This window comes from Trachypithecus francoisi, unplaced genomic scaffold (genome assembly GCF_009764315.1).
Source record: "Trachypithecus francoisi isolate TF-2019V2 unplaced genomic scaffold, Tfra_2.0 Contig00159, whole genome shotgun sequence".
Taxonomy (NCBI): Eukaryota; Metazoa; Chordata; class Mammalia; order Primates; family Cercopithecidae; genus Trachypithecus; species Trachypithecus francoisi.
The window spans coordinates 152,958-295,939 of NW_022680496.1; the positions used below are offsets into that span (position 1 = coordinate 152,958).

Consider the following 142,982-nt stretch of genomic DNA (forward strand, 5'->3'; position numbering starts at 1 on the left):
GTTCCAGGCGGCGGATTTCCCCCGCAGGCCTCGGCATCCGGGCCACCCGCGCCGGAGGCTGCTCTGAGTTAGGGCCTGCGGTTAGAGAGAGGCCAGTGGAGCGCTGCGGTGCCAACGCCTGCAGCCGGGGCTCGGGCTTCCTGTTTGCCGCTCCGGCGGTGTCACGTGCGTGGGCGAAGCCTCGCTTTGACCTCAGAAAGCCCAGTGTTTCAGGCCAGCCGGTCTCCGCCCGATGAGGACAGTGGAGTTAAGAGGGATCCCTGCAGCTGGGCGCCCAAGTCCCCAGCGCCTGCCCCCTGGACCCTACCCCGGCTAGCTTCACAGACCCCGAATCCTCCCCTTGGCGGGGGCTGACCAAGTTGGGAGGGGATGGCGGGGATAAGCAGTCTCAAGTCACTGAGCCCTGACAGCCCTGGCAGTACCTGGAAGGGTAACCTCGGGGACAAATAGGTGTAGAGCCAACAGTAGCCAAGCTCAGTAGCCCACCCACATCAGGCAGTCCTAGGAGAGCCAGGACATGCACCTGTTAATTTGAGAAGTAACCACTGAGCACAATGGCACTGCACCCCTCCATCTTTGCCAAGGACACTAATTGGGATCAAATCTGGCAGCAACAGGCTGAGAAGCTGGGCCCTCCCCCAGCCCCGGGGTGAATGTGTCCAGCCCCGTGCCTCTCAGAGTCAGCTGCACATCAGAGAGGGAGGTTTAGAAGAATGCCTGGCAGATAATTCTCTGGTGCCCAAAGTCAAGGCAGTGTCTATCTTTGGTAAGGGACAGTGACTGGAAGGGGAAACCAGGGGGCTTGGAAGCCACTAAAGTTCTGTTTCTTGAGCTGTCTGCTGGTTACTCAAGTGCATTTATTTTATGAAAATCCAAGGAGCTGTATACGTACACAGTTTTCTGTACAAATGATATACTTCAATAAGAAGTTAAATAAATCAGGTAAAAAACCCCAGCTGTCTGGGCCAATTTCAGATCAGAATGTCTGGGGCGGCCCCTGGATAGTGGTGTTTGTTGTTGTTGTTGTTGTTGTTGTTTTGGGGGGTGGAGGTGAAAGCTTCCTAAGTGATGATGAAGTGCAGCCAAGGATGGGCACTGCTGGTTTAAACCCAAATTTGCCACCCAGAGTTGCTGCCAAAGCTCTCAGGCTCTCATTTGGATGAGGTGATGGAGTTTCTTTCAGCACAATGTTCAGGCTCTGGGACGCCTGCTGGAAATGTGCCAGGGCCCAGGGCTTGGGGTGGCAGCTCCCCACAAATATGACAAGGCTGAATGGACAACCTCTCTTGCCGCCATCCTGGCCGCCTTGCAGGTGAGCCTCCAGCCTCTTTTATACATTTCCCCAAAATGTCAAAATCTATCTTTGCACATGCAATTATTCACCGTCCCTACACATATATAACCTTGGTGTATAAAGAGCTTACAGCATCCCTCCCCCCACACCTATTAACAGCTTCGTTCAGACAAAAGTCACATGCCATATGCACTGTTTTTTTTTTTTTTTTTTTTTTGGAGACGGAGTCTCACTCTGTCACCCAGGCTGGAGTGCAATGGCACGATTTTGGCTCGCTGCAAGCTCTGCCTCCCAGGTTCACGCCATTCTCCTGCCTCAGCCTCCCATATAGCTGGGACTACAGGAGCCCGCCACCACGCCCAGCTAATTTTTTTTGTTTTTTTAGTAGAGACGGGGTTTCACCGTGTTCGCCAGGATGGTCTCGGTCTCCTGACCTCGTGATCTGCCTGCCTCGGCCTCCCAAAGTGCTGGGATTACAGGCATGAGCCACCGCGCCCGGCCACCATATGCACCTTTTTAAAGTATACAATGCCATGGCTTTTAGTATATTCACAGAGATGTGCAACCAGCATCACAATCAATTTTAGAACATTTTCATAACCCCCAAAGAAACCCCATATCCACTTAGCTGTCACCCTACGTGCCCCGCACGCCCCGCCACCCACTCCCTGCCAGCCTCTGGAAATCACTCATCTACTCTCTGTCTCTATGGATTTGCCTATTCTGGACATTTCATAGAAATGGAATCACATACTTTCTGACCTTTTGTGATTGGCTCCTTTCACATAGCATCATGTTTTCAAAGTTCATCTGTGTTTTTAGTGGATCAATACTTCATTCCTTTTCATGGTTGAATAATATTCCATTATTGGATATTCCACATCTTGGTATTCCTTTAATCAGTGCATGGACATTTGAGCTTGCCCTAGTTTTTGGCAGTTGTGAAAAGTGCTGCTGCTGCATTCTGGAGCCAACATGAAATGCATGGGCAAGAGGGGGACACGTTCCCTAGAGACCTCAAGAAATGCCCTGTTGTTATTATTCTGTGTACCATTTTAAGAAACAGACTTTCTGTTTTAGAGCAGGTTTAGATTTACAGAATTGCACAGAAAGAACAGAGTTTTCAGTGACCTCATTACCTCCACCCCACCTCCCCACCAGTTTTCCCTATTGACATCTTGCATGAGTATGTTTGTTACCACTGATTAACCAATATTGATACATTATTATGAACTAAAGTCCATAATTTACATTAGAGTTCACTAGTGGTGTCCTACATCCTATGGGTTTGCAGAAATAATGCGAGGTATCCACCATTACAGGATCCTACAGAATAGTTTCTCTGCCCTAAAATTCCTCTGTACTCCTATTCATCCTGAACCCCCACAGCAACCACTGATCTTACTGTTTCTACAGTTTTGCCTTTTGCAGAATGTCATGGAGTTGGAATTGTACAGTATGCAGCCTTTTCAGATGGGCTTCTTCCAATGAGATTAGCAATATGCATCTGAGGTTGCTTCATGCCTTTTTGTGGCTTGATAGCTCATTTATTTTTATTGATGAGTAATATTTATTTTTATTTCTTGTAACTTTTCTCCAGATGGAAAGGCCCACCATCTTCCAGCACTTGGCAGTGTCTTCTGGGGGTCTTGCTGCCACTTGCTGAGGGCTTTGCCAGCTGGCTCTGTCTCTCCCCTGGCCTGCAGGATTGGAAGGACTGACGTCAGCTCAAGGACTGAGCCCTGGCCATTTCTAGGGATGCAGCACCTGGGCCTGGAAGGTGCCCAGGGTGACCTTGTGGGAGGAGGGAGAGAGGAAGATAGGAAGGGGCGAGGGATGGAGGGAGGGGGAACTAGGTGGAGGCAGAGAGAGAGAGGCAGCTGCCAAAATCTATGAGATGGCTGAGGAGGAGTGGGGGAGGGAAGCCTCAGGGATTTAGCAGGTGTTGGTCACTGTCCAGTGGGAGACCTGGCGGAAGAGGCAGGGGCCGGATAGCTTAGTCCTCCCCAACTGTCCTTTGCCCTGAATGTGGGGCTGAGCCATCAGCCAGAGTCCCCACCCTCCCAGGGGAGGAATGGGTGTTTTGCAGTCACGAAGCAGTGGAGAGGGGTTGGAGGAAAGGACATTGGTCCACGGCCCTTGGGGTGCATGTCTCTGGGAGCCAAAGGGCAAATGCAACACCTTTGGGCCCAGTGAGGTGTAAACGAGTGAGGAAAGGTTAACAGAGGCCTTGAACCCAGACTGTACTTGGCAGGACTCCAGGAAATTAGTCACATGAAGGCAGGGCCCAAGGACCTGGCCTTTGTCCCCAGCAGGCCCCGAGCCTGCAGGAGCTGAGCCCTCAAGTGAGGAGGACTTCCTGGCACACCCACATGCCTCATGGCTCTGCTTCAGTGAGGCTGCTGGGGCTGGGGGGCCAGCTCCCCCTGGGTCAAGCTTCCCTCGCTGGCTGGGAGTCTCCCTAATCCCAAGGTGTGTTCTGGGGGCTTGCCAGGACTCTCCACTCCCTTGACCCTCCCTGCTTCCTGCCACTCCCAGGATTTTGTAGCTTTGGGTCCTCCTTCCCCAGAGAGGTCTTGGATATGCAGGAGTCCCCTCGCCACTGACCTCAGGGGTCTTTATCTGCTTGCCCTTGTTTGGGGCCAAGTGTGGACAGTGGGTAGCACAGGAGTGAGCAGAAGAGGGAATGGAGAGGGAGGAATAGAAGGAGGAAGAGGAGGGTGCTGGTTAAAGAAGGCATGGCCTCTTGGCCGCTCCCACCTAGAAGTGGAGGCTGTTTCCTCTCCTGTGAAATTTGGGCGAGTCCATGATTAGCAGTGGTCAACAGGATAAGGCAGAGGGGCATGGAGACCTCCCAGGCTGGCTGTTGACCTGTATGCAGCTTCCACTTGCACCATCAAATGTCCTGTCTTCTGCTCCAGGTCCATGCTGAGATGCCCATGGTGCGTGGGGAAGCCGCTCCATGCTGAGATGCCCATGGTGCGTGAGGAGGTCGCTCTATGCTGAGGAGGAGTGGGAGATGGGAGTGGTGCATGGGGAAGCTGCTCCATGCTGAGATGCCCGTGGTGTGTGGTGAGGTCGCTCCATGCTGAGATACCCGTGGTGCATGGGGAAGCCACTCCATGCTGAGATGCCCGTGGTGCGTGGGGGGGGGTCCTATAAGGGGAGGTGGAGATGCTCCGACTGACAATTTCAGCTGATAGCAGGCACCCACCATGGCCTGGACATGAGCCTGGAGGACAGGCCAGCCTGGGCCAGTCCCCAGTGACTGCAGACACAGCTGGACCAGGGGAGGCAGAAGGACCACCCAACTCACCTCACAGACTCATGACACAGATGATAATGGTTTTAAGACACCAATTTTGGGGGGCATGGGTGGTGCAGTAATAGATAAATGAGGCAGGGTGTGTAGGCACGTTTTTACTTTCATAGCATCTCACCCTCTGGGCGGCCCCCTGCCCCACTTCAGGTGGCTCTCAGCGTCCCTCCTTCCCACCCTTTCCACCTCCATTCTTGTTCAGGTTGGCTCTTGCCCCAGTCTTCCAGGAATTTGTCTCTGGGACTGAAGGTATTGGGGCTGAGTCAGCTTTCCCTGAATCACCCTGAGAGTCTGGGGTTGCAGGATTCTCCCTTCTCAAGGCCAGCGGCTCAGCCCTCTTCTGTATCACCTGCAATAACAATCGCCTCTCCCGCTTCCTCCCTTCCTCCATCTGCTGGCACCATCCCAGTTCGTTTCTACTGTTTCCATCAGAGAACCGTGGCTGACCCAGCAACTGGCATCAGGAGGATGTCATAGGCCACGTGCCTCAGGAAATAAGGGCCTTGGAAACAAGTGATCAGCTGAGAAGGGAAAGGGTCCAGCATTGCCGGGACTTGCTTGCATATTCTAGGGGATTGGCAGCCCTGTTCCCAAGAGTGAGCTGCTGATCCGTCTCTTGTGTGCAGTATCTGGGACCACAGAAGGTGCAGGACTGAAGGGTGGCGTGTTGCTCCTGACAGCATTGGAAGCTCTGGAGAGGGCAGAGGCTGAAGTCTCGGAGATCCGCCCTCCCAGCCACAGGATGGCGCACAGGGGCCATCTGCAGCTCCGCTCAAAGTATCTCAGGTTCCAGGGCGGAATCCCGGAAAACCCAACTCTGCAGTGCGGTGCTGCTGAGTCTGCAGTTACCACCACAAAAGGCCGGCCTGAAGGCATTGCCGGGAGACTATGGAGGACTCATGGAGCTCTGACACTCCACACCTGGAGGAGGTGGCTCCCCCCACCCCACACTCTGCCTGCACCCCCTTTGCCTGGGGCGGCCAACGCATGGCAGTGGAGTCAGTAATCGCCCTTGCTCCTCCCCGGGTCAAACCCACTGGGGCCTGAGGATTGAAATTCCGAGAGGAGGTGGGAGGGGACTGTCTCCCCAAAGAATGTGGGAATGCATTGGCTCCTATCACAACAATCCTGGGAATGTTCCTGAGAAGGGATTTTGGAGATGCTCGGCCTAGGACTGGCCTCAGGAAGATGTCCTGTGCAGCTGAGTGCTGAACGCCAGTCAGCTCTGGGTACAGCCTGATGTCGCCAAGCTGATGGCGGGGCGTCTGCACTGAACACCTTCCAGCTTGGTGGGGACAGCGGAGCCAGCTGTCCTCATTAAAAGTGACCTGGAGTGAGATGGGCTGCCTACACCTCCACGTATGGGCTCCTGACCACCTCCATCACGATGGGCTCCCAGGAAGTATCGTTTCTGGCCACAGGGCTCACTGCAATGCTGCCACAGGAGGTGACAGGCCAAGGCCAGCAAGTGACTGCTCTCCCCAGAGGCCCTGTCAGCTGGAAGCAGCTGGTTTCACATAACAGGGACCCCAGGCCCAGGTCCCCTGGATACAGGAGGATTTATATAAGGCCACCCTTTTGGAAGAGGTAGGCTGACCATGAGAACTGGCCAAAGGTGAGAAGGATGTGGAGAAGGTGTTGGAGGAGGGAAGTCAGACATACTAACTATAGCCTGGCCTGCCGGGCTGTAGCTTTCACCTGTACTTCCTCCCATTTGGTGTCATCATTACAATCACGACGGTGATCAAATGTCTTCTTTCCTCTAGGCAGGTGGTAAAGGTACTATCTGGTGCACAGGTTGGAGAGTGCCGTGATAGGAGCCATCAGAACAAGGGCAGGAACGTGACCTCCGAGGTGATCCTGATGCAGGTGCTTCCAGTGGAGCGTTCCAGAATTCTGTGTCAAAAAAGAAGGGTGCGTGTTGACTGGGGTGGGGCTGTGCCTATGTTCGGGGTGGCCCATGGGTGTAGTGCACCCCTTTTTTTTGTATTTGTCTTGCCTCCTCTCCTTCAGGGTCTGCTCCTTCCTCCTCGTGGCTCTGGGGGCTGCATCTCAGAATCCCACTGGCCACTCCTCCGCTGCAGGGATGGACATGGGAACCAAGTGGGGCCTTTGGGGTATCTTCAGCCCTCCCACAGCCACTGGTCTGCCTGCTGTCTTCCTGCCCCTCTTGCCCCTTCGCTCACTTCTCCTGGGCTGAAGTGATCCAAAAGCCTGATCCAGGACTGGGCTGGGTGACCAGTGCAATCCTTAGAGCCTCTCTTGGTTCCCACTGCCCTGTGGTCTTGGGGCAGGTTGAGGAGGGAGTCACAGGCCATCCCTGCAAGGAAAAGCAGAGAGGGCTGTTTGGGAGGGTGACGGAGGACCCTGGTGGACGCCAAGTCACAGCCTTGCTAGGCACAATGACTGGCGTGCATAGTGAGCTGCTTTCCCAAGCAATGCCACCCCCAGCTCTCAGATATGCTGCTGAAAGGGGTGACGGGCAGTGGGGGGCTTGGGACTCTGCTGAGGTATCCTAGCTCCCATCCCCATCCCCAGGCACAGGCCCAGGACCCTCCAGCAGGAAAGGCTAGGGACCACACTGCCACGGGATTTGCCAGGCCCTTGTCTCTTGGGAAGCCGCCCTCTCCCAGGGAAAGGCAGGGCTGGGGGCTGTTCAGGCTCTGCCACTACCTGCTCTGTGACTTCCGGCAGGCCACCAATTCCTCTGAAAAATGGGAGTCATTGTGGGCACCATCACACCTGGGTACAGGACGCCCAGTGGCTCAGCTGCCCCAGCCAGGCTGCCCTGTCCTGGCCTCAGCACACCTCCCACAGCCACTGCAGGCAGCCCTGGACCTTCTCCTGCTGAGGGCTTACTGCCAATCCCTCTGGGAGACCAGACACAACAGGCAGCCGTCTGGGTGACTCCCAGGAACCCAGGCCTCTATCCTGTCCTCCCCAGTGGCTGGGGCAGTGGGCTGGGCAGCAGGGCCTCAGTGCCCTGGGAGGCAGGGCTCATCCCACAAGTTGCCATGGTGGCCCCTCCTCCTGCCCCTTACTCATTAGCCAGGCTGTACTGACACGGGTTGCCCAGGCAGGGGACAGCTCGCTGGACAAAGCTGGCCGTGCGGGCGCTCAGGCGTGCAGGGTGGCCAGCGCCCCAGCCAGGAATGGACAGCCTCCAGGACACAGTGCTCCCAGACCACGGGGGCTGCTGTCCTGCCTTCAGCAGGCTGGTTCCCAGAGGCTTTGGGGCTGAGATGTGGACTCTCTTTGCCCTTTCTGGACCCCTGGTAAGGAGGAGGAGCTGGGGGGCAGGCAGGGAGTGGAGGAAGCTGAGAGGCTGAGGGTGTCTGCCTTGCAGGCAGGATCCAGAAATGTGCTCACATTTTCTCCAGAAACTGCTCATGCTGACTGCCAGGTCCAGAGTCTGGGGACAGCAGGACAGCTCCTGGAGGCTGTTCCTGGACAGTCCCCAGTGGCTGTGGGGCCTGGCATTGCTCAGCAGCAGGCAGCCCCCACACAGAAGGGGTGGGTGTGCCTCAGCTGGAAACCCACAAAAGCCTGAGTTGGAAGATGGCTCCAGGACAAATGCGGCCCGGAGATGCATGAAGCCTGCAGCACCTTCGCGGGGGGAAGAAGGGGCCGGCTACCCATTTCATTTCCAAAGGGGATATTGTTTTATATACATTTGTTTTTTTCTGACCATGAAGAGTAATGGACTGGGGGCGGTGCCTCACGCCTGTTAGCTAAGCACTTTGGGAGGCCGAGGAGGGAGGATCACCTGAGGTCAGGAGTTGGAGACCAGCCTGGCCAACATGGAGAAACCCCTGACTCCACTAAACATACAAAAATTAACCAGGCATGGTGGCGGGCGCCTGTAATTCCAGCTACTCGGGAGAGAGAGGCAGGAGAATCGCTTGAACCCGGGACGGGTAGGTTGCGGTGACCCGATATCGCGCCACTGCACTCCAGCCTGGGCAACAAGGGCGAAACTCTGTCTCAAAAAAAAAAAAAAAAAAGAAAGGAGTAATGGATTTGCACTTCCTGTAAAACTTTCAGAAAAAAATGAAAGTTATAAAGAAGAAAGAAGTTTAACTCAAATCCTAGTGCTTGGAAATAGCCATTACTAAGATTTTGGTGTATTTAATTTAATTCCTCCTTTTTTGGGGGTGTGCAGCCTGACCAAATTATTGTTATAATAGGAACCGCAATATCAGTATCAGACACTTGGGTCAAGCTCAGGGCGCCAGGCACTGCGCTGGGTGTCTCTCGTGCACTGACCCTTCTGGGAAGGGACATGGAGGCCAGGGGTGACTGCAGCTGCAGAAGACAGAATGGGAGCTGGGCTCAAGCCACCCGACTTCCAGCCCTGGCTTCCCCAGGCGTAGGTGACCTCTCGGGGCACTGGTGCGGGGCCCTCAAAGCTGGAGAGGCCTGTCTTGCAGGGCGGGGCTGTGTGGGCACCTGTGGCCCCAGGTCTGACCCGGCCGCTGTCCTCCAGTTCCTGTTCCAGATGCTGACTTTTATGATATACATCGTGAGCACTGTGTTCTGTGGGCACCTGGGCAAGGTGGAGCTGGCATCGGTGACCCTTGCGGTGGCCGTGAGTACCCAGCTTGGCCCAGAGCAGGGACATTCTCTCCCCAGGCTTTTCCACCGGGTTCCCGGGTGGGCCCGTCTTGGGTGGCTGGTCAGGGATGGGAAGACACAGCCCACATGGCTGGACAGCTGCCTTCACAGGTGAAAACTGAGGGCTGGAGATGGAGGCAGTCTGGCCCTGGGGCACACAGCACGTGAGGCTGCGGAGCAGAGCCACCTCTGCCACCGCTGCCTAATGGACAGCATTTCCCCACCCCGGCCCAGCCCAGATGCAGGGGCCTCTCTTCAGGCCTCGCCTAACAAGCTCTTGTTTCCTCCTGTGTGTGGCACCAGTTTGTCAATGTCTGCGGAGTTTCTGTAGGAGTTGGTTTGTCTTCGGCATGTGACACCTTGATGTCTCAGGTGGGTGACCTCCCGGAGCTGGGCAGGAAGCCAGGCAAGGGCAGAGCCAATCCCACAGGTGCCATGGAGATGGCAGGTGGAAGGGATGTACCCAGGTGATCTGGGAGTGATGGGCCCTGGGGTCAGCTGCCCCTGCCCCACCTCCAAGGACCACAGGCTGTCAGGGAAACAGACCCTCCCCTTTGAAAGAGTCTGGGCCAGGAGAAAGGGGTGGAGTTGGTGGAGACAGTTCTCTGACCTCTTGTCCCCAGAGGAGGTCACCAAGTAGAGAAAGACAACCAGTTCCCCAGCCTCACTCCTAAGTTCGGCTGCCTACATGCAGGCATGTGTCAAAGGCCAAGGGGACACAGAAGGAACCTCCCTGCTTGCAGGGGCCTGCAGTCCAGCAGGGGCTGCCCAGGTGGCCATGGGGTCACAAAGCGGCAAGGCCTCACTTCTCCCTGGGGGTTCTAGCCTCACAGTGGACCTGGGCTTGGTCCTGGCTCCACTTACCTGCCTGGCAACATGTGATGAAGCCCCACGTGACTTCATCCTCCTCAGAGCTTTGGAAGAACAGTGGAGACAGTGGGGGGCCCAGGCTCAGGAAGGCCCCTGTGCCCTTACAGGCTGCGGGCGCCGGGTTGCGGTCACCAGAGGCCGCAGGCTCCGCCACACACCGCTGGCGCTGCTGACAGCCCCCTCCCCGCGCGGGGTTTAGGAATGGCCGGGGCAGTGGAAAGGGCTGATGCCGGGCGGGTTGTTTTGCAGAGCTTCGGCAGCCACAACAAAAAGCACGTGGGCGTGATCCTGCAGCGGGGCACGCTGGTCCTGCTCCTCTGCTGCCTCCCTTGCTGGGCGCTCTTCCTCAACACCCAGCACATCCTGCTGCTCTTCAGGCAGGACCCGGACGTGTCCAGGTGCGCTGGGCTCCGGCTGGGGAGATGAGGCTTGCCAGAGATCCAGAGGCTCCTGGAAAACCCGGGCCGCCGAGGGAAACCCTGAAGCAGCCCAGCCCTCAGACCCCATGCTTCTCTAGGCCACCAGTGCTCACAGTGCACTGGGCCTGTGGGTACCTTCCAGGCTTTGGTTTGGGGATTCTCCCCACGGCTGCGGCTCTAGCAGTGACCAGCAGGGGACAGAGGCAGACAAACGCCCAGTTTTAATTGAGGCAAGGCGAGAAACAATTTGGGATTTGCATTTTATTTGCATTTGTGTGCCCGGACACAGTTGGAGCTTTACAGATGCTTTTGAAGAAATGAAGTGTGTGCGTTTTCCCATATTCCAAAAAGGAGAAAGATGACAACCACTTTTTGATGAATTATAGATGATGATGATGATGATGATTTGAGACAGTCTTGCTCTGTCGCCCAGGCTGGAGTGCAGTGGTGCGATCTTGACTCACTGCAACCTCCGCCTCTCGGGTTCAAGTGATTCTTCCGCCTCTGCCTCCTGAGTAGCTGGGACTACAGGCACGTGCCACCATACCCGGCTAATTTTTGTATTTTTAGTAGAAACGGGGTTTCACCATGTTGGCCAGGATGGTTTTGATCTCCTGACCTCGTGATCCATCCGCCTCGGCCTCCCAAAGTGCTGGGATTACAGGCGTGAGCTACCGCACCCGGCCTATAGTTTATTATTAAATTTAGAGATGCCCTCCCGTAGGGATGCCTTGTTCATTTATATAATGTACATTTCATTTGATTATTCCTTTTTAAGATATAACCGTTTTTTCTTACAAACCACTTTATTCTGAATTGAAGTTCCCTAGTCCTGAGGCCTGGGTGTCTGGGTGCTTCAGCCGCCCCTCCTGGCACCTGCTTAGTGTCTGGAAGCAGCAGTCCCTGATGCTGAGGTTTCACAGTCCTGGCTGAGCCCCTGGGATGGCGGCTGAGCACCTGTCCTGGAAGACACAGGGGAGAGGGCTCTGTCTCCCCAGGTCACAGTCTAGTCAGCTCCGGAGCTTCTCCCTCTCTTGCAGGTTGACCGAGGACTATGTCATGATTTTCATTCCAGGACTTCCGGTAGGTGCCCCTGTTTGCTGAGCATGGAATCACATTCTCCTAAATTCTGGCTTTTTGCTTTCCCACCCTATCTGCTGCGGAAGATCCCTATCCTGCTGTGACTTCCTGCTGGGCCATGAGGATGATTGACAGAAGAGAAGTGTGGCCTAACTATGGGTACCAGATAACATTTGGAATTGATATTGTGGAAGGTTATTCAGTCCTATAAAGAGACTAATGACATATTTTAAAGGGAGAAAGCATATTATAACCCAATATACACATATTGATCCCATTTCAACCTCCGGGAGGCGGAGGTTGCAGTGAGCCGAGATCATGTCACTGCCCTCTAGCCCGGGTGACAAGAGTGAAACTCTGTCTCAAAAAAAAAAAAAAAAGACTTAACCCACTGCAAGATTATATACACATTTGCTTATACTTTTTTGAACCCTTCCAGGGTTTCTAGTTTTACATTTAAGATATTAATCCAATTAAAAATTTTTTGAACACCATTTATTGCCTATTCTCTCCTTTCTGCATTGATTTGTTAAATACTGAATTAATCAACAGTGCATCTATCTGGGTCAGTGTCTGTGTGTCCAGTGACCCGGGGATCTCTATGTCTCTTCTGCAGCCCAATGCTTCACTGTTTGACTTGCAGGTTAGTGATGCCTGTTACGACTGGCAGTTCTGTGTGCTGGACGGCCCTACCAGTCTGAGCTCACTTTCTGACAGTGTAGCCTCCATGGCACCAGGCGGAGAGTTGTGGGCAAGGGAGCTGGGCAGGGAAGAGGTCAGGGTGAAGGTGGGATGCCCGAACAGCATGCAGTCCCAGCAGACCCAGCCACACCCACCTCTCTGCCAGGCCAGTGCCATGACTTTTTTGGGGCCTAGTTGGTTACAGATTTCTTCCAGTTTATGGAAACCCCCTTATAAGACTGCTCTTCTCTGAGTCTTCCATATAATCCATACTTTGGCTTTTTGGACAAAGGTGGTGGCATGTTGTCAACCAGGACTACTGGGGCTGGGTCACGGGGAAATGCCCTATAAAGATGTCACTGTGGTGTCTTCTTTGTCAGCAAGCCAAGGTCCTTCCATAAAATGCAGCTGCAAAAGTTAACTGCCAATAATAGTGACTAATAAGACTAACACAGGGCGTGGCTAACACTTGGAATGCTTAAAATGTCCCATGTATCATTTTGTAAGCACTCTGCAATATTAACTTTGCAATATTAATGTATGTAAAATATTAAGTGTATATTAAGTACACACACGCACTATTATTATCCCCATTACAGATGAGGAGACAAACTCAGGGAGGTTAAGTAACTTGCCCAAGATCACACATCTCTGAAGAGGCAGAGCCTGGAATCAAACCCGGTCTATTCCAGCTCTGTACTTGTATCAGTACACTATGCTGAAAAGAAGTGGAGAGCTACAGGAAGGAATGGGACAGGGCCCTGGGCTAGGTTTCAGTTGATGCCCATTCTATTCCCCTTAAGAAAGGAGAGAAAGGGTAGATAAAGAGCCCCCAACACACACACTGCCACGCACACTCCCCTGTGGTTCTCCCCGGCCAGGGAAGGGCCTGCCACCCCCGTAGGGTCTTGAACCTGCTTAGCATAGGCTGTTCGCAGCCAGCATGTCTCAGTACCTGCCATTCCCTCGTCCGAGGTCACGCCTTCAAATCCTGTCTCTAAGGCCCGAGCCAAAGTAGGCCCTTCTGTGAACAGGCCCTTGGGTCACTTCTTACCTTCCTAAGCTGATGGAGGCCTGGCTTAGCAGCCAGAAGGCCTACCAGGCGCTGTGCACCATGAGCATGTGTGCAAAGGGTACTCTCTCAGAGCCAAAGCACGCCTGCTCGTCTCCCCAGTGGCAGGAGGGAGCCCTGAGGGGGCCTCTCCCATAGGCTGGGCCCAAGCACCAGTCCAGGTGGCTGGGTAGGCTTTGGCCGCATCTGAGAGGCCCCAGACATACTTTGATGAAGTAATAGCCCCAATCTAGGGTACTATGTCCTGGAAAGGAACATCTGTTAATGCTCATTTGGTGGGTTTTGGTCATTGTTGTTGATTTGTTTGGGCTTGCTCTTCATACAGGTGATTTTTCTTTACAATCTGCTGGCAAAATATTTGCAAAATCAGGTACAGGTCTTTGGTGTGCGGGGAGGCCCTTCTCCCAGCATACTGCCCTATTCCAGTGGGAGGGGGGCCTGGGGCTTTCCCCTTCTCTCCACCCTCTGTGAACCAGCTTCTGAAAGGGGTTGCTTCCAACCCACCTGCCACGTCCTGACCTCCCGCACAGAGGCAGGTGACAGGCTGTGCGTCCCAGCCTCTTACAACTCCTGAACGGGGATGGCTGAAGGGGCAGGAGGAGGAGTCCCCATTCCAAACCTGGGTTTGTCCATCCTCCATCCATCCCACTCACACCTTAGCAGGGTCAGTTTTCATTTATTTCAGAAGATCACCTGGCCCCAAGTCCTCAGTGGTGTGGTGGGCAACTGTGTCAATGGTGTGGCCAACTATGTCCTGGTTTCTGTGCTGAACCTGGGGATCAGGTGAGCCTGGGGGTTGGTGGGGCCTAGTCAGGGGACACTGCCCACCGAGTTCCCCACCCCTGCTGGAGACAGGTCAGTCACCATCCTGGCCCTGCCTGTGCCATCCTGAAGTGGAGGGTTATGGGGAATTGGAGGGGCCTGATGGTCCCTTGGGGACCTCAGTTTGAGGCCTGATTGGGTGAGAGGACAGCCACTCCCCACTCCTGCCCAAGCCCACCAGCAGAGGCGAAGTGGGCACTGGCAGGGTGGCTCCCAGGACACTGTAGTCGCGGCTGCCTGGGTAGAGCCACCATGGCCAGAGGTGCCTGTGGGTCCTGGTTGAGTCTGATCCCAGGATGGGGGTAGAGCAGAGCCATGCCTGCCCCACACGGGTTGGCTGCCAGAGCAACCTCTCTCTCAGGCAGGGCAGTGGCAGAGTTGGCATCAGTCCCAGCCCTGTTCTCTCTCCTTTCCCAGGGGCTCTGCCTATGCCAATATCATCTCCCAGTTCGCACAGACCGTCTTCCTCCTTCTCTACATTGTGCTGAAGAAGCTGCACCTGGAGACGTGGGCAGGTGGGAGGCCTGGCCTGCTCGGGGAGGCTGAGCAGGCCAGCGGCAGAGCTGCCCAGGCCTTGGGGCAGGGCGGTCGGCAGGCAGACGGTGCAGTGGAGCCTGTTGGAGGAGGTGCAGGACCCTGCACGGCCCCCTCCTCCCCCTTTGCTTCCCCAGCCCCAAGGGCCCGGAGTCCCTCCATCCAAGGTGTCATGATGCAGAGCCCTGCTGCATCACAGAAGCCTGGCTCAGGGAGCTTTCTTGCCCAGCCCCTGCTCTCAGGATGGCGGTGAGAGCAGTGACACCCATGGAATACCAGGCATCAGCAGTGTGTGGGGTGCCCGACATTCCTGAATTCATTTAAACTTCACCCCACCTCATCTCCTCTTACAAAGAGGAGATTATGACAGACGGAGGTTAAGTAATTTGCTGAAAACCAGGCGTGTAGGGGCCTGCCTGTGCTTTTCTGCCTCTTGAGAGCCAATCCCATACAACGAGGACCTCCTCTTGCCAGGCATTTCGGGAACAGCTCTGCAGGCCCCTGGGGCCTCACGTGGGGCAGGGCCCTGGCTGAGCCCTTTCCCAGCTTGCCAGGCGCACCTGCGGTGTGTTTCCCTTCAGCATCCTTGATCTCATGCCACCTCTGAAAACTCCCCAGGGAGGCAGAGCAGATATAAGGCCTGGGGTTTTCAGATGGAAAGGGAGCCTGCAGCGTGGTGGGTAGTTGCTCAAGATCCCACACTGTTGAGGGTGGAGTGGGGACCAACAGCCATGCCCTGGGCCCTGGGGCCACCCCGTGGACCGGCCAGGTGAGCCTGGTGCCCTGTTCCTGCATCCTCCTCCTCCACGGGCTCCAACGCCAGCTCTAGACCAGCCACATTCCCTCTGCAAAATGCCCAGTGCCCGGGCCTGCTAAGCCCCAGAGCAGGAAGAGCCAAAGCTGTTTAGGGGCCTCCTGGCTGCGGGGAGCAGGAATGGGGTGGGCAAGCAGGGCAGGATGTCAGCTCACGGGGCCTCTGTTTCAGGTTGGTCCAGCCAGTGCCTGCAGGACTGGGGGCCCTTCTTCTCCCTGGCTGTCCCCAGCATGCTCATGATCTGCATTGAGTGGTGGGCCTATGAGATCGGGAGCTTCCTCATGGGTATGTGGGAGAGCATGGGGGTGCGCAATGGCGTGTAGGCGGCTCACCCAGCCCAGAAACCCCCTCCCCAGGATGGCAGCTCACCAGCCCCCTTCCGACTTCACTGGCCAGGCCCTCAGGCATGGACCCAGAGATCACCACTGCCCAGCGGGGCTGATCCATCTGTCGTGGTCTGCCTTTCCATTAGGCTGTGAGCGTCCAGGAGGCAGGCCTGGGCCTTTCGTGCTTGAATCCCAGCACAGACCAGGCGGAGCAGGTGCCCGTGGGAGGTGTCTGAGGCACAGAGGAGTGAGAGATTGAGGTGGTTTGCGGGTGTGAGCAGAGGCCCGGGATTGCCAGTGTGAGGCTCCCACCTGCTGCCTTGTGTGTGCTCATTAGAGCACTCAGTGAAGGCAGGACTCCAGGCAGGCTGAATATGAGAACCCCTGCCCTGCCCTGCGTTTGCAGATGAGAAAATGGGGCGAAAGAACAGAGCAACTCCACAAATAGAAAATCAGCGGGAGGGCCGAGAACCGAACTCGAGTTGCCGGACCCTGGTCCCATGCTCTGTCTCCTCCCTCACACTGCCACCCTAAGTTCATCTGAAAAGACAGACCACACAGGGAAGCCTGCAGGGGCCTCCGGGGCACTGGGCAGAATTTTCCTAACAGGCTGAAGGCCAGGCAGGAATGTCTTTTTGTTGTCATTGTTACCAATCTACCCTTCAAAATCAGCCGGGCTCAGTGACTCACGCCGGTAATCCCAGCACTTTGAAAGGCCGAGGTGGGTGGATCACTTGAGGCCAGGAGTTTGAGACCAGCCTGGCCAACATGGTGGAACTCTGTTTCTACAAAAAATACAAAAATTAGCTGGGTGTGATGGCACCACCTGTAGTCTCAGCTACCTGGGGGCCTGAGGTGGGAGGATCACCTAAGCCAGGAGGTGGAGGCTGCAGTGAGCTATAATTGCACCATCGCACTCCAGCTTGGGCTACAGAGTGAGACCCTGTCTCAAGGAAAAAAAATAAAAATTGCACGAGTCCCCAAAGCGGAGCAGCATCCTGTTGGCGCAGGGTCTGGGTGTCTGGGGCTATGGGCTGGGCTTACAGCAGGCCTCTCCTCCAGGGCTGCTCAGCGTGGTGGATCTCTCTGCCCAGGCTGTCATCTACGAGGTGGCCACTGTGACCTACATGGTAAGGCTCCTGAAGGGGTGCCTTCCCCAGATCCCCCACCTGACGGATGGAGGTGTCATAGGAGGGGGGCAGGCTGTCACCTGAGGCTGTCTCTGTCTCCCAAGGGACCGCCCTGGGCCTCTCGTGCCCACCAGGTCCAGGCCCTGCTCAGCATACACCAGGGCCCACACACTGGTGCCCACAACCCGTCCACCAAGGGTGATGTTTCACCCATAGATGCTGGAATTTTAAAAAGTAATTAGCATTATTTTAAAATTGGGAGATTTCACATCAGAATCTTATTTTTGAATTTTCTTAAAAAAATGCACATTCCAGGCCGGGTGCGGTGGCTCATGCCTGTAATCCCAGTACTTTGGGAGGCTGAGGTGGGCGAATCACAAGGCCAGGAATTCAAGACCAGCCTGGCCAATATGGTGAAACCCCATGTCTACTAAAAATATAAAAAGTTAGCCGGGTGTGATGGCGCAGGCCTGTAGTCCCAGCCACTTGGGAGGCTGAGGCAGGAGATTCGCTTTAACCCAGGAGGTGAAGGTTGCAGTGAGCCGAGATCGTGCCTCTGCACTCAAGCCTGGGCAACAGAGTGAGACTCTGTCTCAAAAATAAAAATAAAAAAAGGAAATTCCCTTGAGCAGTGGCCCACATTCCTGCACCCTGCAATCGGCCAGAGGTGGGTGACAGCATCCCCACCAGGGCCATGGGCTCTCCTCCACCACAGCCCCCACCTCCCCTCTACTCCCCACAGAGACACAGCCATCATCTTGCTTACGCAGCCCATGTCACTCTGGTACGCATCTGCATGTTATCCTTGACCCCAGCTTTAAGCAAAGGAGTCACAAAAATCTACATTACAAAACCAATTTAGAGATTCTTATTTTTACAAATGGTTTCTGCTGAAATCTCTTTTTTCTTACAGGGAGCTTTTCCGGGACTAAGACCACAGTCGCCTCTTTAAAATCTGTTTACTCATTTGCTTTTGACAACACAGTGATTTCAGTTGCAAGGCCCGCCTGCCTGTGCTGCCTCTGATGGCGCAGGTGGTGGTGGGACTGGTTGGCTCCTGCGGGGGTACCCCCACCCTTCTCCCAGCCCCAGCTCTCCCTGCCTCATTGTCAGCAGCAAGAATGTGACTTACCTCTTATGCTGCATGCCTGAGATCTGCTCTGCCTTCCTGCTCCCATCCCTCTTGGCCAGGCTGGCTCAGGACTCCAGGGGTTGGAGGTTGGGCCCACTGACAGTGCTTTCTTATCTTTGATCCCAGATTCCCTTGGGGCTCAGCATCGGGGTCTGTGTCCGAGTGGGGATGGCTCTGGGGGCTGCGGACACTGTGCAGGCCAAGCGCTCGGCCGTCTCGGGCGTGCTCTGCATAGGTAGGTGGAATCCTCTCCTGGTAGGCCTTTGAACATTGGCCTGAGTCACCAGCCTGGGCCAGAGGAAGGCTGGCATGGTAGAGGCAGGGCTGGCCTTGGGAGCTGCCAGGTTTATCTTCCAAGCCTGCTGGACCTGCCATCTGACCCAGGCCAGCCTCTGCTGCTAAGCTGACAGCTGCCTCCCTCTGAGCAGCAAGCGATCCTCCCACCACCTTCTCCCCATCCCCACTCACTCCTTCCCTGCTGCTGTGATTCTGGGACTCTCCTGAAGACAGCTGGCTTCTACCACTTACCTTAGAGAAAAGCCTGACTCTTTGAAGGCCCTTCCTGCCCAGCACTCTCCTTCCAGCTGTCCAGAGTCCTTCTGCAAGCCTGGCCCTCCCAGCACCCCCATGAGCCCAGCAGCTGCCAACCCACTCTTGAGAAGGAGCCACTCGTGTCTTCTGACATCGTGGCTGTGCTTTCTGAGACTGGAAGGCTCAGACGGGCTTCCCTGTAATGGTTCTCAGGCTGTAGCCTGCGCCGGAATCCCCGAGAGGGCTGGTCACAGATTGCTGGGCCTCACCAGCAGGCTTTGATTCAGTAGGTCAGAGGCAGGGTCTCAGAATCTGTTTCTAGCAAGTTCTCAGGTGATGTTGCTGCTGGATCAGTGTGCCGCCCACTCTGAGAACCACTGGAGTCGAAGCATTTTCCACTCTGCCCTTCCTACAAGACTGTCTAGCCCAAATGAACGCCTCGGATGCAGGGGACATCAGGGCCCATGACAAAAGGCACCTGCTTGCAGAGGGCTGGGCTGACTTGCACTGACAGAGGGGCCAGCCCTTTGCTGATCTGAGCAGGGGTGCTCCCTGGCTCAGGGTCTGTCGTTGCTGCACCTTTTGTCTCTTCCAGTTGGCATTTCCGTGGTCCTGGGCACCATCATAAGCATCCTGAAAAATCAGCTGGGGCATATTTTTACCAGTGATGAGTAGGTAATCAGTTTTCTATGCTGACTTTTGGAAAATGTCAAAGTGGTTTCCAGCCTGTCCTCAGATTTTTCACAGGACTGGCTCAGTGCTCGGCCCAAAGGAAGCAGGAAGAGCCCAGGCTTGGCTCTCACTGAGAGGAAGCCAACTTCTGTCTGTCCACCCTAGGCCTTTAGTGCCTGTCCATAGACAAGAGGCTAATCGAAGGGCAGTCCAAAATTGTGGGAGCTCTTCTGAAGGTTTGGGTATGACCCAGAGACATAGAAAACTCTGGGCTGGCAGTGCCAGTTATATTTGTGTGGGGGATCTACCTCTATTCCCAAGCTTTTTCTTGTGGGGGTGGGGTGTGAAATAGAAGGGATATAAACGGGTCTCAAAGGATACATCTGTGTCTTAATGCTTTCTCATTTCTTCTGCAGAGATGTCATTGCCCTGGTGAGCCAGGTCTTGCCGGTTTATAGCGTCTTTCACGTGTTTGAGGCCGTCTGTGTAAGTACCACTTTGATCCAAAGCCTGACTCCCCGCCACAAGATTTATGTACTTGTGCCCTCCCCAAGACCTCGCAGGGCTGTGAGGATGAACTTGTTAATACACGTGAAGGGCTAACTGTATATATTACGTGTCCAAAGTATTTGCTGATAATAGTTCCATTCTTACTTCAAAAAATGACTTCCCTCTTCTTCTGCAATTTACACAGCTCAAAAGTGAATGCAGATTAGCAAAGAACTGAAAAATTGCAGCAGTGTAAAGCCACAAATCTTTTTCTTCCCGATTCCTCATGAGCAGGGACCATGACATTGACCTATGCCCCAGGCTGGCCAGGAGCTGAATGGCAACCATATCCTGTTGCCAGCACAGAGGGACATTTCTACAAGAGAACGAGCCCACCCAGAACACAGACGGACCTGGACTTTCTGCTTCTTCGATCACTAAAGGACAGGTGTCATTTAACACAGATTTGTATTATGTGATTTTTCTTTTTTTTTTTTTTTGAGACAAGGTCTCGCTTTGTCACCCAGGCTGGAGTGCAGTGGTGCGATCATGGCTCACTGCAGCCTCAACCACCTGGGCTCAAGTGATCCTCTCGCCTCAGCCTCCTGAGTACCTGGGACTACAGGTGCATGTCACCACATCCAGCTAATTTTTTAATTTTTGTATTTTTTGTAGAGACAGGGTCACACTATGGTAGATGGAGTCCTCTCCTGGTGGGCCTTCCAACGTTGGCCTGAATCACCAGACTGGGCCAGAGGAAGACTGGCACAGTGGAGGCAGGGCTGGCCTCGGGAGCTGCCAGGTTTATCTTCCAAGCCCTGGCTGGTCTCTGACTCCTGGGCTCAAGTCATCCTCCCGTATCAGCCTCCCAAAGTGCTGGGATTATAGGCATGAACTACGGTACCCAGCTATGATTTTTTAAAAACAAGAGAAAACAACAAAACCCAAAACACCAAACTCTTGCTTAATAAGCAGAATTTGAACTCACAGCTCTCCGACTTTGCATCTGGAGTTCTGTGAATTCTTCAGGAACACACCCCTTGCATACATTCCCATAGCTCTGCAGAAGGATATGCCCTTAATTAGCAACACGGAACACTGGCACACTCCAGCTCTTTCCCCACCTGGGGAAAAACACTCGCATAATAATTACCAACTCATGGCAAATCTACTGAAATAAATCATACTTATGGAGGATTTTTCCAAAGGCCTCCGTGCACTCCATTCAGTTCACTAACTATTGTAGGATTTATTTTCTTTTTTTTTTTTTTTTTTTTTTTTTTGAGACGGAGTCTCGCTCTGCCGCCCAGGCTGGAGTGCTGTGGCCGGATCTCAGCTCACTGCAAGCTCCGCCTCCCGGGTTCACGCCATTCTCCTGCCTCAGCCTCCCGAGTAGCTGGGACTACAGGCGCCCACCACTTCGCCCGGCTAATTTTTTGGATTTTTTTTAGTAGAGACGGGGTTTCACCGTGTTAGCCAGGATGGTCTCGATCTCCTGACCTCGTGATCCGCCCGTCTCGGCCTCCCAAAGTGCTGGGATTACAGGCTTGAGCCACCGCGCCCAGCGTAGGATTTATTTTCTAATATAGCTGCGCATTCAGAAACCGACAAGTTTGGGTCACATGTACTTAGCCTCAGCAGAAATGCCTTCTCTGGGCTGTGTTCTGGCATCATATTTGTGGCCTTTATCAAGGAACATTAAAGGAAACTACTTTATGGAGCCCGTTATTGCTTTTGTCATAGGATACTTTTTTTTTTTTTTGAGATAGAGTCTCATTCTGTCTCCCAGGCTGGAGTGCAGTGGTGTGATCTTGGTTCACTGCAACCTCCACCTCCTGGGTTCAAGTTATTCTCATGCCTCAGCCTCCCGAGTAGGTGGGATTACAGGCATGCACCCCCACGCCCAGCTAATTTTTGTATTTTAGTAGAGACGGGGTTTCACCATGTTGGTCAGGCTGGTCTCAAACTCCCAACCTCCAGTGATCTGCCCGCCTCGGCCTCCCAAAGTGGTGGGATTACAGGCATGTCATCCACTGTGCCCAACTCTCCAGTACAATGTTGAATCGAAGTGTAAAGAGCATACATCTGTGCCTTGATTCCACTATTAAGGGGAAAGTATTCAAAGTATTCAGTCTTTCTGTGTTAAATGTTATCTGTAGGATTTTCCTAAATGCCCTTTTTCAGGTTGAGAAAGATCCCTTCTATTCCTAGCTTGTTGAGACATCTCATGATTGGGTGCTAGATTTTGTGGAATGCTTTTTCTGCCTCTATTGAAATAATCATGTAGTTTTGTTCTTTATTAATATGGTGTTTTGCATTAATTGTTCTTTATTACTATGGTGTTTTGCATTAATTGATTTTCAGGTGTTATACATTGCATTTCTGGGATAAACCTCCCTCTTTTTTTTTTTGAGATGGAGTCTCACTCTGTCACCAGACTGAAGTGCAGTGGCGCAATCTCGGCTCACTGCAATCTCCGCCTCCCGGGTTCAAGCAATTCTCCTGCCTCGTCCTCCCGAGTAGCTGGGATTACAGGCGCGCACCACCACGCCCGGCTAATTTTTGTATTTTTAGTAGAGGCGGGGTTTCACCATGTTGGCCAGGATGGTCTCAATTTCCTGACCTCGTGATCCGCCTGCCTCAGCCTTCCAAAATGCTGGGATTAGAGGCGTGAGCCGCCGCGCCCGGCCCAGATAAACCTCTCTTGATCATGGTGTATATATTTTCTGTATATTACTAAATTTAGTTTGCTAATATTTTGTTAAAAATTCTGAGTCTGTGTTCATGAGGAATACTCATAATTTTTATTTTTTCCTTGTTATCTTGATCTGGCTTTTGTATAAGGGTAACATTGACTTTACAGAATGAGTTTGGAAGTATTCTCTTCTCTGGTACTTTCTAAAAGAGTTTGTGAAGAATTGGCATTATTTCTTATTTAAATACCGAATACAGTTCATCAGTAAAGTCATGTGGGCTTGGGCTTTTGTCAGAAGAGTTTAAATTATAAATTCAATCTATTTACTTGGTATAGGTCTATTTAGATTTTCCATTTCTTGTTAAGTTAGTTTTAGTAATTTGTGCCTTTCTAGGAATTTATTCACTTGACCTTAATTGTCTAATTCTTTTGCATGAAGTTGCTCTTCATATTTCCTTTAATTTTCTTCTTTATGGTCAGCAGTGATGCTCTCATTTTCATTTCTGATTTTGGTAATCTATGTCTAACGCTCTTTATTTTTTGGTTTTATTTTACGAAGCTCAGATCCTTGGTAACCATGGGATCAATTTTACGGATCTTTTCTTTTTCTTTTCTTTTCTTTTTTTTTTTTTTGAGAAGGAGTCTCGCTCTGTTGCCCGGGCTAGAGTGCAGTGGCACAATCTCAGTTCACTGCAACCTCTGCCTCCCGGGTTCAAGTGATTCTCCTGCGTCAGCCCCGAGTAGCTGGGACTACAGGCGCCCGCCATCATGCCCAGCTAATTTTTATATTTGTGGTAGAGACGGTGTTTCACCATGTTGGCCAGGCTGGTCCCGAACTCCTGACCTTATGATCTGCCCGCCTGGGCCTCTCAAAGTGCTGGGATTACAGACGTAAGCCACCGTGCCCAGCCAATTTTATGGATCTTAAGAAAGAACTAACTTTTGTTTTTATTAATTTTCTCTGGTTATTTCTTTATCTTAATAGTACATATTAGATGTATATATTTATGGGATACATGAGATATTTTGATAAGGCATGCAATGCCTAATAATCAGGATAAACGGGGTTTTCATTACCTCAAGCATTAATCATTTCTTTATGTTACAATCAATACAATTATACTTTTATTTTAAAATGTATAATAAATTATTGTTGCCTATAATTACCCTGTTGTGCTGTCAAATACTAGATCTTATTCATTCTATCTAACTATATATTTGTACCCATTAGCCATCCCCATTCCCTCTCCCACTATCCATCCCAGCCTCCAGTAACCATCATTCTATTCACTATCTCCATGAGTTCAATTGTTTTAATTTATGTCTCCTACAAATGAGTGAGAACGTACAAAGTCTGGCTTTCTGTGCCTGGCTTATTTCACCTAACATAATTACCTCCAGGCCCATGCATGTTATTGCAAATGACAATATCCCATTCCTTTCTATGGCTGAATAGTACTCCATTGTATATACGTGCCACATTTTCTTCATTCATCTGTTCATGGATACTTAGGTTGCTTCCAAATCTTGGCTACTGTGAATAGCACAATAAACATAGGGGTGCAGGTATCTCTTCGCTACACTAATTTTCTTTCTTTTGAGTATCTACCTAGCAGTAGGATTGCTGGATCACGTGGTAGTTCTTAGTTTTGTGAGCAACTTCCACACTGTTCTCCACAGTGGCTGTACTAATTTACATTCCCACGAACAATGTACAAGGGTTCCCTTTTTTTTTTTTGAGATGGAGTTTCATTCTTGTCACCCAGGCTGGAGTACAATGGCACGATCTCGGCTCACTGCAACCTCCGCCTCCCAGGTTCAAGTGATTCTCCTGCCTCGGCCTTCCCAAGTAGCTGGGGTTACAGGCATGCGCTACCATGCCCGGCTAATTTTGTATTTTTTTTAGTAGAGACGGGGTTTCTCCATGTTGGTCAGGCTCGTCTCCAACTCCTGACCTCAGGTGATCTGCCCACCTGGGACTCCCAAAGTGCTGGGATCACAGGCGTGAGCCACCGCGCCCGACCAATGGGTTCCCATTTCTTCATGTCCTCCCTAGCATCCATTATTGCCTGCCTTTTGAATAGAAGCGATTTTAACAGGGGTGAGATATCTCATTGTAGTTTTGATGTGCATTTCTCTAATGATCAGTGATGTTGGGCACATTTTCATATATCTGTTTGCCATTTGCATGTCTTATACATTTTGGGATTATTTTTTTCTATTTCTGTCCATTTTTAAATTGGATTAGTTTTTTTCTATAGAGTTGTTTGAGCTCCTTATATATTCTGGCTATTAATCTCTCATCAGATTGATAGTATGAAAAAATATCTTCTCCCATTCTGTGGGTTGTCTCTTCACTTTGTTGATTGTTTCCTTTGCTGTACAGAAGCTTTCTAACTTGATGTGATCTCATTTGTCCATTTTTGCCTTGGCTGCCTGTGCTTTGAGGGTATTATTCAAGAAATCTTTGCCCAGATCAATTTCCTGGAGAGTTTTCCCAAAGTTGTTCTTCTAGTAGTTTCATGGTTTGAGGTCTTCAAGTCTTTAGTCCATTTTGAATTGATTTTTGTATATGGTGAGAGAGAGGGGTCTAGCTTCATTCTTCTACATATGAATATCCAGTTTTCCTGGCACTATTTATTGAAGAGACTGTCCTTTCCCCCATGTATGCTCTTGGCACTTTTGTCAAAAATGAGTTCACTGTAGATGCATGGATTTACTTCTGGGTTCTCTATTTCATTCCATTAGTCTGTCTGTTTTTATGCTAGTACTATGCTGTTTTGCTTACTACAGCTCTGTAGTATAAATTGAAGTTAGGTAATGTGATTCCTCCAGTTTTTTTGTTTGTTTGTTTTTGTTTTTTTTGAGATGGAGTCTTGCTCTGTCACCCAGGCTGGAGTGCAGTGGTGTGATCTCGGCTCACTGCAAGCTCTGCCTCCCAGGCTCACACCATTCTCCTGCCTCAGCCTCCTGAGTATCTGGGACTACAGGCGCCTGGCACCACAGGCCGCCAGGCACCTGGCTATTTTTATTTTTTTATTTTTTTAGTAGAGACAGGGTTTCACCCTGTTAGCCAGGATGGTCTCGATCTCCTGACTTCGTGATCCGCCCGCCTTGGCCTCCCAAAGTGCTGGGATTACAGGTGTGACAGTTTTGTTCTTTTTGCTCAGGATGGCTTTAACTATTCGGGGTCTTTTGTGGTTCCATGTACATTTTAGGATTATTTTTTCTATTTCTGTGAGGAATGTCATTGGTATCTTAATACGGACTACACTGAATCTGTAGAATGCTTTGGGTAGTATGAACATTTTAACAATATTAATTATTCCAATCCATGAACACAGAATATCCATTTTTTGTGTGTTCTCTTCAATTTATTGCATCAATGTTTCATAGTTTTCATTGCAGGGATATTCATTTTTCTTTCTTTTTTTTTTTTTTTTGAGACAAGGTCTCACTCTGTCACTCAGGCTGGAGTACAGTGCCATGATCATGGCTTACTGCAGCCTTGACCTCCTGGGCTCAAGTGATCCTCTCACTTCAGCCTCCCAAGTAGCTGGGACTACAGATGCACGCCACCACACCCAGCTAATTTTTGTATATTTTGTAGCGACAGGGTTTTGCCATATTGCTCAGGCTGGTTTTGAACTCCTAACCTCAAAAGATCCACTCACTTTGGACTCCCAAAGTGCTAGGATTACAGGCATAAGCCGCCACTGTGCCTGGCCATCTTTCATTTCTTTGGTTAAGTTTGTTCCTCAGTGTTTTACTTGTAGCTATTGTAAATGAGAATACTTTCTTGATTTTTCAGATCGTTCACTGTTGGCATATAGAAATGCCACTTATTTTTGTATGTTGATTTGGTATACTGTAACTATTGGACTTACCAGTTCTAATAGTTGTTTGGTGGAGGTCTTTAGGTTTTTCCAAATATAAGATCCTATCATCTGGGCCAGACATGGTAGCTCACAACTGTAATCCCAGCATTTTGGGAGACTGAGGCAAGAGGACTGCTTGAGGCCAGGAGTTTGAGACCAGCCTGGGCAAAATAGTGAGACCTTGTCTCTCCAAAAAGTTTTTTAAGTTAGCCAGGAATGGTGGTACATCTCTACTAAAATAAAAAAGTAACCGGGTGTGGTGGTACATGCCTATAGTCCTAACTACTTGAGAGGCTAAGGTGGGAGGATTGCTTGAGCTCAAGAGGTCAAGGCTGCTGCAGTGAGCTGTGAATGCACCACTGCACTCCAGCCTGGATGACACAGCGAGACCCTGTCTCTTAAATAAATAAAAAGATTATATCACCAGCTGGGCACAGTGACTCATGCCTGTAATCCCAACATTTTGGGAGGCCGAGGTGGGCAGATCATTTGAAGTCAGGAGTTCAAGACTAGCCTGGCCAACATGGTGAAACCCCGTTTCTACTAAAAAGATACAAAAATTAGCTGGGCTTTGTGGTGCAGGCCTGTGATCCCAGCTACTTGGGAGGCTGAGACAGAGAAGTGCCTGAATCCTCCAGGATGGGCAACAGAGTAAGACTCTGTCTCTTAAAAAAAAAGAAAGATGATATCACCTGCAAACAAGGATAATTGGATTTCCTTTTCAATCTGGATGCACTTTATTTCTCTTGTCTGCTCTAGCTAGGACTTCCAGTACTATTTTGAATAATAGTGGTGAAAGTGAGTATCCTTGTCCTGTTCCAGATCTTAGGAGGAAAGGTTTCCAATTTTCCCATTTGGCATTTTTTTGAGGGTTTTTTTTTTTTTTTTATCATGAAGGGATATTGAATTTCATCAAATGCTTTTCAGCATCAATTGAAATGATCATATGGCTTTTGTCCTTCATTGTCTTGTTATGATGTATCATACTGATTGGTTTGCATATGATGAACCATCCTTACATCCAAGAGATAAATCCCACTTGGTCATGATGAATTCGGTACTCTAGTATTTTTGTTGAGGATTTTTATATCAATGTTTATCAGGGATACTGGTCTGTAGTTTTCTTTTTTTGATGTGTTTTTGTCTAGTTTTGGTATGAATACTGTCCTCATTATAGAATGAGTTTGGAAATAGTCCTTCCTCCTGTATTTGAATAGGACTGGTATTGGTCCTATGTTTAGTAAAATTCGGCAGTGATGTCATTGGGTCCTGGGCTTTTTTTTGCTAGGAGACTTACTATTACACTTGATCTTAGCCAAAAGGCCGAGAAACGATAGGAGACTTATTATTGCAGCTTCAATCTCATTATTTGTTATTGGTCTGTTCGGGTTTCAGATTTGTTCATGGTAGCATTTTGGTAGGTTGTATGTGTTTAGGAATTTATCAATTTCTTCCAGGTTTTCCAACTTATTGGTATATAGTTGCTCATAGTAGTCTTTAATGATCCTTTGCATTTCTTGGTATTAGTTATGTCTCCTTTTTCCCTTCTGATTTTATTTATTTATTATCTTTTCTCTTTTTTTCCTTTGGCTAAAGGTTTGCTTATTTTATTTTTTCAAAAAAACAACTTTTCATTTCATTGATCTTTTGTATTTTTTTATCTGTTTGTTTCAACTTAACTTATTTCTGCTCTGACCTTTATTCTTTCTTTTCTTCTACTAATTTTGGGTTTGCTTTGCTCTTGCTTTTCTAGTTCTTTAAGATGTATCATTAGGTTATTTATTTGATGTTTTTCCACTTTTTGATGTAGGTGCTTATTCCTATAAACTCTCTTAGTACTGCTTTCATTGTATCACATAGATTTTGATATGTTGTTTCCATTATGATTTGTTTCAAGAAATTTAAAAAATTTCCTTAATTTCTTTACTGACCCACTGATCATTCAGGAACATATTAATTTCCATGTGTTTGTATAGTTTTCAAAGTTCCTCGTTACTGATTTCTAGTTTTATTTAACTGTAGTCAGAGAAAATACCTGATATGATTTCAATTTTTTCTGAAATTTTTGACTTGTTTTGTGACTCAAATATGGTCTGTCCTTGAGAATGATCCATATGCTGAGAAGAATGTGTATCTGCAGCAGCTGAATGAAATATTTTGTAAATATCTATTAGGTCTATTTGGTCTATAGGGCAGATTAGGTCCAATGTTTGTTGACTTTCTGTCTGGATGATCTGTCCAGTGCTGCAAGTGGGATGCTGAAATCTCTAGCTATTATTGTATTGAAATATATCTCTCTCTTTAGTTCTAATAACATCTGCTTTATATATCTGGGTGCTCCAGTGTTGGGTACATATATATTTATAAATGCTATATTCTCTTGCTGAATTGACCCCTTCATCATTATACAATGACCTTGTCCCTTTTTATAGATTTTGTCTTGAAATCTATTTTGTCTAAGTATAAGCTACTCCTGATCACTTCTGGTTTCAATTTGTATGTAATATCTTTTTCCATCTCTTTATTTTCAGTCCATGTGTGTCTTTGGAGGTGAAGTGTGCTTCTTGTAGGCAACAGATCATTGGGTTTTGTTTTTTATCCATTGAGCCACTCTATGTCTTTTAACTAGAGAGTTTAGTTCATTTACATTCAAAGTTATTATTGGTAAGTTAGGACTTAGTCCTGCCATTTTATTTATTTTCTGGTTTGGTGGTCTTCTCTTCCTTCCTTCCTGTCTTCCTTTCTGTGAAGGTGATTTTCTCTGGTGCTATACTTTTTATTTTTTGTGTATCTTTTGTAGGTTTTTGAGGTTACCATGAGGCTTGCAATATTGTTTATTTGAGACAGGGTCTCGCTCTTGTAGCCCAGGCTGGAGTGCAATGGTGTGATCTCAGCTCACTGCAACCTCCGCCTCCCGGGTTCAAGCGATTCTCCTGCCTCAGCCTCCTGAGTAGCTGGGATTACAGGTGCTCGCCACCACGCCTGGCTAATTTTTGTATTATTAGTAGAGACGGGGTTTCACCATGTTGGCCAAGCTGGTCTTGAACTCCTGACCTCAGAGGAGCCACCAGCTTTGGCCTCCCAAAGTGCTGTGATTATAGACCTGAGCCACTGTGCCCGGCTAATAATCCATTATTTTTAAACTAATGACAACTAAATACTGATTGCAAAAACAAGCAGATAAAATTAATTAAAACTTTAACTTCATCCCCCGCTGTTTCTTAACTTTGTTTCTATTTATATCTTACACTGTCTTGAAAAGCAGTTTTTTAAATTGATGCATCTTTTAGTCTTCTGCTGATTTCAATGATTTCACACTAACCTTTTATCTATTTATTTTTTTAACTTTTAATTTTTTTTTTTTTTTTAAAAGAGACAGAGTATTGTTATATTTCCCAAGCTGGTCTCTTAACTCCTGGCCTCAAGCAATCCTCCTGCCTTGGCCTCCCAAAGTTCTGGGATTCAGGTGTGAACCACCATGCCTGGCCCACACTTATCTTTTATATTCTTATCCTTTGACTTTATTTAGGTATAGTTTGTTCTTCTTTACTAGCTTCTTAGGGTAGAATATTAGGTCATTGATTTGAGACCTTTCTCCTTTTCTGATACAGGCATTTGAAGCTGTACATTTCCCTCTAAGCATTGCCTTAGTTGCATCTAATAAATTTTGATGTTCATCAAAATTTTCAAGTTCAAAATATTTTTAAATTTCTCTTGTGATTTATTCTTTGACTTATGGTTTAGAAGTGCATTTAATTTCCAAATATTTGGGGTTTTATTTCTGGCCAGCATCTCCAATTTAATTCTGTTGTGGCCAGAGAACATACTTTGTATGAATTCAGTCTTTCAAAATTTGCTAGGCATGATGGCATGTGCCTGTAGTCCCAGGTACTCAGTAGCCTGAGATGAGAGCATTGCTTGAGCCTAGGAGTTCAAGACCAGCCAGGGTAACATAGCAAGACTCCATCTCTTAAAAAATTTGTTTTAGTTTATTGAGACTTGTTTTGTGGCCTACCACAGGTCTATCCTGGAGAATGCTGCATGTGGGATTTACACCCAAGGAATGTCATTGTGTTGGTTAAGTAACTTGCACAGACTAATTCTGTGACTCCCGTCTCCTCTACAATGTGCAGCTGCTGATCTTTCTTGCTCAGTTTTTTTCCCCTTGTTCTTATTTTTAAGTCTAGCTCTCTAGTTTAAAAAGTTCTATCTTTCTAGGCTTAAAAACGTCTGCAGAGGTTAGTGTTTAAGCCAATTACTGGTCAGAGATTGTGCTCAACACCTCTGATAGCCAGCAAGGCTTCCTTTCTCTGCTGACAGATCCATGTGTGGGCTAGAGACGCATTCAGAGTTCCAGCTGTTTTCAAGTGAATCCTAGCTTTTACTTTCTTCTGGGTACTCTTGGTCTCTTCACCCATGTGGACAGGCTCCACTGTCCAGGAACATGTGGGAGGCTTGGTCTCTGCTATGCTGTATGCACAGCCTCTGGTCGGCCTGGGATATGTAGAGACCTTATCAGTACCTCCCCACTCCCTTGGCTATTTTATCTCATCAAACTCCCTCTTAAATCCCTGCCTAGTCCACTGGTTGATGGTTTCTCCCAAACAGGCCCACAACCTCAGGCTAGCAAAGCCACTGGCCCTTCCTGCCACTGAAATTGTCACTTTAATTCCCAGTGCTGTAAATCAGAGTTTCTCAAACTCAGCACTACTGGCACTTTAGACCAGATAATTCTTTGTTTGGGGGGGTGGGGGGGGGGCGGTCCCCTGAGCATTGCAGGAGGTTTAGCAGCATCCCTGGTCTCTACTCACTAGATACGGTAACACTTTCCCCCCACCACACCCCCACAGTTGTTACAACAAAAGCATCCCAGAAATTGCCATCCCCATTTGAGAAACACTGGTCCAGGGTACATCAGTCATAATTTGGGAGAAGTCTTTTTTTAGCCAAAAAAGATCAAGCCATGACATATAATAACCAGAAATATACATACCATATTTCAAAGTTCAAGAGGCATACATATCCTAATGCCAGTGCATTACCTCTTTGTTCAAATATGTACAAACCACAAAATACTCTGCACCTCTCATGGGAACAAAATAAAAATAACCAAGTATCTACTGACCAATAATCCTGACTGAGGATGAGCTGTGCCTGTAGTTCAGAAGATCTGGAATCATGTTGGGAAAATGAGACTAATGAAATAAACAGTACTTTTTCCAGAGCAATTCTCATCTTCCAGATGAGACATAATCACAGACTGCAGTTTGTGAGGGCTGCTTGTCTCATATGGAATAAGCTAACAACCACTGTCTGCCATGCATGGTAGGCAAAATAATGGCCCCCAAGTTTCAAAGTTCACATCACAATCCCCAGAACCTGTGAGTGTTTCACGGCAAATGGGACTTTGTAGGTGTGATTAAGAATCTGGAGATGGGGGATTATCTGGGGTCATCCAATGTAAATACAAGGGTCCTTAGAAGAGGGAGGCAGGAGGGTCAGAGGAGATGTGAGGCTGGAAGCAGAGGTTGGAGTGATGTGGGGCCACCAGCCAATGAATACAGAAGGAGTTCTAGAAACTAGAAAAAGCAGAGAAACATTCCCAGCTAGGGCCTTCGGAAGGAACCAGCTCGTGATTTTGGCACAGTGAGACCCAATTCAAACTTCTAACCTCCAGAACTGTAAAAGAATAAATTTGCGTGTGTGTGTGTGTGTGACCAAGTCTCGCTCTGTCCCCCAGGCTAGAGTGCAGTGGCACATCCTAGGTTCAAGCAATTCTCGTGCCTCAGCCTGCCAAGTAGCTGGGATTACAGTGCCACCTTGCCTGGCTAATTTTTGTATGTTTAGAGACGGGGTTTCACCATGTCGGCGAGGCTGGTCTTGAACTCCTGACCTCAAGTGATCTGCCCTCCTTGGCCTCCTAAAGTGCTGGGATTACAGGCATGAGCCACCGTGCCCGGCCCAAATTTATGTTACTTTAAGCCACTACGTTTGCAGTAATTTGCTACATAGCCACAGGAAACCAACACACCACCCCTATACCACGTGTAGTCCAGTCTCCCAGACCAACTGGTTGCTGGCCACCAGTTCTACCTTTATTTCCTAGAGAGGCCATATGGTATGGTGGTGAAGCCTGGGTGCTGAGGGGTTGTGTTCAAAACACAGCTACTTCTGTGTAACATGGACAAGTGATCTGACCCATCTTGGACAGCCACCCTCAGCGAAGAAAGGGAGATAAGGGCGCCCATCTAGCACCGTGAGAACTCAGTGAAGCAATGCCACGCAAGCGGCTTAGCAAAGTGCCTGCTGCATGACACCTGCTCTTAGTCACATCATCACGACCCTCTTGCCCACTTCTGTCTCCCCTCCTAGTGTGTCTATGGCGGAGTCCTAAGAGGAACTGGGAAGCAGGCCTTTGGTGCCGCTGTGAATGCCATCACATACTACATCATCGGCCTACCACTGGGCATCCTTCTGACCTTTCTGGTCAGAATGAGAATCATGGGTATGTAGTGTGAGGAAGTCGGGAGGGGCCTGGGTGGTGGGTCGGACATTGTTCCCATCATCACTTGTCTCCTCCAGGCCTCTGGCTAGGCATGCTGGCCTGTGTCTTCCTGGCAACTGCTGCCTTTGTTGCCTATACTGCCCGGCTAGACTGGAAGCTTGCCGCAGAGGAGGTAAGTGGGTCGGCTGCCCCTGGCCACAGGACACATCCTGCGCCTGACCCCAGCAGGTAGAGTGACTACTCAGCCAGAAATGCCCAGAACACATGAGAACTTGGCAGCAGTGTGGTATAAGCTGCAGGTGTTTTGTGGGGGATTACAGAGGGGCCACCTGAGCCTGAACAGTGGCTCCTGTCACTGTAGTTGGCCAGTATAAGAAGCACGCTCTGCGGTTATACACAGAAACAAAACCAAAAACCTTCCTTAGACAGCCCCACCTGTGGAAAACCAAACACACACAAAGAACTCAAACTAGTCTGAACCCAGATGAACCCCCGAGCGTGTGCCTTGACTTTGGAAGGGGTAATAAAATCACCCTGCCCACCATCCTCTTTGATGTCCTTTTTAAACAGGGCAGGGCAGCCTTTGCATCTCAGGCACAGCAAAGGCACAACTCAGTCTGCAAGCAGAGCACAGAAGCAGTGTTCTCTCAAAGACCCTGAATACTATCAGAGTGTGGTTTTGCCTTTGTGCACAGAAAAAGTCATCCTGACACTTAAGATGCTGGATAAACAGATATTTAAAATGATATATGTATTTATTTGAGAGGGAGTATCGCTCTGTTGTCCAGGATGGAGTGCAGTGGCGCAATCTCGGCTCAATGCAACCTCTGTCTCTCAGGGTCGAGATTCTCCTGCCTCAGCCTCCTGAGTAGCTAGGACTACAGACATGCGCCACCACACACAGCTAGTTTTTTAGTATTTTTGGTAGAGACAGATTTCACTATATTCCCCAGGCTGGCCTTGAACTCCTGAGCTCAAGCGATCCACCGCCTCGGCCTCCCAAAGTGCTGTGATTACAGGTGTGAGCCACCACGCCCAGCCTTAAAATGATACTTTCTAAAAGCCCCACCAACTATGAATATATGCACATGTGCTGCTTCAGCTTGCAATGCTTTAAAAACAGTGAATGTGAGGCCAGCGGTGAAGGCGTGAACTGCTGAGCTGGCAGGTTGACCCAAGCGAGTTCTTTCTCCTTTAGGCTAAGAAACACTCAGGCCAGCAGCAGCAGCAGAGAGCAGAGAGCACTGCACCCAGACCTGGGCCTGAGAAAGCAGTCCTATCTTCAGGTAATGCTGTCACGGCTGCTTCTACTTTGGTACACATAGAAATGTCAGTGGCATGTTGCTCCTGTCTGCCCTCTGTGCCTCATGCAATTGGAAACTGTATAAGCCAAAGCTGTTTTTCTTCCATTATGAAAATGATGTCCTAAGCACCAGGAAGACAACATTATCATTTATTGTTTAGCAGGTATGCAAAGACTTGACTAGGCCCTACGTCAAGTCTTTGGCCTTGAGAGGCAACTAGATATATACCCATTTTCAGATGAGGAAGTGAGGCTGAAGGAACTCAGGTATTTCTTCTCTCATCCGACAACTTGTAAAGGCCAGACATAAGATCTGAGCATCAACCCGTCGGACTCTAAAGCTCATGATCTCCCCCACTGATGGAAAGCCAACTTTTAACCTCCGGGGAGCCTGGCTGACTCACCGGCTTTGGGGGGCACCTGCTATCTACCTCTCTCCACCCCCTCAGGCAGACAAGTATCTCTCTAGTTTATGTCCAATGTCCATGTCATGAAGTGATGGCCCCAGCTGTGCCCCAGGGCTGGTCCCGAGTGCCAGGTGTGTGTGCAAATGGCCCAAAGCTCAGGAAGATGATGTCTTCATGACCTCATCCATCCTGGGCTAATCCTTGATCAGGGCAGTAGTGAGGCAGCTAAAACTCTGGGAGTGTCAGGTGTCATGAGAGAATACAGTAAGACACGATTAATTGTGTTTCCCATGTGCTTCTGAAGCCACAGATCATCACAGGGCCAAGCACCGACAAGAACACTCCTCATCAGATCTCAGTAGTAAGCATTATCTGCATGCGAAATTCAGTTTAAGACGCTTTCCTGCATATCCTCTCCTCTGATCTTGCTTGTAAAGCAGATAAAGCAGGTATTTTTCTATTGTATAGGCATTGTCCCTTGTGAAGTGTAACAAACACAGCCAGGTGGTTAATCTAGGTTTCCCGATTCCAAGGCCAAAGCTCTCCCTCTGACCCCTGACCTGCTGAGTTTGCTCCTGTTTGCTTCCACAGTGGCTACAGGGAGTTCCCCTGGCATTACCTTGACAACGTATTCAAGGTCTGACTGCCAGGTGGACCTCTTCAGGACTCCAGAGGAGGCCCACACCCTTTCAGCTCCTGCCAGCAGACTGTCAGTGAAACAGCTGGTCATCCGCCGTGGGGCTGCCCTGGGGGCGGCGTCAGCCACACTGCTGTTGGGGCTCGCGGTCAGGATTCTAGCCACCAGGCACTAGCAAAGAAGCTTGGAAACAGAAAGCCAGGAGTGGCTGTCCCCGGTACCCAAACACACCATGGTCTGCCCTGCAAAAGCGCCAATGGGGTCCAGTGCAGGAGGACACTTTGAACGACTCCTCAAAAAAACAACTTTGGCTGATTCCTTGTGGTGACACTCAGAGGGGTCTGAACAGAGCAGACTTCACAATTCTGTTCTGGTCAAGCTGGAGTTTTCTTCTCTGGCCTGGATTGCTCTACAGAAGACATCAGCCAACTGCATGAGTCAGGGTCCAGGGACTGCCACTATTATTAATAATGTAAATGGCTTCCAATGGGAGACTGCAGATACAATCACCAAAACCACTGTTACATTAAACATTACACATTTCCTAGGCACAGCCTGCTACTCAAGTCTGTCATAAAGCCTCTGTGAAGCTGAGAAGGGGGCCAGTGGGTTCTGTCCAGGCAACTCCTATGTGCCCCCAGCAGATACAGGTGCTGTGAGACCCTGACCAGGGCGGTGGCTGTCTATATACCCTTCTTCCCCTTTTCTCCAGTTCTTTCATTCCATCAGCATTTTCATTTATCACAGACATTAAGAAACACTTGTTCTTACTGTACTTTTTCTTCTAGTAGTGACGTGATATAAATAAGGGCAGAAAACAAGTAGAACAGAGCACAGCAAAGTCATCACGGAAGCAATTCCAGACTCTAAGGCACTGTTTGCCCAGGTGTGGTCCACGGTTAACAGGTATTAAGGTAAACGGCTCCGCGGTCAAGGAAGTCTGGGAACTGCACACACTAGCACTTCAGAGGTTCCAAAGGACCTGTGTCCTTTAGTTTGCTGACATGCTTTACAAGCCAGTGGTATACAGGACCTGCGGCAGGACCATTTTTGTGTGTAAAATCTTGTGGGATTAGTGTTCTATGAATATGCTTACAGAAACACTTGTTCTAGATCAGCAACTGGGGTAAGAGGATGCCATTGGAAAAACCTATTTACTACAGTTACTAACCACCACCCCCAACACACACAGCAGAACCGTGAAATTTGAGAAAATCTTCTCGGCTAAGAATTTAAAAATGAGAAAGCATGACAAAAAAAAGTTGACAAATACCATCTATGATAAAGACATAAAAGGATTTATAGTTGGGGAGAATTTATAACCAAAGGATTATCTCCAATAGGGAATATCTGAGGTTCCACACCAGGAACGTCATTAAAATTGATGCCAATTTTATGAAAGATGTTCATTTTGAAGCAGATATGTATCAGTAGACAAGCCAGTAATTTAAACACACTCAATGAAAATTCTATAATGCAATTTTATCTAAGGTATTTTATGATTACTCTCTTAGGGCCAGTTTTAAGCAGCTTTTTCCTAAATTGGGCTAGTTATTAATTCTCAACACTTCATACTATGATGAAGCCATCATGTACTTTAGACAGCCTTAATAGAACAAATTATTCAACTAAGTTGATTATACATTCTATAAAGTAAATTACATTCTCTTATTGAGTGAGCTGAGTCTTTCTGAGTGTGGGGACGGAGTCTCTGCAGTCAGGAGCTCCAAGGCATAGCACTGCCTGCCCTGCCCTTGTCCAGCAGGTAATGCTGCGTTCCACAGGCCTCTTCTTCAGCCTTGCCCACTCAGCTGAGTACCTCAGGTTGTGGCCATGGACGACTGATGAGAGTAACTTCTGACTTGCTCAGGGGATCCTTTTGCCATCCATCCCCTTCAGTATGACCAAGTACAGTGGCTTACCAACTGTCTGCCCCGTGAAGCTCTCAAACCCCAAAGTCCTAATATCCAAGGCCTCTTTGTCTGTGAGAGGAAATGGTTCCCTCACTTTCAGTTCTGTAGGCTATTCAGAAAGGGATCTCTCTATAGTTTAAAAAAGTGAAATTTTACTTGCACTGTGCTACAGAAATAAGAAACTTACAGATTTGTCCTTAAAGACCTACTAACCTGCAACCTTAGGGTCCTGAGAGAGGATTCGTATACATACTTTTATTCCAGTATTTTTTGTTTGTTTGGGTGACAGGGTCTTGCTCTGTTGCCCAAGCTGAAGTGCAGTGGTGCAATCACAGCCCACCACAGCCTTGGCCTCGCAGGCTCAATCGATCTTCATGCTTCAGCCTCCGGAGCACAGGCTCATGCCACCACATCTAGCTTATTTTTACTTTTTGGTAGAGATGAGGTCTCACTATGTTGTCCAGGCAGGTCTCAAATTCCTGGACTCAAGCAATCCTCCTGCCTCGGCCTCCCAAAGTGCTGGGATTACAGGCATGAGCCACCACGTCCGGCTACAGTATTTTTAAAATGCCAGTTAGGTTTTATAAGATGTAGAATTCTATAACTCCAACACAAGAATGACAGATGATGTTTGCATGACTTTGGCAACTAACTTCCAGGAAGCCCTAGGATTTACAAGATGCTTTGAGTGATATTAGTCACAAGAGATTGTTGCAACTAAACAGAACACAGGATGATGGAGCATGAATAAGGGAGAATGAAGACCACTGGTGAGATGGCACTTCTGACCAGGGGCCTGACTCCTGGAGGTCAAGTCCTTGAGTCCCATTGGAGGAAGAGTAACCCCTCCCTCCCCCACACAGGGTTTTAGTGCCTGAAATCTCACAGGGAACGGAGACCATCTGACCTCACCTCTCTGACTACAGAGGACTGCTGGTAGCCCTGGGAAGCACCAGGCTCTCGAAAGCTTCACACAGTGATGGTGGTAGCAGGGGCAGGAGGTGGGCAGTGCCATTAACTGGAGGGAAGAATTCACTGAGTAGGTTCTGAGACTCCCTTAAAGTTTGTATTTAGTCTAATACATTCTCCTCCCCTAGCTCAAAGCTCCAAGATTTAGATAAGCACAATTTAAGACAGGTTCCCTGAATACCCTATTAGGGAATGTTGGGATTTGGTTGAAATGGCAAGTTTTATTAATGATGAATGGCAATGACTTCTGAGTTTGGTCACAGTGTGTTTGCATATTTTCTTACTATTTTTGGTAGGATTTAAAAATTATTGGTTCATTAACCATTTAAAAGAGGAATAATTCAGTAGAGGCACTAGGAGGTTGAACAGGATCATTCTTCAGTAATATCCAGCCTGGAGAGAGGAAAAAGGGATCCAGTTTACTCAGCTGCTTTAAAAACCTACCCACAACCAGCCTTGCAACACAAGCTCAGCACTGGGACTCAGATACCTCCTGTCTGAAGAGACTCTACAGGCGTTGTACAAAAAAGGACTACATATCCCTAGGAAGCCTAGGAAGCGTGGTTTGGGCTAAAGGATTATGCCCTTCCTCAAAAAGCAACAATAACAATAATAGCGAGACAAGGTGATAATGGAGGCTATATTCTGTCCACTGTCAATTAGCTAACGTTAGAGTAGAGACAGAAGATGAGAGGACTAACTTATTATCCTGGCATTTTCAGTAGGAAGCTAAAGTCTCTCCATGGAATTCAAAAACTGGTAAACAATTTGTTTCTAAAATGCAGAAGTGGTACTGAATCTAATCCTTCCTATTGAACACTGAGGAAGGGCTGCTGCAATCTCAAGGTTCAAATGTCATATTTAGTTGTCAAAGGCCTAATGAAATTTATCAACATTAACCTCCTATGTTTCTCAACCTTTTAAAACCCACATCTCCCACAATGCCTTCTGTAGCTTATAAGCTTCATTGGAACTTCACTTTGTGTACAGTACTTACACTCTAAATCCCTTCTAATTCTAGTAAGGTAGTTCATAAAATAAAATCCAAGGGTGAAACAAAATAAGGAAACTATTAAGTACATAAAAGCCATTTCAGAAAAATGTAATTACAATAAATAGACTCTTCAGGTAAATATACAGTACAGATTCAAAGGCATTTATTTAAAATAAAAGGCAATTTGATAAAAAGAGGATTAAAAGCTCAGAGAGGAGCAGAAAAGCAGCAAAGCAGAAAAGAAAACCAAATCTCTACCTAGTTCCAGACTGAATCCGAAGAAATATTAACAACTAATAGTAGTGAGAATTGAGAGGGAGGGTTGAAAGTGGCCTGGAGACTCACCGACACCTACTCCCTCATCCCGTAGATGAGCAAGCTGAGGCCAAAGGAAGAGCTCAGAAAAGGTCTTGCCCAAGGTCCTTAAGCCAAGAATCAAATCACATTTTCTTGTTCCTGCTAAAGATTTTATATATTGCTGCTGCTTTTATATATTGCTGCTTCTCTAGACCCTCACAGAGAAACCCTTTGGGAACTCGAACCTGCCTGGCAGAGTGCACTGCACCTGAGGGAGGCTTCTTGGGGGTTTGGTAAGCTTGGAGAATGCAGACTCAGCCTGGGCCTCCATATTTTCCATGAGGCTAAAATATTCTATCACAACCAATTCGCATTATCAGGCTGAGGAACCAAGGTCTTGGGAAAAGAACAAAAGAGGCAGATATTGACCAGAGACCCAAGTAAGCTTCCGACCACACCTCCAGCCTCAGGAAGGCAGAGAAGAAAGTAGCCCCTAAATTGTATACTATACCTTGATTTCACGACATTTGCTGCTATGAATTCCAAAGTCAAACCTTTTTTAAAAATGAAAACAAATCACAACTACACAGTGATTTAAAAAATATTCTTAAATTATGACACAAAGAGTTCAGTGCCTAGATGGTGACAAGTCTGAATTAGTCAGCTGGCACTTCCCCCAGGAGAGCTGAGTAGAAGGGGAAGAGAAATGAGGCTCACACTCGGCTGCCCTTTTCCTAGAAATGATGCATGCTTCACCTGGACGCAGCTAAGCCATTGCCTCTGCACATTTCTCTTAGATTCCTAGCAAGTCGCCTCGCCCTTTTAAAACTGTGGATAAGTGGAGTTTTAACACCCCGACACTCTGAGCCCAGGTCCAAAATGTCTAGAGATAAGTAAGTTAAACATTCTTTTTCTCTCTTTTTTTTTTTGGAGACGGAGTCTCGCTCTGTCACCCAGGGTGGAGTGCAGTGGCACAATCTCGGCTCACTGCAATCTCCGCCTCTTGGGTTTGAGCAATTCTCCTGCCTCAGCCTCCTGAGTAGCTGAGACTACAGGCGCCCGCCGCCATGCCCAACTAATTTTTTTAAGTAGAGACGGGGTTTCACTGTGTTGCCAGACTGTTCTCAAACTCCTAAACTCAGGCCTCGGCCTCCCAAAGCGCTAGGATTACAGGCGTGAGCCACAGCGTCCAGCCCATTCTTTTTTCAATAACCCCTAAGCCTCCAACTGCAGCAAAACAAAACAAAACAAAACAAAACCCTAGAAAACATACCCCAACTTGGCCCACCTTACATATAGAAAGAAAACAAAAAGTTCCTACCTCACTCTTAACAGACAGGGCTGGGTTTTGAAATCTGGTGTTCATCTCTGCTTACTGGACCAACGCAGTCTGTGAACTACCAGAAAAATCAACAGGGCCTTTCTCCTCAGCACAGCTTGGTATTTCTGAGAAAACCCAAACGATTTCAAATGCAACTGGTATCTCTAATTCCACTAAAGCTAGGATACTGTAAGACGGGCCAATCCCCTTTCAAATTTTTTTTTTTTTTTTTGAGATAGAGTCTCGCTCTGTCGCCCAGGCTGGAGTGCAGTGGCGCTATCTCGGCTCACTGCAACCTCCGCCTCCCGGGTTCAAGTGATTCTCCTGCGTTAGCCTCCCGAGTAGCTGGGACTACAGTTGTGCGCCACCATGCCCGGCTAACTTTTTGTATTTTTAGTAGAGATGGTGTTTCACCATATTGGTCAGGCTGGTCTTGATTCTGCTGACCTCATGATTCGCCCGCCTCAGCCTCCTGAAGTGTTGGGATTACAGGCGTGAGCCACTACATCCAGCCCCCTTTCAAATTTTAAACAAAATATAAACACAATTACCATTGCCTTTTCCAAGCCCATTCTTCACTGATATGGTCAATATTTTCAATGTTACATCCTCAGCTGAACAGCTGAGGGCACCACAGACACAACTGCGTTCGTCATTCCATCTTAACTTTAATTATGGATTTCCTCTTTCACTTCAAAATACACAAACTGCTTTGAGAAGGCAGCTATCATGAGGGCCTCTTTGCAAGCCCATCTCTATAATGACTAATCACCAAAGATAAACTTTATCAGGTAGTCAACTTTGGAGGAAAAACACTCAAGCCTAATAAAATTTCCCTCACCAAAGCTGTTGCACCAGAGTTCTTGCCTCCATCTCCGTGGCAAGCTGATTTCATGCACATTCAAGAACAAAGCTGGCCGGGTGTGGTGGCTCATGCCTGTAATCCCAGCACTTTGGGAGGCCCAGGTGGATCACCTGAGGTCAGGAGTTCGAGACCAGCCTGGCCAGTGTAGTGAAACCCCGTCTTTACTAAAAATGCAAAAATTAGTTGGGCATGGTGGCTAGCGCCTGTACTCCCAGCTACTAGGGAAGCTGAGGCTGGCAGGCGCCTGTAATCCCTGCTACTCAGGAAGCTGAGGCAGGAGAATTGCTTGAACCCGGGGGGCGGAGGTTGCAGTGAGCCAAGATTGCACTATTGCACTCCAGCCTGGGCAAAAGAGTGAGACTCCTCAAAGAAAAAAAAAAAAAAAAAAAAAAAACAGAACAAAGCTGTAAGTGACATGGAAAGTCCAATACCAGAAGGATCAAAGGGCTAACCCTTTGATCAGATAGCTCAGAATTCTGCAATCAAGTTCTACACTGTTTTAACCTCTTAGACCAGAGATTAGCAAACTTTTCTGTAATAATTTAGGCTTTAAGAGCCTTTCAACCTCTGTTGCAACTACTCAGCTCTGTCACCATCCCATGAAAGCAGCTGTGGATGATTAGTAACAACTGGGTATGGCTGTGTTCCAATAACTTTAGTGACAAAAAGAGGTAGCTGGCCAGCAGGCTGTGGTTCACTGACCCTGTCTTAGACTCTACAAGTTAATGTAGAGTCCTGCTAGAATATGCATCTGGCAGCCATTGGCCAGGACCAGACAGAATGGCACTCATGGGTAACAGGGACTCACCTTGACCAGCACAGCGGCTACAATGCCCAGGAAAGTGAGCAACAGGAGACCGAATTTTTCTTTGTTGAACCGTTTCAAGAGAAAAAATTTTCCCCAATCCACCTTTGACTGGCTGTTGGGAGGATATCTGAGTTTGTTAGCACCTTCTCTCTTCAAACTTTTTATTAAACAGGGACGCTGATGAGAAAAAGTATCGAAACTGTGTTTTCCGTGATAAGCTCCCATCCCACTGGAACCTGAAATAAAGGGAACAGACAAAACAAGCTTCACTGTAGATGATGCAAGCTACTTCTGTCTAACAACAGCCAGGAAAGCTCACATGCACTCCCTGCTGCCCGGGAGCCCCCTCTGAACTCTGCCAGCCGAAGTATCTCTTTTCAGGAAGTCCTTACCAACTTCCCTGGAAAAGTCAATGTCCTTGTCAAACAGGATGCTTTCCACGAGCAAGACAAGGACTTGCACCTCTTCTAGAGCTATGGCTCTCACTTAGGCCAGGGACTGTGCTAAGAGTTTAAATCATTCTCTTAAGATAATTCTCACCACAATCCCACCTGGTGAATTATCAGCAGCCTCATTTCCAGAGAGGGAAAGGGAGCTTACGGAGTCCGTTAACCTGCCCAGGGTCACATGGCTGGTAAGTGGCAAAGCCAGAACCTGAACCTGGATCAGACTCTAAATGCTAATATGCTCTCTTCCCACCATCCCTTCATTCCCACCATCCCTTCCCATGGCTTCAGTCATCCATGGCCCCACTCACCCACTTGCTTTCTCTAAGGCTGTAGAAAGTAAGACAGGGCGGCAGGGTTGCACACTGGGTGATAATAAGCAAGTGTAAATCTCTGCCCTCCACGAAGCCATGCTCTGTGACAGTTTTCATTTCTCTAACTCTGTGTGTACAACAGACTGACAGGCACAAAGGAGCAGTGTGAGCTCGGCAGAGGGAATTGCATGTGTGATGTAAGACACAGGTGACCAGAGGCCAGGGAGCAGTTTACCAAGGTCAGGATGCAGGAAGGAATCATTCATGAAGCAAGCCTGGTGTGAGAAGAGACCCAAGGACAAGACCCTGAGAAAACCTGACACTGAGGGAGGGTAAAGAATGAGGGAGGGGACTGGGCGCGGGGGCTCACGTGCTGTAATCCCAGCACTTTGGGAGGCCAAGATGGGCGAATCACAAGGTCAAGAGATCGAGACCATCCTGGCCAACATGGTGAAATCCTGTCTCTACAAAAAGTACAAAAATTAGTTGGACATGGTGGTGCACGCCTGTAGTCCCAGCTACTTTGGAAGCTAAGGCAGGGAATTGCTTGAACCCAGGAGGTGGAGGTTGCAGTGAGCTGAGGTTGTGCCACTGCACGCCAGCCTGGGCGAGAGCGAGACTCCGCCTAAAAAAAAAAAAAAAAAAAAAAAAGAATGAGGGAGGGGCGAGCCAAAGACATAACCAAGGTAGTTTTACCCAAAGATATAAAAGGGTTATATAAATGAAGAGATGATATAACATATTCCCATTAAGACTCCACATTTTAAAGATATAAATTCTTCCCAAAATAATTTAAGTTTAAATCAATTTTAATCAAAATCCCAGGGGATTTCAGAAGGTTTTTGTTTGTTTGTTTGTTTTTTAAAGTAGGAGGAGGTAGTGATTTCAAAGATCATCTGGAAAAATAAATTTAGATAAGAACAAGCAAGAAAATACTGAAAAGCAATAAAAAGGAGGGGCTTTTACTTTTAGATTTTGAAATAGTGCTGTGTCCTAAAGAGCAAGCTACTGGATTGAATATGTGGGTTTTGGAGCCAGACAACTTTGGCTCATTTCTTGGCTTACTACTTATTAGTTGTCTGTCTCTAAAATGCGTGCATTTGGCCAGTCGCAGTGGCTCACACCCGTAATCCCAGCACATTGGGAGGCTGAGGTGGGACGATTGCTTGAGCCCAGGAATTCAAGACCAGCCTAGGCAACATAGTGAGACCCAGTCTCTATACAAAAAAATGTTTTTAATTAGCCAGGCATGGTGGTTGACCCCTGTAGTCCCAGCTACTCAGTGGGCTAGGGCGGGAAGATTGTTTGAGCCCAGAGTTTGAGGCTGCAGTGAGCCGTGATTGTACCACTGTACTAGCCTGGGTGACAGAGTAAGACCCCATCTCAAAAAAGAAAAGAAAAGGCATGGATTCAACCGCAGTACCTGGCATATAATAAGCATTTACTAAATGTCACTTATAAAGCTAACTGTACAACTACTGTAATTGAAACTGTGTGGCCGGGCGCGGTGGCTCAAGCCTGTAATCCCAGCACTTTGGGAGGCCGAGACGGGCGGATCACGAGGTCAGAAGTTCGAGATCATCCTGGCTAACACGGTGAAACCCTGTATCTACTAAAAAATACAAAAAGCTAGCCGGGCGAGGTGGCTGGTGCCTGTAGTCCCAGGTACTCGGGAGGCTGAGGCAGGAGAATGGCGTAAACCCGGGAGGCGGAGCTTGCAGTGAGCTGAGATCCGGCCACAGCACTCCAGCCTGGGTGACAGAGTGAGACTCTGCCTCAAAAAAAAAAAAAAGAAACTGTGGTACTGGCCCACGGAAAAAACAAACCAGAAAGATAATGCAACCAATGAAAAAACCCTAAGAATGACCCAAACGTGTTTTTATTGAGTACTGACGGTATGAGAATGATAATTTCAAAAAATGGTGCCAGCATAACTAGTTTACTCTTTGAAAAAAAAAAAAGGCACATTATTACATCATGCGGCATACGGCATTCTAAAGTGAACTCCATGGTGTTTTTTTGTTTTTGTTTTTGTTTTGAGACAGTGTCTCGCTCTGTTGCCCAGGCTGGAGTGCAGTGGCATGATCTTGGCTCACTGAAGCCTCTGCCTCCCAGGTTCAAACGATTCTACTGCCTCAGCCTCCCAAGTAGCTGTGACTACACGTGCATGCCACAATGCCCAGCTAATTTTTTTTGTATTTTTAGTGGAGACGGGTTTTCACCTCGTTGGCCAGGCTGGTCTCATGATTCTGACCTTAAGTGATCCCCCTGCCTTGGCCTCCCAAAGTGCTGGGATTATAGGTGTTAGCCACCACGACTGGCCAACTCCATGGTTAAAAGGAAGGAAGGACGGAAGGGAGGGAGAGAGGGAGGGAGGGAAACTACAGATAATTGTTATTTATTTATTTATTTTATTCTTATTTTTTTGAGACAGAGTCTTGCTCTGTTGCCTAAGCTGGAGTGCAGTGGTGCAATCTCTGCCTCCAGGGTTCAAGTGATTCTCCTGCCTCAGTCTCCTGAGGAGCTGGGATTACAGATGGTGCCGCCACACCCAGCTAATTTTTTGTATTTTTAGTAGAGACAGGGTTTCACCATGTTAGCCAAATGCCTTGGCCTCCCAAAGTGCTGGGATTACAGGTGTGTGCCACTGCACCCAGCCTGCAGATGATATTTAATAATACTGAAATAGGGAAAGCTTTTCTAAGCCTACTTTCCAAATCAGAAACCAAAAAACAAAAAGCCACACAGGCTTAGGCGAGGTGTGGTGGCTCACGCCTGTAATCCCAGCACTCTGGGAGGCTGAGGCAGGTGGATCACCTGAGACCAGGAGTTGGGGACCAGCCTGGCCAACATGGTGAGACCCTATCTCTACTAAAAATACAAAAATTAGGCAGGAGTGGTGTTGGGTGCCTGTAATCCCAGCTACTTGGGAGGCTGGGGCAGAAGAGTTGCTTGAAGCGAGGAGGCAGAGGTTGCAGTGAACCAAGATCGCGCCACTGCACTCCAGCCTGGGTGACAGAGTGAGACTCTGTCTCTAAATAAATAAATGCTTCAAATCATAGATAAAAGAAAAATTAAAATCTGGAAAGGGATATGTGTTACAGATAGGACCGAGGATTTTCTTACTTATAAAAAAGGTTATTTAAAGGCTAATAAGGAAGATGTGAACACAGCAAAAATATCAAAGGACATAAATAGAAAATTAATGGGAGTGCTAAAAAAAAATTCAAACTCACTAATAACCAAAGGAGTACAAATTGAAATGAGACCCTTTTCTTTCTGTCTAGAAATTTAATCCAGAACTGGGGATATAAGGAAGTAAACACTCATATAATGTTCATGGGAATACAAAGTGGCAGAAATCTGCAAAGACACTTGAAATATGTATCAAAAGCCTTAAAGGTAAGCATTTCTAAAGAAAAACCTAAGCTGGGTGCAATGGCTCATGCCTGTAATCCCAGCACTGTGGGAGGCCAAGGCAAGTGGATCTCTTGAGCCCATAAGTTTGAGACCAGGCCCTAATATGGCAAAACCCTGTCTCTACTAAAAATACAAAAATTAGCTGGGCATGGTGGCACACACCTGTAGTTCCAGCTTCTTGGGAGGCTGAGTCAGGACTATTACTTGAACCCAGCAGGTGGAGGTTGCAATGAGCTGAGATCACACCACCGCACTCCAGCTTAGGTGACAGAGGGAGACTCAGTCTCAAAAAAAAAAAAAAAAAGAAAGAAAAAGAAAAATCTAAACTATATGCCAAAATATTAATAGTGCTTATGCCTGGGAGATTATTACATTTTTCCTTAAAGTTTAATTGTTCAGACTTTTTGCCGCTGTGTCTATATTACTTTGCGAATTAGAAGAAAAAAGCATTGTTTTCAATTTGGAAAATTGTATAATTTTAACAGAGTAATTACACTTGTAGACATTTTTCCTAAAGAAATAATCAGAGTGCCTAAAGATACATTATATAAGAATCATAAGCCCAAAAAAATTGAAATCACAAAAATCTAATACTGGGAACTGGTTACATAAATATGCCACATTCATATGATGGAAAAGTATGCAGTTACTAAAATTATCACATGCAAGAATACTGACATAGGAAAACTGTCACACTATCCTGTCACATACAGGGTAGAGAACAATATATAATATGATACTTTTTTGAATAGACTATTCAGGTGTCTGTGTATATATGTGTGCATATATGTGCAAGACATATACCAGTTATCTTTACATAGTGGGGTTATGGGTAATGTAAATGTTTATTCTTTGGGCTCTATCTTTTCCAACTTTTCTTAAAAAGCCTGTATTCCTTTTACATTTGGGGGTCAAGGCTTGTCTTATTTTTATTTTTTTACAGCATAGCCACTATAATAATGTATTATATACCTGAAATTTGCTAAGACAGTAAACCTGTTTTTTTTTGCTTTTGCATCTTCTTTTTGTATTTTTAACTTTTGTGGGTATATAATAGGTTGCTTATTTTATTTTGTTATTTATTTTATTTTATTTTTTGAGATAGAGTCTTGCTCTGTTGCCAGGCTGGAGTGCAGTGGTGCAATCTCAGCTCACTGCAACCTCCGCCTCCCCGGTTCAAGCGATTCTCCTGCCTCAGCCTCCTGAGTAGCTGGGATTACAGGTGCGTGCCAGCACACCCAGCTAATTTTTGTATTTTTAGTAGAGACAGGGTTTCACCATGTTGGCTGGGATGGTCTTGATCTCTTGACCTTGTGATTCTCCCACCTCGGCCTCCCAAAGTGTTGCGATTACAGGCGTGAGCCACAGTGCCCACCCTTTTTTTTTTTTTAGATGAACTCTTGCTCTGTCACCCAGGCTGGAGTGCGGTGGCACAATTGTGGCTCACTGCAACCACCGTCTCCCGGGTTCAAGCGATTCTCCTGCTTCAGCCTCCCTAGTAGCTGGGACTACAGGCACACACCACCACACCCAGCTAACATTTGTATTTTTAGTAGAGACAGGGTTTCACCATGTTGGCCAGGCTGGTCTGGAACTCCTGACCTCAAGTGATCTGCCCACCTTGGCCTCCCAAAGTGCTGGGATTACAGGCATGAGCCACTGCGCCCGGTTGTGTTTTGTTTTAAATAAGATGGTATAGTCAATGATGTCACAGGCTACCTGGTCAAGTAGGGACAGAGACTGAACCCAAGTCACTTAGATTTGCAATTAGAGGACACTGGAGACACCATATGGAACAATTACCGAGTAGATTACTGCACTAGCACAGTGGATGCCAGGATCCTATGCAGTGAGCTGAGGAACTAGAGACAACGGAGTCCAATCTTTTAAGCATCTGGGCTACAAAAGTATTGGTTACTCCAGCCAAAATCCCAGGAGTCATCCTCTTTCATTCACCCCCTCCTCCAACATTCACTCCATCAGCAAATCCTGCTGCTTGATCCCAAAAATAACCCCTTCCCTTTCTATCCCCCTCTGCCACCACCCTCTACAAGCCACCACCATTTCCAATTTGGATCTGGCAATACCTACCGATTTGGTCTCTTCCCGCCCGTCCCTCACCCATGTCAGTCACTGTGCTGGGTGCTGGCAATATGTTTACCTCCTAGACAAGGACCTGTGGCTGTAGGTCAAGGCTCCTTGGTCATAGGATAAGGTTTCCTTAACCAGAAACAGACGGTCCTGCCTAGCTGGGCCATCGCATCCCATGGAGCAACTGACTTCCGGTATCACAAAGGGAGAGGATAGAACAGGGCTTTAAGACAGCGGCTTTTATGGTTGGGTTTTTGTTTTGAGAATGTTTACATATTGGCTATTTTGTAATATCTCTATTAGATAGTAGAAAACCCCACCTAGCCTAGGTCCCAAAGGAGAAATAAAACGCTGAGTCAGTCATCTCACGTGTGGGAGAGGGAGGCAGGTCACGTTCTAAAGGGAACAGCAAGGATCAGGCTATGTCTACAAAGCTTCACTTGGAATGAATTTCTTTCTGCCCATCCTCTCTAGAACAGGGGGAGTCTCATTTTACTCAAATCACAAAACAATTCCAGGAGAGGCTGCTCCTCCAAACAAAGGGCCGGGGAACAAATACAGGTAAGAACTGAGCAGAAAACAAAGGCGTGTTAGAAAACCCCTCTACCTTCTGTCTGTTTCTGGTATTCTGAACCTTTTATTAGTTATCTCATTAAAAACAAAAACAAAAACAAAAAAAAACACAAAGAGAGACCTTCTTAATTTGAGACCTGACTCTTGGTTCCCAAATCTCCTAAATGTGGCAGGACAATAAACAAAATCAATGAAGTGAACAAAGTAAATGATTACAGCTGTGGTCAGTCAGTGCTGCTGACAGAAAGAGTGACAGGACATTCACCCTGTGCTGCAGGGGTGGGTGGGGAAGCAGGAAAACCAGTCAACTGGGTGACCAGGAAAGGCCTCCCTCAGGACAGGACACTCAGGGTACGCAACAGCTGGCTAATTCAACAGCCCGCACAATCCACTCATGAAATGGTGGTGCTTTTGAAATATCTACTATGGGCCGGGCGCGGTGGCTCAAGCCTGTAATCCCAGCACTTTGGGAGGCCGAGACGGGCGGATCATGAGGTCAGGAGATCGAGACCATCCTGGCTAATACGGTGAAACCCTGTCTCTACTTAAAAATACAAAAAACTAGCCGGGCGACGAGGCGGGCGCCTGTAGTCCCAGCTACTCGGGAGGCTGAGGCAGGAGAATGGCGTAAACCCGGGAGGCGGAGCTTGCAGTGAGCTGAGATCCGGCCACTGCACTCCAGCCTGGGTGGCAGAGCAAGACTCCGTCTCAAAAAAAAAAAAAAAAAAAAAAAAAGAAATATCTACTATGAGCAGGAGAAAAGAAGACTCACCCACTCCTCCAAAGGGCAAAGAGTTGAGCGTGAAGTGCATAATGACGTCATTGCCTGTGACACCTCCGCTGGATGTCTCATCAATCATCCGTTTGATGAGCTGAGGACAGACCAAAGGCATCCAGGTCAGTGAAGTTGCCCCTTAGGGAACACTCACGGCCCCACCACACAGAGGGCTGTGTGCTCAGAGTTACGTGCTTAAAGGATGCACATTCTGGCTTTGTGTCAGTGAAAATTCTTGAGTTTGGGGACACCGTGCCAGGTAGACAAACAATCTCAGCTGTGGTTAATTTAGCAAAGTGACTGATACCCAACCTCTCAGACACACATCCAGTGCACAAAGGGAGGCAGCTCCACACCTCTGGGCCTACTCAGCCACAACCTAGAGGTATACTCCCCAACACAGCAGCAAAAGGCTCTTTGTAAGGGGACAGCTTAGACTATATTCCAGCTTTAAACACTGTTATTATTTCTTTCTTATCTCTGCTCTAAATTGTAACACATGATTAATAGGTATTATTTAGTCTTTATGAAATGTAAAAATATTTAAGACTTTAGATTTAGCATCCTATTTTTTAAGAGATAAATGGTTGTTTGGCCTAAGGCCCAGAAAAGCACAAGAACACTTGACTAGTAAATGTCATTTCCCTTGGGTGCCAGCAAGCCCTTGACAGTTCTTCATGTCTGGACTGTAGTCACCTCAGGTGACCCACTGCTGGGAAGTGCTCCGCACCTGACTTGTACCCTGGCCAGCCGACTTTCGGCTTCAGGGTTCCTTCCTGCCCACGTTATCCATGGTTTTAAATGTCAAACCATTGTTTTGTTAATAACCCAGCCTTTACTGAGCCCCACACATTTGGTCTCACTTCAAATACCTGTAGCTGTCTGTATCTCAATAGCCTCACAAGCTCCAAAAGCTGTCACATGACTATCTATATGTTACCATCAGAAGTTCTCCCGAAAACATTTGGGCCACTGTCTCTTAGTAGCAGCTGGTCTCCTAGTGACATGAATGAGTGAGCCATGCAGAAAGTGGCAGAACTGCTCAACCAGGTGATGTGGTTCCACCACTCTAACAAGAAGCTAGTGCCATGTGAGAAACTAAAATCCATCATATCACAACCATTTATGTGACAGTGTTGGGGTCTTCGTCCCACACAGTGGGTGTGAATGTCATTTTGTGCAGGCTCTTATTCGACAATGCCCTGTGGATTAACATCAGAAAAGAGCATTTAATGCTGGCACATATAAGTCTTCCAATTATACAGGAGGTGTTTGTGAATCAAAAACCTTGAGACACTCAACCCTGCAGACTCAGATCTAACCCAAGGGAGGAGGGGAATGGATGCTGTGATAACCTCAGAGCCTCATTAACCAAGACAGCAACCTAGGAACACAGCCTCACTTAGTGGACTCTGATATGACAGAAGAAACCATCATTGTTTCACACTATTTTCTGCATTGTTTTACAGCAAAGAAGGAACATGACTCTTGATAGTCGCTTATGCTAGTGAGCTGTTCTCGCTAAAGCTTACCTTATGGTTATGCGAAAATACATAGAGAGCCAGAGGTTTTTCACGTTCATTTATGAAATCTATGGCCTCATCTACATTTTTCACAGGCACTATTGGAAGAATTGGTCCAAAAATTTCTTCTTGCATCACCTTGGTTTTAGGATCAACATCAGTAAGTACTGTTGGGGCTAAAAAGAAAATAAACAAAATGAAAATGAAAATACTTACTAGACAAAAATGTACAACCCTCATCTTATATCTCTTTCATTGCGTCATCTATCCATCCCTTTCCCTCTCCCCGCCAAGTCATATCTATTGAAAAATCCTGAGCAGGTGGATGAGCTGTGCAAATACTCCATGTCTCCAAAGCCTGTGAATACTTGTGCAAATCTATCTTTTTCACATTGAACTCTGTTCACAGCCATGCATATGTTTAACTGTAGATTATACTTAACATTTTTCTGTGCACAGTTTTACTTTTTTTTTTTTTTTTTTTTTTTGAGACGGAGTTTTGCCCTTGTTGCCCAGGCTGGAGTGCAACAGTGCCATCTTGGCTCACCGCAACCTCCGCCTCCCGAGAGTTCAAGTGATTCTCCTGTCTCAGCCTCCCAAGTAGCTGGGATTATAGGCACGCACCACCATGCCCAGCTAATTTTGTATTTTTAGTAGAGATGGGGTTTCTCCATGTTGGTCAGGCTGGTCTTGAACGGACAGGTCTTTCTAGGAGCAAAGACAGCTCAACCGTGAATCAAATCAATACTATTTTTCCTTAACTCCAGCGCTCTCATTAACCTTTATTACAACTCTGTTGGACAGATTAAGAAAACAGAGTTAAATGGACAAAATTCCCTAAGCCTTAGTTCAGTGTTCCATCTACCATAGGGAAGAGGCACAAAAAAGGAGGCTGAAACAGATGCTGGGGAGGCTATGCAAAGTGTCCCAGCATCTGCTGCCAGTGTAAGTCACCAACTAGCAGTAGACTCCAGAAGACTCTGTAAATAAGAAACTGGATCGTCATCCAAAAGAGAAGTCATCTGACAATAACAAGTTGGCACTTTTCCTTTACCCCTAGTTTCTAATAGATTATCTTGGCAATGTGGCTGTGGACAGCTTCTTGCAGCACCACTTCCAGGGGTATATAAACTGCCACCCCTAATCCATTGCCCGCATCTTCCTCAGGTCAGAGAACCAATTTGGGCTGAGTGTCTACTTCCTCTGCATAGCCGTGCTCAGGTAAAATGATCCCAGCTCGAAGTCAGGGGAAGTCCTAATTAGTCTAGAAGCTAATCAGGATAGCCCCTTCCTTTTGCCATTAATTAACCTAGAAATGGGCAATGTGGACAGGCTGAGGATGGGAGAACAGAGAGGTGAAAGAAGTAGAGTCCGTTTTCTCTTTTTTCTACAGATGTATTCCCCAATTCAATCTGGGCTGCCACCAAGAGAGACAGAAGGCACAAGGATTGTTTTCTTTTGCATCCTAGTACAAAGAATCAGGGTTTTTTGATGGTACCGTGAAGTCACTGAATTATACAGCTCAGCAGAACCTCGGGACTGCTAATTACAAGAGAATCAATTTCTGCTTATTATTTCATTTTTAAATTTTGTTTTTTTAAAGTTGTTTTTTTTTTTTTTTGGTAATTTGTAGCATCTTACCTGATAAAGGGGATAAGTAAAGCTATGTGGTACAGCTTATTTGCCAGCCAAGTCCAAATGTATCTAATTTTTCTGTCACCTTATATGTTACTTTAGAAAAATGTGCTTAACATTCAAAGTAATATATATTCAAGGCAAAGAAGAAAAAGCATAAAGAAGGTACACAAATAATAAGGTCAAGCATGATGAACCAAAACATTATTTCTGGAATGGTACCGTCACTGCTTAATTGTGGAACAGTGACCAAGTTATTTCCTTCTTTGTGCTGTTTTCCCATCCACAAACTAAAGATAATTACATCAAGTTCTATTCTGCTTCTCAGGATTGTTATGAAGAAAAAAGTAGTTACGTGTAAATATGAACTGGAGCAATGCTGGTGGCATCATTCAATACAGAGAAACACAGACATTTTAAATAGTTTATAACAAAAGCTACAGTATACCAGAAAGCAGGATTTAGTACTTCAACAATTAAATGCTATATATTTAATAGTTTATTTAGCGTTAATAAGTAGCGTCAGCAAAAACTGCCAAACTGCCATCTTCCCATAGGAAAGGAGAATTTTCATTACCTATATAGCGTGTGGCCTCATCAGTCTCCCCACCAAAAGCTATCTTCTGTCCTTCAAGCAAACTTAGTATCCTCTTAAAATGACGAAGATTGATGATCCTTTCATAATCAGGAGACTCTTTTATATTTTCTCCATAAAATTCCTATTTAAAAGAACAGGAGTATATAAATGTCACAAAGACCCACAATTCAATTTCAGTGAGTACAAAATCCAGCCATGCCCCCAAATCAATCTGGTTTTATACCCTCACAGAATCTAACACCCCACCCCTCAAGTAATTTAACAGTAGTAAATTTCAGCTTTTCGGCAGGTCGAGGACTAGAAAATAAAGAGCACACACACACAGAAGACATCTATCACTGTCCATAGTTCCAAAGGTTCTTATGGATCTTACAGTCCACCCACGGGCCTTCACCTCCTGCGGCTGACAGTGGGAGCAGGCTGGGGTAAGTCTTGTTCTGCATCAGGGTTGCCTATGTGTTCACACATTGGCTGCGCCTGCTCTCCCCCTACAGTCAGTTCGGTAGTTACAGCAGAGACCCAAAGGTCTGCAAAGCCTGAAATATTTGCCACCTAGCCCTTTACAGAAAACAGTTGCCAATCTTTGCTCCATTTTGTTGTTCTGGTCTTCTTTGAACTGGTATTTCCACCACTTACACATGATGGTGAAACTACTCGAAGGATCAAAACACAGCCTTGGGAAATTACCAAGGTGAAAGAACCTCAATAATCATACAATCAATATTTACTTTGTAAAACAAAATTACTGAATTGCTACATCACTTCAAAGCCTTGGTTGGGAGGGTTCTCAATTGAATCTCAAATCAAAATGAACATTGTTCATTCAACCTCTACCAAGAGCAATTCTCAAGTCTGGGTGGCTGGAATCCCTGGTGCAGCTTGCTAAAATGCATGTGCCTGAGCTCTGACTCCAGAGTCACCAACAGTAGTTTTCAGTGCTGAGTGTATCACAGAATTACCTGGAGGCCTCAGACAAGCTGAATCTTTGGAGGGTAAGGCTTGCAAACTTGTTTTTAAATGGTTCCCTAATGATTCTAACATGTAGCTTGAGAACCACTGTGTTAAGAGTATAAATGCCTCAAAGGCAGGCAGAGGCCCTTATTCCTTTGAAATTGAATTCATCACCACACTCAACTAAGCATTTCTCCAATTCCCAAATATTTTCAATCTCACAAGTATCTTTTAACTACTCTCTCTTCCCACGTACCCTGAATCTGGGCAACTTTTCCTTCATGTGCTCATCTGGATCCATATTTAGTCCTATCACTAAAAATGATAGTCCAATACCCATATCAAGGCCCTAGCACCTCATCCCCAAAGTTACTCTGCCTGGAACACATGGTAAACTATTGCCCTGAACTTCCTGGTACACAATTTTCTTTTCTTTTTTTTTTTTTTGAGACAGGGTCTCACTCTGTCACCTAGGCTGGAGTACAGTGGCACACTCTTGGCTCGCTGCAGCCTCCGCCTCCTAGGAGGATCAAGCAATCCTCCTCCCTCAGCCTGCCAAGTAGCTGGGACCACAGGTACAAGCCACTACACCCGGATAATTTTTGTATTTCTTGTAGAGACAAGATTTTGCTACGTTGCCCAGCTGGTCTTGAACTCCTGGCCTCAAGCAATCTGTCTGCCTCGGCTTTCCAAAGTGCTGGGATTACAGGAGTGAGCCACCGTGCCCAGCCAATTTTCTCTCCTTTTTTTTTTTTTTGAGACAGAATCGTACGCTGTCACTCAGGCTGGAGCACAGTAGTGCTATAATGGCTCATCGCAGCCTTGAACTCCTGGGCTCAAGTGATCCTTTTGGCTCCAGCCTCCTGAGTAGCTGGGACTACAGGCATGTGCTACCATGCGCAGCTAACCTTTTTCTCTTTTGTAGAGACAGGGTCTCGTTATGTTGATCAGGCTGGTTTTGAACTCCTAGGCTCAAGCGATCTTCCTGCCTTAGCCTCCCAAAGTGCTCGGATTACAGGAGTGAGCCACTGCAACCGGCAACAATTTTCATTTTCTTTCTTTAAAATTTTTTGAGACAAAATCTCGTTCCATTACCCAGGCTGGAGTGTGGTAGCACGAACTTGGCTCACTGCAACCCCCACCTCCTGGGTTCAAGCAATTCTTGTGCCTCAGCCTCCCAAGTAGCTAGAATTATAGGTGCATGCCACCATGCCCAGCTAATTTTTGTATTTTTAGTAGAAATGGGTTTTGCCATGTTGGCCAACCTGGTCTGCAACTCCTCACCTCAAGTGATCAACCTGCCTCGGCCTCCCAAAGTGCTGGGATTACAGGCATGAGCCACCATGTCCGGCCAACAATTTTCATTTTCAGATCACATGCATTACTCTGGTGTTTCTGATCCTTCCTTTTAGTGCCAATTAACATCTGTCGAGTAAACAGTGACTACTCCAATAATTTCTTTCATCTGAGAGGTTAATGACACTCACCCACTGCTGAACTCAGTCACACTGGTCGTCCCATTCTTATTAATTAATTATTTATTTATTTATTTAAGACAGAATCTTGCTCTGTCACCCAGGAGTGTAGTGGCATGATCCTGACTCACTGCAACCTTTGCTTCCCGGGTTCAAGCAATTCTCGTCAGGGTTCAAGCGAATCTCGTGCCTTAGCCTCCTGAGTAGCTGGAATTACAGACATGCACCACCACCCCTGGCTAATTTTTTTTGTACTTTTAGTAGAGACGGGGTTTCATCACATTGGCCAGGCTGGTCTTGAACTTCTGACCTCAAGTGATCTGCCCGCCTCGGCCGCCCAAAGTGCTGGGATTACAGGCATGAGCCACCGTGCCCAGCCCCCATTCCTTTCTACCAACCTAAATTCTACATTTCCTTCAAGTCTTGGCTTGGGACTCTACCATGCAGTCTTCCTTGGTTCCTTCACTGCAGATATTTACTTTAAATACCCTGAAAGATTGCTAACTATACAAAAGGTACACTGTAAGTAGTTATTTAATTAAGTCACACCTCCAAACTACTGGCCACCCTAGGCCCTCTACATACACAAAAACTGATAACCTTCATCAGCAATGGCCAATATGCCACAGGGTCTCTCTGATTATACCTAAAGGGTTGGCAACATTCCCTCAAAACCATGGACACACAATTATTTAACTTTTTTTAAAAAAGTATATGACACAACTAAATCAACTAGACAACTTAAGTAGATTTAACACCAAGGCAACCTTGCTCCCAGCAGATATTCTATGAAAGGTACACAGAGCATTTTCATATTAGTCAGTAAGTTCATTGAGTCACATATGCTTTTAAAATTTTCCTGAAGGGAGAAACAAATGGGGATGCTTCCTGCGAACAGTTCATTTGACTCCTTATCTTATTAAAATCAGTGGAATCAGATGTTTCAAATACAAACCTTCACCGTTTCCTTAATCTTCCACACAATTTGACTTTGGAGGGATGCTTCACAGAGAATATAATCAGGTGCAATGCAGGTTTGGCCACAATTCATGTATTTTCCCCAGGTTATGCGTCTGAGGGGAAAAAGTCCAGAACAGCTATACAATTCAGTCAAATTTTCAATTGTTACATTGTGTTGTTTGAATGTTTTGCAACTAAAATAGATTCATATATTTATCTGGCAATTTTTATTAAAAAGTTAAAAACTCATTTCTAAATCAGTTGGTTGGAACTTAGAATGTATTTTCCAAATGAGGTAGAGTATTTTACACAGCAGGGAATTCTCACACCAGCTCATGGGAAACAGTACTTGGTAAACAGCGATGCCATTGCCTGCAGCAGGAAAAGAGGAGAAACAGCCTCCCAATGTCCTTTCCCCTCTCCCAGTCCAGCCAAAGGAAAGTCCTGGATGACAGGAGTTCAGTATAGACTCTCCTGGTTGTGGTTTTTGGCTCTGCTGGCAAGATGTTCAGGTATAAAGCAGGATGGCAGCCAGACTTCAAGGCCATGCTCCTCTTTGTGGAGCCCTGCCCCACTTGGGAAGACCTTTTCCATGCATGGGCAGAAACCCACGCCCTGAACATTCACTAACTGAGGGTGTCCGGTTTTGGCAACAAGATTTCTACTTAGGAAGCCAACCTGGAACCCTGACCTGGCATCTCTGAAGGGGACAGAAAGCCACGCCACCCAGGGCACAGAGTCATGAAGGGGAGAGAAAGTCACGTCACCCAGAGCAGAGTCAGTTCTATGATTTGGCACTTCTTAGTAGCTAAACCGGATTTAGCAGAGAGAACCTGAAACCTCTTATTTTCTGATTTTCAGATGCAAGATGTTATTCACAGTTAAAAAATGAGGAACACTCGCTTTTGTCCACAAAGGATCTCAGTTAAGAGATCAGCATAATACCCCCTCTCAAATGGGAATTTAAAGATTTTATTTGGCGCACACAATACTTTGGATTATGTACTTCACAGATCACTGGCCAGAAGAACATTACATTTCTTGCTAGATCTAGCTGTAATCTTGAGGACAGAAATAACTTTTTCAAAATTCCTAAGGACAATCACACGATGTCAGGACTTACAGCTCACCATTTGTAATGGTGGCACCGAGAGAGTGAAAGACTCCTGTTACTCTTGATGACATTGACCACCAAAGTTTAACGATGTATCTTGGAGCCATAAGGTATGGGGTTCAAATGCAAAGAGTAACATTGTCAGGAAAAGTCTCCACTGTGCTGGGAAAACTGCAGAAAATCAGAGAGCCAGACTCACCTGCAAACAATGTCCAGGTCACAATCTTTATCAACATAACATGGACTTTTCCCTCCCAGTTCAAGAGTCACAGGGGTCAGATGCTTGGCAGCAGCTTCCATGACAATTTTGCCAACCGCAGTATTTCCCGTATAGAAAACGTGGTCAAATCGCTGCTTCAGGAGCTCCGTAGTTTCCTCAACACCACCATTAATAACAATATACAGGTCCTCAAAGAAAGAGAAACACAAACTCTTGCACTGCCAAATTTATCCTAACATCTTAACATCAGCAATCTCTTCAACATAAACATGTAACATTCAGTAAAACCCAGAGAGTGTCAAGACCAGTCCCTGTGAGGGATGGGAGGGGGAGCTGACCAAGGACAAGAGGAGAACACACAGTCCGCTGGCATCTGGGAAGCATGAACCCACATAGAACCAACCTGGAGACTCGGTTTCTTACATGAGATCAGCAACAAAGACTAAGGAGAACAAATGGTTGCATTTGACCAGGGAAAATGCATGAGATGTGGGTGTATGCAGAAGTGACTCTGGTGAAGAATGGCTCCCACAGGACAGGTCCCAGCTGCATATCTTAGTCTGAATGTTCTCTGTCTCACAACAGAGTAGGCTCAGCCCATGCTATTCTGAATGATATACCCGGCACAGTAGCTGAGAGCGCTTGCTTTTGAAGTGTATCTGGTTTGAATCTGGGCTCTGCCACTCACTAGCTTATTTGACTTTAGGCAAGCTATTGAACATCTCTGAGCCTCAATTTCCTCATCTGGTACTAGGAGAATTCACGTAGCTTCTGTGGACTGAGCCCATCTACGCATTGTACTATCATTACCAGCTGTTCTAAGAGACAACACCTTAGACAATAACAGCATGAAAAGTAAGAGAACAGATGGCAACCAAGGAAGACAGAGAGGTATTCAAGACTCCAAGGTGGAAGTGTAAAGTAAAAGCTGGCTTGTGGATCTCATGTTTCCACTTGATCTCCTGTTGTGAAGGCGAATTAGTTTCATTCACTTCATAGTTCAGCTGCCCAACAAATGTTTCAAGCTTTAACTTTTCTACGACTTAACCTATACAGCATATATTATTAATCCCTTAACACGGTAACTGAAGCTGGTAGGGCATTATTATCCTCCTCATCCGGACAGTCAGTTATTGAATAATTTACCCCTGGTCAGGGGCAAAGCAGTACCTTCAACCTCTATCTTCTGGTTCTAAGTCCTATTCAATCCTTGACATCTCACTGTCTTCCATTTCATTTTTCTTGATTGGATCATTACAGCTATTAGAACAAAATGGTTCTAACAAAGAGAACAATATCATTCCAAGAACCAGAACTGGCCTCAAGCTATTACAAGTTGATATACAAAATACAGGTTAAGGTATTTTTAAGCTGTCTTTCAATGAAAGCTAAATGAAGACTCCTCTCTGCAGCAACTCATGTAGAACTCAGCAGTGCCAATTTCTTCGTGGCATCATTAACTTCCTCCCCTGGAGGGCATAAGAACCTCTGACTCAGAGAGATGAATTACCCCGCAGTTGAGCAGATCATTTTCTTTATTCAGTTCTTGATATTCTTAAATGCCAGCATGTTAAGTCAGTGTGAGGATACGTCCTCTAGTTCAGGAGGGCACTTTTTTGTGTGTGTGTGGCATGTTTTCATGCCACAGACATGTCTTTTTTGAAAGCAGAAGTACTCTTATAGGCTGAGTGTGGTGGCTCACACCTATAATCCCAGCAGTTTGGGAGGCCAAGGTGGACGGATCACCTGAGGTCAGGAGCTCAAGACCAGCCTGGCCAACATGGTGAAACCCCATCTCTACCAAAAATACAAAAACTAGCTGGGCGTGGTGGCACATGTCTGTAATCCCAGCTACTTGGGAGGCTGAGGCAGGAGAATCACTTGGACCCAGGAGGCGGAGGTTGCAGTAAGCTGAGATCCCACCATAGCACTACAGCCTGGGTGAGAGAGCAAGATTCCATCTCAAAAAACAACAAAAAAGAGAACTCTTATATAATCATATAAAAGTACATTTTGTTAGAACAAAAGAAATTATTAGTAACAGAAATATGTTAGCACCCAGCACAGTACCAGTCCCTCACTAAATAATCCATTAAATGAAAACACCTAAAATCACATTAGCTCAAATAAAGATTATTCCAAAATGCCAAACAGACAGAATCTGTGAACAGCAGGAGTACATACCCATGAAGTCATGGGCCTACATATATTGTGTAACCTCCACAGCCGGGTGACTCCACAATGTACTTTGGAACTGAACTCCTTTTACTAAGCCAATTGCTGAAGGCTTAAAGAAACTGCAATCGGGTCCCTGGCCAGCAATAACATGCAATAGCAAGAAAATCAAATGTGTGTTTTCCACAGTAAACACGTATGTTGAAGATGGGGCAAGAAATTCTTACCTGGTCTAAATACTGAGGGAGAAGATTAGCCACAATCTTGGCTGTATTTTCACTCAGTTCAGAAGGCTTGATAATCACAGCATTTCCTAAACAAAGTAAAAAGTAGAACAGTATCATCTAATACTTAACTGTAATAGCTACCAAAATGGCGTTCAGTGGGAAGTACAGGCTAGGTACTCCCAATTATTTCTGCAGCTCTCAATGCTGCACATCCTCAAAATGAGCATAAGAGCTCACCTCACTTTCTCTTCAAAGGCTAACTCCTTAGCTGTCATCATCTTCAGGTCACTGTCAATGGGTTCCATCAGCCTTTCCCACTCCTCCAACTTTCTATCACTTTTCTCCCACTTCTGCCCCTAAATTGTCCTCTCTGCCTGGGAATTATTGGGCAAATGAGCGATTTCAACATACAGCTCTCTATCTGGATCCTGCAAAGTGAGAAATTAATCTCCTGGCATTTGCTATATACCCAAGCTAGCATTACTCTCATAGCCTTTATTTGAATGAAGAAACTGGTCAGACAGAATCAAATGGTTCATCCAAAGCCAGAGCCAGCAACTGAAACCATATTAGAATATGGATGCCTGACTCCAAACTCCTGGGCCTATTGACTCAGACACCTTTACACTTCCACAGGTTCATTCTCCACGTGCTTCAAAACATAGCCACACAAATCTCCTCAGCAGCCCATTTAAAAATATGTATGATGGCCGGGCGTGGTGGCTCAAGCCTGTAATCCCAGCACTTTGGGAGGCCGAGACGGGCGGATCACAAGGTCAGGAGATCGAGACCATCCTGGCTAACACAGTGAAACCCCGTCTCTACTAAAAAATACAAAAAACTAGCCGGGCGAGGTGGTGGGTGCCTGTAGTCCCAGCTAGCTACTCAGGAGGCTGAGGCAGGAGAATGGCGTGAACCCGGGAGGTGGAGCTTGCAGTGAGCTGAGATCCGCCACTGCACTCTAGCCTGGGCGACAGAGCGAGACTCCGTCTCAAAAAAAAAAAAAAAAAAAAAAAATGTATGATATGAATGAATTCTCAGTACACTGGTGGTGTAAACAAAGGCAAATCACCAAAGTAAATGCATTTAATTAGCCACTACCCTTAATTTACAATGAATATGAGAAAATAAGCCTCCCTAAAAAGGTATATAGACATAAGCTGGCACCAGACCTGCAGCGATGGCTCCTATCAGTGGCTGAATGGTGAGAACAAAGGGGTAGTTCCAAGCTCCGATTATCAGCACCACTCCCAGAGGCTGTGGCTGAATATAGGCCTCATCCAGCATGGTGAGCAGGTTCTTCTTAACTGGTTTAGCAGTAACCCATTCAGGAAGATTCTCAAGCATAAAATCAATTTCCCCAAGGACAGTAATGACTTCCTGACTGCACGCATTGAATTCACTCTGTTATAAGAGAATCACAGTTAATCTTGCAGAGTAAGTATGATACACTTGGCCCTGAATGTCAAAACACTCAAGCCAGGTACAATTGCAGTGACAACAACTGGCATTATCAGACTAGCTGGTTTGCCATCCAGACTCCTTTTGCACCCTTCACGCCCTTGATAAGGGCTTGCTAATTCTCTAATATATTAAAAAAAAAAAAATCAAAGATTATTTCAGGGAGTAGTAACACTAATAGTAGTAGTAGTACCACTAGTAAATCCTTCTTTACTAATCCACACCCTTTAAAAGCCAGGCTTAGGCCAGGCGCGGTGGCTCAAGCCTGTAATCCTAGCACTTTGGGAGGCCAAGACGGGCAGATCACGAGGTCAGGAGATCGAGACCATCCTGGCTAACATGGTGAAACCCCATCTCTACTAAAAAAATACAAAAAACTAGCCGGGTGTGGTGGCGGGCACCTGTAGTCCCAGCTACTCAGGAGGCTGAGGCAGGAGAATGGCGTAAACCCGGGAGGCGGAGCTTGCAGTGAGCTGAGATCCGGCCACTGCACTCCAGCCTGGGCGACAGAGTGAGACTCCGTCTCAAAAAAATAAATAAATAAATAAAAGCCAGGCTTAAATATTACCTCTTACAGGAAGATTTCCTTGAGGAACAAAGGTCTGCTCTGATCATACTTTCTGTATCACAGTAATTATGCTCTTGATCTGCATCTTAATATTTCACCCTTAATGCACTGGTTTATAACTATTATTCACATTTTATCTGTGTATGCTCTGTTTCCCAACCAAGTTTAAAACTCTTGGGGACAGGGAACTTATTGTATTTCTTGAGTCATCCTATAGATACACATACTCACACATTTAGTTCTTCAAGAATGATTAAATGACACAGTCTTTTTGGAATCTTAATTATCCCATCTTGTTTATTTAATATCACAGCCCCTTTCCACCAAAAGTACTCTATAGTTGCTACTAGTACTACTACTGTTATGACTTATTAAAATAATCTTTGATTGAGGGGATTGTGGGGAAGGGAAAAATCACAAACCCAGAGTAAAGCTTTGCTACACATGTAATGCAGATAAAAACTAAAAACAAGATGATGGCCTCGTGCCTGTAGTCCTAGTATCTGGGAGGTTGGGGCAGGAGGACTGCTTGAGCCCAGGAGCTGGAGGCTGCATTGAGTTATGATTGAGTCACTGCACTTCAGCCTGGGTAATAAAGGGAGACCTCGTCTCTTTAAAAAAAAAAAGTAACTATTATCAGAAAACATATAGGAATATACTTACACCCTAAAACATTACTTAAAACTTTGCTACCACAGGCCAGGGGTGGTGGTTCACACCTGCAATCCCAGCACTTTGGCAGGCCCAGGCAGGTGGATCACTTGAGGCCAAGAGTTCAGGACCAGCTTGGTCAATATGGTGAAATTCCATCTCTACTAAAAATACAAAAATTAGCCGGGCATGGTAGCACACGCCTGTAATCCCAGCTACTGAGGAGGCTGAGGCAAGAAAATCGCTTGAACCCGAGAGGTGGAGGTTGCCGTGAGCCGAGATCGCACTACTGCACTTCCGCCTGGGAGACACAGTGAGACTCTGTCTTAAAAGCAAAACAAAACAACAAGCAAACATACAAAAACACACACACACACACAAATCAAAACAATAAAAACTTTGCTACACAAAGCGTGTATCCAAAAGAGGCATATGATATCACTGGGGACCTTGTTAGAAACTTGGAATCTCAGATCCCACCCCCGACGTACTGAACAATAATTTGCATTTTAACAAGATCCCCAGGTGTCTGTTAGTGCATTAAAATTTGAGTAGAACTGACCTAATAACACACAAAGTTATGAAGAAAAATTTGAGTGCAACTATAACTTAAAAATAAAACTCTGTCTACAAAAGGAACCATAAAGCCAAAAGGCAAGAAATAGACCCAGAGGCTGGTCTGAGGGTAATGGATTATTCAGAACTTATTAATATTACTGTCACTAAAGTTGGTATACAACTCTCCCACTGCTAAATTTTACTGGCTTTAAAAGAGAGAAAGAAAGAAACCCAAAGAAAGTATCTACAATACGGTAAACTGACAAATTACTGAAACCCAGAATATACAAAGAGTTCCTACACATCATAAGGAAAAGAATCACAAATGTAACAGAAAAATGGACAACAATAGAGTGCTAGAGGACAGGGAAAGTCAGAGGGAACTTTGGCTTTATCTGTATTGCTGGAGATCATACTTCCAGCGCTGGAGTAATCCGAAATGTAAAAGCAAAAACAAAACCCAGCAGAAGCTCCGGCCCGCAAGTGCGCGGCTGGGGCCAGCTTCCTCGCGCCCCGCCGCACGCGTGCGTACTTTGCATAGGTCGGCGGCGATGGCCGCCAGGATGTCCTTCTCGCGCTCCTGCACCATCCTCCGCAGGGCCTCCAGCTGCTGCAGCCGAAACCGCAGGGATCGCGACCGTCCGGACAGGAATGCCTGGCGGACCCGCTGTATTTCGCGCTCCATGGCCTGGTCCTGCACAGAACTGCACGGTCAGAGGGCGCTGGGGCGTGGGAGACGGGATGCAGGCAGGTGCGGGCCTTGCCTCCCCTCCCTCCGCCTCCCTCCGGGGGTTGTCCCCACCGCCGGGTATACCCGCAGCCACAACTCACTCGCCGAGGGCTCGCTCGCTCAGCCACGGCCTGCAGGCCCGCCTAGTCCCACTGCCAGACCCAGTTGGGGCTGACTGAGCTTGACCCAAAACCTCGCGCCTATTGGCCCCGGAGGCCCACGTGACAGCCGCCGGCCGGACGCCGGCCTTGCCCACGCGAGCCCCCGCCCTCCCCCGGATTCTGGCAGCCGGCTAGGATGTGGGGGGTGGAGTGCACAGTGTGGGAGCGGAGCGCGGCCACGGGCCCGGGAGCTGGGGGGTGTAGGGATGGAGGGAAGGTGTTGGCCATCCTGCTGAGAGCGCCCCGGGGCGGCCCCAGAAAGGGCGAAGAGGAATCCTGGAGGAGCAGGCGGGGGCGCGCCACTGGCAGTGGGCGCCCGGCCGGAAGCGTCCGGACTGCAACTGAGAGCCGTCTCCGCTCCGGCACGCTCAGAGGGGTTCCCTCCTCCATTTCGTGGCTCTTCAAACGTGGCTAGATGGACGGAGTTGGAGGCTTAGCGCTCCCTTTTCTGCTTCCCTGTCCCGTGCTCCTTCCTTCAGCGAGGAGCTGCCTCTACTTGACCGGCACTGACCGTCCGGGTTGCCTGGAGAGCTAGTCCCTGAGGGTGGGAAGCCCGGGTTCATATCCCGCGGAGCCAGGACAGTGGTCATTTTCTTCGTGCACAAGCATCATCCTCGCATGTCCGTTACTCAGAGCTTCTTCCCAGGCTGCATTTGTCCCGCGGCACACCCTTCCATGTTCCCGCTCCCAAGAGAGAACCCGCTGCCCTCAGGTTTCCCCCTCCCGCCTTACTGCCTTTCGGGCGAGAGACTTCAGCTCTCATCACTACTCAGCAGCAGGTGCCTCAGCTGATCGGTCCTGTCTTGTGGAAAGCTTTCTTTTCTTTACCATTTCCCTGCACTCTTCTGCACTTTTCTTTTTAGCTCACTGGCCGGGTCCTCTGGGTTTTCCTTTGCTGGATTTTTCTCCCCTTCCTGACCTCTTAGGTGTTCAGGTGCCCAGGGCTTAGTACGAGGTCTTCTTATCTTTTCACAGCCACTTCCTCGTGTAATCCCATGGATGGTGGTGCTCACAGAAGGCTGTAATCCCAGCCTTTCCTCTGAACTCCAGAGGCTATATTTGTGAAAAGAAAATAACTCCGGGCCCTGGCCCAAGTGAACCCCCCACTTACACACAAAACAACAAAAACCCTGGGAGCCCAATTCACTATGCCAGAAGGAAAAAATTAAGCAGAAAGCTGAGTCATGCAAGAAACTGCCTTTCTGTATGTTCCAAAGCAGATAGCTACAGATAAAAGGTTAAATGTCCCCACAGGTAGCTGCCCTGTCCTCACCTTATGTTAGTGAAGTGCTGATTCACAGAGCTGGAGGCAAATACATAATTGACTATTCCCCTGCCTGTTCCTTTTTCTGTTTGTGCAATGTGTGGATTCAGTAATGACCATGTTCTCCCCCTTTCCCCTCCAGCCCGCCCCTCCCTTTTAAATATTGAAGCCCTAAAAATCATATTTAGATAAAGGCATAGACCTCCCTCCCAAGCATGTCCTTTACCTTGGCAAAATAAACTTCCAAACTGATTGAGAGCTGGTTTTGGTTTACAAACTGGCAGCCAAAGGAAGTGACTCTGAGTGGAGGTAGCCCTGACCTTTGACAAATCTATCAGTGCTTGGTACCAGCTTGGGCTATTTTTATTACTCAAACAGGACAATTTGCTGAGATCTGGGAGCTCCACACTTCAGAGAATCCCTGGTCTCCCAAAATTTAGTTGAGATATAAGGTTTGTTTTGCTGTACACCTCTTTTCTGCAGTTTTACTTAACTCCCAACAAGGAAGGCGAGTTTTCCTGCTTCCAGGACGATGGAGAGCAGGCAACTCGTTTCTGGAATTTCATTTGGCTTCCAGCAGGGAAGGTGAGTCTGAGTTTTTTTCCTCCTAAAATGGTAAAGAGCAGTCTTGAGCCTGGGCCCTGTTCCTAGGTAAGGACCTGAATTGGAGTTTTGTCTTGGAAACTCATCTTAGTGACTAAAGTTAACATTAACAACCAACTGGTCTTAATTTCTCCTTACCATTAGAGCACTCAATAATACAAATTGTGCGATCGTTTATTTTGCTTAACAGTTTCTTTGTTTGTTTCTGTTGTTGTTTTGGTCTTTTTCCCATTGGGCTTGACCAGCTCTACCTGACTTGGTCAAATCTGAAGGAAAGTTGAAATTATGGAGAATAAGGCCTTTGAATTGGCTAAATTACCACAGATGAGGGGAAAAAAATGAAAAAGAAAAAAACAGGCCGGGCATCCTGATGGTTTCCCTGCTTCTACCCTTTTGGTTTTTTTTTTTTTTTTGAGACAAGGTGTCACTCTTGTCACCCAGGCTGGAGTGCAGTGGCCATGATCATGACTCACTGCAGCCTCCAACTCCCAGGCTCAAGTGATCCCACCTCAGCCTCCCAAGTAGTCGGGACTACAGGTGTGTGCCACCACGCCTGGCTAAATTTTTTTTGTATTTTTTGTAGAGATGGGGACTTGCTATGTTGGCCAGGCTGGTCTCCGACTCCTGGGCTCAAGCGATCCACCTCCCTCAATCTCCTGAAGTGCTGGAATTACAGATGTGAGCCACCTTGCCGGCCCCCTGCTTCTACTCTTGACTCTAGAGGTTGTTATTTTTCAGTTCTACACTTGCCCTTTTATACTCTACTGCGGGGGCCTAGAGTGTGTGAACCCCGTTTCCCAGGCTGTCATGCCAGCTGGCTTCTGCCAGTAGGGGGCACTACAAGGAAATCAGAAGGCAGGAGATAGAGAGTAACTTTCTGCTTCTGGATTCAATCGTGTGGCAGTTGCTGCCCATTTCTATAGTGAAAGTGGAGGAGGGATTATTCTTTAGGAATTCCTTCCATGGTCAAGGTGGCACCTCTCTGGTAGACAGAGGATGAAAGTGATAGTGTCTCCAAATGGCACAGTAGCTGGTGCAGTTCCATGGGTTCCAGCTAAGGGTATTTTTAGCTGCTTTTTTTTTTTTTTAATCTATAATGTCACCCCATTATTCTTTTTGACATCTATTACTCTTAAAATTCCCTCTACATGAATTAACTAGTTTCTCTTTCATGACTGGACTCTGATAACACTTTGCTGTAGGCTGTTTTCCACCCAGCCGTTGGTGTCCGAAGGTACACTGATCATGTAAATTCACTGCTTAAAACTTTCCAACAGCCTCCTCTCATGTTTAGAATGAAATTCAGAACGTGAATTTTCTATACATATTCTACAAGCCCTAAATGCCCTGGCCCCTGACTACATCTTCAACCTCTTTTTGTAGGATTCTCCCACTTAGTTCCAGCCAGAGTGGCTCCCTTGCTGTACACTACTGAGCACTCTAAACACGTTCCCAGCCCAGGGCTTTTGCATTGTTTCCTTTGCCTGTAGTGTCCAGCTATCATTCTCATGTAATTCAATTTCTGCTTCATTATTACCTCTCTAAAGAAGCCTTCCCTGATGACCATGTCTAAAATATCAGTCTCTGCTACTTTCTGTCCCTGACCCTTTTTTTTTTTTTTTTTTTTTTTGAGACAGAGTCTCGCTCTGCCGCCCGGGCTGGAGTGCAGTGGCCGGATCTCAGCTCACTGCAAGCTCCGCCTCCCGGATTTACGCCATTCTCCTGCCTCAGGCTCCCGAGTAGCTGGGGCTACAGGCGCCCGCCACCTCGCCCGGCTAGTTTTTTTGTATTTTTTTGTAGAGACGGGGTTTCACCGTGTTAGCCAGAATGGTTTCGATCTCCTGACCTCGTGATCCGCCCGTCTAGGCCTCCCAAAGTGCTGGGATTACAGGCTTGAGCCACCGCGCCCGGCCTGTTTTTCTTAATATAAATGTATCTGTTCGTTTGTTGTTTTTAATGTGTCTTCCTCACTGGAATGTCTTGTAAAGTCAGGGTCTTTGTTGTTCATGTTCATTGTAATGTTATACCTTGAATAGAATCTGGCCCACAGTAGGTGCTCAGTAAGTGTTTACTGAATGAATGAATGAATGAATGCTACACTCTCACATACTCTAGTCTTAGTGTCTTGGCACTGTCTACTTTTGCGGCTTTCTCAACAACCTGTAACTTGAAGCTTAAGGAGATTCATGATAAAGCAAGGAAATTAGCAAGACCATCAAACTCTTCACCTCTACTTCTCACTTGCCTGCTTTGGACAAATACAAAAAAATCCAGCCCATCTGGAAATACCAGATGGTTAAAGTTGGGAGACAGTAGATGAGAAGGCAAGCAGGCTTACATAACAAAGAAAAACAGTAGCCTCCAACATATACAAAGTGTTTAATTCAATTATGTAAGTAACTGAGGAGTGCTTGTGCATAGGAAGCCAGCCAACCAATATCAGTATCTAGAACCGTGTGGCAGCAATGTTTAAATAAGCTCAAAGTCTGCCACAGAGTGTACCCAATAATCTTTGTTTATCTGATCTGAAAGAGTAACCAGTTCTAAATGCTGAGATAATAAATATTGTGTAAGGAACTAGGTAAATTGAGATATGAATCATGCTTCCATTTTTTTAAAAATGTAAATAATGGGCTGGGCACGGTGGCTCACGCCTGTAATCCCAGGACTTTGGGAGCCCGAGGCAGGTGGATCACCTGAGGTCAGGAGTTCAAGACCAGCCTGACCAATATGGAGAAACCCCATCTCTACTAAAAATACAAAATTAGCCAGGGTGGTGGCACATACCTGTAGTCCCAGCTACTCGGGAGGCTGAGGCAGGAGAATCGCTTGAAGCTGGGAGGCGGAGGTTGTGGTGAACCAAGATCGCACCATTGCACTCCAGCCTGGGCAAAAATAGCGACATTCCATCTCAAAAAAAAAAATGTAAATAATGAACAGAATTCCAGTGTGGCATTAGAACAGGAATCGGCTTTACCTAGGGCAAATTAATCACTTAGTAGCGAAGAACTGCTGCTTTTGCTGAGGATAAGATGTGAGGCTTTATTCCCTTCTCTTATCTTCTCTCCTCTCCTCTCCCCTCCCCTCCCCTCCCCTCCCTTCCCCTCTCCTCTTCTCTTCTCTTTGTCTCACTCTGTCACCCAGGCTGGAGTGCAGTGGCGCAATCTCAGCTCACTGCAACCTCGGCCTCCTGGGTTCAAGCGATTCTTCTGCCTCAAGCTCCTGAGTAGCTGGATTACAGGCGCCTGCCACCATGCCCAGCTAACTTTTGTATTTTTAGTAGAGACGAGGTTTCACCATGTTGGTCAGGCTGGTCTCAAACTCCTGATCTCATGATCCACCACCTCAGCCTCCCAAAGTGCTGGGATTGCAGGAATGAGCCACTATGCCCGGCCGAGGATTTCTTACAAACAAGGTACTCTGATTTTAATGGCATAATCACCAAGAGTTTCTACCAACTCTTGAATATTTTCTTTATTAGTTAGAAAAATCAACTGATGGCATTTTGTTGGGCATATTTAAAAATCACATCCAAGTGCTTTAACAGAACAAGGTGATACATTTATGGAACCAAAGAGAGGACTGGGAATTCTTTTACTACACTCCCAAGCTGAAACATTCTCCCTTCAGCTTTTGAATATCATACACCATTGATTTAAGTAGCTATGGGTAATGAAATCACCACAGCGGGATATAGGGGTAAGGGGTGAGTCCTCACAGACCACTCCTTTCAGGAATGCAGTAGACTGTAGTGATTTTAGTATGCCTGCCCACTATACTTTTCCATCCTCCTTTTTCAGCTAAAAAAAACAAGTTTTTGTTTTTGTTTTTATTGTGGGTTATCTACTCCATGACCCTTCTCCACCACAACCTTTAGATCTTTGATCTCCTCAATTGTCAGCAGAGAGAGTTTTCTTAAAGGCAAGGATGAAACAGATACTTTTAATTATTTAAACCTCAGGAGGACTAAGGTAATGAGTGTGTACCCAGGAGTTCTTTCTGCCTTCTGGCCCAAATTTCATTACATTTTCATTGGATATTACATAAATACAAAACAGTGCCTACAGTAAATTATTACAGAGTTTACCTACCTGTGTCTACAACCCAGAACATTACCAGCATTCCTCTTAGGCCCCTACCCAGTCACCACTACAGAATTTCCGGGTGAAAGTAAATACATGTGTAACTTCAGAGGCCAAATCATTTTTCAGCGTGTTTATACCAATTTATATTCCCCACCAGTGATGTGTGACACAGTCTAGCAGCTCCTTTCTAAAACTTGATTTTAAAAAAATTACCCATTCTGGTGGATGTGTAGTGATCTTTTTTTTGACAGAGTCTCACAAAAAAAGGAGTCCAGTGGTGTAATCTCAGCTCACAGCAACCTCTGCTTCCTGGGCTTAAGGGATCCTCTCACTTTAGCCTCCCTAGTTGTTTGCATTAACAGGTGCACGCCACCATGCCTGGCTAATTTTTATATTTTTAGTAGAGACAGGGTTTTGCCATGTTGCCCAGGCTGATCTCGAACTCCTGAGCTCAAGAGATCCACCGGCCTTGGCCTCCCAAAGTGCTGGGGTTACAGGTGTGAGCCACTGCACCCAGCTTGTAGTGATAACTCCTGGTGATGTTGACTTGCATTTCCCTAGTGACTAATCATGGTGGGCACCTTTTCATGTGTATTGACTATTTGCACATATTTCCATAGCTGGGAATATGAAAGATTTTATGAAAGGTGTTTAAGATAACAGACCTGAATTGAAGCCTCAGACTGCCTTGGATACCTTTCCTAACTTTCAACACACTCTTCTTCAGCAAATGCCAATATAAATGCTTGTGTTCACAGATCAGTAATAGAAAAGAACAAACACAGGTCCATAGACACTACACACACGCACACGTGCATATAACTCTAAGGAAAAAGGAGATACCTTTACAAAACATGAAGCATTCTGATGTGTAATTCTCACAATCTATTAAGACACTGAAACATGGTCTTTGGGGGTGGGAGCAGAAGAGTTAGCCCAAAGGAAGGCTGTGGGGGATTAAATAATAGATTATAAGAAAATAGGAGAGGGCAAACTCGAAACTCAGGAAGGAAAGAGGAGAGAAAAGCACACCTTGATAGAGATGAAAGTCACATGAGAACAAAAGGTAAGAGATACAAAAAGAACAGTTTGACAAAATTACAAAAAATGAAAAGGAGACAAATGATTCCACTTACATGGTATACTTGGAGTAGTCAAATTAATGGAAACAAAAAGTAGAACAGTGGTTACTCAGGGCTGGGGCAGGGGGCAGGGGAAGCGGTTACGGTAGTGGAGCTACTGCCTGATGGGGACAGAGTTTCCATTTGGAATGATGAAAAAGTTCTGGAGGTAAATACTGGCGATGATTGTACAACATTGTGAATGTACTTAATGCCACTGAATTGTTCACTTAAAAATGATTAAAATGGTAAAATATACATAAAAGATACAAAAAAATACATAAAACATGTGGATGTAAGTTTTCAACTCATTTGGGTAAATAGCTGGTGTGTGCTTATTGAAGACCTATGCTTAGCTTTGTAAGAAACTGCAAAACTCTTCCAAAGTGACTGTACCATTCATCATGCATTCCTACCAATATATGAGAGTTCCTGCTGCGCCACATCCTTGCCAGCATTTGGTGATGTAAGTGCTTTGGATTTTAGCCATTCTCATAGGTGTGTAGTGGTAACTCATTGTTTTATTGCCAATTCCCTGATGACACATAATGTTGAGTATCTTTACACATCTTTATTTGCCATCTGTATAGATTCTTCGGTGACATGTCTGTTTAGACCATTTTTAATTGGGTTGCTTTTTATTGTTGAGTTTAAAGAGTTATTTGTGTATTTTAGATAAATAGCCTTTATATCAGATGTTTTTACAAAGATTTTCTCATAATCCTTGGCTTGTCTTTTCATTCTATTAACAGTGGGATATAGTAAAAAAAGTGTTTTTTTACAGAGCAATTTTTAAATTTTAATGAAGTCCAATTTATGAATTTTTTCTTTCATGAATTGTGCTTTTGGTTTTGTATCTAAAAAGTCATTGCCAAACTCAAGGCCACCTGTATGTTCTCCTATGTTATCCTAGGAGTTTTATAGTGATGCATGTCAGGAAGAAAAGAAAGGTCTAAGATCTTTCTCTAGGTTCTGGTTTTGTTTTGTTTTTTGGCATGTGGATGTGTAGTTGTTTCAGTACCATTTGTCAAACAGGCTGTCCTTTCTCCATTGAATTGCTTTTGTTTCTTTGTCAAACTTCAGTTGACTGTATTAGTGTGAATCCATTTTTCAGTTTTGTATTCTATTCTATTGATTTATTTGTGTATTCAGTCATCGGTGCCACATTATTGTGTTTACTCCACCTTTATGGTAAATCCTGTAGTTGGTAGTGTCAGTCTACCAACTTTGTTCTTCAACATTGTGTTGGCTATTCTGGATTTTTGCTTTTCCATGTCATCTTTAGAATTAAGTTTGTCAATATCCACAAAATAACCTGCTAGACTTTGATGGGGAGTGTTGAATCCATGGATCAAGTTGAGAAGAACTGGCATCTTTTCAACTTCAACTCTTCATTTCCATGAGCATGGACTGTCTCTTCATTTATTATTTACATCTCCTTTGGTTTCTTACATCAGAATTTTGTAGTTTTCCTCATATAGATCTTGTATGTATTTAGATTTATATATAAGTATTTCCCCCTCGTTTTGGTGCTAATGTAAGTGATGTTTTTAATTTTAATTTCAAATCCAAAGTGTTCATTGCTATTGTATAGTAAAATAATTGACTTTTGTATAGTAACTTTCATCCTGATACCATGCTATAATCACTTACTAGTTCCAGAAACCTTTTTTGTTGATTATTTGGGATGTTCTACCTAGATAATCATGTTATCTGTGAACAAAGTCAGCTTAATTTCTTTCTTCCTAATATGTATACATTTCCTTTATTTGTCTTATTACATTAGCTAAAAACAGTTACAATGTTGAAAATCAGTGGTGAGAGGGGACATCCTTGCTTTGTTCCTAATATTAGCAGGAAGGCATGCAGCTTCTTTTGACTAATATGTTATCTGTAGAATTTTGTAGATGTTTGTGATCCAAGTGAGGCGTTTTTATTCTTGATATAAAATAGGTAAATAAAACTTACTATTTTAACCATTAAGATGCATGATTCAGTGACATTAAGTACATGCACAATGTTCTGCAACCATCAATATCATTCACTTTTAGAACATTTTCATCATCCCAAACAGAAATTGTACCCATAAATAATAATTCCCGTCTTGTCTTCTTTCAGTTGCCTAATAACCTCTATACTGTATGATATTGACTATTCTAGGTACCTCACATAAGTGTAATCATACAATATGCGTCCTTGCATACTTGTACAAGCGTCCTTGTATAATAGGCCTGCATATGGCTTATTTTCCTTAGCACAATGTTTTCTTTTTAGGGGGAAACAGGGTCTTGCTCTGTTGCCCTGGCTGGAGTGCAGTGGCATAAACATGGCTTACTGCAGCCTCAACCTCCCAGGCACAAGTGATCTTCCCACCTCAGCCTCCTGAGTAGCTGGGACCACAAGCATGTGCCACCATACCCAGCTAATTTTAAATTTTTTTGTAGAGACAGGGTCTCACCATTTTGCCCAGGCTGGTCTCAAACTCCTGAGCTCAAGGGATCCTCCTGCCTCCGTCTCCCAAAGTGCTGGGATTATAGGCAAGAGCCACACCACCACCAGCCCTAGTACAATGTTTTTAAGGTTCATCCATGTTATAGCATATATCAGAATTTCCTTTCTTTTTAAGATTGAGTAATATCCCATTGTATACCACATTTTGTTTATCCATTTACAGAATGGACATTTGGGTTGATTCTACCTTTTGGCTATTGTGAATAATGCGCCATGAACACTGGTATACAAATATCTGTGTGAGTCCCTGCAGCATATCGTAATTCTATATTTGCTAAAGAGCTCACATACTATTTTCTATAGTGGTTGCACCATTTTACGTTCCCATCAGCAATGTACAATCATTCCAATTTCTCCACATTCTCACTAAAACTTGCTTTCTGTTTTCTTTCCGTAATGACCCCTGTAATAGGTATAAAGTGATGTCTCATTGTGGTTTTTATTTGCATTTCTCTGATGACTAGTGATGTAGAGAGAATGTTTTCATGCCCTGAATAGCTATTTATCTTCTCCGGAGAAATGTCTGTTCAAGTACTATGCCTAGATTTTTTTTTTTTTTTTTTTGAGACAGAGTCTCACTCTGTCACCCAGGCTGGAGTGCAGTGGTGTGATCTTGGCTCACTGCAACCTCTGCCTCCCAGGTTTAAGTGATTCTCCTGCCTCAGCCTCCTGAGGCTGCCTGCCACCATGCCCAGCTAATTTTTATATTTTTAATAGAGATAGGTTTCACCATGTTGGCCAGGCTGGTCTCGAACTCCTGACCTCAAGTGATCCACCTGCCTCGGCCTCCCAAAGTGCTGGGATTACAGGCATGAGCCACCACGCCCAGCCATATGCCTAGTTTTGAATTAGGCTGTTTGTATATTTTGTTGTTGCTGAGTTGTTAAGAATTTATGTCCAGAATATAAATCACTTATCAGATATATGCTATGCAAATACCTTTTGCCATTCAGAAGGTTACCTGTTTATATTATTGATAGTATTCTTTTATGCACAAAATTTCTAATTTCACTGAAGTCCTATTTATCTATTTTGTTGTTGCTTGTGCATATCTAAGTAGTCACTGCCAAATCCAGATTTCCCCTTATGTTTTCTTCTGGAAGGCTTAGTGTTTGCTCTTATGTTTAGGTCTTTGATCACTTTTTTTTTTTTTATTTTTTTAAGATAGGGTCTCACTCGGTCACCCTGGAGTACAGTGGTGCAATCAGAGCGCACTGCAGCCTTCACCTCCCAGGCTCAGGTGATCCTCCCACGTCAGCCTCCTGAGTAGCTGGGACTACAGGCACACATCACCACACTGTGTGTGTGTGTGTGTGTGTGTGTGTGTGTGTGTGTGTGTATTTTTTGTAGAGACAGGATTTTGCCATATTGCTCAGGCTGGTCTTGAACTCCTGGGCTCAAGCAATCAGCCCACCTTGGCCTTCCGAAATGCTGGGATTATAGGTGTGAGCCACTGTACCCAGACTGATCACTTTTGAGTTAATATTTTATATGGTAAACAGGGGATCAACTTCATTCATTTCTATGTGGATATCCAGTTTTCCCAGCACAATTTGATGAAAAGACTTTCCTTTTCCCATTTAATGGTATTGGCACCCTTGTTGAAGTCATTTGACCATATGTGCAAGGGTTCATTTCTGCATTCCCAATTCTGTCCATAGGCATGTTTTTATGCCAATACCATACTCTTTTGATTATGTAGCTTTGTAGTTTGTTTTGGAATCAAGCAGTCTGAGTCCTTCCACTTTGTTCTTCTTTGTCAAGACATTTTTGTCTATTGGGGTCCATTAAGATTCCATGTGTATTTTAGGGTGGATTTTTCTATTTTTGCAATATGTCTTAGGGATTTTGATAGAGATTGCATTGAATCTTTAAATCGCTTTTGGTAATATTATTATCTTAACAGTATTAAGTCTTCATATGTGTGAGAGTGGGTTTTTTCATTTATTTATGTCTTCTTTAATTTCTTTCAATGATTTTATAGTTTTTAGTGTACAAGTCTGTTGCCTCCTTGGTAAATTTATTCCTATGCATTTGATTCCTTTTGATGCTATTAAAGATGGAATTGTTTTCTTAATTTCTTTTTGGGATCATTCATTGCTAGTGTATAGAAATGCAACTCATTTTATGTGTTGTGATTTGCATCCTGTGACTTCTGAATTTGTTAATTGGGCATAATGGTTTTGGGAATGTCATGGGTTTTTTTTTTTTTTTTTTTGTGACGGAGTCTCGCTGTGTCGCCCAGGCTGGAGTGCAGTGGCCGGATCTCAGCTCACGGCAAGCTCCGCCTCCCGGGTTCACGCCATTCTCCTGCCTCAGCCTCCCGAGTAGCTGGGACTACAGGCGCCCGCCACCTCGCCCGGCTAGTTTTTTGTATTTTTTAGTAGAGACGGGGTTTCACCGTGTTAGCCAGGATGGTCTCGATCTCCTGACCTCGTGATCCGCCTGTCTCGGCCTCCCAAAGTGCTGGGATTACAGGCTTGAGCCACCGCGCCCGGCCGAAAATGTAATGGGTTTTATACGTATAAGATCATGTTGTTTTTGAACACAGGTAATTTTACTCCTTCCTTTCCAATGTAAATACTTATTATTCTTTTTATTGCCTAAATGCACCATCTTTAACTTTCAATAGTATTGTGAATATAAGTGGGGAAAGCAGACATTTTTGTTTTGTTCCTGATCTTAGGGGAAAAGCTTTTAGTTTTTCACCATTGAGTATGATCTTAGCTGGAGGTTTGTCATATATGGCTTTTATCATTTTGAGGAACTTTCTTTCTATTCTCACTTTATTAAGTGTTTTTATTTTTCAAAGAAGAGGTATCATTATTGGTATAGCGAGATTAGTATCTATATATGTTACCTTTTCTATTTGATGTCCTTGCTTTTTTTTTTCTTCCATTGTGGTTTTAACTGAGCATTTTATGAGATTCTATTTTCTTTCTTCTCTTAGTATATTGATTATATTCGTTTTTAAAAACTTTTCCATTAGTTGCCCTAGAGTTTGCAATATACATTTACAACTAACCTAATTCCACTTTTGAATAACACTGTCTTTCTTCATGGGTAGTGCAAGTGCCTTGGAATATTCTCAGTTCCTCCCTCTTGACCCTTATAACACTGCTGTCGTTCATTTTAGCTATGCACAAGCTGTAGTAACCAAATACATTGTTACTATTATTTTCATGTAATTTTTGTCAATTAAAAATAAGAAAGATAACATATTTTACCTTCATTTATTCCTTTACTAATACATAATTACTTCCTTTATGTGTATCTGAGTTTCTGAAGTATTTCAGAAAATAGGTGTGGCATCATTAGTAGTATGTGATCTCTAGTAATCACAATGAGACGCCACTTCCCACCCACTACTATGGTATAACTAAAAACAAAAAGAAAATCCCAAGCGTTAGCAAGGATGTGGAGAAACTGGAAACCTCATACACTGCTGGTGGCAATGAAGAATGGTGCAGCCACCATGAGAAACATTTTGGCAGTTCCTCAAAAAAAACCTGAATTATCATATAACCCAGTAATTCCACTCCTAGGTATAGACGGAAAAGAAGTGAAAACAGGTGTTCAAACAAAAACTTGTACATGAGTATTTACTGCACCATTATTCACAATAGCCAAAAAGTAGAAATAACCTAAAAGTCCATCAACTGATTAGTAAACACCGTGTGGCATATCACACAATAAACTATTCAGCCAGAAAAAGGAATCAAGTTTTGAGAGACATGCTGCAACATAGAGGAATCACAGGCTGGGCATGGTAGCTCACACCTGTAATCCCAGCACTTTGGGAGGCTGAGGTGGGTGGCTCACGAGGTCAGGAGTTCAAGGCCAGCCTGACCAACATGGTGAAACCCCGTCTCTAGTAAAAATACAAAAATGAGCCGGGCATGGTGGCACACACCTGTAGTCCCAGCTACTCAGGAGGCTGAGGCAGGAGAATCGCTTGAACCCAGGAGGCGGAGGTTGCAGTGAACTGAGATCGTGCCACTGCACTCCAGCCTGGGTGACAGAGCCAGACTCCGTCTCAAAAAAAAGAGCTATGGAGTTGAAAAGTACCATAACTGAAGTGAAAAAATTCACTAGAGGGCTCAAGAGTAGATTTGAGCTCACAAAAGAAAGAATCAGCAAACTTAAAGATAGGATAATTGAGATTAGTCTGAGGAACAGAAAAAAAAAAAAGATAAGAAAAGTGGGCCGGGCGCGGTGGCTCAAGCCTGTAATCCCAGCACTTTGGGAGGCCGAGACGGGCGGATCACGAGGTCAGGAGATCGAGACCATCCTGGCTAGCACGGTGAAACCCCGCCTCTACTAAAAAAATACAAAAAATTAGCCGGGCGAGATGGCGGGCGCCTGTAGTCCCAGCTACTCGGGAGGCTGAGGCAGGAGAATGGCGTAAACCCGGGAGGCGGAGCTTGCAGTGAGCTGAGATCCGGCCACTGCACTCCAGCCTGGGCGACAGAGCGAGACTCTGTCTCAAAAAAAAAAAAAAAAGAAAAGTGAACACAGATGTAGGGACCTAGGAAACACAATCAAGTATACCAACATACAAATAATGGAAGTCTCAGAGGTGAGGAGAGAAAGAAAAAAACATAAAAATATTTGAAGAAAGAATAACTGAAAACGTCCCAAATTTGATGATAGACATGAATCTACATATTCAAGAAGCCCAACAAACACCAAGTAGGGTGAATTTGAGGAGGGGCAAGGTCATTTGCTGACTGTCATGGTGGAAGGTGGTAGGGAGGGGTCAGTGGTTTTGAAAGAGTGGAGAATATTTAACATGGGTTGCAGAGATGGACAGTGACATGACTAAACAAAGGCAGGGCAGGGTGCTGAGGGTCTAATTATGGTTAATGGTCATAAGTTTCTAGTGTAACCAATATGAAGTGATTGGCCATTAGTACAGAAAATGTGCAACTGGGTTCCTTCAGGATGGAGTTCTGTCATGTAGAAGGGTCAAAAGAATTCAGGTTACTGGCAAAGAGTTACTAAAATGATGAACAGACTGACGAAGCTACATAAGGAAGGAAGTAAAGGTAGGTATGTAGTGGATTGAGAAAGAGTTGTAAACTGACTGGGAGGCCCAAGTGATTGAAGAAATCTCTTAAGTAGACATAGCAATGAAAGTATGCTGGAAGGATTAGAGATGTGGCCAGTTAAAGGGCTGAAGGTAGAACAGTTATATGCAATGAAAAAGCCCAAAGTATGTTTATGGAGTGTGTGCCTGAGGTAGGGCAGAGAAAGTTACTGGAGTGAGGACTGGGGAATTGAGGTGAGGGACTGGAGCATTGAATATCTTCATCTCTATGGATGCTGAGTTCACACAGGATGCTGGTAAGACTTGGGGTTAGAAAGACTGTATGAAGGTGCTAGAGTTTTACATAAGAGAGGAGGAGATGAAGATATAAAAGTATATATCACATGTACAGGGGCCACTAGCTGGAAAGGATAGGAAATACTGTCACTGGAAAAATTAGACACCAAAAATATTAAGATGACTGATAAATAAGAAAAAACAATGGGTCCAAATGTAGAATTCTGCACTTGGGCTCAGTAGGACAACCACACAAAGGGAGGGTGGTGATGCTGTGGCTGGTCAGTGGCACACTGCCAGGTCATGTGGTATAGCCATCAAAAACTTAGTACTTCCCTAAAGGTCTAACAGGTTCTGCTCTAATGGAAATGGTTCTGCTCTAAATGGTTCTGTTTGTACTATGGACACTGCCTTCAGGCTTGTGTGAATTCAAGATGAAGAGAGTAGAGACTCAAAATCACATTTCATGAAAAATGACTGAAGAAATTACAAATGTTTACCATGAAGATCCTATGGAGCATGAGCCATTATAAAAACACCCATAGGACAGTAACTGAAAAACGGACAGACTCTCCTACAGGATCATAAGCCCAACAGCTGGTATCAGTGGGTGAAAGTTATGGGTAGGAAAGGTAGGTTTCAATTCAAAAGAAAAGTGTTCTGAGAATCAAAGCTGCATTGGGAAGTAGCAAGTTCCTCATCAGTGAGGTAATTAAGTATAGACTGGACAGCCTGGCAAGGATGTTCTGGAGGAATCCCAAGGTCAGATTGGTGATTACATCAAATACCCTTTTAGACCCCTTTAATATGAAGATTTTATTAAATGTGGAAAGTTTTTTGTCATTATTTCTTTAAAAAAAATTATTCTGGCCGGGCGCGGTGGCTCAAGCCTGTAATCCCAGCACTTTGGGAGGCCGAGACGGGTGGATCACGAGGTCAGGAGATCGAGACCATCCTGGCTAACACGGTGAAACCCCGTCTCTACTAAAAAATACAAAAAACTAGCCGGGCGACGTGGCGGCGCCTGTAGTCCCAGCTGCTCGGGAGGCTGAGGCAGGAGAATGGCGTGAACCCGGGAGGCGGAGCTTGCAGTGAGCTGAGATCCGGCCACTGCACTCCAGCCTGGGCGACAGAGCGAGACTCCGCCTCAAAAAAAAAAAAAAAAAAAAAAAAATTATTCTGCCCCTCTTCTCTCTCCTCTGCTTTGGGAACTACGATTATATGCTTTTTAGGCCACTCACAGATTGCTCATTTTCATTTTTTTCAGTCTTTTTTCTCTCTACATTTTATTTAGGATGTTTACCATTGCTGTATCTTTAAATTCACTAATCTTTTCTTCTACAGTGTCTAATCTGCTGTTAATGTCAACCAATGTATTTTCATCTCAGATTTTTGTTTCATCTCTGGCAATTCAATTTGGTTTTCTTTTTGTAAATTTGATGTCTCACTTTAACATACTCCATATTATTCTCTGTTTTCTTAAAGATTAAACAAAATTATAGAAACCATTTAATATTCCTGAGTAGTAATTCTATCTGTTCATTTCTGGGTCAGTTTCTATTGACTGATGTTTCTCTTTATTATGGATTTTAGTTTGTTGTTTATTTGTATGCCTGGTAATTATTAATAATTGTATGCCAGACATTGTGATTTTTACTTTGTTGGGTACTACATATTCTTGTACTATTTTAAATACACTTGAGCTTTGATACAGTTAAGTTCTGTATCAAATAACAGAACTTTTATAATAAAACATTTTTAAGAATACATAAAATTTTAAAATAAAATGGAAAAATTTGTCACAGTCACAACTGATAGAAAACTAATAAACTTCTAGTTATAAAGAACTCATATAAATTGAAAAGAAAAATAAGCCCAAAACTGATAAACAGGCAACAGACATAAACAGATAAAAGATAATTAAAAGAAAAACTAGTCAAATATAGTCAACCTCACTAATAAAAAAAATTGAAATTAAGTACCCATTTTTCATATACTGAGCTAGCAAAGATTTTTTGAAATACTTGTTTCTGATTTGGGATTCTAGTCTCAAAGATCAAATTCTGTGTAAAGATATTCAGTGAATCAATTATAGGTGATAGTGAAAAACTAGACACATGAAAAGTCCAATAACAATGAAGTAATTAGGTGAACAGTGTGACAATCAGGTACTGATTATACAGAGACAATTGGATTTTAACATTATTTTCAGGAAGTGCCTTTATAAACATAAGAAACATGTTTGTATGGTAATGTTAAGTAAAAAAGCAGAACACAGCTGAGACAAAAACAAGCACTGCAAAGAGATTGGAAGTGAGGGTGGGGAGATTTGAGAGTCTATCTTTGGGAAATTTTGTGTATTTTCCTTTAGTGTGATTATACATATTTGAGATTCAATTCTACTGTCTTATTTTGTATTATTATAATGCCTTCTTTTTACTTTTTATCTTCATTTTCACTGCTTTATGTTAGATTGTTTTCTTAGTTTCCTTTTGATTTCTACTGATTTATAAATTATGTATTCTATTTCTTCCCTTTTGGTTATTCCCTTAAAATGGCAACATGCATACCTGACTTAAAAACTTTGTCAATCACTATATCCTACCCTCTTCCCTGATAATATCTAGATGGCTTTAACTGAGAGAATCTTCTCCCAATCTTACCTTTTATTGCTGTACATATTTTATTTCTACTTTATTTTTGTACTGTGTGAATTATCCTATTATTTTTTAAAATGTAAATTCAAAGTGAGTTTCAATATATCCATATTTACCAATTTCATTGCCATTATTTGGACATCAGTGGTTTTTTTTTTTTTTTTTTTCCTATGAATGCTCTATAAATAAATGGTGATGCCTCTCAGTATTTGCAGGAAAATGTCTTTTAATTTGCCCGCTTTTGAGAACAATAGTATAGCTGGATAAGGAGTAACATTATTCTCTCAGCATTTTGATGATATTATTTCACTGTCTTCTGGTTTTTATTGTTGTTGTCGATGTGTGAATCCTCCAACTTTCTTCTTTCACAAGATTGTTCTGACTATCCTGGGTCCCTTGCATCTCCATATGAGTTTTAGGATGTATTTTCCAATCCGCAAGAAGGGGGCCTATTTAAAGTTTGATAGGGCTTGCCCTGAATCTGTAGATGAATTTAGGGTATATTTAACAATTTTAGGCCGGGCGCGGTGGCTCAAGCCTGTAATCCCAGCACTCTCGGAGGCCGAGACGGGTGGATCACGAGGTCAGGAGATCGAGACCATCCTGGCTAACACGGTGAAACCCCATCTCTACTAAAAAATACAAAAAACTAGCCGGGCGAGGTGGCGGGCGCCTGTACTCCCAGCTACTCGGGAGGCTGAGGCAGGAGAACGGCGTGAACCCAGGAGGTGGAGCTTGCAGTGAGCTGAGATCCGAGATCCGGCCACTGCACTCCAGCCCGGGCGACAGAGTGAGACTCTGCCTCAAAAAATAAAAATAAAATAAAATAAAAAATTTTAAGGCTTCCAGTCCATTACCATGGGAAATCTTTATTTACGTTTTTAATGTCTTTTAATACTGACAAGTCTTGCATTCCTTTGGTTGAATTTATTCCAAAGTATTTTATTCTTTTTGATACTTTTGTGAATGGAAGTGTTTTCTTAATTTCATTTTCAGGTTGTTTATTGCTAGTGGATAGAAATTCAACTGATATTTGTGTATTGATCTTGTATCTTACAACCCTGCTGAACTCATTTATTAGCTCTAGTAGTTTCAGTTTTGTGTAAGTATGTATGGATTCCTTAGGGTTTTATAAATGAGCGATCATGTCACACTCAAATAGGATAGATTAACTTCTTCCCTTACAAACTGGATGTCTTTTCTTTCTTTTTCTTGTCTAATCACCCAGGATAGAATCTCCAGTACAATGCTCATTAGATCTGTGAATATTAAGATTCATGCCTTACTTCAAGTGTCTTTTGTCAAATATCTGAATACTACATCTCCACCAGTTTCCTACTCTTTTCCTTGGAATTTCTATCAGATAAATAATGGCCTAGGTCAGGTGCAGTGACTCATGCCTGTAGTCCCAGCACTTTGGGAGGCTGAGGTGGGCGTTCAACCACCTGAGGTCAGGCGTTCGAGACCAGCCTGGCCAACATGGTGAAACTTCATCTCTATTAAAAAGACAAAAATTAGCTGGGAGTGGTGGCAGGTGCCTGTAATCCCAGCTACTCAGGAGGCTGAGGCAGGAGAATTGCTTAATCCTGGGAGGCGGAAGTTGCAGTGAGCCCAGATTGCACCACTGCACTCCAGCCTAGATGACAGAGTGAAACTCTATCTCAAAAAAAAAAAAAACCAACAAGAAAACACCTAGATCTTGCATACATTCCATCTCTTTACATATCTTTTATTCTGGGGAATTTCCACAAATCTGTCTTCAAGTTCATTATTTACTCTTTTGGTTATAACTAATCTGCAGTTTAGTCTACCAAGTATTAGATGTCAATGGATATATTTTTTACTTCTGGGTTCTCTGTGGTCCTTTTTCCAATATTGTTCTTTTGGTTTCAATTCCTTCTTTTATGTCTGTTTTTTTTTTTTTTTGAGATGAGTTTTGCTTTTGTTGCCCAGGCTGGAATGCAATGGCATGATCTCAGCTCGCTGCAACCTCCATCTCCAGGGTTCAAGGGATTCTCCTGTCTCAGCCTCCCAGGTAGCTGGGATTACAGGCGCTTGCCACCATGCCTGGCTAATTTTTGTATTTTTAGTAGAAATGGGGTTTCATATTGGTCAGGCTGGTCTTGAACTCCTGACCTCGTGATCCACCCACCTCAGCCTCCCAAACTGCTGGGATTACAGGCGTGAGCCATCATGCCCAGCCTTTATGTCTAATGATTTTAAACGCAATTTTCTATTCTCTTTCTGATTATGATACCATTATTGCAAATTCTGAACTTTAATTTTCCTGTTAGTTGTATGTGTTAACTCTTGTTCATGGTGGATTACTTCTTTACATTTTATAATTTTTACTGTAAGCTCACCACTAACAGGGCTTGTTTAGCTGTTAGTGGTGTTGCTGTTAGTGTTAGGGAATAATGAAGAGTTGTTGCCTCACTGTCTCTAATAAAACAGCCTGTGACAAGAAACAGAAAGTAGAAGGTGGTTACCAGGGTCTGGGGAAGGAAGATGAGAGTTGTTTAATGAGTACACGATTTCAGTTTTGCAAGATGAAAAGTTCTGGAGACTGGTTGCACAACAATGTGAATACAGTTACTACTACTGAACTGTACACTTAAAAATGATTAAAGAGGAGGCCGGGCATGGTGGCTCACACCTGTAATCCCAGCACTTTGGGAGGTTGAGGTGGATGAATCGCCTGAGGTCGGGAGTTTGAGACCAGCTTGACCAACATGGAGAAACCCTGTCTCTGCTAAAAATACAAAATTAGCCAGGCGTGGTGGTGCATGCTTGTAATCCCAGCTACTTGGGAGGCTGACGCAGGAGAATTGCTTGAACCCAGGAGGTAGAGGTTGCGGTGAACTGAGATCACACCATTGCACTCCAGCCTGGGCAACAAGAGCGAAACTCCATCTCCAAAAAAAAAGATTAAGGAGGCAAGGCACGGTGGCTCATGCCTTTAATCCCAGCACTTTGGGAAGCCGAGGCAGGTGGATCATCTGATGTCAGGAGTTTGAGACCAGTCTAGCCAACATGGCAAAACCTATCTCTACTAAATATACAAAAATTAGTTGGGCATGGTGGCAGGCACCTGTAATCCAAACTACTTGGGAGGCTGAAGCAGAAGAATTGCTTGAGGCCAGGAGGCAGAGGCCGCAGTGAGCCAAATCACACCACTGCAGTCCAGCCTAGGAGACAGAGCAAGACTCTGTCCCCCAAAAAAGGAAGCCGAGTGCAGTGGCTCATGCTGTAATCCCAGCACTTTGGGAGGCTGAAGTGGGAGGATCACTTGAGCTCAAGAGTTCAAGACCAGCCTGGGCAACATGGTGAAACCCATCTCTACAAAAAAATACAAAAATTAGCCAGGCATGGTGGCTGGCTATTATATGTATGTAGTCCACATACATATAAGCACAAACTGAAAATTCCTTAATTAACTATCATACATCTACTATTAATGGCCCCTAAAACAGAAGAAACGCCTGCCAAGTGGAATGAGTAGATGGTTAGATCTAGAGAGTCTCCTGCATGTGTTAGGTTCCTGCTAAAAGGGGATCAACTGTTCAGCCTGTTCCAGCACTGGCTTCTACTGTTGAGGATGCAAGAGTAGGAAAGAGATGGAGAGAAGTCAGAAGCTCATATTGTTTGTTTATTTATTTATTTATTTATTTTTTTGAGAAGGAGTCTTGCTCTGTCACCCAGGCTGGAGTGTAGTGGCCGGATCTCAGCTCACTGCAAGCTCCGCCTCCCGGGTTTACCCCATTCTCCTGCCTCAGCCTCCCAAGTAGCTGGGACTACAGGCGCCCGCCACCTCGCCTGGCTAGTTTTTTGTATTTTTAGTAGAGACGGGGTTTCACCGTGTTAGCCAGGATGGTCTCGATCTCCTGACCTCGTGATCTGCCCGTCTCAGCCTCCCAAAGTGCTGGGATTACAGGCTTGAGACACCACGCCCGGCCTAGAAGCTCATATTATTTATCTGGGGAAATGCCATATCGGGTGCACGAATTATTAGAGGGACTAGCCAGTTGCCGAAACCTCCAATTATGATTCCTATTACCATAAAGAATATTATGACGACTGCGTGGGTGGTAACAATAACATTGTAGATCTGATCATCTCCTAGCCGAGTTCCTGGTTGGCCTAATTCTGCTGGAATTAGAAGGCTTAAGGCGGTGCCCACTATCCCCACTCGTGCGCCTAATAGCAGGTATAGTGTTCTGATATCTTTGTGGTTAGTTGAAAACAGTCAACGACTGATGAACGTAAGTGGGAAAAAGGTAAAATGGCTGAGTAAGCATGAGACTGTAAATCTAAAGACAGCGGTCAAGGCCTCTTTTTACCAGCCCTGAAGTGATTTCTCATGTTGAATTGCAAATTGAAAGGAGCAGCTTCAATCCTGCTGGGGCTTCTGCCACCTTTCTCCCCTCAGCGGTGGGAGAGGTAGATTGAAGCCAATTGATTAGGGTGTTCAGATGTTAACTAAATTTTCGTGGGTTTGAATTCCACCAGCCTAGCCAGGGCTTAGCTTCATTAAAGTGGTGGAAATTCTAAATTTCTAAGTTATAGTTAGTATTAATGGAGAGGTGGGTAAGAGGAGGGTAGAAGAAATGGTAAGTCGGGGGAGGAGTAGTATGGGTTTTGTGTTTTTGAATTGTCATTTTATTTTCATGTTGTTAGATGTGGAGAATATTGTCACTGAGATGGAATAAATTAAGCATATGTAAATGTACAGGCTGAGTAGAGTTATGGTAGCTATAATGATGGGGGTAATAAGACAATTGATTTTTGTAAATTCTTGAATAATAACTTATTTAAGTAAAAATCCTGTTAATGAGGGTAAACCTCCTAGGGATAGTAGAATTAGTGGAATTATAGGTGTTAATCATGTTAATTTGTTTCAGGCAGGAGATAGTGACAGGATTGTAGTGCTTATACTCAGGTTGAGTGCTAGAAATGCAGTAGTTGTTAAAGTGAAGTAAATAATCAGGTTTAGAATGGTAATTTTGGGGTCATAAATTAGTACTGCTATTATTCAACCTATGTGAGTAATTGAGGAGTAGGCTAGGATTTTACGCAGTTGTGTCTAAGTTCTCTTCAACTGCCCGCTGTAATGGATAAGATTGTGATCGATAGGAGGATGTTCGTGTTTATTGATGGGGAAAATTTGAAACATAATCAAGATGGGCGCTAGTTTTTGTCATGCGAGGAGAAGTATGCCGGACATTAGAGAGGTTTCTTGGGTTACCGTTGGGACCCAGAAGTGAAAGGGGGCTAGTCCTAGTTTTATTACTAGGGCCATTATTATTATTAAGGATGAAAATTGATTACTAGTGTTTATTATTTTTCATTGTCTGGAGGACAGGTTATTGGAAAGGATACCCATCATGAGAATTATAGATGTGGTTGCTTGTGTAAGGAAGTATTTGGTGGCTGCTTCTGTAGAGTGGGGATTTTTTTTTTAAATTAAGATTGGGGTAAAAGCTAGTATGTTTATTTCTTGGCCTATTCAGATGAGAAATCAGTGTGAGCCCAGCATTGTGATAAGAGTTTCTGTGAAAATAGTAGAGGAGATAACAAGTTGAGCTAATGGATTAATTGATACAGGAAGGGTGTGACCAACATTTTCGGGGTATGGGCCCGATGACTTATTTAGCTGACCTTACTTTAAGATGTGGTGTAATAGATAGCATGGAGAATTTTGGATTCTCAGGGGTAGGTTCAATTCCTATAGCTCTAGAAATAAGAGGATTTTAACCTCTATTGTTTACTCTATCAAAGTAATTATTTTGTCAGACATATGTTCTATGTTTGAGGTGGGACGCTGGAAATTAGGACAGACATTGAGATATGACATATGCAGAATTCTAGTTTAAGTGGTAGGAAGTTTTTTCATAGAAGATATATGAGTTGGTCATAGCAGAATCAGAGGTATGCTGTTTGAATTCATAAAAACAGGGCAGTTAGAAGGAGGGTCTTGGTAATGAAATTTGTGGTATAGAGTTCTGATGAATATCTAGTGTGTAGTGCTCCTAGGAAAATAGTAGTAGTTAGGGCATTTATTACGATAATATTCATGTATTCTGCTATAAAGAAGAGGGCAAATGAACCTGCGGCATATTCAATGTTGAAGCCTAAGACTAACTCTGACTCTCCTCCTGTTAGATCAAAAGGGGCTTGGTTAGTGTCTGCTACTGTGGAGATAAATTATATTCTGGCTGGGGGCATGATGGTAGGAGCAGTCAGAGGAATTCTTGCATTGTGATGAGTGCATATAAGTTAAGTGAGCCACTTAAGTAGAACTAACAGCAGGATGATGGCTAGGGTGACCTCATATGAAATTGTCTGGGCCACAGCTCGTAATGCACCAATTACTGCATAATTTGAATTAGATACTCATCCTGATCATAGAATAGACAGTTAGGCTTGATGTGGCTAGTATAAATAGGAGGCCTATATTAAAATTAATTAGAGTAGCTGGTATAGGGAGGGGAGTTCACAAGAGGACAGCGATAGAAAGGGCCAGGGTTGGAGCAGTAATATAAAGGGTAATAGTAGATGTTGAGGGCCGTAAGGGTTCTTTGGTGAAAAGTTTTATTGCGTCAGGGAGTGGTTGAAGCAGTCCATAGGGACCTACAAGGTTAGGTCCTTTGCATAGTTGTATATAGCCTGAGATTTTCCGTTCAATGAGTGTAAGGAATGCTATAGCGATTAGAGTAGGAATGATGAGTAGGAGAAGGTTAATTATAGGCCTATTGTTAAGAAGAGGAGTTGAACCTCTGATTGTAAAGTTTTAAGTTTTATGCAATTGCTGGGCTCTGCCATCTTAACAAACCCTGTTGTTGGGTTGGGTGTGTGATGATCTGTTTGACTGAGATAGCATCATCTATGGGGTGAGGGCACTTTATGAAGTGGGCCCTATTTCTCTTATCCTTTCATACCAGGAGAAATGTTAAATAGATAGAAACTGACCTGGATTACTCCAATCTGAACTCAGATCACGTAGGATTTTAATCATTGAACAAACGAACCCTTAATAGCGGCTACACCATTATTAGCATGTCCTGATCCAACATCAAGGTCGTAAACCCTATTGTCGATATGAACTCTAGAATAGGATTGTGCTGTTATCCCTAGGGTAACTTATTCCGTTGATCAAATTATTGGGTCAATGTGTATTAACTCGCTTAGACTAGCGCAGTCTTAGTTTAGGTTGTTTGGAGGTTGGATTATGCTCCGAGGTCACCCCAACCAAAATTTTTAATGCAGGGATAGTAGGCTAGGGCCTGTAGGCTTTTTTTGAGTTTTTATTTGCATTAATAAATTAAAGCTTCATGGGGTCTTCTCGTCTTATATCCACCTCTTCACGGATAGGTCAATTTCACTGATTAAAAGTAAGAGACAGCTGGCCGGGCAAGGTGGCTTATGCCTGTAATAATAATAAAAAAAAAGTAATAGCTGAACCCTCATGTGGCCATTCATACAAGTCCCTATTTAGGGAACAAGTGATTATGCTGCCTTTGCATGGTCAGGATACTGCAGCTGTTGAACGTATGTCACTGAGCAGGCAGTGCCTCTAATACTGGTAATGCTAGAGGTGATGTTTTTGGTAAACAGGCAGAGTAAGATTTGCTGAGTTCCTTTTACTTTTTGTAATCTTTCCTTAGAGCATACCTGTGTTGGATTAACAGTATAAATAATAGGGTGTTTATTAATATTAGGCTTTCAATGGGTTATTCCAATCTGATGTAAGCTTATGCAATGGAGAATATCTTCATGTTACTTACATTAACATTATTGCTTCTATTAAGTAATAGATTAGTCCAATGTGATGTTAGGAGTTCAGCAGAGTGATTAGAATTTAAGATAGTTAGATGTTGAGCTTGAATGCTTTCTTAATTGGTGGCTGCTTTTGGGCCAACTATGGTAGTAATATTTTTTACTCTCTGTTGGAAGGCTGTTTCCTATGGTTTAAAGAGCTATCCCTCTTTAGATTAACAGTTAAACTTTTTCTTTTTTCTTTTTTTTTTTTTTTTGAGATGGCGTCTCGCTCTGTCACCCAGGCTGGAGTGCAGTGGCACGATCTCGGCTCACTGCAAGCTCCGCCTCCTGGGTTCATGCCATTCTCCTGCCTCGGTCTCCCTAGCAGCTGGGACTACAGGCACCCGCCAGCATGCCCCAGCACGCCCGGCTAATTTTTTGTATTTTTAGTAGAGACGGGGTTTCACTATGTTACTCAGGATGGTCTCGGTCTCCTGACCTCGTGATCCGCCCATCTCGGCCTCCCAAAGTGCTGGGATTACAGGCGTGAGCCACCGCGCCCGGCCTACTCTACAACCTTTTTAGGGTTTGCTGAAGATGGCGGTATACAGGCCGGGGGCAAGAAGTGGTGAGTTGTATCGGGGTTTATAGATTATAGAACAGGCTCCTCTAGAGGGATATAAAGCACCACCAAGTCCTTTGAGTTTTAAGCTGTTGCTTGTAGTATTCTGGTGAATGGTTTTGTTAATGTAACTATTAGAGTTTAGGGCTAAGCATAGTGGGGTATCTAATCCCAGCATGGGTCTTAGCTATTGTATCTTCAGGGTATTAAAGCCACTTTCCTAGGATATTTTATTTCAGCTGGAGTTTTTTACAACTTAGCTTTATTGAGGCCAGACCTTAAACACTCTTTATGCAGAATTCTGTTAACTTGGGTTAATCGTATGGCCACAGTGGCTGGCATGAAATTGACCAAGTTTAAGATATCAGCATAGCTTAAACTTTTACTTATTAATAACGATTTATCATTGCTGTTTCCCATGGGGGTGTGGTTGAGCAAAGTGTTTTGAGCTGCATTTATGTGTGCTTGATACCTGCTTTTGATCTGGGTGATCTAGAAGGCATTTTCACTGGGGCGTGGGTGCTTGCATGTGTAATCTTACTAAAAGCTAATAGAAAGGCCAGGACCAAAGCTATCTGTTTATGGTGTTGTGCAGGCCCATCTAGACATTTTCAGTGTCTTGCTTTGAATAATTAAGCTACATTAACTGCATAAATACTTGTGTAAAATTAAAATATGAGAAGGAAAGAAGTAAGTATAAATAGTCGTTTACAGTTCTGGGAATTTAGGGTCTTTAAAGTTGAGTTAGCAGAGGTTTGGCTGAGAGGACCACTCATAACCCAGACATAATTGATTTAGGGTATGGTGTATGGGGTAGCGCTTTCAGAGGGGTACACTCAAGGTATTATATCAGTATTAGGGTGGAAATTTAGTTATTGTATTTGTTATATAAAATGGAGGCTTAATTTAGTAGGAGGGTCTTAAGATTTTTAGGAAAATGACATCCATCGAGGGGTGGCTGTTGGGGTATTCATGGTTAAAATATGATTTCTGGGCTCTGACTGGGTTGCATTTTAGTCTCTTGTTTTTGGGGCTTGGCAAGGGTACATTTACCTAGGTTGACAGTAAAGTCAGAGATGGGGGGGTTGCGGATTTAATCGGAAATAGTTCTTGCAAGTGTGAGCGGACATGCATTAGCATATGCGCCTATTGATTAATTGTTATGTCTTTCAAGCATGAATTAATTGATACCTTATGGTTATTATGCCAGCCTGGAATATTCAATATAAGCTCGGCTTCTACAATTGATTTAGCAGGAATCCCATCCAAGTTCATCTATGGCAGATTCGGAGGGGACTAGGCCTTACGCAATGGTGAGTGACAGCATCCCCCAAAGTTAAAAATACCAAATGCATGACAGCGCTCCTGTGACTGGTTAATAGGGTGGTAGTCATTAGTCCATCGAGATGTCTTATTTAAGGGGAACATGTGGATGATCTTAGTTTTATGGCCCTGAAGTAAGAACCAGATGCCAGGTATAGTTTCAGGACAGTCGCCCCCAAGTGTTATGGGCCTGGAATGAGGAGGGTAGCACTCCCCAGTGGGATGATGATTTCTCGGAGGCTGGTAGATTAAGAGACCAAAACCTGGCAGGGATATCCATGTTGACAAGGGATTTCTTGACTGAAATATGCCATGTCCAATGAACGAATATATGCACTATGCAATATTAAGAATTTCTAGTATGGATCAATATTTGTATGGATTAGGTTTTGTTGTACAGTCAATAATAGTATATATATGCATATATATGTGTACATATACATATATATATACACACACACACACACACATAACACACACACACACAAATGGCCCATAATTCTACTGCTGAGATGGCCTCAGTTGATATTTTAAAAACAAAACAAGCAAGAAACAAACAAAACAAAGGGAATATCTGCACTGGGTTGGGACGTTCAAAAAGCATCAAAAGGCAACAGGCATTACTGCTACAGTTGCTCAAGCCAGAAACTCTGCAGTCTGGGACCCTTCTCCTTCACTGTCTTGCATTCCACAACCAAACCCCGATCATAACCTGTCGATTCTGCCTCTACACATAACTGATCCACCCCCTTCTCTCCTCCCCCACCAGCAGCCTCCTGCTTGTTCCCCTGGACAATTCCAACAGCCTCCTTCTGCCCTCCCAACTCCCACCCACACCTGTGCCCCTCTAAGCCCACTTCTATGTGGCACCAAGAATGGCTGTTTCCTTCTGGAGCCCACAGGCCCTGAACGCTGCTTCCAGCCTCCCTCTACCCTCCTCTCCTCACTAACCCTTCACCTCTTCCACGCCAGGTGCTTGGACCCATTGCAGAGCCTTGGCCTAGGCTGAGCAGTTGATTCCTGTGCACAGACTCCCAAGCTGGCTCCTCTCATCCTTCAAATCTCAGCTTAAATAGCAATGAAGAAAGACCGTTCCTGACTACCCAAGCCAAAAAGGTGTCATCTCTGTTTTCATGCATCTCAGTCCTACTTTTGCTTTTTGTTTTTGTTTTTGTTTTTGTTTTGAGACGGAGTTTCACTTTCGTCGCCCAGGCTAGAGGGCAGTGGCGCAATCTCAGCTCACTGCAACCTCCACTTCCCAGGTTCAAGCAGTTCTCCTGCCCAGACTCCTGAGTAGCTGGGATTACAGGCGCGCACCACCACACATAGCTAATTTTTGTATTTTTAATAGAGACAGGGTTTCACCATGTTGGTCCAGCTGGTCTTGAACTCCTGACCTCAGGTGATCTGCCCTCCTCAGCCTCCCAAAGCGCTGGGATTACAGGCATGAGCCACTGCACCTGGCCCTGCTTTTGCTTTTAAATGTTACCTATCACATACATTTACAACGCTCTCACTCATCCGTGTACTTGCTTCATCTCTGTCTCCCTATTGGGCCATGAGCCACAGAGGGCAGGAGCTGACCCCATCTCACACCCCACTGCATCCTAGCACCAACTCCACATGACGTTAACATCTGTGCCAGGCGTCGTGGTGAGTGTTGCATATGCATTCTCATTCAGTCTTCACCTGCAAAGTAGGTTGTTCCCCCCCCTCCCATTTTGTATATGAGGAAACTAAAGCTTGGAAAAGTTAAGTAGCAAACCCAGGTCACACAGTTGGGGAACGACACGGCCAGGACAGCTGCGTGTGTCTGGCCTCCGTCTATGCTGTCCCTACTGCACTGTCCTCTCTCGCTTGTGCTGCCTGGTTCCTCCCTTCCCATGGTGCACATCTGCTGAGTGAATGCAGTCTGTGATTCTCTTGGCTTTGCCCTTTTCCAATATTGGCTTTATCCTAGGGCCAGCAGCATTATGGCTGTAGCGCTTCCAGACATAACATTTAGATACTGCTGGGTGTGGTGGCTCACGCCTGTAATTCCAGCACTTTGGGAGGCCAAGGCAGGTGGATTGCTTGAGCTTGAGCTCAGGAGTTCGAGACCAGCCTGGACAACATGATGAAACCCTGTGTCTACAAAATTACAAAAATTAGCCAGGCTTGGTGATGGGCTCCTGTGGTCCCAGCTATTTGGGAGACTGAGGTGGGAGGACCTCTTGAGTCCAGGAAGCAGAGGTTGCAGTGAGCCAAGATCACACACTGCACTCCAGCCTGGGCAAAAGAGTGAGACTCTGTCTCAAAAAAAAAAAAAAAAATTTGGATACCGCAACATCTGAAGGAGAAGATAGGGGCCTTTTTCTTGTCTGACTGTTACAAATAGGAAACCTTTTCCAGAAACGCCATTAGATTTTCACTCAAGATTCATGGCTAGAATTGGATCATGAGCTTGGGCAACATAGTGAGACTCTGTCTCTAATATACATATAAATACATTAAATAGAATTGGGTCATGCATGTCCATTCCTACATAGGGCCCTGAGAAGGAAAGTGAGATTCTTGTGCCTGGCTAAAGTGAGCCATTTGGGGTGAAAGGAATGTTGGGGAACTAGCCATAATGACCACCATCAAGTCTACAATAAAAAGAGTATTGAGGGCCAGGTGTGGTGGCTCAGGCCTGTAATCCCAGCACTTTGGGAGGCCGAAGTGGGCAGATCATGAGGTCAGGAGTTCGAGACTAGCCTGGCCAACATAGTGAAACCTCATCTCTACTAAAAATACAAAAATTAGCCAGGCGTGGTGGCACATGCCTGTAGTCCCAGCTACTCAGGAGACTGAGGCAGGAGAATTGCTTGAACCCAGGAGGTGGAGGTTGGAATGGGCCGAGATCTAGCCACTCCAGCTTGGGCAAAAGAGTGAGACTTCATCTCAAAAACAAAAAAGAGAATTGGGGCTGGGCACGGCGGCTCACGCCTGTAATCCCAGCACTTTGGGAGGCCGAGGTGGATGGATCACTTGAGGTCAGGAGTTCGACACCAGCCTGGCCAACATGGTGAAACCCCATCTCCACTAAAAATACAAAAAAAGTTAGCCAGGCATGGTGGCATATGTCTGTAATCCAAGCTACTCGGGACGCTGAAGCAGGAGAATTGCTTGAACCTGGGAGGTGGAGGTTGCAGTGAGCTGAGATCGTGCCATTACACTCTGTACTTCAGCCTGGGCGACAGTGAGACTCCATCTCAAAAAAAAAAAAGAGAGAGAGAGAAAGAATCGGAGTGTTTGGAGTTTTCACCTGTAACATGTAACGCTAGAAGCATGGGAATGTGTAAAATACGATGGCTGCAAACATTCAGAAAGCACACGCCACAATGTCCTGAATAAGTACCCACTAGAAAATGAAAAGCTAATCAGAATTTAAAAATACAGGGAAGACGGAGACGTGGTCAGAACATGGTGAGTATGAGATGCTGAACAAGGCCCCCCAAAGATGTCCCCATCCTAAGTCTTGAAACCTGTGAATACGTAACCTTGCGTGGCAAAGGGACTTGGAGATGTGATTACTGCAAAGATTGTAAGATGCAAAGGTTATTCTGGGTTATCGGGTGGGCCTAATGGAATCTCTTTTTCTGAGAGGAGGACAAGAGAGTAAAAGCTGGAAAAAGGAGACGTGATGAAAGAAGAGAGGCTGCAGTGATGCGCTTTCGAGATGGAGGAAGTGGGAGGTGGCATCTAGAAGCAGGAACAGGCAAGGGAATGGATTCTTCCTGAGCCCCAGCAAGAAAGCAGCTCTGCCAACACCTTGGTTTCAGCCCCACGAAACCCATTTCAGGCTTCTGACCTCTGTTAAATAGTAACTTTATGTTATTATAACCCATTAAATTTGTGGTAATGTGTTACAGCAGCAATCAATAAACACATCACAAGTGACCAAAATTAATTCAAGAAGAGGTTAAAAAAAAACCCTGAATAGACCAGCAACTTCTAAGTAAATAGAAAACTTTTTACTTTTTTTCTTATTTTTAAATAAAATGCCCCTTCTACAAAGGCATCAGATGGTCCTCTAGGTGAGTGGCCTTCAAACCTTCAAGAAACAGATCATTCTTATGGTATTTGAAAAATTATGGAGCCTAAAGATAGACAGAAGCCAGGCGCAGCGACTCACGCCTGTAATCCCAGCACTTTGGGAAGCCAAGGCAGGAGGACTGCTTGAGTTCAGGATTTCAAGACCAGCCTGGGCAGCATAGTGAGGCCCCTGTCCCTATAAAAATAAATAAATATAAAAATCCTGAATATTAGCAATAAATCTACCACTATATACCTGTTATATTATACTATTAGGAATAAGGGAAGTTTATTCCAGGAATCAGTGACAGCTACACATTAGGAAATCTACAATGAACTTATATTAACAAGCAAAAAGAGAAGAAAAATATTATTATTTCAATTAATACTAAAAGAAAAAAAAAATCTGTGAGCACAGTGGCTCATGCCTGTAATCCCAGCACTCTGGGAGGCCAAGGCATGAGGATCGCTTAGAGCCCAGGAGTTTGAGACTGGCCTGGGCAATATAGTGAGACCTCTTTGTCTCTATAAAAAATATGAAAACAGGCCGGGCATGGTGGATCATGCCCGTAATACCAGCACTTTGGGAGGCCTAGGCAGGTGGATCACCTGAGGTTGAGACTAGCCTGACCAACATGGAGAAACCCCATCTTCATTAAAAAAAAAAAAAAATACAAAATTAGTCTGGCATGGTGGCACATGCCTATAATCCCAGCTACTCGGGAGGCTGAGGCAGGGGAGTTGCTTGAACCCAGGAGGCGGAGGTTGCAGTGAGCACAATTGCACTCCAGCCTGGGCAACAAGAGTGAAACTCCGTCTCAAAAAAAAAAAGGAAAAAGAAAACAAAATTAGCCGGGTTTGGTGGCACATGGCTGTAGTCCCAGTTCTTCAGGAGGCTAAGGTGGGAGGATTGCTTGAGCTAGGGAGGTTGAAGCTGCTTTGAGGTGAGATCAAACCATTGCACTCTAGCCTAGGCGACAGAGACAGATCCTGTCCCAAAACAAAACAAAACAAACTGATAAAATTCAACTTTAATACATGCTTTTAATAATATATTTCAGCAAGTTAAGAACCATATATGAACATAATTATGACTATTTATCAAGCATCAATAACAAATTCATCATATCCCTAGTCCAGTGAGTGTCCCATTCCCTAGATAAGTACTGATTAGACTAGGGATATGATTTAACTAGAAGACAGTATTTTCATGAGGTGCATTCTTTCTGAATAAATCTGCAGATATAATGCAATGTCAATCAAAATCCTAACAACAGGGTTCTTTGTTTTTTTAATTGTTTTGTTTTTTGTTTTTTATTGAGATAGGGTTTTACTCTGCTGCCCAGGCTGGAGTGCAGTAGTGCAATCATAGCTGACTGCAGCCTCAAACTGCTGGGCTCAGTCAATCCTGTCACCTCAGCCTCCCAAAGTGCTGGGGCTACAGGTGTGGGCTACCAAGCTCAGCCAACCACACATTGTTTTAAAAGCTATTTATCAGCCAACAGAGCTACTTCTTTCCTCCTTCCTTTTCTTTTTCAGAGTTTTTGTTATATCTTTTCCTGTTTACACTATCAATTGCTTTTAGAATCATTCTATTACATTTTAAAATAATGGAATACACAGAAGTGGACTAAAACCTAATATGTTAATTGAAAATTAATTTTCCTGCTCAACTTTTTGGAAGGAAGTCACTATGTACAATCCATCTTTAAGGAGTGAGGGGTTATGCTCTGCATCACATGGACCTTTTGTTTTTTGTTGCTATTGTGAAGGATTTCTTTTAGTATTTTCATATATGTTATTACCAATACAAAGGACTGATATGACTTGTTGAAGAACTTCTATGTAGCAACTTTATTAAACCCCTTTATCAATTCTATTAGTTTTTCTTCATATTTTATTTCTTTGGGTTGGGTTGTGTGGAATTATTTTTTAAGAGATGGGGTCTCACTGTGTTGCCCAGGCTGGTCTCGAAACTCCTGGGTTCAAGTGATCCTCCCACCTCGGCCTTCCAAAGTGTTACGATTACAGACATGAGTCACTGTGCCTGGCCCAGTCTGGCATTTCTACTGTGAGTAATCCCTTTGCCTTTTCTTTCCTAATATTATACATTACATTTCCATTTCCTGTCTTATTACATCAGTCAGGACTTCCAGAAGATTATCAAAGAACAGCAGTGATCACAGATCTAGTGAACATCCTTGGATATTTGTCAGTTCTTTTGGAAAACTTCTCTACTCCATACCTACAGTCCTCGTGGGGCGAGACCAGTCACAGGGCGCCTAATTCTACCCTGTAGGTACAAAGCTGGGTGCATGGTCCAGGGCAAGCCAAACATCAGACCCTATTTTCCCACCCAGGGCGATTGTTCCAGAGGTGGGCAAGAACCCAAGCAGGGCCAACCAGATTTTCTCCCAGTTTTTGTTTGTTAGTTTGGAGCCAGAAGAGAGGAGGGGAGGGCCTTACTTTCTGGTTTAACAGATGGGAAAGATAGAAACGAGGGCATCAGAGGCCACCCACCACTGTAACCTGCACAGGAAGAGAAAGGCTGCCTGCAGAGGAGGAAGAGAAACCACGGAAAGAATCCCAAGTGGCAAGGAGAAGGGAGGAGAGGGACCGAGATGGGGAGAGGGACGATCTTGTTTGTGTGCGTGTATTTTTTTACATGAATTCTCCCTCTGCCACCAGGCTGGAGTGCAGTGGCGAGATCTCGGCTCACTGCAACCACCATCTCCCGGGTTCAAGCAATTCTCCTGCCTCAGCCTCCCTAGTAGCTGGGATTACAGGCGCGCGCCACGGCGCACAGCTAATTTTCGGTAGAGACGGTGTTTCACCATGTTGGCCTGGTGTTTCAGACCTGGTGGTTTCAGGCCATGTTGGCCTGGTGTTTCAGAGTGAGACTCCGTCTCAAAAAAATATATATATGTATATACACACACACACATATATAATAGTTCTGTCCAGAATTCTTGATAAACCTGTGAGAATGGCTTTGGTCTGAGCGGGGTCCAGGCAGCTGTTTTGTTTTTTCTCAGACCACCAGAGCGGGCGCAAAGGAACCAGCGACTAGGCAAGGGTAGGAGCAAAACTGCAAGTTTATTTTGGTCACCTAGCTTCAGGGGAAGAAGGTGGGTAAGGAGAGGTCTGTTGGCCTCCGCAAGTGAGGCCCACAGAGTTCTCCATGCTGCTCTCCGACGGAATTCCGACAGTCCCGACCGCAGTGGGGAAGCTGGGAAGTCCGCGCCTGGCACTGGTCCGGAGCGGCTTTTCTGGGAGTGGGAGGGCGATAGGCGGGGCATGGGCGTGTCCGGGGGCGTTCTGCAGGTGCGACCAGGTAAATCTTGGTCTCTTCAGATTGACGTCACCTGGCGCATGCCCAGTTGTTCTGCACCTTCCCGGGTGTTGGCTGCATTTTCGCGCGCGCGGGAAAAGTTGGGGGGGATGAAGAACCCGGAAGTGCGCCATCTTGCCTCCGTTCGTCCAAACACTAACAAAGTTGGTAAAATTGACTTGTGAATGCTGAAGGAGGAACTTTGCAGGTTCTCATCAACAGACAGGGGTTTTGTATTCCTTTCCTCCTTTAATTCTACAGGACCTTATCTTTGGGTTTATTTGCAAGTTATCAATGTCACTGGTGTCTCAGTGAGATTCGGCTTATCTTCTGCTTGTGACACCCTCATCTCCCAGGTAAATGGAAGTGGTCACACGCTCACAGTGACCTCAGACATCTTTTCTCAAGTGTGGATGGAAGAGCCCCACTGGCGGGAAGAGTCCAGCAGCCAGCACCTGCAGCGCCTGTCGGCCAGCAACTCCTCTTCTCCTGGCCTGCTTTCTTTGAAATGTCACTGGGTTTCTTTCAGCTGTGTCAACTAGTTTTTGTCTGCACAACTGCCTTACACTATATTTTGATCAAATAGGGGACATTTTGTAAAATTCCCTTCTATTGCTCCCTGCATTTGAATTTGGTATCGTTCTGTGGCTCTCAAAATTGAGCGTGCATTGAACTTGGAGGGCTTGTTAAAACCCAGCTTGCCTGGCCCTACCCAGTGGCAGGCTGGTAAATGTTCAGCAACCAGGTCTTGGGTGAAAGGGGAAGGAGGGTGAAAGCGGAAGGAGGGAAACACATGACTGGCACTGTTTGCCAATTCCAGGGGTGTAAGTAGTTCCTCTGGTTAATTTCAGACTACCAGAGATGTCACTGAACCTGGAGCTGGAGGAGATGTGCACAACTTGAAAAGATGTGCAACATTTGGCTTGTTTTGTTTTGAGACAGAGGCTTGCTCTGTCGTTCAGGCTAGGCTGCAGTGGCACACCCATTGCTCACTGCAGCCTCGAAATCCTGAGCTCCAGCGATCCTCTTGCCTCAGCCTCTCAAGTACCTGGTATTACAGGCATGCGCCACTACACCCAGCTAATTATTTTGTATTTTTTGTAGAGATGGGGTTTTACCATGTTGCACAGGCTGATCTCAAACTCCTGGGCAACCCCGGTGGCACCTGGCCTTCCCCAACCCGCCCGAGTCGCCAGCCACACTGCCCCTGGGCAGATGTGCGTGGTGGCCGCGGCACAGGGTGGCAGCGGCTGCTCGGCCCCATCCTAGGGCAGCGGAATGCCCAGAGCTGGTCCCTCCAGGCGCAGGCCAAGTAGCAGCTAAGCGAGCAGCGGTGTCGGCCTGCCCTTCCCGCCAGCCAGACAGCCCGCTCTGACCCAGCCATCCGACTCTGCTTGCATCCTGGCAGCGTGGACCCTGGGGCAACTTCACTGTGGTGGCCAAGCCAGGAGCGGCAAAGCGATGGCAGCACAGGGGCGGGAACTGGCCGGCACCCCTGAACAGAGCAAGCCGAGGAGCAGGTGCGCTGGCGGCTCTGTGAGGCGTCATTCATGACAGGCAGGCTGGGCGCTGCCACCCCGAACCCTTCCAGGGAGGACCCGCCAGCCCTGGCCGGCGCCAGAGCTGCAGCGCCACCTACAGGCCAAGGAGTTTTTTCTGGGAGGCTGGAGCTTCCGGTGCAGTGACGTCACAGGTGCGCAGGCGCACTGGTGCGTAACGGACGGGCTTGGCCTTAGCCGCGTGGCTTGGCCTTAGCCGCGAGGCTTGGCAGTGATCGCTTGGCTTGGCGGTGGTCGCTTGGCTTGGCGGTGGTCGCTTGGCTTGGCGGTAATCGTTTGGCTTGGCGGTGGTGGCTTGGCTTCGTGTGGCAGTGATCGCTTGGCTTGGTGTGGCAATGATCGCCTGGCTTGGCGTTTCTGGCTTGGAAACCGCGGGCTTTCCTGCTGGGAGGTTGTGGCCGAGGCAGTAGCTCTCTACTGATGGCCTCCAGGGGTGGAGAAAAGCGGGAAGGGTCTGAGGGGTCTCCGAAGCCGACAGTTTCCGCCATGAGGAAGACTCCTAGCGTGGGCAGCCAGGAGGACCAGTTGTCCTTAAGCTGGCTGGGGGACTGGTGGTTCTCAGACTCCTTCGGCTGGTTAAGCGACAGCGCAGGCAGCGACAGCGAGCACATTGAGGGCGCCTTAGACCAGCCCCAGCAGGACGACTGCCTGGAATATCTCTGCGAGTTCCACAGAGCTGCCCGGTCGGGTGACATCCCTGGGGTGGAGCGCGTCCTGGCTCCTGGAGACCCTGGCATGAACAAGAGGGATAGGAAGGAGCGATAATGGCCAGGCGAAGGAGGCCGGCGTGCCGTTCTGTTAGGGACCCCGGCTTTCTGGTGCCTGCAGGCCCCATGGCACCCGGGAGGGGAAACCTCAGAGGGGTCAGGGGCCCAGGTCTCTTAGTGAGACGGGAGAACATATAAATGATTATTACTATTGCAAATGTGTTGCTTTACTTTACAGGAGTTTTCTTGAAAAATATTGCACTTCCCCGAGGCGGAGCTTGCAGTGAGCTGAGATCGCGCCACTGCACTCCAACCTGTGCAACAGAGCGAGACTCCGTCTCAAAATAATAAATAAATAAATAAATAAATAAATATTGCACTTCCCGGCCAGGAACGGTGGCTCACGCCTGTAATCCCAGCACTTTGGGGGGCTGAGGCGGGTGGATCACGAGGTCAGCAGATCGAGACCATCCTGGCTAACAACAGTGAAACCCTGTCTCTGCTAAAAATACAAAGAATAAAAATTAGCCGGGCGTGGTGGCGGGTGCCTGTAGTCCCAGCTACACGGGAGGCTGAGACAGAAGAATCGCGTGAACCCGGGAGGCGGAGCTTGCAGTGAGCCGACATCGTGCCACTGCACGCCAGCCTGGGCGACAGAGCCAGACTCCAAACAAAACAAAACAAAAAACAAAAAAATTGCCTTTCCCAAATGTGTTTATCCATTTTCTCAATTTATTGAGAATTTATTGAAACATAAGCTGAACACCTATTATATAGCAGACATATTCTACTTTCGCTCAGGTTCCTTCCATCCTTAAAAACTTCATGTTGGCTGGGCACAGTGGCTCATGCCTGTAATCCCATCACTTTGGGAGACCGAGGCAGGCGGATCACTAGGTCAGAAGTTCGATACTAGCCTGATCAACATGGTGAAACCCCGTCTCTACTAAAGATACAAAAATTAACCAGGCATAGTGGCATGCGTCTGTAATCCCAGCTACTTGGGAGGCTGAGCAGAAGAATCGCTTGAACCCAGGAGGCGGAGGTTGCAGTGAGCCAACATCGTGCCACTGTACCCCAGCCTGGGTGATAGAGTAAGACATCATCTCAAAATAATAATAATAATAATAATAATAATAATAAAAATGTTGACTGGGCGTGGTGGCTCATGCCTGTAATCCCAGCACTTTGGGAGGTGAAGGCGGGCGGATCATGAGGTCAAGCGATGGAGACCATCCTGGCCAACATGGTGAAACGCCATCTCTATTAAAAATACAAAAATTAGCTGGGTTTGGTGGGGCACGCCTGTAGTCCCAGCTATTCCAGAGGCTGAGGCAGGGGAATCGCTTGAACCCGGTAGGCAGAGGTTGCAGTGAGCTAAGATCCCGGCACTGCACTCCAGCCTGCTGTCCAGCCTGAGTAAACTGAGAGATTTAAAATTGGAGTGTGATGACTTAATCTCAGTGGAAACTTTTGCTCCCTCCTTTCAAAGAAAAGCATTTCTGAAGGTAGAAAATAGTGAAAGGTAACCTTTAACTGCCTTTTGAAAATGTGTAACAGTCTTATACACTAATATTAATTATTGGAAATGCCTGATTTACATGCATTCTATAAATCTAAGTATTGAATAAAATGAGCCATACCTATTCTTTTGAATCCTGAGTTTCCTTTGGCTTAAAGTATTTTTGAAAATCAAAGTAAGAATTATTTTGTTTTAAAAATCTGTTATGCTTTTAATCTCAGCCTAGACTTAGCCGAGACCTTCAGGTTAAGTTATCCTTTATGCCTTTGGGGTTCAGTTCAAATAATGTTGCGGAAAGAGATGAGTTTCCTTTTGTCATTGCTACCAGATCTGTATGCCGAGGCCCCTTTATATCCAGTATGATACCTTTTCTTAGATCATGGAAGGTCTCATATTATCCTTTCCCAGAGTTGTGGCAGGAAGCCATCACCAGAATTCTGAGTCTCAAGTATGTTAGTTGGATTTAACAGAGCTAACTAAGCCTCATCCATGACTCATGAGTATCCATGTATAAAAAGAGAGCTTTGTACGTGCTTCAGCAGCAAACTATTATACTAAAATTGGAATAAAATGCAGAGAAAATTAGCATGACCCCTGCGTAAGGATGATGCACAGATTTGCTAAGTGGTTCATATTTTGTGCAGTCAGTGGAAGTTCATTTGACTATTTGCTGACTGCTCCAAAGAAACAGTGTGAGTCAAAGCAAACTGGGTGTCACCTAATATTAAATTTGTGATTTTTCACTACAAAAATATGCAGTAAGGTGATCCGTGGAGTGAGAATGGAGATGAGCAACATGTGGGATATTGTGTGCAAATATATTGTTAGTATGTATCTCAGAAATGAGAGAATGTCAACTTGCATCTCTTTCATGGAACTGAAAACAAAAAATAAAAGTAGAATGTTATTTTCCATGTCCGTTGGAGACGAAGATGGGGATTGAGCATTGTTCTAACAAAGATCTACCGATTCAGAGTTTGAGTCTGTGTGGAACAGGAGTCCAGGCTAGGTCTTGACATCTGTTAGCCTTCTGCCCTTGGCGTGATTGATGAGCTCAGTAATAGTGGACAGTGATGTTATCTAGTTTGATGAAATAATATATTTATAAGTGAATTTAGTTACAAACTATGATTTGGAAAATAGCTGTGATGTCCCAAATTATAAGCCACACAGAACAGAACAACTAATAAGCAAAACTAGAACTTAATAACAATTTCAGAAAACCGCAACGTTTGAATATGAGAACCTCTGAAAAAATACACATTGGGTTTTATTTGCAATTCCAAAACAGTTTCAGCAATAAAGCTCAAGAACAAATTATTTCATTGCTTCATTGTTTCTCTGAGCATTTATAACACATTATGTTGTTAAAAATCTTTAACAACCTAGTGAAAAAAGGCAGTAAAATCCTTGCTTTTTAGAAGAATATGTTGGGCCTAAGAGAAGCAACTTGTCAGAGAACAAATAGCTGCTGGTAATAGAGCTAGGACATTTTCCATTATGCCAAGCTAATGTGAGTTAATTTACTGAGCTATACTCCCTTCAATTCATGAGTAATTCATCTTCTTTTCTTCTTTAGAAGCTTAAAGAGAAGTTGGTAGAACTCACAAATGGAAGCATGTAGGATAATTAAAGTTCTGATATTAACTCTGATATTGTTTGAAACACTCTAAAAATTTAATATATTTGTTTTAAAATAGTAATTTCATTTATTACATTTTTATCCATAGCCTTCGGCACCTAATTCCTGAATGTAAGATGGAACAGACACCTGAAAGTCTTCCTCAGAATAACAATCCAGGTAAGACTTTCGATAGTGACTTATTTTTGGTGGTCCTACCATAGATAAAAAAGTAAGAATAGGCCGGGCGCGGTGGCTCAAGCCTGTAATCCCAGCACTTTGGGAGGCCGAGACGGGCGGATCACGAGGTCAGGAGATCGAGACCTCCTGGCTAATACAGTGAAACCCCGTCTCTACTAAAAAAATATAAAAAATTAGCCGGGCGAGATGGCGGGCGCCTGTAGTCCCAGCTACTCGGGAGGCTGAGGCAGGAGAATGGCGTAAACCCGGGAGGCGGAGCTTGCAGTGAGCTGAGATCGGCCATTGCACTCCAGCCTGGGCGACAGAGCGAGACTCCGCCTCAAAAAAAAAAAAAAAAAAAAAAAAAAAAAAAAGTAAGAATAAGGAAGTTTTAATCATGAAAGAGCAGGTTAAAAAAATCCCTGTGTGTGTAAGTTGTTGTATATTTTTCTCTTAATTTCTTTCTTGGTAGGTTAGATTTCACAATTATTTAAAAAGTTAATTGCAGGTTATTTATTTTTTCAAACAATCTAGTCTGAAAAAAATGTATTTAATTGTGGTCCCTAAAATCCTATATGATATTTTTGTATAAATAAGAAAAAGATATTTTTAAGTTAGTAAGTTGTATGTTTTCTTTATAGTCACATTATAATGAATTAGACTTGTTATGAAATTAGAACTTCTATTGAATTTTTAAAATAAATGACTTATGTTTAGTAAATATCAATCACAGTTGACCCTTAACAACGTGGAATTTAGGGATGCTTGATCCCCTCTGCAGTCAAAAATCTGTGTATCCTCCCATCTCAGCCTCCCAAGTAGCTGGGGTTACAGATGTGCACCAAAACACCCAGTGAATTTTTTATTTGTTTTTGTAGAGATGTGGTCTCACTATGTCGCTTTTGACTCCCCCCAAGAACATAACTGCTAAGAGCCAACTGTTGTTGACCAACAGCCTTATTGTTAACATAAACAGTCATTTAAGATATGTTTGGTATGGTACATGTATTAATATGCTGTATTCTTACAATAAAGAAAGCTAGAGAAATAAACTTAAGAAAATCATGAGGAAGAAAAATGCTTACTGTTCATTAAATGCAAGTGGATCATTATATAACTCTTCATCAGTCTTCAAGTTGGGCAGGCTAAGGAGAAGGAGGAGGAGGAAGATTGGTCTTCGCTGTCTCAGGTGGGAGAAAATCTGCTCATGAGCAGACCCCTGCAGTTCAAATGTGTGTTGTTCAAAGGCTAACTATATTACATAGTGATTTGTGTCACTAAAAAAAAGAAATTAGTTTCAAAACTGGAAACTCAGCAATACCTTTCTGGCACCATAAACAAATGGCAATAAGAACTGCAAAATGGCCAGGTGTGCTGGCCCACACCTGTAGTCCCAGCACGTTGGGAGGCCTAGGTGGGAGGATCACTTGCGTCCAGAAGTTCCAGACCAGCCTGGGTGACATAGTGAGACCACATCTCTACAAAAACAAATAAACAATTATCTGGGTGTTTTGGTGCACACCTGTAATCCCAGCTACTTGGGAGGCGGAGATGGGAGCATCACTTGAGCCTGGGAGTCAAGGCTGCAGTGATCTGTGATTGTGATCACAACCTGGATAACAGAGTGAGACCCTATCTTAAAACCAACCAACCAACCAAACAAACAAACCTGCAAAACATACCCAGTGTGAACTAATACTAATGGGAAATTATTTTTTAAAGATACTTTCTGAGTGCAGAAGTCAGAAAAGCAATTCTTTGTTGAGAAGAACAGGTCATATTACATACTTACAAACCAACAAGGTCTCACTATTATTGACTTTCCCCCTAACTGGAAATCGAATGAGGTATATTTACTTCATTAGAACAAGGTGTGTTCTTCTACCTGCTGGTTAATTGTTATGTTAACAGTAATTTTGTTAGAACAAGATATACTGTTACCATTAGCCAATAGATTATTATAATACGTATTCAAATAGCCCAACTCGAGGCTCAACCAATTATAATAAAAATATAAAAATGTTTCATAATAACAAAAATGCTTCTGTGCTACCGAGATGTGACGCGTAATGCATTGGACAATCTGAACTGTTAGAGGACACCTTTAATTTAGTACATATTAATCAAAGAACTTGTCTAAGTTAGGTTTTGCAAGTTAGGGGAGACAAACATGAAATAGACATAGTTTTGATCCCTGAGGTGCTCAGAATAGAATAGAGCTTTCTCTATTTAATTTCTGTGCTTTTTTAACAGAATTTTCAAGGCAATCATTTATTCACTTGTCCACTTAAATAATTATCAAATGTCTTTTAGATACTAAGCATTTTTTTCTAATGTTACAGAATACAAATATTTAAACATACCATTGGGGCCAGCCACAATGGCACATGCCTGTAATCTCAGCACTTTGGGAGGCTGAGATGGGAAGATCACTTGAGCCCAGGAGTTCGAGATCAGCCCGGGCAACATGAAAAGACCTCATCTCTACTAAATTTTTTTTAAATAATAAAATATTAGCAGGCCATGGTGGCAAGTGCCTGTACTTCCAGCTACTTGGGAGGCTAAGGTGGGACGATTGCTTGAGCCTGGGTGTTTGAGGCTGCAGTGAGCTATGATCATGCCACTGTACTCCTGTCTGGGTAACAGAGTGAGACCCTCTCTCAAAAAAGTAAAAAACAAACAAACAAAACCCAGGAGCTTGTTATTATCATTGTCATTTTAATTATTTGCTGAATTATTTATTCAGTGCCTACTACTGTGTGCTAGATGCCCTCTGGAAGCGTATAGTGATCATTCACTATGTTAAATATGTGCCAGACACTTTATGTGGTGAGGAATGAAAGCTGTAAAAAAGTGGGTAAGATTTAAGTTAAACATGCAGAATGAGTAGAACTTTTCTACACAAAGAGGCAGAAGGATGATGTGGGCAGAAGATTATGTGTTTGGCAGAAGGAGCAGTGAGTGCAAAAGTAAGATGCTTGAGTGAACATTGCAGGATTTATGAGCAGTTCAGTTCTGCTAGTGCAAAACGTATGAGATGCGAATGGTTGGTAATGAAGTGAATACCTAAGGCAAGCTTATGACCGACTTTTTTTTTGAGATAAATCTCACTCTGTCACCCAAGCTGCAGTGCAGTGGCGTTCTCTTGGCTCACTGCAACCTCTGCCTCCTGGGTTCAAGTGATTCTCGTGCCTCAGCCTCCCAAGTAGCTGGGATTATAGGCGTGAGCCACCATTCCCAGCTAATTTTTGTATTTTTAGTAGAGACAGGGTTTCAGCATGTTTGACAGGTTGGTCTCGAACTCCTGACCTGAAGTGATCCACATGCCTTGGCCTCCCAACTGCTGGCATTACAGGCGTGAGCCACCAGTCCTGCCCAGACTTTTTAATACTATAGAAATGAGTAGATCTCAGGCTGGGTGCAGCGGGTCACACCTGTAATCCCAGCACTTTGGGAGGCCAAGGTGGGCAGATCACGAGGTCAGGAGATCAAGACCATCCTGCCCAACATGGTGAAACCCATCTGTACTAAAAATACAAAAAATAAAAAATAAAAAATTAGCCAGGCGTGGTGGCGCATGCCTGTAGTCCCATTTACTCAAGAGGCTGAGGCAGGAGAATCGCTTGAACCTGGGAGATGGAGGCTGCAGTGAGCCGAGATTGTGCCACTGCACTCCAGCCTGGGTGACAGAGCAAGATTCTGTCTCAAAAAAAAAAAAAAAAAAGAAAAAAGAAAAAAGAAAAAGAAACAAGTAGATCTTTTCCTGCAGGCCATGGGAGATTTACCAGGTAGAATGGTGTGCGCTGAAAATACTAGAAGACCTAATTAACAGTGGCTAAAACAGTAGGCACCAGAGTTGTTCTGATGGTTCAGTGATATCACAGTGTTTTGTTCATTTCCGTTTTCATGGCTGACTAATTAGCAACAGCTACAAACATTATGGTCTCACTGACATTATCTAAAGGCTGAAAGGGTGGCTTTTCTTTGCATGTTTCTTTTAGTTAGGGAGAAGACTCAGAAGTGTGTGGTGGACTTCCTGTAACATTTTATTGGCTGGGTCCTACCACATGCTCATTCCTAAACCAGGCACTGGGAAAGCAAATGTAATTACTGTGATGAGCTTAGAATAATCATTTCTTCTTTTGGAGTTGGGAGGGCTATTGGCATGATAAATATCCAAATAGACGTGTGTTTCTCCAGCAAGACAGAACAGGGAATCGCTATTGGGTAGGGAGACAGCAATGTTTACTATAGGGATTCATTGGAGAATTGTGAGCTGGGGAGTCACATGATTAGATTTGAGTATGAGGGCATTCTGGTTATGGTATAAAGCAGGGATTGGCAAGCTTTTTCTGTACAGGGCTTTTTCATGTGGTCTGTCATTCCTATTCAACCCTGCCGTTGAAGTATGAAAACAGTCATAGATAATAGGTAAGCAAAGACACATGACTGAGCTCCAGTAAAACTTTATTTACAAAACTATAAGGCAGACTGGATTTGCCCCATGGCCTATAGTTTGCTGACCCCTCATATGGAGGGTAACTGGAAGATAACCACATAAAGAGACAGGGAAACAAAGGAAACATTTACAGTTATCAGAACTATAGTTTCCTTGTCCTGTCCTCAGACTAGTATCAGTCTGTTGTGAGGTTTTCACCCATCCATGGTGAAATCAGTAAGGTTAAGGAGCTCAGTTATTCATTTAAAAACGCGACAGTGATAACAACCCAGGCATTGAACATATTTTTAGTACAGATAAGAATTTCCATAATGATGCAGGCACTAAGAAAGCAAGGAACCCCCAAGTGGTTACAGTTGAAATGAAAGAAGAACAAGAGTTTGATTTGCAAATGACAAAAAATATGAACCAAAATAGTGACAGTTGCAGTACAAATAACTATAAAAGCCTGGAACCTAAATTAGAAAATCTGAGTTCTTTACCACCAGATTCTGACAGAACATCAGAAGTATATCTACATGAGAAATTACAGCAAGACATGCAAAAGTTTAAGAATGAGGTCGACACATTAGAAGAAGAGTTCCTGGCTTTGAAGAAAGAAAACGTTCAGCTTCAGAAAGAGGTAGGGTTTTACTTGCTGCCACTCTTTGTTTTTTCTCTATTAATTATCTGGTCCATTCTGATTTTCCACTTAGGAAAGGCACATGAAAAGCATATAGTTTGGTTGTCTAAATCTGGAATTGTGTGTAGAAACAGATGATTTCTAAGTAATAGGAGTTTAGGAAAACTTTCTCATAATCTTTGTTTCTTAATTGACCTAAGTCTCTCTGTCAGTCTTCCAAGTGGCGTATGGATTGTGAAACTCATTTAGCCATATATCATGTGACCTTCAGAACCAGGAGAAGCATCAAGAAAATCGCTAAAGAAAATGTGAGGAGCTTGAGGGCTTTTTCCTTTTACTGACTTAAAGATGAGTTGTGTCTAACAATAAGATGGGAATACAGTAGAAAAGAAGCAATGACTAAGAAGAGATATAAAAATGTATCTGGCAGGCATGGTGGCAAACACCTGTAGTCTCAGCTACTCGGGAGCCTGAAGCAGGAGAATTGCTTGAGGCCAGGCATTCTGGGCCATAGTGTGCCTTCACACTAAGTTCAGCATCAGTATGGTGACCTCCTGGGAGTGGGGCACCACCAGATTGGCTAAGGAAGGGTGAACTGGCCCAGGTCGGAAATGGAGCAAGTCATAAGTAACTCCCGTGCTGATCAGTAGTGGGATCGTGCCTGTGAAGAGCTACTGCATTCCAGCCTGGGCAACATAGTGAGACCTCATCTCTTAGAAAAGAAAAAAAAAGTATCCAGCCCTGAGAGCTGCAGCAAATATTCCTGGCCAATGAATCTGTTTATTGTGCTTTTCAGGTTTATCTGTTTAACTCGAACTGTTGTAACTTACAATTCCATCATGACCACTTTAAATCTTTTTCAACAAGTGTATACACATTAATATATTTGTTAATATAACCACTCTCCACTGTTTTTGTTGAATCAGACCTTTGTGTTATGTTGTTTAATAAAGTACAGTAAGTTTTGGCATATATATTTTTTCCATATAAGTAGCATAAATGCTTAGCCAAAAACTTAGTATATGATGCCAAAGTAGAAAGCTGAGTCTTCTACATTGATTAGGACAGGCCTCCCACCCTCCGCTAAGGCATTAAATTATTTTGCCCAAGTCACACTTTTAACCTACCTGATTAATTTGCTGAGTTTGTCTGATTCAGCATTATGGAGTTGTATTGTCTCTTTTGGTGCCACAAAATGCTAGGTAATGGCACTTGGGGCTTTGGATCAATCATTTTAATCATTTTTGGCTTTAGCCCAGTTATCAATAGACAGTAGGCTAAAGTAGACTCTTATACTGTATATCCCCCAGCTCATTGCTATAAGGTTAGAAATCTGAATTCTCTAGCTTTACCCTGCATTGTTTTTACTCTTCTCTTTCTCTGTGTCCCACCCAGAGTCTTAGATGTTTGTTCCAGCAGTTGATAGCTTCAGTGAGGTATAATTGATATAAGATAGACTGCATGTATATAAAATATACAATCGTATGCACATTTGAAACCATAACCATAATCAAGAGTTAACATGTTCATCATCCATAAAAGTCTCTTCACGTCCCTCTGTATTTCTTTATGAAGAAACTGCTAAATTGTTTTCCAAAGTATTTGTATTGATTTTCCATTCTAACCAGCAGCGTATGACATTTCTTGTTGTTCTGTATCATCACAAGCTCTTATTATTGCTGTTTTTTAACTTTGAAATTTTAGGCATTCTGATGGGTGTGCATTATGCATATCATTATGGTTTTAATATGCATTACCCTAAGGACTAATAATGTTGAGCATCCTGTATGTGCTTATTTGCCACCTGTGTATCTTCTTTGGTGAACTGTCTTTTCCAATCTGGGTAGCTTATGAACTTTTAAAATTGAGATTCGATTCAATCAGCTTTTTTACATACACCAAAGGTAGTCAAACCTTTTCATTTTCAAACTGTTATCTTACTAAACATAGTAAATATTTTAAACTTGTGACAAAATGGTCTCTGTCACAGCCAATCAACTCTGCCATTGTAGTATGAGACCAGCCATAGACAATACATATGTTAAAAAAACACAGCTGCATTCCAATAAAACTTTATTTGCAAAAATAAGAAGCTGCCCCGCAGGTTGGATTATACCCATCCCTACTATGTGATCATGATTGTGAATAAAGACAGTTTTACTGCTTCCTTTCAACTCAGGTAGCTTTTATTTCCTTTCCTAACTGCGCTGGCTTCAGTACAATGCTGACTAAGATAGTGAAAGGAGACATTCCTATATAGTTCTTGATCTTCCCTGATCTTACAGGGAAAGCATTCAGTTTTTCATCATGACACATGTTAGCTGTAGGTTTATCAGAGATGCTCTTTATCGTGCTGATGGCATTCCCTTGTATTCTTTGGTTACTGAGAGGGATTTTTTTTTTTTTTTAATCAGGAATGAATGTTGTATTTTATCAAATGCCTCTATCTACTGAGATGATCATATGGTTTTTCTCTTTTAGTTTTTTAATGTAGTGAATAACTGGTATTTTAATGTCAAACCAACTCTGTATTTAGGGATAAACTCCGCTTGTTTATGATGTATTATCCTTCTAATGTATCATTGGATTGGATTTGCCACAGGTTTGTTTAGAACATTTCAAAAGACTGTTTTTTAGAGTAGTTTTAGCTTCACAGCAAAATTGAGAGTAAGGCACAGAGATTATCCCTGTACTCCCTGCCCTGACACGTGCATAGCCTCCACAATTATCAATATCCTCACCAGAGTGGTACACTTGATCTCATTGATGATCCTGAATTGATAATCACAATCACCCAAAGTCCGTAGTTGATATTAGGGTTCAGTCTCGGTGTCTTACATTCTGTGAATTTGGACAAAGGTATAAGAACATGTATTTATCATTGTAGTATTATCCAAAGTAGTTTCAGAGCTTTAAAACTCCTTTGTGCTTCATCTGTTCATCTTCTCCCGCCTTCCCTCCCCAGCTCCTGGCAACCACTGACTTTTTTTTTACTGTATAGTTTTGCCTTTTCCAAAATGTCATATAGTTGGTATCAGACAGCGTGTAGCCTTTAGACTGGCATCTTTCACTTGGTAATATGGCTTTTTGGTTCCTTCATGTCTTCTCACGGCATGACAGCTCATTATCGCATGGCTGTACCAGAGGTTGTTCGCTCACCTAAAGGAGGATATCTTGGTTTCTTGAGAAATTGGTTAATTTTTTACAACCGTGTTCATGAGGGAGTTTTCTCTTTTTGTAATATCATTGTCAGATTTTGGTTCAGGGTAATGCTAGAGTGACAGAATGAGCTGTATTTCTCCTCCATTTTTTTTTTTTTTCTTTGAGGGCAGGGGGAGAGGTCATGTAAAGTTGTTATATTACTTCTTAAATATTTGGTAGAATTCACCAGCGTAGCTATCTGGGACTGGAGTTTTCTTTCTAGGAAGGCTTTAGTCATGCTTTATTTTGTTTTATAGACACAGGACATTCAGGTTATTCCTTCTTGATTGTACCTTGGTAATTTTTGTTTTTCAAGGAAAGTGTCCATTTTATCAAAGTTGTCATGTTTAGTCACATAAAGCTCACCTTATTCTATTGCTATTCTTTCAGTATCTGTAGAATCTATAAAAGTGTCATATTACTATGTTTCTGAAATTAGTAATTTGCATCTTCTTTTTTGTTATCAACCTGGCTAGAGTTTTATCACTTTTATTGACCTCCTCAAAGTGTGTGGCTTTATTGATTTTTTTTCCTATTGTTTTTCTGTTTCATTGGTTTCATCTTTGATGTTGTGGTCTGTTCGGCCTGCTATAACAAAATACCGTAGACTGGGTAGCTTATAAACAACAGAAATAGATTTCTCACAAAAGTCCAAGATCTAGGTGCTGGCAGATTTAGTGTCTGGTGAGGGACCAATTCCTGGTTCATAGATCCCTTTTTTCCCCCTGTGTCCTCACATAGCAGAACAGGTGAGTGAGCCCTCTGGGGTCTATATGTAAGGGCACTAATCCCATTCATGAGGGCTTGGCTCTCATGAGCTAATTACCTCCACGAAGCCCCACCTTCTGATAACATCACCTCTGTGATTAAGTTTCAGCATACGAGTTCTGGGAGGATGCAAATGTCAGACCATAGCAGATGTTTATTATATCATTTCCTCTCCTTGCTTTGAGTTTAATTTGTTCTTCTTTTTTAGTTTCTTCTCTTTTTTTAGTTTTTTTATTTGTTTGTTTGTAAAGAGCAATCTTCTGTTTTTCTTTTTTTTATTTTTTATTTTTTATTTATTTATTTTTTTATATTTTTATTTTTTTTATTATACTTTAAGTTCTAGGGTACATGTGCATAGCGTGTAGGTTTGTTACATATGTATACTTGTGCCATGTTGGTGTGCTGCACCCATCAACTCGTCAGCACCCATCAATTCATCATTTATATCAGGTATAACTCCCAATGCAATACCTCCCCCCTCCCCCCTCCCCATGATAGGCCCCGGTGTGTGATGTTCCCCTTCCCGAGTCCAAGTGATCTCATTGTTCAGTTCCCACCTATGAATGAGAACATGTGGTGTTTGGTTTTCTGCTCTTGTGATAGTTTGCTAAGAATGCTGGTTTCCAGCTGCATCCATGTGTCTACAAAGGACGCAAACTCATCCTTTTTGATGGCTGCATAGTATTCCATGGTGTATATGTGCCACATTTTCTTAATCCAGTCTGTCACAGATGGACATTTGGGTTGATTCCAAGTCTTTGCTATTGTGAATAGTGCCGCAATAAACATAACGTGTGCATGTGTCTTTATAGCAGCATGATTTATAATCCTTTGGGTATATACCCAGTAGTGGGATGGCTGGGTCATATGGTACATCTAGTTCTAGATCCTTGAGGAATTGCCATACTGTTTTCCATAATGGTTGAACTAGTTTACAATCCCACCAACAGTGTAAAAGTGTTCCTATTTCTCCACATCCTCTCCAGCACCTGTTGTTTCCTGACTTTTTAATGATTGCCATTCTAACTGGTGTGAGATGGTATCTTATTGTGGTTTTGATTTGCATTTCTCTGATGGCGAGTGATGAAGAGCATTTTTTCATGTGTCTGTTGGCTGTATGAATGTCTTCTTTTGAGAAATGTCTGTTCATATCCTTTGCCCACTTTTGATGGGGTTGTTTGTTTTTTTCTTGTAAATTTGTTTGAGTTCTTTGTAGATTCTGGATATTAGCCCTTTGTCAGATGAGTAGATTGCAAAAATTTTCTCCCATTCTGTAGGTTGCCTGTTCACTCTGATGGTAGTTTCTTTTGCTGTGCAGAAGCTCTTTAGTTTAATTAGATCCCATTTGTCAATTTTGGCTTTTGCTGCCATTGCTTTTGGTGTTTTAGACATGAAGTCCTTCCCCTGCCTATGTCCTGAATAGTACTACCTAGGTTTTCTTCTAGGGTTTTTATGGTATTAGGTCTAACATTTAAGTCTCTAATCCATCTTGAATTAATTTTCGTATAAGGAGTAAGGAAAGGATCCAGTTTCAGCTTTCTACTTATGGCTAGCCAATTTTCCCAGCACCATTTATTAAATAGGGAATCCTTTCCCCATTTCTTGTTTCTCTCAGGGTTGTCAAAGATCAGATGGCTGTAGATGTGTGGTATTATTTCTGAGGACTCAGTTCTGTTCCATTGGTCTATATCTCTGTTTTGGTACCAGTACCATGCTGTTTTGGTTACTGTCGCCTTGTAGTATAGTTTGAAGTCAGGTAGCATGATGCCTCCAGCTTTGTCCTTTTGACTTAGGATTGTCTTAGCAATGCGGGCTCTTTTTTGGTTCCGTATGAACTTTAAAGCAGTTTTTTCCAATTCTGTGAAGAAACTCATTGGTAGCTTGATGGGAATGGCATTGAATCTATAAATAACCTTGGGCAGTATGGCCATTTTCACGATATTGATTCTTCCTATCCATGAGCATGGTATGTTCTTCCATTTGTTTGTGTCCTCTTTTATTTCACTGAGCAGTGGTTTGTAGTTCTCCTTGAAGAGGTCCTTTACATCCCTTGTAAGTTGGATTCCTAGGTATTTTATTCTCTTTGAAGCAATTGTGAATGGAAGTTCATTCCTGATTTGGCTCTCTGTTTGTCTGTTACTGGTGTATAAGAATGCTTGTCATTTTTGCACATTAATTTTGTATCCTGAGACTTTGCTGAAGTTGCTTATCAGCTTAAGGAGATTTTGGGCTGAGACAATGGGGTTTTCTAAATATACAATCATGTCATCTGTAAACAGGGACAATTTGACTTCTTCTTTTCCTAACTGGATACCCTTGATTTCTTTCTCTTGCCTGATTGCCCTAGCCAGAACTTCCAACACTATGTTGAATAGGAGTGGTGAGAGAGGGCATCCCTGTCTTGTGCCAGTTTTCAAAGGGAATTTTTCCAGTTTTTTCCCATTCAGTATGATGTTGGCTGTGGGTTTGTCATAAATAACTCTTATTATTTTGAGGTACGTTCCATCAATACCAAATTTATTGAGTGTTTTTAGCATGAAGGGCTGTTGAATTTTGTCAAAGGCCTTTTCTGCATCTATTGAGATAATCACGTGGTTCTTGTCTTTGGTTCTGTTTATATGCTGGATTACGTTTATTGATTTGCGAATGTTGAACCAGCCTTGCATCCCAGGGATGAAGCCCACTTCATCATGGTGGATAAGCTTTTTGATGTGCTGCTGAATCCGGTTTGCCAGTGTTTTATTGAGGATTTTTGCATCGATGTTCATCAGGGAGATTGGTCTAAAATTCTCTTTTTTTGTTGTGTCTCTGCCAGGCTTTGGTATCAGGATGATGTTGGCCTCATAAAATGAGTTAGGGAGGATTCCTCTTTTTCTATTGATTGGAATAGTTTCAGAAGGAATGGTACCAGCTCCTCCTTGTACCTCTGGTAGAATTCAGCTGTGAATCCATCTGGTCCTGGACTTTTTTTGGTTGGTAGGCTATTAATTATTGCCTCAATTTCAGAGCCTACTATTGGTCTATTCAGGGATTCAACTTCTTCCTGGCTTAGTCTTGGAAGAGTGTAAGTGTCCAGGAAATTATCCATTTCTTCTAGATTTTCTAGTTGATTTGCGTATAGGTGTTTATAGTATTCTCTGATGGTAGTATGTATTTCTGTGGGGTTGGTGGTGATATCCCCTTTATCATTTTTTATTGCATCTATTTGATTCCTCTCTCTTTTCTTCTTTATTAGTATTGCTAGCGGTCTGTCAATTTTGTTGATCTTTTCAAAAAACCAACTCCTGGATTCATTGATTTTTTGGAGGGTTTTTTGTGTCTCTATCTCCTTCAGTTCTGCTCTGATCTTAGTTATTTCTTGCCTTCTGCTAGCTTTTAAATGTGTTTGCTCTTGCTTCTCTAGTTCTTTTAATTGTGATGTTAGAGTGTCAATTTTAGATCTTTCCAGCTTTCTCTTGTGGGCATTTAGTGCTATAAATTTCCCTCTACACACTGCTTTAAATGTGTCCCAGAGATTCTGGTATGTTGTATCTTTGTTCTCATTGGTTTCAAAGAACATCTTTATTTCTGCCTTCATTTCATTATACACCCAGTAGTCATTCAGGAGCAGGTTGTTCAGTTTCCATGTAGTTGAGCGGTTTTGACTGAGTTTCTTAGTCCTGAGTTCTAGTTTGATTGCACTGTGGTCTGAGAGACAGTTTGTTATAATTTCTGTTCTTGTACATTTGCTGAGGAGTGCTTTACTTCCAATTATGTGGTTGGTTTTGGAATAAGTGTGATGTGGTGCTGAGAAGAATGTATATTCTGTTGATTTGGGGTGGAGAGTTCTATAGATGTCTATTAGGTCTGCTTGCTGCAGAGATGAGTTCAATTCCTGGATATCCTTGTTAACTTTCTGTCTTGTTGATCTGTCTAATGTTGACAGTGGGGTGTTGAAGTCTCCCATTATTATTGTATGGGAGTCTAAGTCTCTTTGTAAGTCTCTAAGGACTTGCTTTATGAATCTTGGTGCTCCTGTATTGGGTGCACATATATTTAGGATAGTTAGCTCTTCCTGTTGAATTGATCCCTTTACCATTATGTAATGGCCTTCTTTGTCTCTTTTGATCTTTGATGGTTTAAAGTCTGTTTTATCAGAGACTAGTATTGCAACCCCTGTTTCTTTTTGTTCTCCATTTGCTTGGTAGATCTTCCTCCATCCCTGTATTTTGAGCCTATGTATGTCTCTGCATGTGAGATGGATCTCCTGAATACAGCAGACTGATGGGTCTTGACTCTTTATCCAGTTTGCCAGTCTGTGTCTTTTAATTGGAGCATTTAGTCCATTTACATTTAAGGTTAATATTGTTATGTGTGAACTTGATCCATGCCATTGTGATATTAACTGGTTATTTTGCTCATTAGTTGATGCAGTTTCTTCCTAGCCTCGATGGTCTTTACATTTTGGCATGTTTTTGCAATGGCTGGTACCGGTTGTTCCTTTCCATGTTTAGGGCTTCCTTCAGGGTCTCTTGTAAGGCAGGCCTGGTGGTGACAAAATCTCTAAGCGTTTGCTTATCTGTAAAGGATTTTATTTCTCCTTCACTTATGAAACTTAGTTTGGCTGGATATGAAATTCTGGGTTTAAAATTCTTTTCTTTAAGAATGTTGAATATTGGCCCTCACTCTATTCTGGCTTGTAGAGTTTCTTCTGAGAGATCTGCTGTTAGTCTGATGGGCTTCCCTTTGTGGGTAACCCGACCTTTCTCTCTGGCTGCCCTTAAGATTTTTTCCTTCATTTCAACTTTGGTGAATCTGGCAATTATGTGTCTTGGAGTTGCTCTTCTGGAGGAGTATCTTTGTGGCGTTCTCTGTATTTCCTGAATTTGAATGTTGGCCTGCCCTACTAGGTTGGGGAAGTTCTCCTGGATGATATCCTGAAGAGTGTTTCCAACTTGGTTCCATTTCCCCCCTCACTTTCAGGCACCCCAATCAGACGTAGATTTGGTCTTTTTACATAATCCCATACTTCTTGCAGGCTTTGTTCATTTCTTTTTCTTCTTTTTTCTTTTGGTTTCTCTTCTCGCTTCATTTCATTCATTTGATCCTCAATCGCTGATACTCTTTCTTCCAGTTGATCAAGTCGGTTACTGAAGCTTGTGCATTTGTCACGTATTTCTTGTGTCATGGTTTTCATCTCTGTCATTTCGTTTATGACCTTCTCTGCATTAATTATTCTAGCTATCAATTCTTCCACTCTTTTTTCAAGATTTTTAGTTTCTTTGTGCTGGGTACGTAATTCCTCCTTTAGCTCTGAGAAGTTTGATGGACTGAAGCCTTCTTCTCTCATCTTGTCAAAGTCATTCCCCGTCCAGCTTTGATCTGTTGCTGGCGATGAGCTGCGCTCCTTTGCAGGGGGAGATGCGCTCTTATTTTTTGAATTTCCAGCTTTTCTGCCCTGCTTTTTCCCCATCTTTGTGGTTTTATCTGCCTCTGGTCTTTGATGATGGTGACGTACTGATGGGGTTTTGGTGTAGGTGTCCTTCCTGTTTGATAGTTTTCCTTCTAACAGTCAGGACCCTCAGCTGTAGGTCTGTTGGAGATTGCTTGAGGTCCACTCCAGACCCTGTTTGCCTGGGTATCAGCAGCAGAGGCTGCAGAAGATAGAATATTGCTGAACAGCGAGTGTACCTGTCTGATTCTTGCTTTGGAAGCTTCCTCTCAGGGGTGTACTCCACCGTGTGAGGTGTGGGGTGTCAGTCTGCCCCTAGTGGGGGATGTCTCCCAGTTAGGCTACTCAGGGGTCAGGGACCCACCTGAGCAGGCAGTCTGTCCATTCTCAGATCTCAACCTCCGTGTTGGGAGATCCACTGCTCTCTTCAAAGCTGTCAGACAGAGTCATTTGCATCTGCAGAGGTTTCTGCTGCTCTTTTTGTTGTTGTTGTTGTTGTTGTTGTTGTTGTTTAGCTGTGCCCTGTCCCCAGAGGTGGAGTCTACAGAGACAGGCAGGCTTCCTTGAGCTGCTGTGAGCTCCACCCAGTTTGAGCTTCCCAGCGGCTTTGTTTACCTACTTAAGCCTCAGCAATGGCGGGCGCCCCTTCCCCAGCCTCGCTGCTGCCTTGCGGTTAGATCGCAGACTGCTGTGCTAGCAATGAGGGAGGCTCCGTGGGTGTGGGAGCCTCCCGGCCAGGTGTGGGATATAATCTCCTGGTGTGCCCGTTTGCTTAAAGCTCAGTATTGGGGTGGGAGTTACCCGATTTTCCAGGTGTTGTGTGTCTCAGTTCCCCTGGCTAGGAAAAGGGATTCCCTTCCCCCTTGCGCTTCCCAGGTGAGGCAATGCCTAGCCCTGCTTCAGCTGTCGCTGGTCGGGCTGCAGCAGCTGACCAGCACCGATTGTCCGGCACTCCCTAGTGAGATGAACCCAGCACCTCAGTTGAAAATGCAGAAATCACCGGTCTTCTGTGTCGCTTGCACTGGGAGTTGGGGACTGGAGCTGTTCCTCTTCAGCCATCTTGCTCCGCCCCCCAGAACTCTGTTTTCTTATACCATCTGTCTGAATTTATAGTTGTCATTTTTGTTGTCTTTGCTCCTCACTACACTTAAGGCTAAATGAGAGTAGCGGTCTTGTCTGTTTTATCTGCAGAGCTTAGTAGAATGTCTGCCACATTGTAGGCATTCAGTGCATATTTGTTCAATGTATGAAGGAGAAAATGTTAAAAATGCACAGTTTTTTATACCGAAAAAGTACTCATATATTTTATTTCTACCTTGTTTTCTCCCTGACAGATTCTGTTAGCCTACCAATAATCCAAGACACATTTTGTTTATGTGAATGCTTACTGAAACTTAAGAATAATCGCTGTGACCGACTTAGAGTAAAACTTAAACACTTGGAAAATATGGTCAGTGTACTACAAAATGAGCTATTTGAAGCAAAAAAGGCAGCATTACAGTTAGAGCTTCAAAAAATTGAATTGGGGAAAGAGCTGTACAATTTGAGGTATGACATTCTAGTTCTAAATAAATATTTATATTAAAGACAATATATCAGAATTTTTGTAATTGCTGACTTACCTTCTGCAGATGAATGAGGGAGAAACATTTTTGGTCTTGCAGAATATGAAATTCTTGGAAATAATAAAACAAATTATTAACTGTGAACTCTTCTAATAAATAAATGTATATTCTTTGCCATCTTAATGGCCATATAGAAGTCCACCATATAAAATCTTGTTATTCATTTAACAAATTGTAATTTGGGTTTTTAAATTATCTTGTTCTTATAATTAATGATGTAAGGAATATCTTTTATCATCATCATTATTTGTAGGCACAGGGTCTCACTCTGTGCCTGGGGCTGGACTTCACTGGTGTGACCATACTTCCCTGCGGCCTTGAACTCCATCCTCCTGCCTCAGCGTCCTAAGTAGTTAGGACTCCAGGTGCACATTCCCATGCTTGGCTAACTTTTAAGTGTTTTGTAAAGACAGGGTATCACTATGTTGCTCAGGATGATCTCCAACTCCCAACCTCAAGCATTCCTTCTACCTTGGCCTCCCATATCATTAGTATGACAGGCATAAGCCATCATGCCCAGCTCAGAACATTTTTTTTTTTTTTTTTTTTTTGAGACGGAGTCTTGCTCTGTCGCCCAGGCTGGAGTGCAGTGGCCGGATCTCAGCTCACTGCAAGCTCCGCCTCCCGGGTTCACGCTATTCTCCTGCCTCAGCCTCCGGGGTAGCTGGGACTACAGGCGCCCGCCACCTCGCCCGGCTAGTTTTTTTGTATTTTTTAGTAGAGACGGGGTTTCACCGTGTTAGCCAGGATGGTCTCGATCTCCTGACCTCATGATCCACCCGTCTCGGCCTCCCAAAGTGCTGGGATTACAGGCTTGAGCCACCGCGCCCGGCCAGAACATTTTTTATATAAATCTTTTTCTACATTCCTAAACTGTTTACTTTGTTTTTTTTTTTTTTTTTTTTTTTGAGGCGGTGTCTCGCTCTGTCGCCCGGACTGGAGTGCAATGGCCGGATCTCAGCTCACTGCAAGCTCCGCCTCCCGGGTTCACGCCATTCTCCTGCCTCAGCCTCCGAGCAGCTGGGACTACAGGCGCCCGCCACCTCGCCCAGCTAGTTTTTTGTGTTTTTAGTAGAGACGGGGTTTCACCATGTTAGCCAGGATGGTCTCGATCTCCTGACCTCGTGATCCGCCCGTCTCGGCCTCCCAAAGTGCTGGGATTACAGGCTTGAGCCACCGCGCCCGGCAAACTGTTTACTTTGAATAAATTCTCTAATATAGAATTATTTGGTTGAAATATAGGAATTTTTTTAAAAGAACTTGGATCATTATTTCTTAATTTTTCACAAGAATGGTTGTGTTAATTTATAGTTCAACCAACAGAGCATGAACTGGTCACTTTTCTAAACCCAAAGTAATTTTTAAAAAATTTATACAGTTTTGGCCAGGCGTGGTGGCTCACGCCTGTAATCCCAGCACTTTGGGAGGCCGAGGCGGGCGGATCACAAGGTCAGGAGATCGAGACCATCCTGGTTAACACGGTGAAACCCCTTCTCTACTAAAAAAAATACAAAAAATTAGCCGGACGTGGTCCTGGGCGCCTGTGGTCCTAGCTACTCGGGAGGCAGAGGCAGGAGAATGGCATGAACCCGGGAGGCGGAGCTTGCAGTGAGCTGACATCGGCACCCCTGCACTCCAGCCCGGGTGACAGAGCGAAACTCTGTCTCAAAAAAAAAAAAAATTAAACAGTTTTATTCTCTTTGAAAACTTTTTTAAAAATTTCATAGCTTTAGGGATACAAGTGGTTTTCGGTTAAATGGATGAATTGTATGGTGGTGAAGTCTGGGATTTTAGTGAGCCCATCACCCAAATAATACACTACCTCAGTAGGTAGTTTCTCATCTCTCACCCTCCTCCCACACTCCCCCACTTCCGATTCTCCGATGTCCATTATACCACTCCGTCTGTGTTTGTGTACCCATAACTTAACTCCCTATTATGAGTGAGAACATGGTTTTATTTGGCTTTCCATTCCTGAGTTAGTTCACTTAGAATAATGGCCCCCAGTCCCTTCCAAGTTGCTGCAAAAGACATTATTTCATTCTTCTTATGGCTGAGTAGTACTCCATCGTGTATGTATACCACATATTATTTATTCCATTCATTGGTTGATGGACACTTAGGTTGATTCCATATCGTTGCAGTTGTGAAATGTGCTGCAATAGATACACGTTTGCAGCTGTCTTTTTGATATAATGATTTCTTTTCCTTTGGGTACCTACCCAGTAGGGGATTGTTGGATTGAATGATAGCTCTATTTTAGTTCTTTGAGAAATCTCTCTACTGTTTTTCATAGAGGTTGTACTAATTTACATTCCTACCAGCAGTGTATAAGCATTCCCTTTTCACCACATCTGCACCAACATCTAATGTTTTTTGACTTTTTAATAATGAGCTTTCTGGCTGGAGTAAGGTGACATCTCTTTGTTGTTTTAGTTTGTATTTCCCTGAATATTAGTGATATTGAGCATTTTAAAATGTTTGTTGGCCATTTGTGCATCTTCTTTTGAAAAATATCTGTTCATGTCATTTGTGTACTTTTTGTTGGGATTATTTTCATTTTTCTTGCTGATTTGTTTGTCCTTTGTCAGACGCATAGTTTGCAAATATTTTCTCCTATTCTGTAGGTTGTCTGTTACTCTGATGATTCTTTCTTTTGCTGTGCAGAAGGCTTTCCTTTTCTTTTCTTGTTTTTGGAGACGGAGTTTTACTCTTGTTGCCCAGGCTGGAATATAATGGCGTAATCTCAGTTCATGGCTACCTCCGCCTCCTGGGTTCAAGTGATTCTCCTGCCTCAGCCTTCTGAGTAGCTGGGATTAAAGGCATGTGCCACCACACCTGGCTAAGTTTGTATTTTTAGTAAGACAAGGTTTCTCCATATTGATCAGGCTGGTCTCGAACTCCTGACCTCAGGTGATTCTCCCACCTTGGCCTCCATGTCACTGCATTCCAGCCTGGGTGACAGATATATATATATATTTATTTATTTTATTTATTTTATTTTTGATAGACATAGGTCTCACTATGTTGCCCAGGCTGGTCTCAAACTTCTGGGCTTAAGTCATTCTCCTGCCTTGGCCTCCCAAAGTACTGGGATTACAGATGTGAACCACATGTTAGGCCTAATCCATCTTGAGTTAATTTTTATATATGGTGCGAGATAGGAATCCAGTTTCATTCTTCTACATGTGGCTATTCAATTTTCCCAACACCATTTATTGAATAGGGTGTTATTTGCCCAGTTTACGTCTTTGTATGCTTTGTGAAAGGTCAGTTGGTTATACATATTTGGCTTTATTTCTAGGTTCTCTATTCTGTCCATTGGTTGACATATGTACTTTTATACAAGTACCATTGCTGTTTTGGTTACTTCAGCTTTATCGTATGGTTTTACATCTGGTAATGTGATGCCTCTGACTTTGTTCTTTTTGCTTGGGATTGCTTTGGCTACTCGGGCTCTTTTTTGATTGCCTGTGAATTTTAGGGATACTTTCTCTAATTCTGTGAAGAATGACAGTGGTACGTTGATGGGAATGGCATGGAATCTGTAGATTGCTTTGGTGAATATGGTCATTTTCTCTATATTGATTCTTCTAATCTGTGAACATAGGGCATATTTCCATTTGTTTGTGTCATCTATGATTTCCTTCAGCAGTGCTTTCTAATTCTCTTTGTAGAGATCTTTCACCTCCTTGGTTAAGTATGTTCCTAGGTTTTTGTTGTTGTTGTTGCAGCTGTTGTAAAAGGGATTATTAGGTTCTTGATTTGATTCTCACCTTGGTCATTCTTGATGTTTACTAGTGCTACTGATTTGTATACGTTGATTTTGTAAACTTAGACTTTTACTGATTTCATTGATCAAATCTAGGAGTCTTTAGGGTTTTTCTAAGCTAAAACAGAGGTAGTTTGGCTTTCTCTTTTCCAGTTTGGATGCCCTTTCTTTCTTTTACCTGATTGCTCTGGCTAGGACTTCCCAGTTTTATTCTAAATATGCATGAAGTAAGAAGTAAAATGGACAGTAATTGATGATTATTTTATTCCATATCTCTCATCTGCAGATAAAATTAATTCCAAATTCATTGTTGAAACACATATTATTCTTGACTTTTAAATTAAATATTAGATCCTGTCTTGTTCCAAAAAGGGATTTTAAAATTGTTGATAAAGTACATAAGAATCAAGAAGATAGGTTGAAAGTGTTACCAAAAAGAGAGACATAAAAGAAGATGGGGGTAACAGTTATTAGACAGCTTAACCTAGTCTTGGATTATAGTATTCTGCAGATACATGTTATGTGAATGACATCTGAAGGTGTTATCTTAAACTATAAATCATTTTTATGGCTACACATACACTATCTCATGAAGATGAAAATGCATTTCTAGTGAATTTCTAAACTTGTTTGTAAATAGTAACTTCTTTTAAATTAACTAACTCTGATCTGTTCTAATTAATTTTCAACTTGCATAACATGAAAAAGAAGTAATTTTCAACTTTTAACTTTACTGAAAAATTTCAAATATGCTTTTCCATAACACTTACCAGGGTTACCAGTAACAGAAACTTAACGGTTAATGGAATATTTCTTTCCTCACTGCCTCTCAAATATATACATCCCTTAGAAGAGATCGAAGTGAGAAATTAAAAGCATGAGAACTAGAAAGGAAACAAGAGCATAAGAGTTTTTATGAGGATAATAAACCCACATGGGAAGAGCCAGTTCACAAAATAAACTTTTTAATTTTTTTAACAAAACACATTTTATTATAATCCATGTTTAACTGCAGATTTGCCTTAAAACAAGAAAATGAGGAGAAAACAAATGCCAATATATTGTATAATAAATATCATGAACAGTTAAGAATAAAAGAAGAGGAATATAAGAAAGTGGTTGAAACAAAGTGACAACTTGAATGGAATCTGAGAAGACTTGTTAAAGAATTGAGGACAGTAGGCCGGGCGCGGTGGCTCAAGCCTGTAATCCCAGCATTTTGGGAGGCTGAGATGGGCGGATCACGAGGTCAGGAGATCGAGACCATCCTGGCTAACACGATGAAACCCCCTCTCTACTAAAAAATACAAGAAACTAGCCGGGCGAGGTGGCGGGCGCCTGTAATCCCAGCTACTCGGGAGGCTGAGGCAGGAGAATGGCGTGAACCCGGGAGGCGGAACTTGCAGTGAGCTGAGATCCGGCCACTGCACTCCAGCCTGGGCGACAGAGCGAGACTCCGTCTCAAAAAAAAAAAAAAAAAGAATTGAGGACAGTAAGAATGAACTTGGATCTGGTAAATTAATCTTTGGTGAAAACTTCATTTTTCTAACTTTATGTTTCATCTGTATTACTTATAATTTTTTTGGCTTCATGTATATCATTTAGATTTAAAACAAAACAAAACTGTTATCTCCTCTTAAAAATGAACTATGACATTTATAGATTGTGGGGAAAAGAACGAGAGATCAGTTTGTTACCATGTCTATATAGAAGGAAGTAGACATAAAAAACTCCATTTAGTTCTGTATTTGAGATGCTGTTAATCTGTGACCTTACCTTCAACTTTGTCCTTGCAAGAGACATGTGCAAAGGTGACTTAGGTTAAAAGGATTTTGGGCGGTGCAGAATGTGCCTGTTAAACAAGTGCCTAAAGGCTGCTTATGGTTAAAGGTCATCAACATTCTCTTAAATCTCAAGAAAGAGAAAAACATTTGTCTCCTGCCCCTCCCTGGGCAATGGAACATCTCCGGGTAACACCCATTGTGGGTTCTGTTTACTGAGCAAGGAGAAAACCACCTTTAGGAATAAGGTGGGGCTTGCTGGAGCAATACTGCTAAAAGGTTTATGGAGATGTTCGCATATGCATCTCAAGGCACAGCATTTTCCTTTAAACTTATTCATGTCACAGGGATTTTTGTTCATATGTCTGACTGCTGATTTCCTCCCTACCATAGTCCTATTGTCCAGTCACTCCCTTATCTTTTTGATGGTAAAGATAATTGTCAATAAATACTAAGGGAACTCAGAGGCCGGTGCCGGCGTGGGTCCTCTGTAAGCTGAGCGCTGGTCCCCTGGGCCCCGCTTTTCTTTCTCTACACTTTGTCTCTGTGTTTTATTCCTTTTCTCAAGTCTTTCGTTTCCACCTAACGAGAAACACCCACAAGTGTGGAGGGGCAGGCCACCCCTTCAATAGATGAAATTATTTCCTGTAAACCTTGGCATCTAATAGATGCTAAGTCTGTGTTTTAAGAATGGAGGATAAGTTGAGTTTAATCACTAACATAGATGTTCATTTACACATTTTTTATGTTAAAATGCAGGCTAAATAGCTTTGAAACTATAAGGACACTAGTTAAGTGTTTTGAAAGAAATTTTATTTCACAATGCTGCATCTTCCCGTATTTAAGAACTGTTTTTAGGCCGGGCGCGGTGGCTCAAGCCTGTAATCCCAGCACTTTGGGAGGCCGAGACGGGCGGATCATGAGGTCAGGAGATCGAGACCATCCTGGCTAACATGGTGAAACCCCGTCTCTACTAAAAAATACAAAAAAACTAGCCGGGCGAGGTGGCGGGCGCCTGTAGTCCCAGCTACTCAGGAGGCTGAGGCAGGAGAATGGCGTAAACCCGGGAGGCAGAGCTTGCAGTGAGCTGAGATCCGGCCACTGCACTCCAGCCTGGGCAACATAGCGAGACTCCGTTTCAAAAAAAAAAAAAAAAGAACTGTTTTTTCTCTTTGACAAGTTTAGCTGTCATGTGTGTGATTAAGATTTGTGTGATTCTTGAGGGATAAAAGTTCTTGTGTTTTAACAGACTACTTCCTTTTAACCGTTTTATGAGAGGCTCTGCTCTTAACCTTTTAGACTTTCTTTTTCAGTGCTATTAGACCAAAACCTCAGTGTTATCTCTAGGTTATGCAGGAGCAAAACGATGCTGAGAAGCAACTTTCTAAAGAACAGAATGCCAGAATATTACAAGATCAGATTCTGACCAGGAAAGAAAAGGAACTAGAAATGGCTCAAAAGAAAATTAATTCTGACGTATTTTCTTTAGTCATTTTCAAATATGTTTTTGTATGTGAATATATTTTTAAAAAACAACTCTGTGCAACTTGGAAAGTACAATGGATTTTTGAACCACACACACACACACACACCACACACACACACACATTTGGGGGTAGTGATAGTGGTTCTGGCATTTTTGGCTTGTTTAATAAAGTCATGTTCTTAATTCAACTCCATTTGTCTGCAAGAGTCAAGAGTCAAGTAGTGACATTTGACTTGATAAGAGTCAAGTGGCCTTATCCAAAGGAGAAACATTTGTTATTTTTCATAGAATTAATGATCTTTCCACAATCTCAAAATCCTTGCTACTAGCAACAGACTTTCTGGTTTTCAGACATTATTTCATCTTCCTAATATATTAATGGAGAGATTAGATTATTATTTCCATATTTGGTAGTAAGTATGAAATATATAGCCAGTTCAGAGGCCATACTTCAGATGCCATTCCCCTTACTTTTGAGGAGAGTAACAGTTTGCTACAAGTAGCATCTCATTTCAGTGCAAAGAACTTTGAAAACAATGATATGCCATAATATAAACTTAGTGATAATTTATTGATAAGTGTTTTGTTCTTAGAAAAATAGTTCAGTGTTGGGAGGCAGAGGTGGGCAGATCACGAAGTCAGGAGATCGTGACCATCCTGGCTAACATGGTGAAACCCCATCTCTACTAAAAGTACAAAGAAAAGTTAGCCGGGCCTGGTGGTGGGTGCCTGTAGTCCCAGCTACTCAGGAGGCTGAGACAGGAGAATGGCGTGAACCCAGGAGGCGTAGCTTGCAGTGAGCTGAGATTGGGCCACTGCACTCCAGCCTAGGTGACAGTGTGAGACTCTGTCTCAAAAAAAAAAGAAAAAGAAAAAAGAAAAATAGTTAGAAAAATAATTCAGCATATTTCCGCATTTCATGCTTATTTCTGTTTCAAACATTCTAAAGAGGAAACAGAAGTTATTGTAATAACAGATAATCTCATGATTTTCTAAGAAAAGCTCTATAACTTCTTTTTTACCACTGGTGTTTTGAAATAAAAAGCCTCTTTTATATTTATATATTTACAACATAGAAGTAATCATGATTTGGTGGAAGAGCACTAGAAGTAAAGTAAGAGGACCTAGGGAAAATCCTGCAACTTGCATAGTTTTTGACCTCTCCTTTCAGAATTGTGATATAAATGAGTGCGGTGATGTACGTACAAGTGCTTGGTACAAGGCCAGGTGCAGTGGCTCACGCCTGTAACCCCAGCACTTCAGGAGGCCAAGGTGGGTGGATCACTCGAGCCCAAGAGTTCCAGATCAGCCTGGGCAGCATGGCAAAACCCCATCTCTATAAAATGCACAAGTAAATTTAGCTGAGTGTGGGGGCGTGCGCCTCTAGTTCAGCTACCCAGGAGGCTGAAGTGGGAGGATCACCTGAGCCTGGGAGGCCAAGGCTACAGTGAGTCTTGATTGCGCCACTGCTCTCTAACCTGAGTGATGGAGTGGAGACCCTGTATCAAAAAACAAAAACAAAAACAAAAAAATGCCTAATATAATGCTTAGATTTAGCATTTATGAATAAATGTAATTCTTACATAACTGACAATAAAAATGTTAGAAAAATAAAATAGCTATAGAATATTCTCAGGAAAAAAAGAACTTAAAGAACATTGGGACATTTCCTCTGTCCAGATATGTGCAAAGCTACAGCTTTTATTATAGGGTGGTGTATAGGTTCGATGTCAGCGTGTAAAGCCAATTTTTTAACGTAAGCAAATTTATTAATCTTTAATGCCTTTGAGTTTGTTGTAAGTCAGAGAAAGTCTTTTCCACTTCTGAGATGCTTAAAAATTCTCTAGTCATTTTTTTTTTTTTTTTTTGAGGCGGAGTCTTGCTCTGTCGCCCAGGCTGGAGTGCAGTGGCCGGATCTCAGCTCACTTCAAGCTCCGCCTCCCGGGTTCCCACCATTCTCCTGCCTCAGCCTCCCAAGTAGCTGGGACTACAGGCGCCCGCCACCTCGCCTGGCTAGTTTTTTGTATTTTTAGTAGAGACGGGGTTTCACAGTGTTCGCCAGGATGGTCTCAATCTCCTGACCTTGTGATCCACCCGTCTCGGCCTCCCAAAGTGCTGGGATTACAGGCTTGAGCCACCGCGCCCGGCCGTCATTTATTTTTTGCATTCATGGATTCCTTGTCTTCAAATAAACTTATGAAGTTTTGGGAATTTATACTCTATGAGGTTTGGAGTTTTGATCCAATATTTTTTTCCAGTTGGATATCCACTTGTGGCAATCTTTTCGTTGTACACATGTACAGGTTATTCTTTAATTTCAGAGGAAATCATGCTATGTCATTTTATTGGGTGCTACTGAATGTTTCCTTTCTTACTTAGATTTCTCATAGGCATCAGAAAGAAAAGGATATCTTGCATGAAAATTGCATGTTGCAGGAAGAAATTGCCTGGCTGAGACTGGAAATAGATACAATAAAAAATCAGAACAAGCAAAAGGAAAATCAATATCTGGAGGACATTGAGGTTGTGAAAGAAAAGAATGATAACCTTCAAAAAATTATAAAACTAAATGAGGAAACATTAACAGAAACAATACTCCAGTACAGTGGATGTTTTAGGATACTAATTGCAGTGGATGGCTTTCTTTTGTACTTTTATTGTAATTCATTTTATTACAATTTAATTATCTTTATAATGCACTTATTTCTTAACCTCTGGCTTTCATTCTGTCCTTTTTTTCCTCATCAGTACGTACATTTTATTTTATTTTATTTTATTTTTTGAGACGGAGTCTCGCTCTGTCGCCCGGGCTGGAGTGCAGTGGCCGGATCTCAGCTCACTGCAAGCTCCGCCTCCCGGGTTCACGCCATTCTCCTGCCTCAGCTTCCCGAGTAGCTGGGACTACAGGCGCCCGCCACCTCGCCCAGCTAGTTTTTTGTATTTTTTAGTAGAGACGGGGTTTCACAGTGTTAGCCAGGATGGTCTCGATCTCCTGACCTCATGATCCGCCCGTCTCGGCCTCCCAAAGTGCTGGGATTACAGGCTTGAGCCACCGCGCCCGGCAGTACGTACATTTTAAAAATAAGGATCATTTCCAAAGATCCTTAAGAAAGTTGGGAATTATTCAGTATTCCTCACAGAAGTTGAGAGACTTTTTTTTTTTTCTGTGAAGTGGTATTTTTTAGTGATTTCTCTATTGCCATGGTGAGGCAAGCCAGATTAAATTGTAGGATAATGCTTAATAGAATGTTCCAGAAAATTGTCTTATTTCTTATCTTTACTTTTGTGAATGGGTACAGAATCTGTGTATATTTATTTCATGAATTTCAGGATAACTTGTACAGAAAGGCCATAGTACTGTTCTTCAAAATGCAAATGTTTTAATTTACAAACTACTTGAAATGTTAGGCACTTCCTTCATTTTCCTTTCATTTTAAATATGTTGTGTTTTTTTACAAATCATGTATAGTATGTACATCCAAAGTACAGAATTAAGAGATGTATCTAGATTCTACCACTGAATTTTTAAAAACAATTTTACTGAGACATACTTCTCATACCATACAGTTTACCCATTGAACGTGTACAATTCATGGTCTCTTAGTATATTCCCAGGGTGTGTAACCATCACCATCATCAACTGTAGGATATTTTCATGACCCTGAAAAGAACCAGCAATCTATTTTGTTTCCATAGATTAGCCCACTCTGGACACTACATATCAGTTGGATTACACAATATGTGGTAGTCTTTTGTGACTGGCTTCTACTAAGCATAACATTTTTAAGGTTCATTGTGTTGTAACATGTATCAGTATTTAATTTCATCTTATCGCTGAATACTTTTCCACTGCATAGACATACCACTCATTTATTTAGCCATTCATCAGGTGATGGACCTTTGGATTCTTTCCATATTTCGGCTATTACTAATCATGCTGCTGTGAACTTTTATGTACAAGTTTTTGTGTTTGCATATGTGTTCCTTTCTCTTGGGTGTATACATATGAGTTGAATTTCTGGGTCATATGGCAACTCTTTGCTTAATCTTTTGAGGAGCTGCCAGTCTGCTTTCCAAAGTGGTTGCACCATTTTACATTCCCATCAGCATTGTATGAGGGTTCTAATTTCTCCACATCCTTGCCAATATTTTCATATTTTTGATTGAAAAAGGATTCCAACCTAGAGGTATGAAGTGGTACCTCATACCACATTGATCAAAATCAATGTGGTTTTGATTCACATTTCCCTAGTGATGAATGACTTTAAGCCCCTTTCTATGTGCTTATGAGCCATTCATATATCTTCTTTGGAGAAATGTCTATTCAAATCCTTTGCCCACATTAAAATTGGGTTGTCCTAAATTTCTGAACTTTAAGAGTTCTTTATATACCCTAGGTGTAAGTCCCTTATCAGAGATGTTTCCAAATATTTTCCATGGCTTTCCTTTTTATTTTCTTTTTTATGATTTATTATGTTTTTAAAATTTATATAATTTTAAATTGTAGAGAGAAGGCCTCACTATGTTGCCCAGGCTGGTTTTGAACTCCTGAGCTCAAGCAATCCTCCAACCTCAGCCTCCCAAAGTGTTGAGATTACAGCTGTAAGCCACCATGCCCAGCCTCCTTTTCACTTTCTTCATGGTCTCTGTTCAAGCACAGAAGTTTCAATTTTGATGAAGTCCAGTGAATTTTTTTTCTGTTTTGCAGTCACAAAGATTTATGGCTATATTTTCTTCTAGGAATTTTATAGTTTTAGTTCTTACATTTACTGGTTCTATTTTGTTACTTTTAGATATGAGATTTGGTGAAAGTCTACCGTTATTCTTTTGCATGTGGATATACAGTTGTCCCAGCACCATTTGTTGAAAAATCTATTCATTTCTCATTTAATTTTTTTACACCCATGTTGAAAATCAGTTGACCATAAAAGTGTGGGTTTGTTTTTGGATTCTCAATTCTAATATATTGAGCTATGTCTATCCTTATGCCAGCAGCAAATCACATTTTAGGAAAACTCGTTTTCAGTCTTGTTGCTTATTACCAGTTGTCTTATGTAAGAATAGAAATTCAAGTAGTAGAATGTCTTTAATTTCACTTTTTGCTTCGTGAAGGAGTGTATAGCCAGCTTATGCCTTGTTGACTCCATGACATGATGAGAGTCAGGCTTACGAAGACAGATCCCATTAATTTTTTTTCTCCAGTCATACCTTTTGTCTCTCACCCAGTGCCTCTCTCTTCACTCCCATTTCCATCAAATCTTGGCCACAGGATATGCTGACTCTGTCTACTATTGATTGCATTATGTTTTATTAACTCATTGTAAGTCATAGAGTCACATGTAGATTTTAACTAACTATGAAGGGCAGAATTAAGGCTAGGCTGTCATCTTTCCTCATTGGAAATTGAGCTAATTCATCATGTTGCAGTTCACAGTTAGATCCTCTTTTGACACAGCGCCTGGTTCTCTTGTACACCCCCAGAGTTGAATTCTCTTCTTGGCACAGATCCTACATTCTCAGAAACCAGAGTTCCCTGCATTTACCTCCTTTTGCTTAAACAGAGATGCATAGCTATGCTTTTATAGTTCAACACATAATTCATTGAATAAATACTTCAACCCATTCAAAGAACAACTTCCAGGAGTGCAGCAACTAGAAATCAGGTCATGTCCAGGCATTTATCAGAAACAAGTAGTCGAATTGGTTGTATGAAATTCAAAATTTCAGAGTCAATTTGTATGATATGGAGAAGCATTTTGGTACAACATAAAGATGAGACGCTCTTCCCTTCTCCATACAAATGAGCTTGAAGTAAGGTAAAGGGGAAATTGTGTTTAATAGCTTAACACTCAAAGGACACTACCTTTGTTTTACTTCTGAGATTGTTAAAACTGATTCCATAATATTTTTATTATTTCCTCATTGAGGAAATGGAAATGAAGACTGAATCCTAGATTGATTAATAAATACCCAAAGCTGCTTATCACTTTTAGAATTTCAGTTCATTGAAATCAGGTACAATGTCTGATTTTTGGTTATTAATGAAGTATTTCTAGTTTTTTCAACTTTATACTTCAAATTATATATCTCCTTCCTTCCTCATCTTCCTTATTTCATAACTCAGGAGACAAATTCTAAAAGCCTCACTGACTTAGTCATCAGAATTTGTAATCGAAAGGAACTTTTTCTAAACTTCCTCTGCAGTAGTTCTTACGTCCTTCTCCTGGTTGTCTGCTGTTTCTCATTAGAGTTGTTTGTCATTAATAAATTAACCTCAACATTTGTTAGATCTTACTTTAAAGGAGATTAATTTGTACTGGGTATGTTACTCTATTTCTTATTGTCTCCTTGTTTAAATTTATTTTTCTGGTGATTTTTTCCTAACAAATTACCAAAAGTTGAGTGACTAAGAACAACATTCGTTTAGTTCACCAATCTATGGCTTGGGAAAACCTTGGCCAGGGCAGCTTTCCTCTGCTCCATTCAGCTTCACTTGGGATAAATCAAAGGCTGAGGGACTGCAATCATCTGAAGGTTTGTTCACTGAGATGTCTGTTGCTGATGGTGGCTATTGGTTGGAACTTTAGTTGGGGCAGGATGCCCAAATATCTACACTGGAACTCCTAGTCTCTCTTTGTGGCCTAAGTTTCTTGACAACATTGGGACTGGGGTCCAAGGGTGAGCAGTCTGCAGCAGAGAGCCTCTTCTAACCTAATGTTAGAAGCCACATGGTTATCACTTTTAACACATTCTGTTTATTAGAAGCAAATCACTAAGTTTCATCCATAGTCTATGTTTAGGATGAATGACTTGGCTTTTATTTTTAGTCATATATTTCCTTTTTTAGACATGGTGTCTTGCTGTGTTACCCAGGCTGGCCTTGACCTCCACGGCTCAAGAATCCTTCCTGCCTCTGCCTCCCAAGTAGCTGAGACCACAGGAATGTGACACCACACCTGGCTTCCTTTGATTTTTTGTGGACCTGTATAATTGTACATATTTATGGTATACACAGTGATATTTTGATATGTGTAAACAATGTATAATGATCAAATCAGGCTAAGTAATATGTCCATCACCTCAAACATTTACCATTTCTTTGTGTTGTGAACTCTCAAAATCCTCTCCTCTAGCTTTTTAAAAATATTAGCTAACCAAGCCAGGTGTAGTGGCACACACCTGTCATTCCAGCTGTTTGGGAGGCTGAGGCAGGAGAATAGCTTGAACCCTGGAGGTAGAGATTGTAGTGAGCTGAGATTGCGCCACTGCACACCAAACCTGGGTGACAGAGCAAGACTCTGTCTCAAAAAAAAAAAAAGTTAGTTGGCCGGGCGCGGTGGCTCAAGCCTGTAATCCCAGCACTTTGGGAGGCCGAGACGGGCGGATCACGAGGTCAGGAGATCGAGACCATCCTGGCTAATACGGTGAAACCCCGTCTCTACTAAAAAATACAAAAAACGAGCCGGGCGACGAGGCGGGCGCCTGTAGTCCCAGCTACTCGGGAGGCTGAGACAGGAGAATGGCGTGAACCCCGGAGGCGGAGCTTGCAGTGAGCTGAGATCCGGCCACTGCACTCCAGCCTGGGCGGCAGAGCAAGACTCCGTCTCAAAAAAAAAAAAAAAAAGTTAGTTAACCATATTCACCCCACAATGCAACGGAACACTAGAATTCATTCCTCGTATGTAGCTATAATTTTGTATCCATTAACCAATCTCTCCCCATCTTCTACTCCCCTTTACCTTTCTCAGCCTCTAATACCCACAATTCTACTCTCTACTTCCATGAACTTTGTTTTAAATTTTAGCTCCCGACATGAGTGAAAACATACAGTAGTTATTTTTCTGTGCCTGAATTATTTCACTTAATGTCACTTAATGTCCTCATCCATGTTGCTGCAAATGACATGATTTTATTCTTTTTTATTGCTGAATAGTATTCCACTGTGTACATATAACACATTTTCTTTACTCATCAACCACATTCATCTGTTGATGAACTTTTAGGCTGATTCTGTATCTTGGTTGTTGTGAATAGTGCTGCAATAAACATGGGAATACTGGTATCCATTTGATATGCTGATTTTCTTTCTTTTGGATAAATACTCAATAGTGGGATTGTTGGATCATATGAGACTTCTGTTTTTAGCTTTTTAAGAAACTTCCATGGGTATACTAAATTACATATCCCACGAGTGCATAAGAGTTTTCCTTTTCTCCCCAACCTCACTACGATTTTTTACCTTTTTGTTGTTGGGTTTTTTGTTTGTTTTTTGTTGTTGTTTTATTTGTTTGTTGGTTGGTTTTTGATAGTAGCCATTCTGTGGTGAGAGGATATCTCATTTGGGATTTTGTTTCCATTTTCCTATTAGTGATGTTGAGTACTTTTCCATGTATTTATGGCTGTTCGTATGTCTTCTTTTTAGAAATGTCTATTTAAATTCTTTGTCTACATTTTAGGGGGATTAATAACTACTTTTTACTGTTGAGTTGAGTTCCTGGTATATTCTAGATATTAGACCTTTCTCAGATGAATAGATTTGTAAATATTGTCTCCCTGTCTACAGATTGTTGGTAGTTTTTTTCACTCTGTTGGTTACTTCCTTTGCTGTGAAGAAACTTAATTTTAATATAGCCTCACTTATCTATTTTTGTTTTTATGCCTGTGCTTACTTTTGGCATATGCCTGTGATAACTTAGCTATAAAATCTTTGCCTTGACCAATGTCCTGAAGCATTTTCCCTGTATTTTCTTGTAGTAGTTTTATAATTTTGTATCTCATGTTTAAGTCTTTAATCCATTTTGAGTTGATTTTTGTATATGGTGAAGGATAGGGACCTGGTTTCATTCTTCTTTTTCCAGATACCCACTTTTCCCAGCCCCATTTGTTGAAGAGAGGGTTCCTTCCCCAATGTATGTTCTTGACACTTTTGTTGAAAATCAGGTGTCTGTAAATATGTGGATTTATTTCTGAGTTCTCTATTCTGTTCCATTGGTTTAATTTTCTGTTTTTATACCAAGACCATGCTCTTTTGGTTACTGTAACCTTGAAATATATTTTGAAGTCAGGTAGAGAGATGCCTCCAGCTTTGTTATTTTCCCTCAGGCTTGGCTTGAATAGTCTAGCTTTTTTGTGGTTCCATACGAATTTTAGGATTGTTTTTTCCATTTCTGTGAAGAATATTATTGGTGTTTTTTTGTTGCAAGTTATAAAGGGCATTTTATTTTTATCTTATTTATTCTTTCTCTTTCTTAACTTTTATTTTAGATTCAGGCGTTACATGTGAAGGTTTGTTACAAAGGTATATTGCATAATGCTTAGGTTTAGGGCGCAATTGAACCTATCACCCAGGTAATGAGCTTAGTACCCGGCATGTCATTTTTCAAGCATTGTCCCAACCCAGTCCCCCTTCTTATAGTCCCCAGTGTCTATTGCTCCCATCTTTATGTCCATGTGTACCCAATGTTTAGCTGCCACTTATAAGTGAGAACATGTAGTATTTAGTTACCTGTTTCCGCATCAGTTTGCTTAGGATAATGCCCTCCAGCTGCATCCGTGTTGCTGCAAAGGACAGTATTTTGTTCTTTTTATAGCTGCATAGTATTACATATTGTTTATGTGCTACGTTTTCTTAATCCAGTACACCATTGATGAGCTTCTGGCTTCATTCCATATCTTTGCTATTGTGAATAGTTCTGCAGTGAACATATGGGTGCATGTGTCTTTTTGGTAGAATGAATTTTTGCGGGGGAATGGGTATTTAACCCACTAATGGGATTGCTGGGTTGGATGGCAGTTCTATTTTTAGTTCCATGAGAGAAATCTCCAAACTGCTTTCCACAATGGCTGAATGAATTTACCATTTTCTCCAACAGTGTATTAGAATTCCCTTTTTGCTGTAGCAGCTCTGCCCAAATCTGGGTGGTTCTTGCTTATTTTTTGACTAGTAATAGCCATTATGTCTGGTGTGAGATGGTATGTCATTGTGGCTTTAATTTGCTATTCTCTGATGATTAGTGATGATGAGCATTTTTTCATATGTTTGCTCTCCACTTTTATGTCTTTTTTTGAGAAGTGTCTGTTCATGTATTTTGCCTGCTTTTATATACATATATTTTAAATTCTTGTTTGTTGATTTAAGTTCCTTATGGGTTCTGGATATTAGAACTTTATTCAGCGTAGCTTGTAAATACCTTCTTTCATTATTTAGGTTGCCTATTTAGTCTCTTGAATGGTTCCTTTTCCTGTGTGGAAGCTCCTTTGTTTAACTAGGTCCCAATTTTTCATTTAGACTTTTGTTGTAATTGCTTTTGAGGACTTATTCATAAATTATTTTCAGAGGCTGATTTCAAATAGTGTATTTCTTAGGTTTTCTTGGAGGATTTTTATAGTTAGTGGTCTTTTAAGAATGTAATTCAGCTTTTCTTAATTTCTGTGTGTGGTGATAGCTAGGGGTCCTGATTCCATATGAAATTTCAGAATAGTTTTTTTCTAATGCTGTGAAAAATGACATTGGTAGTTTGATAGAAATAGTATTGAATCTGTAGATTGCTTTGGGCTGTATGGCCATTTTAATGCTATTGATTTTTTCAATCCATGAGCATGGAATGTTTTTCCATTTTTTTGGTGTCATCTATTTGCTGTCATGATTTTTTTCAGCAGTGTTTTGTAGTTCTCCTTGTAGACACCTTTGATCTCCATGGTTAGATGCATTCCTAAGTAATTTGCTTTTTTGTGTGTGGCTAATGTAAATGGGATTACATTCTTGATTTGTCTCTCAGCGTGAACTTTATTGGTGTATAGAAATGCTACTGATATTTTTAACATTGATTTTTGTGCCCTGACTGAAGTCATTTATCAGTTCCAGGATAAATTGGAAGACTCTTTAGAGTTTTCTAGGTATAGAATCATATCATCCACAAAGAGAGATAGTTTGGCATCTTTTCCTTTTTGGATGCCTTTTCTTTCTTTCTTTTGCCTGATTGCTCTGACTAGGAGTTCCAGTACTATGTTTAATACATGTGGTGAGACTGGGCATCCTTGTCTTGTTCCAGTTGTCAAGGGGAATGCTTCCAACTTTTTTTGTTCCTTTTTCTTTAATTTTTTTCTTTATTGTTTTATAGAGACAAGGTCTAACTGTGTTGCCCAGGCTGGTCTCAGACTCCTGGCCTCAAGTGATTCTACTGTCTTCACCTCCCAACATGCTGGGGTTACAAGCATGAGCCACTGCACTCAGTCCCTACTTCCAGCTTTTGCCCATTCTGTATGGTTTTAGCTGTGGGTTTGTTACCGAGGGGCCCTTATTATTTTGAGGTCTATTTCTTTGATGCCTAATCTGTTGAGTGTTTTTTTCATGAAGGAATGATGGACATTATTGAAAGCTTTTTTGCATCTTTTGAGATGATCATATGGTTTTTCTTTTTCACTCTGTTGATGTGGTTAAACACATTTATTGATTTGTGTACTTTGAACCAACTTGAATCACAAATATAAAGCCGACTTTATTGTGGTGAAGTAAGTTTTTGATGTGTTGCTGGATTTTGTTTGCTGATATTTTGTTGAGGACTTTGTTGTCTACATTCATCGGGGATATTGGGCTGTGTTTTCTTTATTTGTTGTGTCTTTGCTGGCTTTTAGTATCAAGATGATGCTGGCGTCATACAATGAGTTAGGGAGAAGTATCTCCTCAATATTTTGGAATAGTTTCAGTAGGTTTGTTAACAGCTTTTCTTTGTGTGTCTGGTGGAAATTGGCTGTGAGTCAGTCTGATCTGGATCTGTTTTTGGCTAGTAGGTTTTTTATTACTGATTCAATTACAGAACTTGTTATTCATCTGTTCATAATTTTAATTTCCTCCTGGTTCAATCTTTGTTGTGTTTCCAGGGATTTATCCATTTCTTCTAGATATTCTAGTTTGTGTGCATACAGTGGTGTTCATTGTAGTCTCTGAGGATCTTTTGTATTTCTGTGGGATTGGTTGTAATGTCATCTTTGTCGTTTCTGATTGTGTTTATTTAGATGTTCTCTGTTTGTTTATTTATTTATTTGTCTATCTACCTAGTGGCCTATCAGTATTGTTTATCCCTTTAAAAAGTCAACTTTTGGTTTCATTGATCCTTTGTATGGATTTTGGGGCCTCACATTTCTCAGGTATGCTCTGATTTTAGTTATTTCTTTTCTGCTGCCAACTTTGGGGATTTTTGTTTTTGTTTTGTAGTTCCTCTCAGCACAGTGTCAGCTTGTTAATTACTGATCTAACTTTTCAACATATTTGTTTTGTGCTATGAGCTTTCCTCTTATGCTGCTTTTGCTGTATCCCAGAAGTTTTGGTATAATGTTTCTTTTTGCTTATTACAAATAATTTTTTGATTTCTGCCTTAAATTATTTCTTTTCCCAATGTCATTTGGGAGCCAGTTGTTTGATTTCCATGTAATTGTGTGATTTTCAGAGATCTTTTTGGTATTCATTTCTATTTTTATTGCAGTGTAGTCCAAGAGTATGGTGTCATGTGATTTCATTTTTTAAAAATTTATTACGACTTGCTTTATGACCAAGCATATTGTTGATCTTGGAGTAAGTTCTTTGTGCAGATGAGAAAAAAGTGTATTCTATGGTTGTTTGGTGGAATATTCTGTAGATGTCTGTTAGGTGCAGTTAGTCAAGTGTTAAATTTAAGCCCAGAATTTCTTTGTTAGTTTTTTGTCTCCATGATTTGCCTTAACGCTATCAATGAGGTGTTGAAGCCTCCCACTGTTATTGTGTGACTGAGTCTTTTGGTAGGTCTGGAAGGACTTGGTTGTTTTTGAATCTGGGTGCTCCAGTGTTGGGTGGGTATATATTTAGGATAGGGATATCTTCTTGGTGAATTGAGTCCTTTATCATTGTGTAATGCCCTTCTTTGTCCTTTTTTGGCTGTTGTTGGTTTAAAGTCTGTTTTATCTAAGAATAACAACCCCTTGTTTTTTGCAAGGGGTGACAGATCTTTGTCCATCCCTTTACTCACAGCCTGTGGGTGCCATTACATATTAGATGTGTCTTTTGAAGATAGCAGACTGTTGATTCTTTTTGGTTTTTTTTTTTTAATTCAACTTGCCACTCTGTGCCTTTTAAGTGAGGCATTTGGACCATTGAATTCAATGTTAATATTTATATGTGAGATTTTGATTCTGCCATGATGTTTTTAGCTGGTTGCTTTGTACTCTTGATTGTGTAGTTGTGTAATAGGGTCTGTGGTCTATGTACTTAAGTGTGTTTTTGTGGTAGTGGGTATTGTTCTTTCTTTTCCATATTTAGGACTCCCTTAAGAATATCTTATAAGTCTGGTCTAGTGGTAATGAATTCCCTTAGTGTTTGTCTGGAAAAGATTGTATTTCTCTGTCACTGATGAGGCTTAGATTAGAGTTACATGAAGTTCTTGGCTGAAATTTCTTTAAGGATGCTGAAAATAGGCCCCACTTTCATCTGGCTTATAAGGTTTTTGCCAGAAAGAGGTCAGCTGTTCACCTGATGCAGGTGTTTTAGCTGCCTGTAAGATTTTTCCTTTCATGTTGACCTTAGAAAGTCTGATGGGCTGTGTATCTTGGGGATGGTTGTAGAGGTTCTGTGAATTTCTTGAATTTTTCCATCAACTTCTCTAATGAGATTGGGGAAATTTTCATGAACTGTATCATCAGATATGTTTTCCAAGTTGCATACTCTCTCTCCTTCTCTCTCAGCAATGCCAATGAGGCATAGATTGGTGTCTTTACTAAATCCCACATTCCTCAGATGTTTTGTTCATTTTTAAAATTGTTTTTTCTTCATTTTTGTCTGACTGGGCTGATTCAAAAGACTGGTCTTTGAGCTCTGTAATCCTTCCCACCGCTTCACCTCATCTGGTTTTGAAGCTCCCTCCTGTGTTGAATTTTGCAGCTCCAGAAGTTCAATTTGATTCTTTTTAAAAATGGCTCTGTCGTGTTTCAACTCTTGGATGGTTATACTTCCTTGGATTGGGTTTCAACTTTCTCTTTAATCTCATTGAGCTTTGTTGCCATTGAGACTCTGAATTGCATGTCTGTTGTAAAGCATGTCATTACACTTTAATCTGGTAAGAATTTATTGCTGGGGAGCTAGTGTGATTTTTTGGAGGTATTGAAACGCTCTGATTTGTTGAACTGCTAGAGTTTTGTGCTGATTATTCCTCATCTGAAAGTGCAGATGTTTCTTTATCTTTTTGAAATTCCTGTCATTTGGATGGGGATTTTTGTTTCTATGTTCCTTTTTTTTCCCTTGAAGGTTTATGGTGTGTATTTTGTATAGTTGATTGGCTTTTGTTCTGGGTGGTTTCAGATGGCCAGGACTCTACACAGGTTCCTTCCTTGTGGCTACTTTCCTGCACTGGGTTTCACAGATGTGTGTTGAAGGTATACAATGATTTTTGCTTGGTGGTGTAATACAGTCTGCAATCCAGGAGAACAGTGCTCTAGAGTACGGGCTGGCAAGCCTCTTTTCTATTTCAGCGTGTTTGCAGCAGTGCTCTGGGGAAGGGGGAGAAGTAGGATTTGGAAGGTGAGAGATAACCCCCTCACCAAATCAGT

The 142,982-nt window shown here is 43.7% G+C and overlaps 3 protein-coding genes, 2 long non-coding RNA genes, 1 other non-coding gene and 1 pseudogene across 12 annotated transcripts; 4 read left to right on the forward strand and 3 right to left on the reverse strand.

Moving 5' to 3' along the window:
- Positions 1-2,052: 2,052 nt before the first annotated feature.
- LOC117071114 lies at positions 2,053-8,397 on the reverse strand. The gene is made up of 2 exons (XR_004432164.1): positions 6,800-8,397; positions 2,053-6,509 (listed from the first exon to the last, which is right to left on the reverse strand). It is a non-coding gene; the product is annotated as an uncharacterized LOC117071114 (long non-coding RNA).
- On the forward strand, positions 7,591-35,798 carry SLC47A2 (solute carrier family 47 member 2). Of its 3 annotated transcripts, none has more exons than XM_033190087.1 (17): positions 7,591-7,888; positions 9,100-9,201; positions 9,531-9,599; positions 10,347-10,495; positions 11,557-11,599; positions 13,675-13,719; positions 14,035-14,132; positions 14,589-14,686; positions 15,691-15,804; positions 16,908-16,975; positions 18,234-18,342; positions 19,234-19,309; positions 19,727-19,796; positions 32,745-32,877; positions 32,955-33,049; positions 34,076-34,163; positions 35,179-35,798. In XM_033190087.1, the coding sequence occupies exons 1-17, from the start codon at positions 7,766-7,768 to the stop codon at positions 35,397-35,399; spliced, it is 1,701 nt and encodes a 566-aa protein (XP_033045978.1). In that variant the 5' UTR covers positions 7,591-7,765; the 3' UTR covers positions 35,400-35,798. The 3 variants fall into 3 exon arrangements, with proteins under 3 accessions (XP_033045978.1, XP_033046125.1, XP_033046051.1); XM_033190160.1 differs by lacking the exon at positions 7,591-7,888 and adding an exon at positions 8,894-8,982 and having other exon boundaries at positions 35,179-35,744; XM_033190234.1 differs by lacking the exon at positions 13,675-13,719 and having other exon boundaries at positions 35,179-35,744.
- Positions 35,799-36,506: 708 nt separating this feature from the next.
- Positions 36,507-65,264, reverse strand: ALDH3A2 (aldehyde dehydrogenase 3 family member A2). Of its 5 annotated transcripts, none has more exons than XM_033190355.1 (12): positions 64,958-65,082; positions 64,659-64,820; positions 62,061-62,292; positions 60,889-60,974; positions 58,466-58,674; positions 57,148-57,265; positions 53,746-53,887; positions 51,543-51,709; positions 50,008-50,107; positions 42,392-42,627; positions 40,719-40,843; positions 38,313-38,499 (listed from the first exon to the last, which is right to left on the reverse strand). In XM_033190355.1, the coding sequence occupies exons 2-11, from the start codon at positions 64,809-64,811 to the stop codon at positions 40,760-40,762; spliced, it is 1,527 nt and encodes a 508-aa protein (XP_033046246.1). In that variant the 5' UTR covers positions 64,812-64,820; positions 64,958-65,082; the 3' UTR covers positions 38,313-38,499; positions 40,719-40,759. The 5 variants fall into 5 exon arrangements, with proteins under 5 accessions (XP_033046412.1, XP_033046500.1, XP_033046574.1 ...); XM_033190439.1 differs by having other exon boundaries at positions 64,659-64,830; positions 64,958-65,051; XM_033190521.1 differs by lacking the exon at positions 40,719-40,843 and having other exon boundaries at positions 36,507-38,499; positions 64,659-65,264.
- Positions 52,925-53,015, reverse strand: LOC117071366 (annotated as a pseudogene).
- Positions 65,265-101,555: 36,291 nt separating the features above from the next.
- LOC117071191 (coiled-coil domain-containing protein 144B-like) lies at positions 101,556-111,060 on the forward strand. The gene is made up of 3 exons (XM_033190945.1): positions 101,556-101,992; positions 105,191-105,263; positions 110,211-111,060. Exons 1-3 carry the CDS (start codon positions 101,654-101,656, stop codon positions 110,480-110,482), a joined length of 684 nt encoding a protein of 227 aa, XP_033046836.1. The 5' UTR covers positions 101,556-101,653; the 3' UTR covers positions 110,483-111,060.
- Positions 103,994-104,101, forward strand: LOC117071342. Its single transcript, XR_004432252.1, has one exon. It is a non-coding gene; the product is annotated as a U6 spliceosomal RNA (small nuclear RNA).
- Positions 111,061-120,914: 9,854 nt separating the features above from the next.
- LOC117071260 lies at positions 120,915-131,138 on the forward strand. The gene is made up of 3 exons (XR_004432220.1): positions 120,915-121,292; positions 126,157-126,319; positions 130,788-131,138. It is a non-coding gene; the product is annotated as an uncharacterized LOC117071260 (long non-coding RNA).
- The last annotated feature ends 11,844 nt before the right edge of the window (positions 131,139-142,982 follow it).

Excerpts from the sequence above, each read along its gene's own strand:
- SLC47A2 (XM_033190087.1), top strand. The coding sequence starts at position 7,766 with ATGGACAGCCTCCAGGACACAGTGCTCCCAGACCACGGGGGCTGCTGT. Across the intron at positions 14,687-15,690 it reads GCACCTGGAGACGTGGGCAG|GTTGGTCCAGCCAGTGCCTG; the intron begins GTGGGAGGCCTG and ends CCTCTGTTTCAG. Across the intron at positions 19,310-19,726 it reads CATATTTTTACCAGTGATGA|AGATGTCATTGCCCTGGTGA; the intron begins GTAGGTAATCAG and ends TTTCTTCTGCAG.
- ALDH3A2 (XM_033190355.1), bottom strand. The coding sequence starts at position 64,811 with ATGGAGCGCGAAATACAGCGGGTCCGCCAGGCATTCCTGTCCGGACGG. Across the intron at positions 57,266-58,465 it reads GACCTGGACATTGTTTGCAG|ACGCATAACCTGGGGAAAAT; the intron begins GTGAGTCTGGCT and ends TTTTCCCCTCAG. Across the intron at positions 53,888-57,147 it reads AGATTAAGGAAACGGTGAAG|GAATTTTATGGAGAAAATAT; the intron begins GTTTGTATTTGA and ends TCTTTTAAATAG.
- LOC117071191 (XM_033190945.1), top strand. The coding sequence starts at position 101,654 with ATGGCCTCCAGGGGTGGAGAAAAGCGGGAAGGGTCTGAGGGGTCTCCG. Across the intron at positions 101,993-105,190 it reads ACAAGAGGGATAGGAAGGAG|AGCCTTCGGCACCTAATTCC; the intron begins CGATAATGGCCA and ends ATTTTTATCCAT. Across the intron at positions 105,264-110,210 it reads TCCTCAGAATAACAATCCAG|ATTCTGACAGAACATCAGAA; the intron begins GTAAGACTTTCG and ends CTTTACCACCAG.